This window comes from Siniperca chuatsi, linkage group LG13, assembly GCF_020085105.1.
Source record: "Siniperca chuatsi isolate FFG_IHB_CAS linkage group LG13, ASM2008510v1, whole genome shotgun sequence".
Taxonomy (NCBI): domain Eukaryota; kingdom Metazoa; phylum Chordata; class Actinopteri; order Centrarchiformes; family Sinipercidae; genus Siniperca; species Siniperca chuatsi.
This window is the reverse complement of record NC_058054.1, coordinates 23,797,121-23,941,299: the sequence shown is the minus strand read 5'-3', so window position 1 is coordinate 23,941,299 and position 144,179 is coordinate 23,797,121. Positions and strand designations below refer to the sequence as shown.

The window sequence follows — 144,179 nt, the reverse complement described above, 5'->3', positions numbered from 1 at the left end:
TGTGCAGAGAGGGTGAACAGAGTAACTCGGTTTTATTGCAGTTTTATGTGCAAACCTTGCTGTGGCCTGTTATTTACTTACGTATGTCACAGGGATTAAAGACTTTGTCAGGTTTCTTTTTTGTTAAAAAAACACATTCCTATGATTGCCTATTAAGCACATTGCTGTTGCAATTCTTTGAAACAAGAAGGAAGTATATGACAACATAGTGGTTAAAAAGTGGAAAACCTCTGTTGGTGGGAAATGATGGGAAAGTTTCGGTTCTGGTTCTAGGTACGAGACTTATACTGAAATGTACAAGTACTGTGGGTTTCTGTTTTATTTGTGGTAATGATATTACATGAAATACACTAAACAACTACTGAATAAATACAAAATGTTGTGGTTATCAATGTTCAAAGGTTTATTTTTTTTATTTTTAAAAGCTATACGTGACAGTATCATAGATGTGTATTCATTGTGGTGTAGTGATGTGTTTGGATGCCTTCCATTCATGGCTCATATCTCAAACCAGGTGCAGCCGGTTTCTCTGACAGTATGTTATGAATAGCTCAAACACTGAAAGACAATAAAACACTGTGAAAATAGGACATGACACCTATGACCTCACATATGAAGAGGGCGAAGAGGTTGCTGCCATGCCAAAATAAAATCTCTCTGTATCCCCCCAGCTATTGCTTTATAGCACATCATCTTTTGTTTTCATACTAATTCATGCTAATTACCAGGCTCATACAGTGACATGCTATTACTGCACTGTATGTAACTGCTACAATCTGTTGCTTTGTTCGTATGTTCAGTCGGCCCACAAAGTCCCAATATGCAACTTCAAGTGAAGCAATGTGTACCTGCATGTTTATGAGTAGCAAAGAGTAATATTCTATTCTGAGATTATTTGATTTGAAGAGATTTTAGAGGCCTGACTCTGTTAATCTCTTAAGTATTAACTAATGAAAAGCTAGATAAAGCTAGATAAAGTTAGATAAAGGTCAGATTTTGTGTAATGAAATATGTGAGAGAGAGACAGAGAGGGAAAGAGTACTTTGATAATCCCAATGGGAAATTGAAATATTATAGCAGCCAAGTCACTGTCACTGACACAGTACAATAACTTAATGTCAATATGCAAAAGGCTTACAGGATGGTCAGGCAGGCATAGGTCAAAGCCTGATGATGTCATCAGGGTTATTCAGCTCAGGCTTGAAGACACTTCTGAAAGATGTACTCACAGCTAACAATATGAGGATATCAGGCTGCATTATGGGATGTGTAGGATCCAGTGCTTTTGGAGTTTGCCTAGGACGGTGTAGTCCCTCATTCGTCCAGGAGTGTTCTATCGTAGAAAAGGTTTCAGTCGTAGTCATCTGGACACTGTTTTCAGAATCAAGACGTTTCGGCTCCCATCCGGAAGTCATTCTCAATTGTGAAAAAATTGGACGGGAACTGGAAATTTAAGCTACTCTGAGTTACATAAGCCCTGCCCTCAGGAGGGAATCTGCCTGAGTATCTGTTAATCGCTAGTTTCACCTGAAACTGACCTAATAGTTTCAAGATGGCCCAGTAATCGGTATTCAGGCCTATTGTTCTCTGGCTGCATCTACTTCATCACTGTTAGTTTGCCTAGGGGCTAAAAATCAGGAAATCTCGACCTCTGCCTCGAGAATTTTAACCATTCTTTTTTTTTTACCCTGTTTGTTGCAAGTCCCCTAACTTTATGGAAGTGCAATACTAAATTGCTGGTGTGCCCCTTTAAGTTACTCAAACTAGCATAAAAACATATTTGTGCATAACATCATGCAATATTTCAGCTTCAACTTTACTAAACCGATTATTTAAATGTAACACGCAAACACAGACACAAACTTGATACATTTTTAAACAGTTTAGTCTACTTTAGTGTCATGCATCACTGAGTAGGTTGAATAGTAAATTTAATGTTACTTCCTATGATCTGCATTTTTTTCACAGGTTCTTATTATTATCACAACAATTTCCATGGAAAATGAAATAATACTTGGTATATACAGTTTTATCCAGCATCTGAAAACAGTTTGCTGAGTGTGTATGTCAGTTGTAAATGGTTTTACACATTTAGGGTTAAATCAGTAAGTGTTATAGTTAGTTACAGCAGAATAAGAATTGTCCTTTTTCAGATTTAGAGCCTGTTTCAAATTGTCCAATAGTCATGGTAGCACAGAAGACACTGTAGCCCTGCAACATGTCAAGATGATTTCATACTTTCATGCTAATTTATTAACATTCTGTATTTCCCCAAATCTCCCTCCCTTCACTTTCTGTGCAATCAGCTTATTACAACAACACAACCACAGTAGCGGTGAAGACGCTGAAGCCAGGCACCATGACGGTTGAAGCCTTCATGGATGAAGCCAATGTCATGAAGACGCTGCAGCACGACAGGCTGGTGCGGCTCTACGCTGTTGTCACCAAGACAGAACCCATCTATATCATCACTGAATTTATGGCAAATGGTAGGCTAAATGTAGGCTACTATTTTTAACACATGTAGCTGATATTCTTATCTGGAGCAAATTCCAATGAGTGCAGCAGTACAATTAACCTAGATTATTAGATATTCAGAATAAGCATAAACAGGACGTACAAATGTCAGCAGCTTAGTGTTGTGACATACAGCATTCATGTGACCACATAACAGGGCAATTTCACATAGGAGGATTAGTGAGATAGCCATGTCAGTGTGGGGAAAAAAAAGAATAAATATATATATATATATATATATAAAATCTAATGAAATTGTGAACATTCAGAAATGTTTTGTTGATTTAATATCACAGCTAACATGGATACACAAGTAAGCATACAATCCACCAGTGCACACATGGATACAGACATACAAGACACTGACATTGTTTCTCATTCTGTCTTGTCTTTAGGGAGCCTACTAGACTTCTTAAAGAGCGACGCAGGGTGCAAACTGCAACTACCCAAGCTCATCGATTTCTCAGCGCAGGTGATTTTCACACTGACCACTGCTGCTTTTTCTCACCGCTCACCCTCCTCCGTAGTTGTGAAACAGACATAACGTCACTGTTTCCATTGCTGAACTGAAAGGAGGAACAATAACCAAAAGAGCAAATCTGATACTTAAATTAATTTAAATTCCAACACCTGTGTTGGTATGTAGTAACATTGGCAGGTTTGGTGGTTCATCTTCCTGTGGGTTGGGTGAATGAGTACATCAAAGCTAAGGAAGACTGATCTTTCTTAAACTGTTTGTAAAACCTCAGTAGGCAGAGCCAAAAGTTGTTCAGACTATTATAAGTAATTATTATTTTATACATTTAAGCAGATAGACCTAATTTAAAATCACATCAACTTTTCTCCTTCATGAAACAATGAACAATTGGACCTGATTAACCTGTTTGGAGTGATGATCCTTTCGACTGATAGCTTCTCCATACTTTTGAAACGTGTCATGCATTGTGTTAATGCATATTTTCATCTTGTTTAATGTGATTTTGGTAACGCTTTATTTTACGGGCCATTTTCCTGAGAAGAACTGTGTAATTTGGTACTTATTTTAAGGAAAATAGAGGAAAAGTTCAAGTGGTACACCTTCAATTATTAAGTTCCAATTAATTCCTAGGGTGACCTGAACAGGCAAAAATGTGAGATTTGTCTACACTCAAGCATACGATTTAGCATATATGAAGGATAAAGTTTCCAATAATAAATAAATAATGAATATTTGCTTTACTTTAAATGAAGCAGTTCCTATAATTTTTGCATTACTGTGATTTCTTTTGCTTTTCTTTTTCCTTCCTTTTTCCCCTTGAAACGTCTGCACACTCAAAAAAGTGTAACTAAAGGTTGAATGAACAATTAATCAATGTTTATTGTAAAGCACAGCCAAGCTTACGGGCTTGACCAGGGGTAGACTAATAGTATAAAAGAACATGTTTGTTTGAAGTGTTTGTAGTTAGCGCTAGTCAGGTGAGTATAAACAACTGGCATTGTGATTATTTGTTAAGTTGGGTTTGTACTAGAGCTGTAATTAATCAACATTTACTTGTTTCATTATTACAGTAATTTAATGATTAATCATTTAGTCAAATTCAAATGTAATGTCTTATTTCACTTTTTATTCGGAACAACAGTCAAAACCCAATATGTTCATTAAACAGAGAAAGGCAAACATATCAGCATGAGAGACGCTGTAACCAGCAAACCAGTACCAGCAGCTCATTGCCTCAGCAATAGCTTGAACCTGTAGGTTTTAGTTTGGGAAATTGATGTTCAGTTCATGTTGGGTCTGGATTTTTAGCTTGTTTGTGTCTGAATCAGTCAATAACATCAGTTACTCTACCGGTGCTTTACAGTCTTGAGTTTGTTTGAATACATACGAGAATGATTTTGCGTATGTTTTATTGTTCGCTGTTTCAGTCCTGCTCACCTGTTTGAATGAATTTGGGATAATGATGATACAGTGCCATTCTTTTACATTATTGTTTTCCTTGTGCTGTTGCAGATAGCAGAGGGCATGGCGTACATAGAGAAGAAGAATTATATTCACAGAGACCTGAGAGCAGCTAATGTCCTGGTGTCAGAGAGTCTGCTCTGTAAAATAGCTGATTTTGGACTGGCAAGAGTCATAGAGGATGACGAATACTCTGCCAGAGAGGGTAAACTTTTTTGTCTTTGTATGTTCAAGAATATGTGTGTCACCATTTTTGTCTTGTGTAAGAGGTTTTTCCCATCACAAATGAGCTGACTCCCTGACTGGATAGTTGTGACACATTCAAATAAAAAAAACCCTTTTGAGAGCTAGAAGTAGAATTGACAATTTACTTTATTCAGTAAGGGTTTGATGTGTGGGAATGTGTAGGAGTATGGGTTATTTAAATACTCCATCCTTGTATAATTTAAGTATAATGGTGACATAAAGTCTGTGTATGTGTGTGTGTGTGTGTAACTGTGTGAGTGTGTGTGTGTCCTCTGCAGGAGCCAAATTCCCCATTAAATGGACAGCTCCAGAAGCCATTAACTATGGCTCCTTCACCATCAAGTCAGACATGTGGTCCTTTGGAGTTCTGCTCTACGAGATTATAACCTTCGGGAAAATCCCATACCCAGGTAAACATTCACTGGACTATATGTTAGGTTTATGTGTCATAATTATTGTTGTAGGAGAATCAACTACTTTAATCAAATGATTACACTTTAATACTCTCGTCAAGGGGCACCACCCGGTAAATAAACCGGGAAAAACAAAAAACGAATTAATTAAATCTTTAAGAAGGATTGAATTCTTTTCGAAAGATTGACCTTGTTTTCTGCTTCAAAGAAAACACACAGACAACTTCTTACTGATTAAATGAGGACATTTATTTATAGCTAAATGCCTAATAACTGAATAAATGAAGGATTAATAAGGTATGTGATAAAGAAAATAAAAAACAACAGATGAAATAGATATTGAGTGATGAAGGTGACGTAGCCTATGTGATCTGATTATAAAAACGACTGCAAGACGCTAACGTGACGCTAGGGCAATTAACTTTAAATAGGAATTAATATATTTTATTCGACATCAACTCTTTATGACAGCAAAACCATGGTTTAGCCTACTGTTTTGAAGTGCTGGCAAAGACTTTCCGACATTGGCGTGACCTCATTTGCTGGTCTGAGGCCACGCCCAGCAAATGAGGTCACCTGGCCGGTCTGGCGGTCTCGACGGCGAAGGTCCGGGCCAAGTCGCTGCTGGTACAGTTCTCTGGGAGATGCAGGATTCAAACTTCCTTTGGTTCTAACCTTTGTTGTCTTAGAACACAGTTATCCAGGCTTCTCTTAGAAAGGCTTTGCTTTCAAAGTTGGCTGGCTTATCGAATAAAAAATCTCTGGCTGCACTAACATCTTCAGCTAGGTTTGGGTAACTTTAAAAGGAAAAATAACATTGCAAAAATCACGAGGCTTAGTGGTAAAGTTACAAAAAGATAAAAGTCAAAAGAAACAACTTTTCAGTTTATTACTGAGGCATTAAAGACTTGCTTGCAAAAAGATTAAATTGTGAACGGACTTTAGGCGAACAGGATTGCTGATTGATTATATAGTTAATTCACATCGATTCAAAATTGGGTTACAAAGCAAGGATATCACCGTTACTTTCACTTAGGAATATACTTTCAACTTCTGTGATAGGTGTATAGCAAACCTTATCTCAGACCACATCAGGAGGTGAGAGAAGTTGGTTTGCATGTGTGTGTGTGTGTGTGTGTGTGTGTGTGTGTGTGTGTGTGTGTGTGAGACAGATAAGGGAGGGGAGGATGTTGTTTTTGGTCTCCTACTTTAGTTAAACTAATCCAGGTCAATTCATTGTCTTTACATTTAGCTGTATCTCCATTAGCATGACAAGACGCGTCTTTCCTCCGGGTTGGAAAGTTTAGTAGTGAATATTGCCATTTGCCCAAACAAAAAAACAAATGACCACAAACCAGTTGCCCCAAATGAACCTTTGGGGGACCCTAGGGTTTGGGGATCTGGGGCCCCAGGGGCATTTGCCAGCTTTTCTTGATTGGTAATTAAGCCTTGATTCCAGCGGTGGAATGTAACTTAGTACATTTACTTAAGTACTCTACTTAAGTACAAATCTAAGGTACTTGTACTTTACTTGTATTGCCATTTTATGCAACTTCATACTTCTACTCAACTACATCTCAGAGGCAAATATTGTACTTTTTACGCCACTACATTTGTCTGACAACTTTAGTTACTAGTAACTTTTCAGATTACAATTTTTCATGCCCTTGGATTACCTGTAAAATTGCATCGTCACAAAACTGAAAACAGGGCTGTTTTTCTGAGCTCATGAAAAGTTGCCTCTTTAGAGAAATGTGGTTCTCACAGGACAGCAAGTAAATGATCTGAATACTTCTTCCACCATTGCATGATTCAAGTAACCAAAATTAAATATATCATTGGGCTCATGGTGTTATGATGAAAATGTACTGCCCTCTACTGGTGATTTTTATTTTCTGAACTGCATGGGGGAAGTTCATTTGATGCAAACATTCCATGTGTCATGCCAATCTGTTTTTATTACAACCACTACTGCTACTATAATTACATATAACTAACAACTTCTACTCACTACCGCTGCCACCACCACTGCTACAGCCACCATCACTTATTTAATAACAACTGTTAATTCGAACACAACTACTGCTACTAGTATTACTCTTACTACTACTGCAGTTTGCGTGCTCTCATTCATGTCAGCTTGAGTATGTGAGTGTATACAGTATGACCTCCATGTCTGCCTGTATTGTCCCTAGGTATGACTAAGGGAGAAGTGATGTCCTCGGTGCAGCGTGGCTACCGTATGCCTCAGCCTGACAACTGTCCTGCTGAGCTCTATGAGATCATGATGTCTTGCTGGAGGAACAAACCTGACGACAGGCCCACCTTTGACTACATGCAGAGTGTCCTGGATGACTTCTACACCGCCACCGAGGGACAATACCAGCAGCAACCATAGAGAGGGACACTTTCAGCAAGACTTTGGCAAATAAAGACATTTCACATTCACCCCGGATCATGTTTGGAGCAATTTTAGATATGTGGGGTTTTTTTGTAATTTTTTGTATATATCACACATTCTATATACATGTATATACTGTATTTCTTTAATATTTGCTGCTGAAAACATACAGTGTGCAGGTTTCAGAATATACTAGATTGTAGCTACTCAAAGTGCCATCTGTATGTACAAATATTATATTTTGCGCAGTTTAATTTCATCTCAAGCATATTCTGGGGTATAGAGGAGATGGATTTTGCTCCAAACTGATAAAAACAGATGAGCATTATATACAACAGAAAGAAAGAGTCTTAATTATGTTATTTTCTTTTTAGTTTTTGACACTAGAGTCTTGTGCATTGTGTATTTGGACCAAATAGACATTTCAATATATGTTTGTGTACAAAGGGACTGAACAAACAGCAGACATTATACAAAGAGTTTGCAAAGGTAGGACAGAATATAGGAGGGTTAGTGTATTGATTTCTGTACAAACAGCTTCCCCTGTGTAAATATTGTGGCAAAACTGATAAAGGCTGTATATAGGAATAGCTATTACAATGACTTGCAGGTAAAACAGTGTGTTCACCTGTGTTCAAATTCATTTAAAACTATAAAAAGAGCATGATTCATATCTTTGACTTTAAAATGATAATGTATCATTTTGTTGGTGTTATTTGTCTTCTATCTGCCCCACGTCTGAAAGCAGTATTGTATGTTGTGATGTTTCATAATAACATTTCCATTTAGGTTAATAGTTAAAGAAGCAAATCATGTTCTACAAAAGTATATACATGTAAGGTTATGACTATCCAGTTTACATTTCATGACTAATTATTTCATAAGCTGCTCTAAAATGGAAAACAAAAATACTGTTTAATAACCGAATGCTGAATAGTAATACGATTGAGTTGTGTTCTGTTTGCTGTTTCATTGACAAGAGAAGGGTTGATCACCTTTAAATCAGCTTCATATTGAAGTGCTGGAGCTCTTGCTAATCACATGTGTAATCTGGATTTTGAAGTTGCATTGGGTTTGACATTGGATGACTCTTGGTACTTGAGTAAAAATAACTTCAATTCAAACTTAACTTTACATGTAAAGAAGGATACCCAATTACTGTATGGGCTATTTTGACCATTGGAACCATTAACTGTTTGTTTGTTTGTCATTTAATGATCATTTGAGTTGTATACTTGTTGCTATTTGAAATGAGAATGTGTACATTTTGTATGGACTAAAGGTGTATGCAGTAAATTTTATTCTGTGTTGGATGTCTTTGTACATTCAGCTCATATTTAAGAGATTTAGCTGTCACTCCGAGAGACCTGTCCTAAACAGTTTTGTTGATTTGCTCAAAAACATAAGATAAGATCAAGATTTTTAATTCAATTTCTCACTACCTCGTTGCATTCAAGTTAATCGCAGTGACCTGAGAGAACTATAAAGACACAAGTAGCTTCATGTCCTAGGTATCAAAAAGTACACTCAAATGAAAGGATAATGACATTTACATTTTAGTAATTAATTATTTAAACATTGTATTCAGAATTCATTGCATGAAATTCATTGTATATTTATTGTATAACATTTAAACATGTATTATAAGCAACCAGACAAATGTCAAAGGTCAGTGGCTCTATACTGACTTTGAATTATTGGAAAAGATAGATATGAAATAAAAGACCACACAATACTGGAAAAGAAGTGAGGAGAAGGGGCATGTTGGCAGCATGTAGTAGGGTATTTTATTCATTTATATAAGTATGTTGTTACTTGAATCATATAGAAATAATATGTTATATTTAACAATATAAGATTGACAAAACTGTGTTTTTGTTTCAAATTAATAATATACATAAGAGAAGAAAGAAAGAAAGGTAAAGTAGTTTTATAAAGTATTATATTTTGAATCCACTGCTCGTTTCCTGGTCTGGTCACATGGTCTTCCAAGATGGCCGCGCCCTGGAGCGAAGGAGTGTAGGAGCAGAAAGAGTTGTGCAAGCAGGTTTTGTTGACAGTTGAGGAGCTGCAGGTCGCAACTTACATCTCTAGAGAGAGACAGAGGTGCGTCTGAGAAAGCTTGTCACCCCCTCAGCCCTGCCGACATGAGTAAGGACGGTTTAATCCTGTAAGTACTTCTGTTGTTAGCCTAAACATACAGTATTACATTGTGGTTAACGCTAGCATTTTGGCTGCTAGCTAACAAAACAGAGTGACGTTGTGAAACTTTCCTGTGTCATTCTTATGAAAACATTTCTTAACACAACATGAACTGAATGTGGCATCTTGTTCGCTGTTTATAATCCTGTCTTCACAACAAAACAGTAACATTTCCCGGTCATTAATGCTACGTATTAATCCTAACAAGCATATCTCCTTCCTTTTGTGAAGAACTCTCATTCAGAAAACCAGAAGTTTAATATTCTCTTGCTCACATTTAAAGGCAATTCCCTCTGCAACGGGAATTATTAACTTTAACGAATCATTTGAGCCTTCTGATAAATTCGGCATATAGATAATTCATCAAAGAGCAGTTAATTCTTTCAAAATCTTATTGTGTGTGTGTATATATATATATATATATATATATATATATATATATATATATATATATATATATATATATATATATATATATATATATATATATATATATATATATATATATATATATATATATATATATGTGTATATGTATATATATATGTGTTTAGTTAGAATTGGCTCAACCTCCATAGTGCGTTTTAGTAAGAAAGTTATAGTTAGTATTGTTAACTGATTGCCACTGGTTGAAAGCAAAATAAATAGTGGATCACAACTTTTGACAACTGAGTTATCCCAGTTAAACACCAATTGCCATTATTTCTATCTCATTTGAGAGTCTAATAGCAGTTCATATATCCATTCTAAGTGCCAGAAGTAAACCAGAATTAAAGTTACAATAAAGTTAAGATCATTTGTTTGGAGGCTTCAGTGGTCTGCATTTTAAGTCACTGGAAAGCTTTTTGGTGATCCATCTAACAGTTAGATTTACATCAACGTCAGGTTGTGATGCATCACTGATACATCAAAAGCAGCCTTTCATTCAACCGTTTTTGTACTGCTGGAAGATGATAAGAGAGCAGAGGAGTGTTATCTCTCATAATCACTCTGTCACTGACAGTTCTTCAACTGGGTGCCTGATATGATTGCTGGGGAAAGGGAGGGGTATGCCTGTATGTTAGATAACAGAAGCTTCCTACCATATTGTAGCCCGCCGTGGGCTGTAGTGATTAGGACACTACCAGTTAAACCCCATCTTCTTAAAGGGCAATTACTTTTTGAAATTTAAATTTGGATCGTCAGACACATTAGACATTCTGTATTGTCAGTGTATGTTGGACAGTTAAAGTGGCCTTGTAACCATGTTAGAGCCATAATCTGTATCAGTTTGTTCTACAATAAAGCTTAGTAAAATTGGTGTGAATAACAAATAGGAGTCAGTAGGAGCAATGGATGTGACTTATTGTCCGCCAAAAGATGAGTCACATCCCTGTGTCTTCTGCTCTGGTTCTGATTTCTTTTGGGTACCTACTTGATTATTACATTACTTTAACCCACAACTGCACTTCAACTGCATTGGTTAGCAAACTTCTGTGCCATTGTTTTGATATTGTTCTCTTTCACTGTTGCGTTGGGGAAGTCGTCTCTGTGTTTTTCTGCAGCATTGTTTAGTGAGCACAGAGAAAAGACTGGTGCTAAACCTAGGTTGTTGTTTTTTTGTTTTGTTTTTTTACTTCTATCCAGCCCCAAAGACTTCCCCCAGCTCCAGAACGATACATTCCTGCGAGCAGCACGAGGAGAAGAAACTGAACATGTCCCTGTCTGGTGTATGAGACAGGCTGGAAGATACCTACCAGGTACTGTCATCAGTGCTTCTTTCTTCTCTTTTTGGAAATACACACAGTACAATTTTAGGACAAATTACATTAAGACATTGAAGACATTAATGCTTTGTTGAATCTAATTTGCAGAGTTTCGTGAGTCCAGAGCAGGGAAGGACTTCTTTGAGACATGTCGGTCACCAGAGGCCTGCTGTGAGCTCACTCTGCAGGTATAGCAGTGCTTTTCAAACTCATTATCAAGTTCGAATTTGAATGATTTAAAAATATGTTTTCATACTCACAACCTCCAAGACAGCAGTGTTTAGCAGAACAAGATAGGCTATCTCCTATATGCAAATACCCATTGTAAAATTGGATTACATGAATCTAATTTCTGAAAAGTTTAAGAACGATCAGTAGCACTTAAAATATTTTGAGACACTTGCAAGTGCTCTAGCCAGTTGAGGTGATAATACATATTATTAAGCCATCACCACAAGACAGCAAACTACCAGTTGAATAAAACCAAAAAATATCCTAATGTGTGTTTACTTATGTTAGATTTTGTCTAAAAGTCCACATTTCCATCACAGTTCGCTAATTTTGATGCCATTTGCCAATGTATTGTTATTAATATAAGCTTGAAAGAAGAAGTGCCAACATACCAATGACCACTGAAAATTAATTTAAAACATTTAATTCATTGATTCACTTTTAAGATACTTAGTAGTATAGTAAATATGCATGATAATAAAATATCACTGCAAAAAAACAAATCGCAACCACATTTCTATTTTTAAATTCCTTTCTTTTTTTCCACATTTAGCCTCTGAGACGTTTTCCCTTCGATGCTGCCATCATCTTCTCTGACATCCTGGTTATCCCACAGGTAAGGCTAGCAGGACCAGGTTCACTCATTAACATGTCGTCAGCTTGTTTTGATGTTTTTCTGCTCCCTTAATTCAGTTCAATTAAATTTGATTTATATTGCGCAAATTCATAACAGAAGTTATCTCATTGCACTTTTCCTATAGAGCAGGTCTAGACTGTACTCTTTTTATAATAATATTTACAGAGACCCAACAAATCCCACCATGAGCAAGCACTTGGCGACAGTGGCAAGGAAAAACTTAGTGGCCAAAAAGTGATTAATGCACCTTAAATAGCATTTTACTGTGTTGTGTGAATATAAGCAGTCAGTTTACCTAGTAATTAAAGATACAGTGAAACCCTAATCTTGTATCCCTGTGTTAATTGTTTATTTATCTCGTGATATATGCTAGATATGTGTCAAATATGAGTATTTTTAGAACAAAATCCTTCTCTTTCTTCTTCCTGTAAAAATACTTTTGATGAGTCATCTTTAACTTGGCCGTGGTTGCATACATTTATCCAATCAAATATGATTCGATCCGAATATGTCGCATTACAGTGATGATTAAGTGATGCCAAAATCAACCATATAAAAACCTGTATGTAATGCAAAATGTATTTGTAATATACACTATATAGCTGGGTTTGGTAGGGTTTTTTTTGTATACCACATTTAATGCAAAGATGCAGCCCAAAGTGCTTCACAAGACATATCAACACGTAAAGAGGACCACCCACAACTATGGGAATACATTAGATTTGGTTATCACAAGGGGTATTGAAATAGATATTTCTGATATCACTGATGTTCCTGTTTCTGACCATTTTGACCATAATGTGAATAAAATGCTACGGCCTTTACGGTCACCATATCTCAACCCAATTTAGTGATGTCTGTGACTGTCTCTCATGCGATATGTCCTTTTGATACGTCTGGCTATGTTTGTTTTTCTTTCTATCTGCTGTACTCAGGTCTCTCTTGCAAGAGATCTTGATCTCGATGAAATTACCTGATTAAATAAAGGTTGTGTATATATAAATGAGGGAATATCTTTTGGAGGAATGGTGTTCATCCCTCTAAGTCCCTTGAGTTCCACAGACTTGGCAAGGTGCACTGAAGCTGTTCTGGAGCCTTGTGTGGCCTGACTCCATACACTTCATGTTGGTTTTTCCTTTTTCCTTTAATTTGTCACCCATCTGTACATATTGTTGACAATTGTATACTATTGTTCATTTAAAAAACTACAGGCCATATGATAAAAAGGATCTTTTTGTGGATTTTTGTGTATGTGCTCTCATCTCCTAATAAGCAAGTTGATTATCAGGACACTTTCTTCATAAAGATCTCTCCGTCTATATCAAATTGCAGCCATCTGTCAAATTTCCTGTGTGTTTTTGTTCATTCTTTCATTCATATTCATTCCTCCAGGCCTTGGGTATGGATGTCCAGATGATGGCAGGTAAAGGTCCTACATTCCCAGAGCCCCTGAAGGAGCCAGAAGACCTGCAGCGTCTGCAGGCCAAAGTGGACGTGGACAAAGAGCTGGGCTACGTCTTCAAAGCCATCACACTGACCAGACACAAGATAGAGGGCAAAGTGCCGCTCATAGGATTCACTGGAGCTCCGGTTAGAGATGATACAGACACATTTAAAGATGTATAGAAAAAGCATGCATATGTATTCTGGGTGTTGTGATGCACTAAACTGGAATTTAAATTTGGCTTATTAGGTTATGTAGTTAAAAAATGTTTAATGCTGTCGAGCTTAAAAAAAAATGATCAAAGTATTGTGATTCTTACTCTCGCCTCTTTGCTGTGTCCCGCCGCAGTGGACACTGATGTCCTACATGATAGAAGGCGGAGGCTCCAACACCCACTCTAAGGCGAAGCGTTGGCTGTACCGACACCCTGAGGCCAGCCACATGCTGCTGAGGATGCTGACAGATGTGATAGTGGAGTATCTGCTGGGACAGGTGGCAGCTGGAGCTCAGGTTAGACCCCCTGCCTTCAAATCTCTGGACACGTTTTTTTTATTATGCTGCACCAACACCATGACACATGCAAACTCAACTTTGAGATGGCAACAAATCACTGGACATGAACAGCTTTTTTTTTTTTTTTTGTAACTTAACCAGTCAAAAGAAAGTGCCTGCAGGTTTGTCTGATATGTGGGTAGCTGATAGTTGAGAACAACAATAGGTTTCAGAAAGGTTGAAAATACTGTTGAAAAGATGGCAGGACTTATCGCTCAGACCATAAAGACTCAGTATGGAGTGTATTGTGTCGAGTATTTCAGAGCAAGACATAAATACTATTTGCTGATTGTGGCAGCTCCTGCACACACTCCTGATGGAGAGCACAAGCCTGGACTATTACATAAAGTCTAGACAATGTCACACCAGCGGGGTGCATTGCCATTTGACTGCAGTTTTCAGTATTTGGTGCAGGGTAGCTTTAGAGAGTCTGTCCTTCTACCTGGACGACCTGCTTTGAGCTCCTCTAGAGGCGTCAAGCATCCACTCTGCTGGTGTGTCCTTGACCTCTGACCTTCCGGCAGAGCAGTGTGAGAATAGAGGGAACATTATTTAGCGCTCTTTGAGATGATTTGTAAGTCTGTGATGACAACACAGTGATTAAAATAACTGGCAGGTTGAACACAGTGGAGCATTTAGCAGGAGTTAGTAGAGACCAAATCAGAGCTAGACAGAGTGAGTATTAGACACAACTCTAAATTAATGCTAATGTTGCTCCCAGTCTGCTGGATGTTTAAATTGGAAACTGTTTGCTAACTTGCTATCAACTTAATAAGGTGATAAAATGTTAATGTTGTGTTTACAGCTTGTTGCGCTGCCCTCAGTACTTTATCCTCTGCTGAATGTGTGTTGTCCAGGCTCTGCAGGTGTTTGAGTCCCACGCCGGCATTCTGGGGCCAGTCGAGTTTAAAGAGTTCTCTCTGCCTTACCTTCGAGACATCGCTCGCTGTGTCAAAGATAAACTCAAGGAGGCAGGAAAGGACGTTCCCATGGTGAGTAAACGTGCTTTTGTCCAAATATAAATATGGCTAAATCCACAACTAACACACACACACTTAGATAATTGATTAATTTCTCATAATTCTGCATGTGTTCTTCTTGACAATGTCAGTGACTAATGATGTACACCTGCACATCATCTAAACTGCAAACAAGTCAACTGTGACAACTCTGCTTGTTCATTTTCCTGCTGTATTTTTCCAGTTTGCACTTTCTATATTAGTTTCAGTACTCTGTTCTATTCTTATCACTCTGTTGCTTCAATAACACTGTTTCCCAGGAGGGATCATTAAGGAGTCATTTGGTCTAATATACAGTGGGTACGGAAAGTATTCAGACCCCTTAAAATTTTTTCACTCTTTGTTTCATTGCAGCCATTTGCTAAAAATCAAAAAAGTTCATTTTATTTCGCATTAATGTACACTCAGCACCCCATCTTGACAGAAAAAAAAGTAGAAATTTATGCAAGTTTATTAAGAAAAATTGAACTATCACATGGTCATAAGTATTCAGACCCTTTGCTCAGTATTAAGTAGAAGCACCCTTTTGAGCTAGTACAGCCATGTCTTCTTGGGAATGATGCAACAAGTTTTTCCACACCTGGATTTGGGGATCCTCTGCCATTCTTCCTTGCAGATCCTTTCCAGTTCTGTCAGGTTGGATGGTGAACATTGGTGAACAGCCATTTTCAGTCTCTCCAGAGATGCTCAATTAGGTTTAGGTCAGAGCTCTGGCTGGGCCAGTCAAGAATGGTCACAGAGTTGTTCCAAAGCCACTCCTTTATTTTAGCTGTGTGCTTAGGGTCGTTGTCTTGTTGGAAGGTGAACCGTCGGCCCAATCTGAGGTCCTGAGCACTCTGGAAGAGGTTTTCTTCCAGGATCTCTCTGTACTTGGCCGCATTCATCTTTCCTTCAATTGCAACCAGTCGTCCTGTCCCTGCAGCTGAAAAACAGCCCCATAGCATGATGCTGCCACCACCATGTTTCACTGTTGGGACTGTATTGGGCAGGTGATGAGCAGTGCCTGGTTTTCTCCACACATACTGCTTAGAATTAACGCCAAAAAGTTCAATCTTGGTCTCATCAGACCAGAGGATCTTATTTCTCATAGCCTGGGAGTCCTTCATGTGTTTTTTGGCAAACTCTATGCGGGCTTTCATATGTCTTGCACTGAGGAGAGGCTTCCGTCGGGCCACTCTGCCATAAAGCCCCGACTGGTGGAGGGCTGCAGTGATAACTGACTTCCTGGAACTTTCTCCCATCTCACTACTGCATCTCTGGAGCTCAGCCACAGTGAACTTTGGGTTCTTCTTTACCTCTCTCACCAAGGCTCTTCTCCCACGATTGCTCAGTTTGGCTGGACGGCCAGGTCTAGGAAGAGTTCTGGTCGTCCCAAACTTCTTCCATTTTTTGGATTATGGAGGCCACTGTGCTCTTAGGGACCTTGAGTGCTGCAGAAATTCTTTTGTAACCTTGGCCAGATCCGTGCCTTGCCGCAATTCTGTCTCTGAGCTCCTTGGGCAGTTCCTTCGACCTCATGATTCTCATTTGCTCTGACATGCACTGTGAGCTGTAAGGTCTTATATAGACAGGTGTGTGCCTTTCCTAATCAAGTCCAATCAGTTTAATTAAACACAGCTGGAGTCCAATGAAGGAGTAGAACCATCTCAAGGAGGATCAGAAGAAATGGACAGCATGTGAGTTAAATATGAGTGTCACAGCAAAGGGTCTGAATACATGGAGAGAGAGAGACCATGTGATATTTAAATTTTTCTTTTTTAATAAATTTGCAAAAATTTCTACATTTCTGTTTTCTTTCTGTCAAGATGGGGTGCTGAGTGTACATTAATGAGAAATAAAATGAACTTCTTTGATTTTAGCAAATGGCTGCAATGAAAAAAAGAGTGAAAAATTTAAAGGGGTCTGAATACTTTCCGTGCCCACTGTATTTAACTGTTCTGCTTTGTTGCCAGAAGATGGCAGCATTTCACTAAAAATGGTTCATGATGATTCTGCAGAAGTTATTTTGAAAGTCTACTCTTTTTACTTTTCTGTGCCTGTGTGTTTTTCAGATTGTGTTTGCAAAGGATGCTCACTACGCTCTAGAGGATCTGTCTCAGTCTCATTATGAGGTGGTTGGGCTGGACTGGACCATTGACCCACGATTTGCAAGGTAACACACACACATACATACACAGCTGTTTTGCCTTTACTACTGATATCTTACTAATAATTAGGCAGTTTTGGTTCTAAAATGACAACACAGCACAACAGACACAATATAAAATCAAACCAAAAAATATAAATACAAACTGCACCTTCTAACTCCAGTGTTAGAATTTCTTCCCTGCACCAAGCTCTGTGTTAAATATGCCGCATCAGTCCATCGGCTATTTGTAAAACCTCTTAGAATTTCATCCAGAGCTGGCTCCTCTGGTTGTAGTTTAAGATTTTAAGTGTTGAGATATCTCAGGAATGTGAGCATAAATAGAAAAGAATCAATACACGAATCTCCTCAGCCAAAAGCAGCAACAGCCTCAAAATCCACCGTCATGGTCAGACTGCAAAAAATGAGCTTGAAGCTAAATCAAAGCTGAATACATCTCAGGGATGTAGCCAGTTGTTGCACTAATCATGAAGCATACTGTGGTGTTTCCTGAGAAGCAGGTTAACCATTAGTGACCTCTCCCTTGTCCCTGGTTTGTCACCGGGTGTAGAATTTAAGTCAACAAACGTCTGTGTTTCCTGCTCCGCTCATCAAATACTTAACCTGTTGGTTAAAGGATTATCCTGTTATCCTGTGTGTCTTGTGTGTGTGTGTGTGTGTGTGTGTGTGTGTGTGTGTGTGTGTGTGTGTGTGTGTGTTGTCAGGGAGCGCACAGGAGGGAAGGTCAGTCTGCAGGGAAACATGGACCCTTGTGCTCTCTACGCTCCAAAGGTAACTTCCACTCCCACTTTGGTTTAAGCTCTCACATGGAGAGAACCTTAACTTTTCCCTCCCTGTTTTTTTTATCTCTTTAAAAAAAAAACTATCTTGATTGACTTTTGTTCATTTTGAAAAGACAAAACACCTTCAAACATTTACAAAAAGCCTCCTACCCATCCCCAGTAACACAGCAGTGTTCTCTGTAAAAGGAGAAACTGAACAAGCATAACATTCAGTATGAATAAGTAATTACAGAGTAAAACAAATACCTTTTACATAAATAATTAAATTAAAATAAACAGAAGTAGATAAATAAGTAAAAATATTTTAAAGAAATGTAGGTCATCATCCTATTCTCCCTTACTCTTGCTGTAATACAAGTAACAACCTTGAAGTGCTTTGAGTAGTTGGAAAAAGCTAGAAAGGCGCTATATTAGTACAGTCCATTTACCATTAATAATAATATTATAGCCTACAGTAGGTGATGCTACACTGTCGAGTACAACAGAAGATGAAACAGGACAGAGACCTGCATAGAGACACTGAGAATCTTTCTAGCAGCTACTAAAAACGTTGTGCAGAAATATGCGGATAAAAATCATGAAATAAAATAAATAATAACTCAGTAAGTTGGCAAGTCATCGTGGAGATAATATGGTAAAAATAATATTAATTAGGCATTTTGCTTTAGCTCTGTATTTAATTTTAGTACATTTCTGTATCAAAATTTTAACTCCAAATTCATTCAGATGTTTTTTCCCCCTGGGGAGAGAGGCAGACTATCTGAACGTGACTTGTACGACAGGTCTGGACCGCTTGTGAATTTTGTTCGTTCTGAAAATACGAGACTACCTGTGAATGCCACAAATTCTCTTAAATGGCTTGTACATGCCACCTAAGAAAGAATCTGTTCGTATTAGTGTTTCTTGCATAATGCAAAAAACCCCACAACTTTACCTTGTTACTTACTATGTAAGTCAGTTTTTCTAATGACATCTCCATCATTCACTGACTAGAGTTAGATCTTAGAATGTCCTTTTATAAAGCTACAGTACTACACATTTGTCCTGTAACAGACAGAAATGAAATAGTATGCATACTACTAAAGTATGAAATAAGTGTTGCTTATGTTTGCTTCCATTTACTGGAAAATCTTCAGTGTACATACTGTATGTCATGAACTTACCTCAACAGGAACAACACTTTCTGTTCATTTGGAAACCAGAGTAGTATTGGGATTAAACTGGTGTAATTTAACAGGTGTAATGTTAAGTCCTGAGCAGCCATGTGTACTGTAACAGCTGGGTTTGGGCCAGAAGACACACTCTTCCGTGTTCTCTACAGAGATGTGAAGATCATTCCTCCATACAGATAGATAAAAAAGGTTTTCTTTCTCAGCTCCTGCTATTTTCAGCACCCTGCTGAACACATTCACACTCTGTGAATCTTATTTTTATTCCACAGTATTTCCATTCATATATTTCTACTTAATACAGTGAAGTGCTGTAATTAATTCTGACAAAGTTTTGTTTACACACCGTATGGCAATTTATAACTCTTCACCAGAAGTTCTATAAATTGTTCCTCTTGTGACCCAGTTTGAGCAAAGTATATCACAGATGCTCACACTTATACATATTTTACAAGACTGGAGTCATAGTTGAACCATGACTCCAGTTGATCCTTAACTTTAACCCTCTCTCTTCCTCCTCCTCTCCCTCAGGAGCGCATTTCAGACATCGTGAAGAAGATGTTGGAGGGTTTTGGCACGAGGGGCTACATCGCCAACCTGGGCCACGGCCTTTACCCCGACATGGACCCAGAGAACGTGGGCGCCTTCGTCGAAGCTGTGCACCAACACTCTAAACAGATGATCAAACAAATGTAAAGATGGATGTGATGTCTGTGTAAGCCAGAAATGCTGAAGATAGTGATGGAAGAAATGTACAAAAATGCATTGTTTTATTAAAAACTGTGAAAAGGTGTTAGCAAGGGCAATACATCAATTCACTACATTCTTGTCCAGTGTAGAGGTTCAGGATAAACAAGATGTTGGTTTTCTAGCACAAGATTTTCTGTTCATCTATAATATGTTGATCTGACCAGGAGTGGATTATGTGTTTTGATTGGAAAGGGATTTTTTTTGCAAGTACATGTACATTACAAACATTTTCAGTTGTATGGGATTTGTTTTAATATTGGATCTATTCAAAAATGTTCTAAACAGCACTGACTTGTAGATGAAAAATATTTTTTTGATATATTTGTCATCCAATCAAACTCACCATAATGTTACTCTAGCACTTACAAATACAAATAGAGACAAATCTTAATAAGCTCTTAATAGCTGTAAACATCTTCATTCAGAAGTGAGCTGTTTCATCAGTACAAGTGGAAAAAGAGCCAAACTGCTGTGAAAGCAGAAGCTGGTGATTTGGCAAAAGCGTTTCAGCAAGAGACACACTACTGGAGTTATGAAATCAGTTTTTGAGGAAAAATGTCAGCACGCAGGAGTTGATCATTCCACCATCTAACATTTTAACAGTGAACAAAATCCCCTGCTGGATCACAGCATGAGAGTTTTATTTTTACTCCCGCAGATAGAAAATCTGTGAAATGCATGCTGTACAAAAAGATGCCTTATGCTGTTTTTCTCTTTGTCCTTCACCCTAAATCTGTTTTTTTTTTTTTTTTTTTTCTTCAACTCAGCCTTGTAGAAAAAGTGGCTTATGAAGTGAATCACATTGAAAGCATCCTGAGAGGTTGCGTTTGATTGCAGAATATTAAAACCCATAAATGTATGTTTTATTTCTGTCCAGTAAATGAAGATTGATTTCATTTTTAGTTACATTTATGTTGCTTTGTATTTTCTATGAAGTTATTAGATTTTCTATTCACCTGCCACTCAGCCAATAGGCTTTGAGCAGGATGTTAATTCTTAGCTTTCTGCTCTTAAACGCGGACAGTTTACGTGACGTTTAAATGGACCAGGTTCAACAAGGGCCATGAGTAACCAACCCTTTCTTAGCCACGCTAGCGGCGTGGCTCTAATGATGGCAATGTCTTTCAGTCGGTGCATCACTTTGGTCCAGACTAAAATATCTCAACAACTATTGGATGGATTACCATGAAATGTGGTGCAGACATTGTAGTAATTGTAATAACCTTGTTGATGTACTTCACCAATTTAGCATTGCCCCCGTATAACATTGTGGGACTCACGATGGACAGTTTAATGCAGCAGAATCACAGATGTCATCTTTTTTTATTCCACGCGTTCTCCTTTCTTGTCAAAACCTGGCACCTACATTACCCACAATGCAACCCGACTGCCTACGGTTCAGTCGGAGATTCAGGTGTGTTATGCTAGTAGCGGCTAATGTAGTCTCACTTTGTGTTAAGTGCTCATTAGCAAATGTTGGCATACTGATTTTAGCTCATAGCACCGCTGTGCCTAAGTACACAGAAAACCGAAAACTACATTTCTATCATCTGTCTCCTTTTCTAGCACCTGCCTCACATATAAGTATGTAATTTGACAGAAATCACTGACCTCTTCTTGTTTTTGATGGTTTGTACCACAAATCATTTAGGAATTGAAGCTTATTCTGATGCACTTTTAAGTCCCATCAGATAAAAGTGCCTAAATAAATGATCAAGCATGTTTCAAAACCCACCACTTACATACTTTCTGTTTGTTTTGATGGTTTATGCATCAGAGTTGCTACTCCACAGCCAAGTGTGGGGACTGATTTGAGGCTGAGGCCTGGCCCAGAAAATGGGACAGATAACGTGACAGTGACTGGGGCTTTAACTGGGACAGAAGTGCGACGGTGTCCTGCCTGAAGGTGCGAACGCGATTTTATCATCCAGTCTGAAGTCCTTCGAGACATGTTTTGTAATGAAGGTCTATATAAATAAACAGCTCGAACAGTACAGCACGATGTGGCCTCTAGAACAACATTAGTTAACTTTTCTAGAAGAATTATTTAGAAAGGAAAAAGAGAGGAGGTTACTCAGTTACCAACAACAATTTAATGTCTGAGAGAAATATCTGAAAGCAAATCTGTGAAATGTAAATGTAATTGTAAAAATGCTTAATCAGGTAACAACATTGATTTGTACCAGTGAGTAGTAGTCGCCATCTTGTTCCCTACCCTACCTGACCCTGATAGCTTTGAGAACATGTAACATGTTACATCATTTGCAGGTGCTTGGCCTTCAAACTTCAGGAAAATTCACAGTTATGTGTGCTGCTGCCACTTGGGATCACCAAACTGTGAAGTAAAATCTGAGCGATAACCACCACAGCTGAATATTGAAGTGCCGTTTCTATCCTGGCTGTTGGAAACAGGCTCCAAGACAGGTTAGGCTGGTTGAAGTCAATAGGAAAAGGCCAAGCAATGCCCACTCGCAAGCCTTCGTCACAGGTTGCATATGTGAGCTGTAAGCAGTTTAACCAACGAGTGGGAGTGTTCTCCTCTCAGATTGTTCTATTGTAATAGTTTTGTTATTATAAAGAAATGGGTTAAATAAAGGTCTGTTTGCCTTGACTGGCAGGTCTCTCAGCCTATCACACTTGGCTGTGGTGGTTAAACACACCGAATCTCCCTACCGAACTGTAGGCGGCTGAGTTGCATTGTGGGTAATGGAGGTGCCAGGTTTTGACAAGGAAGAAGAATGCGTGGAATCTCTGGTTCTGTTTTCAGTTTTGATCCCTTTTGATTTAAACTTTGATTTAAACTTGTAAACAGTGTTATAGGCGTGCAATGCTAAATCGTGGAGTAAAATGCACACATTGAACGTCTTGTGGTATCATTTTAAGGCAAAACCGTGGTCAAAGATATCTTTAATAGCATTGTGTCAATTGTAATTCTTTTAAAATAAAATGTATTTTTCTAGTACTTAACAACGGTTCCACGTTCAGCCACTGAGTCTCACCCTAAGCTGTTCTAACGAGCCATGGCGTGTCTAGGTCAAGTCCACCCTAGTGTCCATACATTTTATATTTAAAATTTACAATTACAATTTTTCTCTCTATTTTGGCCTTCCATCTACACAAAGCCACCATTTCCGATTCCAAAAATCGATTTCTGATTATCTTCTGCAGCATGAATGTGGAGGGTTTTTTTTTTTTTTTGAAAACTTTAAGATATGATTATCAACCTCAGAAGTGGTGGGGTTCTGATGTGTAGCCATTACTTTAAAGTGTTCGGAAGCACTTGTAAATCTTTAAAGGTCATTTCAGGACAGACAGCGGTGTTAAAGTCAGGCATCATCTTCGCCGATCAGGACTCAGTACACCATGCCATTTCCTTCACAACCACCAATGAGATGCTGGATAAAAGCTGAGCAGACAGTAGCATCCAATCACAAACCTCGATGTCTTTCGTCTCCATGTGAATTTAACAATTTAGGAAATTTGGGGTAAATACAAAGCTTTATTACACAGAATTTGGCTTAAAAAGAAATTAAGTGCATTATTACTGTAATCACAACGGAAGCTCTTTACATGAGGAAATGAGAAAAAGGATCAGTTAATCCCAAATTGTGTTTTTCTCTGTGAGGCAGCTAAGAACGTCAGATAAGTAGATTCTAGTAAATCCGGTTGTTGTTGTTGTTCCTGATGTTGTGAAGGATTCCAGCAAAAATCATAACATGTGACCAGATTGGGGCGTCGGCGAGGGGGGGGGTTGCGATTTCAGGGGATCCCTCCTCACCAGTCACTGGGTTATGTGGAGGCCATGTTGTTGTCCCTGGGATTTTAACAATTTTGACAGTCCATTATTGTAGACTGAATTAATTCATTCCTGCTGGTATTTTTCATCGCTTGGGTTGACCTTTTTTTGTGACAAAATATAACTTTTCCTTGGAATTTAAATTCTATTCCAAACGGCATTACATCCAATTTGGAAAATGTCATTATGGAGGTGACACCTGACTGGGTTTTTACATTAAAAAGAAAATCTATTTTATCTCAGTATCTTATTTTTTTGTGTCGGCAGATCTGTAGACGTGACGAGACTGAATCCCCTTCATTTCTTTTACATTAAAATTCCATTCATTTGCCAATTAATAATGATATAATTAAGCTATTTTTTTAGGGATTTTAGCGGAAAGATTAATTCATGAATTAATGGGGTAAAAAATTCTTTTGACTGAATATTAATTTTAAAGGTTAAAAATCCCTTAAATTGTCCAAATAACATGAAAGCTGGTAATTTTAAGGGGTTATTCATTTATCCATTAATTTACCCAAAACTGAGCAAACGTATTGAGTACCTGAACACTGCATTAGAATATTATATATTAATATTAATATTAATATTAATATATATATATATATATATATATATATATATATATATATATATATATATATATATATATATATATATATATATATATATATATTCAGGTGCAAATATGAAATAATAACCAACCTTAATAACATCTTACATTCATAATTAATGAATTTGTCAAATATTTCAAATTACTTAATTATTAAGCGTATTTTATTTTTCAAAGTAAGAAATAGACGGTGTTGGCTTCAATAACTGTCATAAAATCATTCTTGTGAAATCAGAGGACTTTTTGGAGCCAAAGTGCCGTTCTTGGAAGCTCTTATTTGACAATTATATGTTTTTGCCAATAATGTGACGTTTCCATGCCTCCTTTCTGCTCTAATGCCACTATATTTTTTCCTTTTGTCAACAAATCCCATGAAAAGACCAAAACCAACAATCTCTCTCATCGCTGTCTGACTTCCCTTCCCTGTCTGTGGGACTCAGCCCATTCGTTCCTATTAAAGAAGTAAATCTTTAAAAACAGATTATTATTTCCTGAAACAGCTGGGCACTGTAGTTTTTAGCAAAACTTCGTCAAGCACGAGTAAATAGTGCCTTTGTAGGGGACTATTTTCAGCTGCGGATTAATACAAATTTGGTGCCCTTGTTCTTGTTTATGGCAGCAGGACGGTGTATGTGGGATTGAATCAAAATAAACTACAGTGTGTGTGTTCATGGTAATGAAGGAATATGCAACAGTGTGGCTCATTGATGTGTTTTTAATGTTTTGAGTGGACCTCAGTGTTATTAATAAATACAAAAATGCACAAAGCTCAAAGCAGCTGAATTAATGATGATGATGGGAAAAAGCAATTCTTCCTCAAATGAAAGCGGGCTTTCATTCATCTCTGTCCTTTGTGTTGCTGTAGTACCATAAACACAGACTCGCATACACCACACACACACACACACACACACACACACACACACACACACAAGGCTTTTGTTGCGTTGGCAATTGCGTAAATAGACAAATGAACAAAAATCACTTGTCGACAGGTAAGACTGAAGAGGCTGCGACTGTGTGTTAGTGGGCCATCTGGAAACAAAGTGACAGGCTGTGTGTGTGTGTGTGTGTGAGAGAGAGAGAGAGAGAGAGAGAGAGAGAGAGAGAGAGAGGGAAGGTTGTAACAATGAATCTATGCTCTTTAGAAATGGAGATCAATTTCCACATGGTCGCCTTTAAAGGCTTTGGCAGGAGAATAATATATAAGTGTGTGTATTTGTGTGTGTGCGTGTTTGTCTGTGTACATGTGCGTGTACGTGCATGAGTCATTTCATTGTGTGTACTTTGTGTGTATTTGTGCCTGTGTGTGTGTGTGTGTGTCTGGGCTTTTATGTGCTTATTTTGTGCACAGAGACTGAACAGGTGGATGTGGGTTGTGGGTTTGTGCGTGTGTGTGCGTGTGTGTGTGTGTATGTCTGTGTGAAGGAGGTCCAGGCTCCATCTCTCAGCAAATCAGCAGGCCTGAAAATCCAATCTGCCTGGAGAGACAGCAGGCTGTACATCATCTGCCATGGATGGACACTATCAGCGCTTTATCAGTGACCGCCCCCAAATACACGCACACACACACACACACACACACACCACACACACACACCCACAATATCTTTCAATGACCACATGCATGAATGGACACACACATCCACACACAGCCCGCTGTGACAGAGACTGATAGGCATTATTACCACAGTGGTTATGGAGGGAGGCGGAGGGAGAAACTGAAACTCTGGCTTTAGTCTGAAGACCTTGAGATGCTTCACACTAATGCAGATGCTGACAGCTGTGACTGTCCCTCGTTGCTGATGATAACTTTCTATCCCACCATGTTCAGCCTGGTGATTCGGAGTGAAAAGCCGGCCATCACAGAAGAAGAAGAAGAAGAAGAAGAGTGTACTGGTGCTTTACACTGTGACTGAGCAGCACGTCAGCAGAGCAGCAGCAGCAGCAGCTTCGGTGCTCCGTCTGTGTCTATACAGGATGCGTTCAGGCGCAGCATGGAAGTGTAGGTCACCCACGTTTTAGCGGTACACAGTGCCCAATACACAAAGACTGTAGTTACACGCATATGGCGCTAGTAAAACACAAGCCATAACGCGGCCTGTGTAGACAGCTGGATTGATTAAGAGAGAGAGAGAGAGAGAGAGATTTGGGAGACACAGTGCAAGCTGCGGAGAAACAGACTGAGCATATAGCAATCACTTCTCCATCTATCTGTCTGGATAATTAATATAAATCTGCTCATTTACTATCAGCCAATCAATCTAGATTTACACACACACACACACACACACACACACACTGTGTCACGAGCACACTTCGCACTTCTTGATGGCCTGATTGTCTGCTCATATGGCTCTGCAGAAATCTCTAATGAATGAGGATGAAGCGGTGAAGGAGGAGTGATAGAAGAAAAATATTCTGATAAGAGACAAATGAGTGAAAGATTGATGGACCTATATCGGCCTCCATGTGCTTCATTTATCACTAACGCTGGTGGTTGGATGGCTGACAATGCAGGATTGTGCCACACCGGCTGGGATACAGACTGGTTTTTTTTGGCAAAATCTTTTATCCGTGTATTGTTGTGAGAAAGCACTCCCGAGATATTACAGATCTACAGCATACATACAGCTGTTAAACAGGTACAGTGCACACTGACACACATATTAATACGCTTAATACAGGACAAAAAGTTGAAATGGATATGCAGAAATGCGTTTCAATGCACAAGCGGGAAAGCTTATTTGCCTTAAGTTCTGTGTGTTCCTTAGTCTCCTGCTACCAAATTAGTAAGACATAAAGACGGATGTTTCTGCATGTGTGCGCTATACATTATCATATCTCATATGAGCTTTATAGTACATTTTTTTATTTTATCAGGGAAAATTAACTATTTACATAGATCATTTCAATTAAATATGCTGTACATTCACTGTAAAATACATTACATTTAAAAATCCTGCATACAATATTTTACTTAAGTACAGAAGCATTAACAGAAAAGTTCTTACGTACAAGTGCAGAATGGCCACTTTCAGAGCGTTATATGTCATAAATATTCTTTTATTGAATTATTATTTCTCATTTCACTTAATTACAACTTGGGTCTTATTTTCATTATTTTTTGGGGGGTATGATAACAATGTAAAAGCAATTGCTGGAATCTGAGACAATCAGACTAGCCAGATTATCTAAATCACTTTATTTGGAGGTAAACTGAACATGAGCGCACCCAAAATATCAGTAATAACCCCTAACTGCATAGGAGAACTGTGTCTGCGCGCAGCTGTGGAAGAAAAGGTGGGTCAAAGTTGAACCATTGTTTCCATCATGCTTCTTGCCCTCTCTGACTTCTTTTTCTCTGACATTGCTGCGTTCCCAGGATCCCAGCACTTGACTTGGCGAGTACAATGCTTCTATTAACGAAAGGAAGGATGGCCAAAACTACAAAAAAAAAAAAAGATACCCAAGTTGCAATAAAGCACAATTATCTTTTTATGTGTAAGCAGCATTTTAATGCTGTAGCTGGTCAGCTCAGAGCTAATTGTATGTACTTCATATAGTGTTTGGTAATTTAATCCATAACAATGAATCAAACTTTAAAAGATGATCATGTGCAGGGCTATCACTTATTATTTAAACCTTGAATTATGGGTAAAAAATTAATTATTCCATCTGCAATGAAAGTTCACAGGCAACAGGCCGTGCCTTGCACTGCAGCGGAGGGCATTCTTAAAATGTACCATCTGTCTGACCCAGTGAATACGGGTACTGTTGTCCTTGTCAACGCAAAATAAGAAAACTAGCGAGCTGTGCTGAACGGATAATCCTAACAACAAGCCAAGTAATGTGATCTCAATGTGAGCATCTTGGATTTCACACCACAGATGGAAAAATTCGTAGATGAAGGTGAGACTGATAAAATACATCTAACGTTACAGTACACTGAACGGAACCACGGCAATTCTATAACATAGTTTTCATTTAAGGCTGTGTGTTAATAACTTGTTAGTATACTTTTGATTTAGATATTTTTAAAAAGTTAAAGTGGAGTAAAAAGTGCAAATATTTCCTCTAAAATATAGTGAAGTATCAGTCTCACACAAACAATTTAAAAACTCAAGTACCACAAAATTAGTGAAATACAGTATTTAAGTAAATGCCCTGAGTGACTTTCCATCACTGCTTGAAGGTCCACACACACTGAATATCAGTCCTTGTAATGTGTTTCACACTTTATTCATAGAAAAGCACTGAAATTCCAACACAAATCAATATAAAATGGTAGTAGCGTTACATAAATAGTAATAAATTCTTGCTTTATAGACAGTAGCTCAAGAAGTTGCACAAAAAATTACAAATTAAAAAAAACAAAAACAAATGTTGATGATAAGCTATCATACTTCTGTGGCAACAAATACTGGAAATACCTTTTCATAATCAGTAGCACAAAGAGGCAACAAACACTTTCAATTTTCCCTTAAGTTAGAGAGAATCCAAAACAAAAGAAACTGGGAAATAGTAGGTGAACTAGATCTATACCAGCAAATAGTACTCTCCTATGAAAGAAAGAAAGAAAGAAAGAAAGGGAAAACAAAAGAAACTGTCAGGAACTGGCTGATCCACTTAACACAGACTGAAAAACAGATCAAGTTAGAGGGAGGAACTTTTGCTGTAATGCTGTCAATTAATGCATCACATAAAGGCAGCTGGCTGGAGCTTCCAAGTTAAGCAAGTGGTAAAATAATATCCCTCTTTCATCTATGATTTAGGAAAACAGCCTTATCATGCTAACGTAGCAGCCAAGAAATTAATTCAACCTCTTTTTATCCTCATTATGTAGAAACCTTGCAGCAACAAAAGATAAGAATGCACTAGTTTCAGTCAAAAGTTGACTGTGTGCAGATACAACGCTGCTGCAGTGCACTGATGTTTTAAGGTAGGACAACAGAGGAAGTGGCTGCACTGAAAGCTGGTCACCGACACATGGATGCATTGCTTTCAAACCAAAATCCTCCCTATGTGAGAAGGAACGAGATGAGGAACAACTGAAGATTGAATAAAGAAACTACGGTAGTAAGATAGAAGAGGTGAACTTCAGCCGGCTTTGCAGGCTGAAGGGAGTTGAGAAAGCAATCAAAAGAAAAACAAGTCACAACGAGGAATGAACACAAGGTCATCCACAGGCCGTCTCTTTTGTTCATACAGTTGCTGTTTCAGACTCTCTAACATTTGTGTATTGTTCTGTCTCACTGTGGTGCCGCCACACGACACGACACCTCTGAGAAGACACTAAAGGCTTGAGTCCTGATTAAATAAAACCAACAAAGAAGTAAAGCAAAAATAAACTTTGTACATTGATCGGTCAGAAAGGCATTTTCCACCATTTACATTTTTTTTTCTCCTCTACATGTTGCAGCATATGCAAGCTGGCTACTGCGCATTGTCCAAATACAAGCATGCTGGGTCTTGTCTTTGCCTGCCACTTTAATAGTGGTTTAGTCCACTGTGTCTCTTCTTCCACACTTTAAGTTTTTAGTGGGCATCTTTAAGAGGTGACAAGACCATCAAAGTGGTTCTGCATAGTCAGGTTTAGTACGTATCTGTTTACAAATGAATGCCTTCCTCATTCTCCTCAACTCCGAATGACATGCTTCCTTTTGGAACACAGATTTTTTTTTCTTTGCAAATCAAAAAAAAAAATTAAAAATAAAATCCAAATAATAATAGTTATTATAGCAAAAACAAATAGAAAGAAATGTACACAGGAGCACCTGAGAAATGCCTTTGCTCTTAGAAAAAATGCTGTCAAACTCCCCATCCAAAACTGTTCAAGTACACCCCCGCCAAAAAATAAAATAAAATAAAATAAAGAAAGAAAAAAAAAACCACATAACATACTTATCATAAATAATTATAACTTTACAATTTTCTGAATTGACACTTTAATATTTACAATATCTTAAATGCTTAATGCTACTACTTTTTGTTTTGTTTCTTTAAGTGAGGTCCCTGAGAACTGAGTTTAGCCTCTCTTTTCTTTCTTTTGCTCAGTTTTCCTTTTTTCATTCTTCTATCTGCATTTCTTCAGATCAAAAAGGCCCAGAGTTGTGACTGACTACCTGGGTAGTGGGTGAAGGTAGCTCTCATGGAATGTAAAAGCAGACAAGAAAATGTCCCTCCATTCAAAAACCCTTTTCTTTTAATCCCCTGCCATCGACAGGCTGACTCATTCGCTGTGTTCTGTTTGTGAGCCTGCAATTTCTACTCAGTCATACAAAGTTACCAAACAATCAATAAATAAATGCTGAAGCAGGCAGGAACGTACTGAAGAGGTATTTGTGTGAAGTGCTTGTACGATGACGTTTAGTCCAACTGGTAAAGATTCAAGCTCTTGCTGTACAGTATACTGCCATTAACAACAACACTTTGCCACTGGGTAAGAAAAGGGAGCATGAACATCCCTCATAAAGAAAAAATTACTTCCTGTGCCAAGGCATGTGGTCTCAAATATGTACGATTAAGTCAACAAGTCATAAAACATACAGTATTTTTTGTTTTGCACTGTGTATCTGCAACCCTTTGAGAAAGACAAGGCCATTCGTCTTCATAGTCCACAACGATCACAACCAGAAGCAGGTAAGAGCTCCAGTAACTATAGACCCTTTTCCATCATAAGACCAAGGAACTAGAGGAATTTAAAAATACAGGAACACCTAAGTTAAGCATGTTAATTTTTACTTTAGTCATGATGGCGACTAGTGCGATTACTGCAATTACTGTGGTTTTTAATGTTTTAAATGTGAGCCTTTTCTTTTTTGTTGTTTTAGTTTATCCAAACAGTACTTAAACCACCGTTAACTGATTTTTTTGGCCACTTGGGGGCAGCGCAACAAGTTAAGAACGCAACACTGACATATTATCTACGGTACAAGGTTGCATGGTGTTAGCAACAGTTGCTAATTTACTAATCTAGCAGAGATGGAGCAACATTAGCATCTGTTAAAGCTAAATGCTCCACTACGTTTTCGCCAGCTAGCTGCTAATTTTGTCCATCTACTGTTTGGTGCTAGGCAGCCAGTGTACAGTCGGTTAACTTTTTTGCTGACAACAGCTGCCTGCTGCGGTTGGAAATGAGGATGACGAGCACAGTGAGACTTCTCTCTGGCTGGCTGTTATATTTAAATAATGCTTGTCTGTCCAGTCAGCAATGGTAAGTACTGCACAGGTCACCCCAAGAACTCATAGCAATTGGTAAAAAGTACTATTTGGGCTGCCAGGGCTTTTGGTGTAGGAACTGTGATCAAAATAACCAAAATCAGAACCAGATTTCTGCTCTTAAAATGGGCTCTGGGTTCATGAAAAAGTTCTGGGAAACAAAGAAACTAACTCTTGCAAAAGTTCCTGAGTTCCGGCAAACGTTCTTGAGATGGAAAAGGGACTTTAGCTACAGGCAGAGTTAACAAGTAACAGTCACTGAAATCAACAAGGTCCCAATATGTTCCAAAGCTTCCTAACAGAATACAAGAAGGTGAAATGAATGCCGCTATGTGATAAAAAGCGCAGACTTATATTGCTTATTGACTAAATCTTGATCTAGCATGTGAAAGGTGACCACTGGAGTCTTAACGATTTAAAAGGTTTTGGCCACAAATAGCTGTACAGCAGTGCAGTGGTATCACTGGAGATGGGAGTACAGTGACCCCTCCGTTCATCACAGTTGTGTATTGTCACTGTTAATAAGCTTATAGGAGGACATACGAGATATACTGTATACATATGTGCATGTGGAGCCTCAACTACTCTACTTTAGCTAGAACAGCCTGAATAATGTCACTCTCAGGCTTCTGGATTTGAAAACATGCACTCTGTGAAGTTTGTTCCTCTGCAGATATTCTTAAGGAAAAGCACTGACCAGCAGGTGTAGAGGGTCGGAGCTAGTCTAGAGTGGCTTTAGTCAAGTTTATAAACCTGTTGGTACTGACGTCTACTACAGAGAGACCACACATATGTAGCTCTGTATTCTTCTCTACTCTAAGATGCCCTGAATGAAAGAAGAGGCCATTTCTGATAGAGAAGTTAAAGCTGACAAATGATACAGTCGAGGTATGACAGTAACACTACGTGTGATTTCTACCTCAGTGGGGGTTTTTTCTTTTGGAATAACATCCTTCCACTTTGAAAACCACTTCCTCTTCTTCTTCTTAACCCCAGCTGAAAGCGTCTTCTGGCTCAAAGTAAGTACCCCATCCGACAAAAGCTTTTGGTTTTTAAATCGTCATGTGCCGCCGAAAAACAAAAGTTCCTTTTTTCCATCACAGTCTTTTGACTTTTTCATACTAGATTTAACATTAGGTGGAGGAGAAAAATGCTTTGTTTTTGCTGTTGTTTCTTTGACATTTCAAGCCGTTTCCCCCTTTTGCAGTCTCAGTGAAGTAGAGCAATGCACTGCGAACACTTCCTGGTTCACATTCAAGAAACAAAACAACAAAACAGGACAAAAACTTAAGACTTAGTCAACAAATGGCTCAACATAAAAAGTAAAAATACAAGGAAAAAAACCTTAAATAGAAACAAATAAGTTTAACTGCTTCCCAAAAGAGGGTCCCTGTGAGGGAGGGGCAAGGTCAGCCGAAGCGCTCCCTGACCAACATCATCAGTTTCTTCTTGCCCTTGTAGATCTGTTTCAGGTTGTCTATGAACTGGGCGAACTGAATGTGGCCGTCCTGTGCCAGCAGGAAAGTCTCCCGCGCTTTGCTCAGGAACTCTATGAACTCTCCGTAGTGCCGCGGACTGATGTGCGTCAGTCGAGAGTGCGTGGTGTTGATGTATGCCGAGATCGTGGCGTCAAGGAGCTGCCGCAGCGGCGCCTTGTCTGTTGACATCAGTTTCCCAGAGTTCCTTCTCCCGGGAATGCCGGCGAGACCCGGCGCCGTCATGGTGCACCGCCGCAGGATGTCAGACAGCACCGTGGCACAGTGCACACTCTTCACCACCAGGGGGATAATGGCTGCGAGCTCATTTTTACCCAGAGAGTGGCTGAGCGCACAGGCCCAGAGCACGTCATTAATAGCTGGGTGAGTGTCCTGGTTGTAAGCCAGGTTAAGGTGGGTCATGGCGAGGGAGGCCAACTTGAAGGACCGCAGCGGGTATCCTCTGTGTTCCATGTACCTTGCGATGGTAAACAGCTGGGAGTAAGTCATACCGGTGGATGCTGCGTCGATCACAATCTGGTAGGCAGTCTCGAAGGCGATGTGGTCCTTCTCGCAGAGCGTCAGAGCCGACAGAGCGCAGTTCTGGGGGTCCTTCATGGCGCACTGCAGGGCCAGAGTCCTGGCACAGCTAGCCAGCTCCTCACGCTGAGGGTAGTCAAGGCTGAGGCGCAGGATGGTGTTGTGGGACATGACGGTGGCCGCCACGATGCTGGTGGCCTCGGTCGGTGTGAAGAGAGTGTACCAGCTCTGTAAGATGCTCACCAACGCCCGCAGACCTGAGGAGGAGTAGACGGGAAGACAAGAGTTAACATTTATTGTGGTCAGAATGTAAATCCTGCGATACTGGTATGATTCTACATTTTGAGAGCACTTTGAAGATTGTTTCTCCAGTTTATTCTGCTGTTAAAAGACAGAATTGACAAGGGAGCGGGGGAGAGGAAAAAAGAGAAGATAATTCTGACCATACTGCAGTTCATTCTGAAATGGGAACCTTTAGTTTGACAGACTTCAATAGCATTCAAAATCCTTCAGAAGGATCTTTACAATATTCTGCAGCTCAACGCACAAAAAAAACCCCCAGTTCTCTATTATTGTTGTTATTATTATTATTAAACAGTATCTGTTCCTTTCCCAGTGTCATTTTTGAGCAGGCTATGAGCTTTGATCAGCAAAACAAGTTATTGACTTGTTCCTGTTTTATCCAGTTAAGAAACACTTTGAAACTAAGGCCTTGCGTGTCTCAATAATTACATTTTTTTTTATTACATATGAGGCGATTAGAGGCTCTGTTCTTGAAGGCTCAGCTGAAATACATTTCACCTCTTAACTGAAACTTTTCATTTGATATGGACAGCCGCAAACTGTAATTAACCAGACATCACCTATTTAGCAATGTATTCTACAACTACTGAAACCCTAACGGTGCCAGTGTATCAGCCAATTACAGACAGCTAATTATTTAAATGAAAGGGAAGACCTGAATAAATGAGTGGAGAAAGATAATAAATGTGGATGCTTCCATACAGGTCACGAGGTGTCACTGAATGGTAGGGTGAAGATGAAACTAACGAGAATCATATGCTATGGAGATTTTGTTAAACAGCGCTCTCCACCACCATCATCAAAATATCCAGTGAGGGTATATCTTGTGGGAACATGGTGTTTATCCCACCAGCAGAGTTCAGAGACTTGAAGAATCAATGACAGGGAGCACTGGAGCTGCTCTGGATGCTTGTGCTGGCCTAATGACGCTTGTTGGTTTTTCGTTTAATTTGTCACCCAGCTGTACCTCAAAGTCAAAGTCAGCCTTCAAGCTGAATTAAAATGCATCACAGTAGACCAAAGAGACACTATGGAGAGCATAATTAGACTACGATTCCTGTTTTACTGGGTGGGTCTGGTTGGTTTTACTGGTGTGTGTGAAAAGGCATCACATACCGACTTCAGTGGCACAGGTTACCAGCCAGCGAACCATCTCTCTCCTTCTCCAGTTCAGTGTGGACAGAGTCATCCTCATCACCTGCAAAGCACACATGCAGACTTTTGATGTTTTCTGATCGTGCTACTTTGTACAATGGGAATAAGAACACATTACACTTACTCATTATGTCAGTTTTTCTGACATTCTAACATATGTGAACATGAAATGTGTGATTTTCATAATTTAACAGTTAGTACAACACCACGTCTCCAGTGATGAGAGATGTATCCAAAATGTGTTCCTAATTGCACAGATGACTACTTGTGACCCTTCCATTTTGAGCACTTTGTCAGTTTTGCTGACAGGAATTCAGCCGATGTTCAGGAGAAAGAGGCCGGAGAAGCCACAACGACACTGTAGCTTTGATCATCTAAAGAGTTGTTCTGTGTTTACTGTGGAACCCAAAAGGCTTAATTATGTGGTTTCTTCTCATTAACAACGGTAAGACGCTGTGTGATGTTTTCTCTGTTAATTTGTAGTGGGGCTGCGGAGGCCTGCAGAAATTACAAGTTCAAGGAAATTGTTGCATGTTTTGACTGGTGACCAGTGCTCTGATTTTTTTTTTTGTGGTGAAATGATTTATGAAAATTACTGACTCACCCTTGTACTACGCCTGCTCGCTCTCTCTCTCTCTCTCTCTCTCTCTCTCTCACACACACACACACACACACACACACACACACACACACACACACACACACACACACACACACACACACACACACACACACACACACACAGTACCTGCAGCCCTAGCTCCAGTGCCACGTTGAGCAGAGTTATATCAGGCGGGCTGTCTGCGGGTGTGGCTATCTTAAAGGCATCCTGGGCCAGTTTGAAGATTAAGGAAGAAGAGTGGATGTTTTTCTGAATGGCCTCCAGCACCGTCCGCAACCGCAGCATGTCACCTGCAGGCAAAAAAAACTTTATTGACAAGCACGCACTGTTGAGAGAAACATCTGAAGGGACATTTTCTACATTCTACTGCGATTACAGCTGTGGGTGTGCGGATGTGGTAACAGTACCTTTAGCAGCAGTGAGCATGGTGGAGGCCAGCTCACACTGCTGTGACTCCAGGTGCCCCAGTGTGAACCAGCGCGGGTATCTACTTGGAACTATGGAGATGCCATGATGAGGGTGGCCAACGTCCCCGGAGCCTGCTGAGGACTCCAGCACCGGCAGCCTGACAGAAACATCCAACATTAGTTTTGAGCCATGTTTTTCACCATGTCTTTAGTTTTCATCAAAGAAAAAAGCCAGTTAAAATTAAATCTAGGATACATTTTATCACTGAAATTTGCATCAGGACAAAATGGTTTATAGATACTACAGGGAATTCATTCTAACTTGAAGGTAGTATGCGTGGCATTTTAACAAATCATATTACTTTTGCTACTAATTAAGACATAATAGTGTAAATACCTAAAACAAATGAGAGCATCACCACGAATGATTGGAAGCTTCTACTTCCTCTATACACTGAGTTTACCAGTTTATTAAGTACACCTAGCTAAAACTAATGCAGTCTAATACGACAACCCTACAATTAATCCTACCTTCATGAAGGTTATAATGTTCAGTTTTTGTTGAAACTGTTTGATAAAAACTGCTTTGAAGTATATCAGTAAGGGTGGACAAAATACTAGAAACACCTCACAGTATAATGCAATACAATATCACCAATACCACTACTACTACTATTATTATGTACACTGTAACTAACCATGTCTTAAGACGGAGGCTGCCAGCCATTCCTCATTTGTTTTCACTTTACAGTGAGGGTGTCACAAATCATTTAAAAATGACACACAGTATGCATTCATGTTTAACAACACATGCAACACATAGCACTTCTACTAATCTGTGGCCGTTTAATACTGCACTGAATTGGGAAACTGACCTCATGGTGCGGAGAGCCACCTTATATGCCAGGTCTGCGTCATGTGGCAGCAGGGCAGAGAAGAGGTACTTGGCGAAGGTGTGCATGGGAACACTCTCCCTGTGGATGACCTCACCTAGACCGCTGAACGGACCAGCTGGACCAAGAGAAAGACAAAATGAAGTTACCTTTATTTTTCTTCTAAACAACGTGAAAGCCAGAAAGCCAGAAGGACCATCATGTACGAGGCACAGTCTTGTTTGCACAGCCTGGATGTAACGCTGACAGGTAAATGAACACTACAGGTCAAATTAGGATAATAATAATCAGTACTAATGAAAAGGGACTGATTTATTTTAAGGTGTGAATGTCTGAAATATTCTCATCTAGAATGTGATTAATATGAGCTGGAAAAAAACAGCAGCAATTAAAATATTTTCCTCGTCAAACTCAAACAGATGTTGTTGTACCTTCAAGCAGCTGTATGGCCTGTTTCCGAAGAGTCTGAACCAGGAGATCGTCCAGCTCCAGTTCTTGAAGTTTTGCAACAATCTGCTCCTCGTTACGACACACCTGGAACATATTCACAACTCACATTTTATTCACTGTGATCATACAGTAAATGTTCAGTTTAGTATCAATAAAAAATGAGAGACAAATGTGCTAAATTGATCTGAAGACGTCTACTGATTTCCAATGCACTTTGACTAATTTCAGAATTTTCTATCAAGTGTCAATGAGATCATGTTAGAATTCATTCAAGAATATACTCGCTATAAATTGAGATCCATGATTTATAACTGTTTGATAAGAGAAAATAACTTTGAAGCTTAAATGCCTTTTTAAGAAGAGATTCTGAGCTGGAGGTATTAAAGGACCAGCAGGGTGCTTTAATACCTCACACTCTTGCATCTGTGTGTATCTACCGTTACAGTACACATGACAGAGTGTGACTTTATTCCACCATTAACAGGTCCTTTAGGAAATTTGATTGGTTTTAAATGCAATTCTTGTTAAAAACTTAAATTCTTTAGAAATCATATTCATGCATGTCTTTTTGTATTGCCTTGAGTTTCTTTTATATCTCCTCTTAATGCCTTTATCTCTTATGTAAAGCACTTTGAATTGCTTTGTTGTTGAAAGGTGCTATTCAAATAAACTTGCCTTGCCTAAACATTAATATTGTTGCTGATTCCCATGACATTAAGAAAGGTCTACAGCAGCCATGTTAAGCACTCTAAAGCAGATTACCATTCACACAAAGAAATGTTCCTTGGATTTATTCTAATTCAAAGTGAAGTACGGTGACTTTCTGCTTGTTTTTCAGGAAACAAAGTGCTGTGACCTTTTCTCTCTTTTTGCATGGCAATTACTTGACACAGACGTTTAATTATAGTGATTTTCTTTCATGGCAACATTGTCTACACCAGGCAAATTCACACTGCTTGTTTTAATATGCAACAAACCATAAATGCAGTTTAGTTATCCACTGCAAGCAGCCTAGCATTACTCTATTCTCTATGAGGGGGTACAATCAGTTTATCATCTGAGAACTTGGATTATGTTAAAATGTAAATATTATTACTACAAATACATCATGTGGCAGTGTGTATTTTGGACTACCATACCTTATCCTGAGCGTATAGGCCCTCGGGCATTATCCTCTGCTGGCCCATACCCATCAGAGCCACCTCTAAGGCCAAAGTCAGGTAGGACTCCCCTCCATCAGGACTGCCCCACACTGGTACATGGTGGTAGACCGGAGGCCTGGGGTCACCTTCTGAGAAGACAGAAAGAAAACTATTTTGAGTTTTGTGCCTTGTGTGGTGGATTAATTCTGCTTCAGTCACTTAATTAATTAATGTCATCTCCACTGGTTGTATAGGAAGTGAGCCAAACACAGCTGAAACAAAGAATCAAGCAATCAAGATGTGTTCAAGACTTCAAAAGAGCACGGGATTTACCAGACACATTCCTAACAGAAAGAGGTTCGGATTTTTTCAAGGCTATCTTAATGCAATACTCACATGCCCATATTTGCACTGAAAGAGTTTTTAGTCACTGCAATCAATCTTCCTGTCTATACTGACCATGAATCGATCCCTTACTAGCTTAACTGCACCAGTGTTGCTGACACAAAATAGCCTAATTGAAGCCGCCCAAACATGATAAAAGAAGCACAATTTTGGTTTTTATTTAGGAGGAGGAGTTTTATTGAATATATTGGTGCTGGGAAGGAATACTGAAGCTAGCATGACTCAAAAAACTTAAATTATGTGAGAAAATTAAACTTGGTATGACCCGTGTATATATAAAATCAAAGCTGCGTGTAACTTTATATGAATATGGCATTGATGGTAGATTGTGATCACTGATCTAAGATGGCCGCTAGCCCTACACCAAATGCTCGACAGCTATAACTGAGAACAGATGCCATGAGTCTCAGCTGTTGATTGGTGCCCATTTGTTCTCTCTTGCTACCCTAACCCATCATTCTGCTTAAATCCCCTCTGAGCAACAGATCCCCTCAATCCTGTTTATTCCACTGATATGTGTGTAAGTGTGTGTGTGCGTGTGAAGAAATCTAGGGAAAAGTACAAACTGACTTAACAGACTTAACCCCAGAGCTAACTCATTTTTGTTTCTTTATCCATGGGCTGTTGATTGATTGGCTGATCTGAAATGATCAGAGGGAAAGCTGCATTTTGATTGGTTGACATATAGTCTGGGTCTGCCCCCCGTTTTAATAGATGTTCCCAGCTGTCTCCCAGAGGGAAATAAAGCATGGTGACCAGGCTATACACACACACGCAAAATAGTCATACCACTCTAATCAAATTCCCAAAACAACATAAGACAATCATTCATTCTATCTCCAACACAAACACACACACACACACACCAATGAGTGTGCCAGTGGTAAGCATTGTTTGAATTGACAATAGTTCCCTGTAGCCTGGTAACAATGGGAAAACCCAACCCCTATTCTGCTCTGCTGTAATGGCCACTGGTGCAAAAAAAAAAAAGCCCTGGGCAGGGTGAGAAATGCAAATGGTGATGGATTCTATACATACCACACACACACACACACACAAAAGGAGAGTGGTCTAAATGAGCAGGGTGTTCCAGCCCGATCCATTCATGGACTGCTAGTTTATGGCTGTCTGCAGGACAATAGCGCCCAGTCCTGATATAAGAACATGGGATCTGTTGTCTGTTGAGTCACTGCTGGTGTGCCCGATCACCTCTGCTCAGGATCACACTGTATCAGCTAGTGAAGTGTGCCAGAAATGATACCTTGTGCTGTAAGGTACGTTTTAAGTACATGCTAATGCTTCAGCTTACTTTGTAGGTTTAGTGGACAGTATGTTAGCTTGGAACCACGGCAATGGAAGTGCAGCAGACTAAACAGACATGTAGATGTTATCATAATATATGCATTAATGTGGCTGCAACTAACATTTTTTCGATACATTGATTAAAACTTTAGTAAAGAAACCATGTCTGTCTGAAAATGTGAAAAATGTCCATCACAATTTCAAGTCCAAGGTGACAATTTCAAATGGCTTATTTTGTCTGACCAACAGTCCAAAACCCAAACAATATGAAACAGAGAAAAGGAGCAAATCCTCACATTTGAGAAGCTACAACCAGCACATTTGCCACTTTTGGTTTATGACCAAATACCTGCAAAGCTAATGTCATTCTCATCAGCCTCAGCTGTACTTTGGGTTTAGTGCTAATTAGCAAATGTTAGCATGCTAGATAGTATACATGGTAAACATTATACCTGCTAAACATAAGCATGTTAGCATTGTCACTGTGAGCATGTTAGCACAACGTTAGCATTTAGCTTAAAGCACTGCTGTGCCTGAGTACAGCCTCACAGAGCTGCTAGCATGGCTAAACGCTCTTAGTCTTGTTGACTGACAAATGACTTAAATAAATCATTGATTATCAGAATTGTTGGCTATTTATTTTATTATATGACTAAAGGATTCAGCACTATGTATTAGTTCACCAATAGTACATGTAATTCTACATGTCTGAATAATGTTTTTCTGTGAACATTTAAAAATCCTTTCCGTTTAACCTCTACTTCTTATTTCCTGTCTCTATCATAAATGAATATTGTTAGGTTGCTGCAGCTCTGACGAACACTGGAGGCGACATGGGAAGTGCATCCTATTCTCAGCTTTGCTCACCATGGTAAAGAACAGTGTCAAAAACCTATCAAAATAAATTAAATTCAAAAGAAATTAACTGAAACTACACTATACATTTTAGTGACTGAGTTCTTGAGCTTGTAAAGAACAAAGTGAACCCATGGGTGATTCAAGACACTGAATACTTTCCAAGCCTGAACCTCAACTGTGACCAGCCTTCTCATAAGACCAGAAACACATTATAAAATTAGACAGTTTATTGGTGCACCAGAAATTATGCAATTTCACAGGATTCTCTCTGCAGAAAGAAAAGATACTTCAGTGCTAAGTGATGCAACAAAACAAGAGTAGTCATAGGAACTGTATTGAAGTTAGTGAGGGCAAATAATCAGACATGTCTGCCTTTTTGCCTGTTCAGGAAGTGAATATTTATAACAGCTTTCTAGAGCCTCAAAACAAGTCTTACTGTTTTTTTCAGATTTTGAGAGTTGTGATGATTTCTCGTCAGAATCTCCATAGAGAGAACTCTTTTAAAAAGGAGAAACAGAACTACATCTTTCGTACCTCCGGTGTCCATAGTGTTGTCGTCGTCCACACGGCAGGCTTCGGTGAGCGTGGTGAAGAGACAGCCAATCGGGTCTAAGGGATGACCCACCCAGCCTTCCAGGTTGGTGGTGGAAGTCATGCCCCTCTGGAGAAGCTCTGAAAGAGGAAGAGAGCGGAAAAGTTAAAATGTTAAAATGATCCGTCCAGATATTTGCATTGTGCCTTCCTCTCTCCCACGCTCACTCCCCCAAAACCCTTCTCTCTTTCTCTTATAACCTCTCTCTCTCACTCTCTCTCTCATAAAACCTAACACGGCAGCGGCAGATGGCCGCCCACCATTGCGTCTGGTTCTGTCCAAGGTTTCTGCCTGTTAAAAGGAAGTTTTTTCTTGCCACTGTCGCCAAATGCTTACTCATGGTGGGATTTGTTGAGTCTCTGTAATTAATATTAGAAAGAGTACGGTCTAGACCTGCTCTATAGGAAAAGTGCAATGAGATAATTTCTGTTATGAATTGGCGCTATATAAATAAAACTGAATTGAATTGAATAGATACTACACTCGCTCCAGAAAACAAACAGCACTATACATGTGTGTGTGTTTAACCTTTCTTTTGGTGTTTGTAGATGTCCATCTGTCTCTGCTGTTGGAGGCGGAGCGTATTAATGATGGCGACGGCCAATCGTAGGGCTTCCCTGGAGTAACCGTGGGAACGCAGGGCGTCGACACGAGCGCATGCCGTCGGAACGTGGTCTGCGTGGTCGTCAGAGAGAGAAGGTGGAGTCAGGACAGCTTCACACTCACATGAATTGAACTGAATGAAATGAACACGCACGCACGCACACACACACACACACACACACGCGCATGCCAAGGAAATGCTTTGCTATACACAGTCACAGACTTTTTCACTCACTCTCTTGCAAACAGACTCACAAACACATACACTGTGGGACATATGTAGTCAGTAATGGCACAGACACACACACACACTCGCACATACACACACACAGTGCAGTCTCAGCAGAACGCCAGTGTGCGTCTGATAGCTGGCTTAAGTTGCAGAATCTGACAGATCTTAGCTGGAAGCTGCTTACTGCAGATACTGGCCTCAATATCAGCAGAATTACTGTGTGTGTGTGTGTGTGTGTGTGTGTGTGTTTGTGTGTGTGTATGAGTGTGTGTGTTGGGTCGGCTTTCAGTGGAATTAGAGATTTATATGGAAGTGCCACAGAAACACTGTCGTTCCTCCAGAAAATGTTGAAGTTTTTCATTATGCAGAAAGTAATGCAGAAAGTGTGTGTGTGTGTGTGTGTGTGTTGCTCAGTGCATGCTCGTAGCTTAAATAAATGTATTATTTGATAAAAAAATAAATCATAATAGAAGTGAGCACTTACACATTGCAGAGTGCAAACGATGCAGTAGGTAAATACAATTACTTTTCGTGGAAACGAATAATGAATTACTGTTTCAGTTTCACTGACATTGAGGTGTTCTCACACATAACTAGTCAAAATAGGAGAGTTGACTTTCTGAGGAGTAAAATAATCCCACGATGACTTCACAGAGCTAGTCTGTGTGTGTGTGTGTGTGTGTGTTCACCTAGCCAGAGTGGCAGGCCCTGTGGGTTGAAGAGCAGGCTCTCTCCCTCCCTCTGGTAGGATGGAGACATGTAGTGGTCGCTGCTGATGATCCTCTGGAGGTGGCTGTCCTGCCAGTGGAGGTCGCAGGCCTCGACTGCCCGGCTGAACACCGTCCTCCTCGGCCTGGACAGAGAGTCTGAGAAAACAACACACACACACACACACACAGTCAGTGATAGTATCATGTTGTCCCGTCTTATCTGTCCAGGGGTCACATCATTCAGGTTCAGATTAAATCTGTTGTGTATTCATATTTTGATTACACAGTATGTATATTTGTGTGTGTGTGTGTGTTCGTGCTGACCCTGTGCCAGGTTGCTCTGCGGCAGAGCGTTGGTGATGTTTGGAAGCTCGCTGCCGTAGTTGCCGTCCTCCAGCGGGCAGACATCCATGTCGCCCCATTTCTTCAGCTGCTTCAGCCAGCTGCTCTTCTCCTCGCTCTTACAGTGGGGGTTTAGCACTACGCACACCCACAATGCACCTGGGGAAAGGATGGCCGTCAGAGGTCAGGATACAAAGGAAGCAGAGGTTCTGGTGTGCTGTTTAAGAGTGTGGTTCTAACTGAAAGAATTGACAGTGTCAGCCATGATAAGAGCTCTCTAAATGCTACAAAAAGTCTCTTCAGTGCTTTTTTTCCCTTTCCTCCAGCCTCAGAAACTCAGGACCTTTATCAATCATTCTTTATAAAAGGAAAGCAAGTATTTCCTCTCCACAGTTCCTTGCTCCAACAAGAGAAACCTCACAATGCTGTCATTCCTGACCAACTGATTTTAATCTTAAAATAAAGGAAATAAATGTCTTGGACGAATGAGGGACTACAACGTGCAATAAATGTCTTGGTTAACATCTTTTCATTGCATGCTTTCACAGAAATCTCTAAGAAATGTTTGCAGGGAGAACGGTTTTAGACTGAATCCCTACACGTACAATTATTAACAACTAATAATTAATTCATACATATACAGTTTTGTACATTAAACACTCAAACTTTATATTATACAGTAAATGCGAAGCAAATCCTATGATCCATACAATATATTGTAGCAAAAATGTTGGGAATTGGCAGCATTCTCTTTTTCCTGCTTCTTAAATGTGAGGATTTAGTGCTTTTCTCTGTTATACAGTTACACTGTTGACTGAACAAAACAAGCAAATTGAAGATGCACCTTGGGCTCTCCTGGAACTTTTGATAGGCATTTTCACCATTTTCTGATATTACATAGACTAAAAACAAGAAAATCTATTACTCAAGAAAGTCCACCAAGGCTGAATCTGAAATCGAAAGACCAAATCTGTTAGAGATATGCATTTAGTCATGTTTTTTATGCCTGAAAAGTTGAAGAATGTGCTGCTTTTTGTTTCTAAAACTGCTCTGAAAACAATCACAACTGTGCTATTACATCTAGGTAATACCTCTCAGGGTTTCACAAAATCATACATCCACAGTCATGACTATAAAATACTTTTTAACTGCAACACTGCCTCTTACAAAGACAAAGAAAAAGTCAGCTAACAGCTATTCTGAATTCCATAAATGAAATATTGTGCATCAACTTTCACAAAGTCCCAAAGAGTTTGCCTCAGCCATTCATAAAAGCCAGAGTTGTTCTATTGTATAAATCAAAATAATATTGGTAATAACAACAGGCAGCTTGGTGGCCTTCTCCAAAAACTTTACTACACTAACCTGACCTGTTCTACGTACACAGACCTCGAGCTGGGTCAACTGTTGGATGTCTGCATCTCTGAGAAAAATGATCAGGCAGCAAACACTGATCGTCTGGCTGTTATTTCTGTCTGTGTCATGATCTCCCTTGCTCACCCAGGAAGTGTTCTCATTGACCTCCTAAATGCTGAGATTGATTGCAGAGAAGCTGAGCAGCCGTATTGATCGGCAGCCTTTATCATTCACTCTGTGTAAGGAGTGGAGGAGGGGAGAGGAGGGGCCCGAGCAGGAAGAGAAGCTACTGACTGGTTGACCTAATAGCTTACTGACTGGATGAATGTTTACCCGACAAGGTGACTGCCGATTTGTCTGAGTAACTGTCAGCCTGGCTGTGTCTGATCTATAGTGACTGATGGACTAACTAGCAAACTGATTGGGCAACAGGAAAAATTCCTAAACAAATATGTCATTTTAAAGGTGTGTTTCTGTTTTGGCTGACATTTCTCTGACTGTGCTTACCTAGCTCATCCCAGAGCTGCCGACACTTGTCCGTCATGCCAGTGCCCTGTTGTCTCCATAGCGACAGCCGGGGGTCTGCCATAAACTGTTCTGTTATGAGCGTCAGCATTCGGGCACCGTTGGAGTCTCGCATTCGTAGCATCTCCCTCACCTGGAAAGAGCCAGCGAGTACAGGCTTATTCACTGTATGTAATCCGTAACACTTTGACCTTCTTCCATCTGGTATCGATGTGCATGCTTGCTCATCAGAATGTATTTCAGGAGAGAAAAAAAAAAAAACACTTTACATGGCTGTTAACCTCTAGAGGTTAAACATAAACACTCAGATGCAACCAGGAAGTGGAGGTGAATCAAAAAGAAGGCAGGCAGCTCTGGTTAACATAACTAAGAAATATTTCAATGCATAACCCTCTCAGTAAAGCCACAAAGTGACGTTTTTACATTTTGGTTTTTGTACGGATTAAACACATGGGATATAATGCGTTAACTACTAAGCTTTAGAAGCGTTGGTAGGTGGATTTTTTTTACAGTTGGGCAGAGCCAGGCTAGCTGTTTCCAGTCTTATGCTAAGCTAAGCTGAGGGTTATATCTATCTTCTCAGCTGTTAGCAAAAAAGTGAAGTGAGTGTATTTCCTAAAATGTCAAACTATTCCTTTAATACCAATAGATGCATGTGTCTAAAATCCAGATCTGACATGTGAAAATCTTATTTGAAATTAGAATAAATGGTAAAGATATAACACACATATCATAGTATACTTAAGGTTGAAAAGTTACATTTAAGATGTTATAAAACTTTCTGAATGCCACTTAAAACTACATAAACTACAGTCGGACACTGAAATCAACAGCTCAGACCATATCAGAATATAGTTCTATGTTAGTGGTCTTGTTTCAGACAAAGAGCACTAAGAAAAGTGCATTTATAAATCCTCTACATTGACTTTGAGGATTTGCAACGCTATATGTAACCATATTCAAGACCTGTTAATGCATATGAGTTTGAATAATGCAATTAAAGAACTCTTAAGATGTTCTCAGGACCTGCTGGCGTCCTGTTTCTTTGTGCCATTTTCCCAGTGTGAGACCATACTTTTATATGGAGAAGTTGACAGCAGAATGGATGCAAAGAGCAGAGTGTTTCAATTCCTGTGAATCATCGCATTCGGTGACAGTATGAAACAAGTAGTGGGTCCAATATGAAGCAAGAAAGAAGTAGGAAGAAATTCTGACTAAATTATATATTGGGACAAAATTGTTACAAATGCTTTTTTAGAATTTCAAATCAATGTTTTCGTAATTTAATTTCACTGATTTTAACAATGAAGATCAGTTTCCTAATAGTTTGCTGATCACTTTTTTATTTCTATTTTATTTTTTTGTGTGTTTTTACAAAAAGCCTCTGTTACGAACTGGAGGTGTGGGGTTCTAATATATCAAGCTGGTAAGGGTCTTACGAAAGACACCATTGCGTTATGCATTATGGAAATTAGCGTTTTTGGAGCTTGACCCATACTAAGGATCTGAAGTGAGGATATCTCAGCTTCTGCTGCATGCTTTTTTTGGGGGGGCTTTTTTTGCCTTTATTTGATAACACAGCCGAAGATAGACAGGAAAGGGGGAGAGAGAGATGGGATGACCTGTAGCAAAGGGGGCGGGCTGGATTGTGGTAAGGACTGAGCCTTAGTACATGGGGCGCGGGCTCTACCAGGTGAGCAACCAGGGTATTGAGTGAAAGAATTATTTAACTTTGCATTCTTTGTTTTCACTAGTGGAGTTTCATGCTTATCATAGAAACAAAGCAATATATTTTAGTGCCATTTCCAATTGGTCACTGGTGTGTTTGGATAGGCTGCTGCTGAGCAAAACATTTATCTAGGGATCACAAATAAACACTTACTTTACTTACCGTGTCTTAATGATAATTGCAATGATATTAATCAATAAATAAATCCCAGCCATATAATGGAGCAGAATTCGGAAGTGGTGATGTATACCTTAGCAAACATGGAGTTGAGTTGCTTCCCAGAGCCGTAGTATCCTCCCTGTGACAGAAACTGTTTGACCTGCTCCCTGACTTGATCCTCGTCCAGATGCCAGCAGTTGTCATCGTCAATGCTGGCGCCTGCAGTCGGGTCCGGAGCACCTGTGAATACACGCACGCACACATTAAATGCCACACTGACCAAACTGACCAAAACTGAACCTAGAAGCACAATTTCAGTCCAACATTAACATCCTTCTCTCCACATCAAAGCTGGTGTAAACAGAGTAAAGTCTGTATATTCGTTCAGTCACTCCATTCCTTCCTCTTCTCAATTCACACTCGAACCAAAAAAAACAGTCAGTGACCATGGGAAATGGAGTTTACTTTTCAGTAATTCCGAAATATTCTAAATCTCTGCTGAATTGTTAAATTGATACTACACTTAACTTATAGTGCACCTATGTGACACTTAAAAAAAGCTGTTCGATGTAGGTTAATCGTGCACTGAGGGAATATGAGGCCAACTTTGTTTTTCTTCTGTTCAGCACTGGGTGTGTGTGTCTGAGAAATACTACGGGGAAATGTAGATATGCTCAGAAGGGGGAAGCTGCTTTGATCTAGCAGGAAGCGAGCTGAGGAAAGCCCAGAGATGTGTTTCAAACTGGCTGGGAGAACGCAACAGCAATATTCCTTCATCAAAGAAAGCCTTGCTCCTGGATCGAATGAACTTCAACCCCCATGATCCCCCTTGTCAAACACAGACAGGAAACACAGCTCAGGGCTTCCTGGACAGGAGAGCTGGAAAATGTCAACATTTAGCGAGGAGGATGAAATAGAGAAACAGATAAAGAGTTTTGTTTGGTGAAAGGATGTGTCTAGTTTGGCGTTTCCCTGATGCAGGTCTGTTGTGGTTCTCCTCTTCTTTTTCATCTCAGTACATTCTCCGGTCCTTTCATCTTTCCTCTCCTTTCTGTCTCCTGTCTTCCATTTCCCCGAGTGCCATTTCTACTGTCTCTTCCTCTCACTGTCCCTTTCCTTTCCATACATCTCTCTCTACCTTCTCCTGCATCCATTTCATCATTCAACTCTTTTTTTCTGCTTTCTGCAGAAGGAGTATGCTTCAACATACTCCTGCCACTGGAAGGAGGTAGTCACTGAAGAGTGGGAACTAAGAAATCAAACAAGCCATTTGAAGCCTGCCTTGCTGTTTCGCTGGAGTAATCAGGGCTCTGACGTATGACAGCCTGTAGGCTAGCATGCAGCATGTTTTAAGTCTGGCCTGTTGCTGTGAAGATATCACTGCAGAGTGATGGACAGCACCTTAACAGGGCTGACTTTTCAACAATAGCTTTCCTATTGACTGCCATGCATTTATGACATTAAAAATCAGTTCTAGATGAATTTGGAGAATAAGTGAGACATGAAAGTTGCTCTAAACTTTCACTTGAAATCAATCACACATGGACTAAACGCCACAAAGGTTCTCACCATGGACCTGGTTGATCTCAGAGTTGGAAGAGAGGATCTCGTCGGCCAGTTTCTGAGCAGTGGGCAGCACCTCAGTGTGGTGGGCTGTGATCAGATACTGGACAAGCTTCTGCAGCTGATCTCTGTTCATCTGGAACAATGTCTCTGAGATGGGCAACCGCAGCTTCACCTGCATCAGACACACACACGTAGAAATGCAATTGCAAAAATGCAATGCAATTGTAAGTTGGTCTATGACTTTTTCGGTGCCTGGAGGCAGCTTCCTCAGGTCAGGTCTCAAGTGCGACAGTGTTTTGGCTATGCATGTTCTTGAAATACACACAAATGCAAATAATTGGATTTTTTGCTGGGATTTCATTCCCTTTACAGGCTTTACATTTACAGACTTATGGCAGTCACTACATGTCTAAGCTAATTATCGTTATTTTCAGGACTCAGAAATGCCATCATTTGATATGTGAGTAATACTACATATATTCCACAACACTTTTTATGAAAGAAAAAGAAAGAAAAATTAATTATACACAATTTAAAATTATTTAGTTATTTTGCCTGTATGTCCAAATGTTTTCAACAAACCACAAATATCTGTAATTGAATGAATAGAGGAGAATGTTAGGGTTCCAGTACTATAACAACCATGCTGATTCTGAGCCTTAGTAATGTCAAGAAAATGTACTGGTAGTAGAATTTATTACTCCCATTTTTCCTTTTCTTGATTACATTTGTGATGTATATGTTTTGCTGTTTAGCACTATAGTTCCCATCATGCTTTGATAATATAAAAAGAACATGTTGCCATGGAGATGTGGGCTGCACCTGTGTCTTTTCTTAAATGTAACAATGTTTTTATCCTACTTTGGTTTTATCTTTTTATGCTCCTCATTGTTTCACTGTTTTATTCTGTGAGATTCTTCTTTTAATCTAATCATTTTAGCATTTTTGCTGTCTGTTTGAGTGTGAAGCCCTTTGGAACATTAAAAAAGTTATTATTTAGGTGAATCTCCACCATGAAATGTCATAATGCATTGTCTGACACCAATAAACTGGATTACTTTTGTTACTTTAGAAATATTCTACATGTAATTATTAAGAGGCAAGATCTGAAGTGATAAAGAATGGCTTTTTCATATGAAGATTTATGGATGTTTATCCTCAACAGACATCAGAGACACCGATAACCCCTTAAAAGTCGCTGATTCCAGCAGAACGTGTAAGACATCTGTGAGACTTTTCATAGACATAGATATATTTTGTATGTTGTGGTTATTACCTGTTCAGGCTTGCGAATCCGGTAAAGAGAGAGCGCCACCACGTGGGCGCAATAGAAAATGTCTCTGTTCCCGCAACCACAGGTCACAGAGGTGATCTTGCATCGGTCGAAGCTGATGGCCACCTTGTGGGTGACCTCTGGCTCTGATGATGTGGCGGGTTCAGTTACTGTGCCACTGAGGTGAAACCCTGCAAAGACACAAGGAAGAAGGGAAGAGGAGTGAGCTTCATCATTCACTGTGATGAAAAAACCCCCACATAAAAACATTTACAAAGTGTTAAATGCACATTTAACTATCCTGAATGACATTTTTATGCCTGCCTGTTGATAACTGCGAAAGGTAACTGCCAAATTAATGGAAACATCAGAGTCTATTTATATAGCACATTTCATATGACAGGCGTAGACTCAAAATACTTCAAAATAAAACACAAGCAAGCGAGAAAAAATAGGAAAAGATCATACATGACAAAAACATGTAAGATACAAACATAGATAAAAAAGTATTACATTTATTATCAAGAGTACGGTCTAGACCTGCTCTATAGGAAAAGTGCAATGAGATAACTTCTGTTATGAATTGGCATTTTATAAATAAATTGAATTGAATTAATGGAAACACATAAGATAAGATAAAAAGGTAGTGCAATAAAAAACGAATAAGATAAGGTCTTAATTATAAGGTCATTAATATATTCTATATTCTTTGTTTTACTGGGAGCCAGTGTAGAGAAGTTAAAATAGGAGTGATGTTTCGAACCTTTTGGTTTTAGTTATAACTCCGACTGTAGCATTCCGAATAAGCTGGAGTTTATTTAACACCTGCTTTGTCAGTCCGGCAAAAAGTGCATTACAGTAATCTAGTCTACTGGAAATAAAAGCATGAACCAGCTTTTCAGAGGTTTCCATTGTTTTTAAAACTACATTAGCAAAAGCTAACATGGTAAATGGACTGTACGTGTGTAGTGCCTTTCTAGTCTTCCGACCACTCAAAGCACTTTACATTACATGTTATTCACCTCATTCACACACATTCATACACTGACTAATCATTCACACATCGAGCAATTTGGGGTTCAGTATCTTGCCCAAGGACACTCCGACACGTGGGCTGGGGGAAGCTGGGATCTGAATATGTATTTTAACTGCCAAAAAAAGTTTGACCTAAAAAAAAAATAATATCTAATATATAAAAAACCAATATCTGTCTAAATGTACACTATAAATGCGAGCAACGTAATACAGTGCACTGCAAAGCAGCATGTATGCGTAGGAATACGGAAGTCCCGCGGTTGAAAAAATGTAGTACCAAAGGAAAGGGCTGTCTGACAGCACGGTAAAGCTGTGAGAATTTTACTTTTATAGCATACACACACTGATACTGATTTTTTTAGGTTTAACTTTTTTTTGGCAGTTATAATATGTATTACTGTTGATCTCCATTCACAACAATATAGAGCTGAGCGTCTGTGGTGGAGCAGCTGTCTGCTTCTCCAAACTGGCTGCACGCTGACCCCCATCTACTATAGGGAATACACGGACTATTGATAAGTACCTCATACAACCCCACTTCAAAAAACCCGAACTATCCCTTTAATCTTTAGGGCCTTTAAGATAACCATTGGCCTAACACTTTAGAAAGACAGTTATAGGCAAACTCTTAGAGAACTGATACTCTTGTGGCATAGATGTGCAACGATCAATGTTACGTGAAAACATATTGTTCTAATACATATCCCCAGAAAAGGTAGAACTACTTAAAAAGACATTGTGGCCTTTTTAAAGAGTGTCAAAAAATTATGTCTAACACTAGGCGACATCTTGGGGTCTAGATACAAATTTGATGAATGGGGGAAAGAAAATACTCAACTGTGGAGCACCTCAAGGCTCTATCCCAGGGCCCCACTGCGATGCTGATGACACACAACTTTATGTATCCGTAAAGTCAGGAACCAGCAACAGTCTGATGTGCTTAAAGAACTGTCCGACTGACATCAAATGTTGGATGTGTAAATTTTAATAATCCTGTTTGTATTAAAATCATAAATCTGACAAATTTGATAACCTGACAACCTCAATCATTATCTTTGATTCTAATCTTACTTTTGATTATGATGTGAATTAGGTAGTACAGTCCTGTTATTATAATTTCGATTAGTAGGAATAATAATTTTTGCATCATAGTTTTCATTTTCACTGAAAAATATTAAAATCATGATTATTTGTTTGGGTCTGTACCAAACAAACATGTTTTCTTACACTTGGAAAACAGGATTTGTAGGCCAGGGCATCTCAGCAGCACTACAGTACTTCATTATAATGCTGTTTTTTCACACATTTTACCTTTATTAAAGAAGTGCAGCTTCTGCGATTTGGATAATGCAATTGGCCATATTGCGATTTCGATAACATTTCGATTAATTATGCAGCCCTGGCTATTATTATGCTTTCATTTTTTCCAGAATTGATTATTATTATCAACATCTACTGTAATTTACTTAAAAAAGGTAAATAAATATACCTCTAAAAAACACACAGAGTCGATTTTGAATACAGGGCTACTGGTCTGTTGGACCCTTAATTTAACTGACTTAAACTTTTATTGAATTAATTAAAACAAAGAACAAATAAAGCCCTTTCATTCCAATGCCATCAACTGCAGGGATCCTATATAGCCCAGGTACTAAAAGAAATAATGTGACGAGAAAAGAAGAACTGAAAAGACGGAAGGGTAGCAGTGAAACAAAAAATAGGCTGCATAAAAGAATGGCAAGTGAGGAAACAGAGGATAAAGGGGATGAGATAGAAGGAGAAATGTGAGAGGAGAACAGAGAATAGGGGAGGGGAGAGTGTATCTGGTCTGTCCTGTCGTCTCACTGTGACAGGTCAATTATTTATGAAGTGAGGTGTGTGTGTGTGTACACATTGGATTACTGTATCTCACCAAACCATAGCAACCCCATTGAAGGAGAGAGAGATATAAAGGGAGGACGAGCAAGCTAACTGGAAAGCAATGATATGGCTATTTTGGGCATGGGCTGAAAAACAGTCAAAATGTCTAAAGTTCTGACAAGCTAACAAACACCAGTGCAAACACAAACACACACAGACAAGAACACTAAAAATCTATGGTAGAGTGGCCTAATAAGTGAGTGGTAAGTCATCTCCCTGGCAAAATCCCACAACAGGCTTTTCCAAACCAAATGTTGTGAGCAAGGAAGGACGCAGACACACACACACGCTGAGGCCCAATCAACTGCAAACTGCTTTCACTATGACAAAGAAAGATGAAGAGCTACAGGAGAATAAGGGAGGAAACTGATGACCACATGACGGGTTAAAAAGGACTGATGCACGCCATTGTCGCACGAATTGATTCCTGCCTCCTTAAGTACTTTCTGAACCAAGACTAAGCTCACCACTTCCAGCATAATAGCCACCTGCTGTTCAGATTGGCATCTCAACCTACCTCCCAGACTGCCATCATACAACTACCAAAACACCGACCTACAGACACAACAACTAAGACTGAGTTTGGACCAAAAATAGCAGTGCCTCAAAAAATGCAAAGGCCTATTGTTTGATGTGGGTGTGCTGCTACAATTAGAGTTAAGAGAAGAGACAAATATGATATAGGAATTCCAGTTTGGGATTTTTCTTTCCGGATAGTGATTCAACTCTGCTGATAACTATCTGCCGATACCATGTACCGATTTAATACCAGTGCTCAGTTGATACAGTTGGAGTGAAGTGAACTTTTGTCACAACACAATGCAACGTCATCAAATACGTACAAACACACATTCCAAGTTGAATACCTTGTAGTATGAACAGTGTACCATTATGCTAATTCTACTGCATACCTTGAAATTGTCAAGACAGATAGAAAATAATTGCTTCTGTAATAAAATTACACACTGTTCTGGTAGATGTTTTTGTCCAAACTGACTTGTGTTAAGTACATTCAACCTCTGATAACTTTCCTGGAATGTACAATCTTGCAAGTACAAACTGCGGTGCAATGTGTTGGTGTCATGGACTTACTGGATCGTATTTCATTTTCTTACTGGTACCGGTTGTAGCACATCCATGCCAAAGCAACCACTGCAGTTTTTGTAATTCAGTGCTATTTTCGGTCAGCATGTGGCCAAAGCATCTGAACTACCCACCAACAGACTAACATACCCACATATCAACTGACCGAGCAACCATCAAAGCCACATCTATACCACCAAGTGATCTACTGACCGACATAATTACGTGACCTAGCTGGCTCCATGCCAACCAACACATCAACTCCCTAACATCCTGAACAACCTAAAGACGAGCTGACATACACCCCACATACAATGCTGACAACTAACCGACCAATCCTTTTCCAAAAAGGACATGACTGACTAACACAAACTGTCCACTGAGCCAACCAGGCCATCTGACTATGACAGGAAGGATGAAAGAGACACTGAGAGAGAACAGACTGCAGAGGGAGAGAGAGAGGCTGATGCATCTGCCAATGATAGATAGAAAGAGTACTCCGAATTGTTGAAATCTCTCCCTCCCACTGAGTCCGCCTGTCAAACCAATCTTTGTGTCTCGCAGCTCATGGTAATATCATAAATGTCAGACAAATGGCTTTCCATTCCTTCCTTCCGTCTCTATAATGGTATACCTGTAGAGCCAATTTGCACTAACCGCAGCTTAGTGTAAGGGAGTCCAAATTTGATCTTCCAGTGCTGAAATCATCACAGTGGAGAGCAAAAGATCAGGCAAAAATCGGGGAGTGCATTTCTTAAAAGCATAAGGGGAACATTTGAGAGCCATCTTCCCTCCAAGCTGTCTAAATAATGTCTTGCCAGTCATCAGTCATCTTTACACTTGTCTCCAGGAATCCAGTTTAGCATTTTAGATGAGCGTAGCAGTTTTGATGGCAAATGATATTAGGTATAAAGACTTTCACACAGCTGGGAGTGCTGCTCTCTCTTTCCATCTTGGCTTCGGACTTAGCCCCCCTTCTCTCTCCGTCTGTGTCTGTTAGTTTAAAGCCTATTGTTGCTCAGGCCACAGGGATGAATGTGATGGTGACACCACTGCTCTTTTCACTTTCAATCAAGTCTAAAATGTCTCAGACACAGTGCACAGTCCGTCCGTCTGTCTGGCACCCCCCCCCCCATCTCTTTCCAATTTCCCACATAAAACCCGCAACATAGCTGGGTTTAATTATCTGGAAGTTAGCCGTTTTTGGCATTTATACCTCGGTCAGGCCTTTTCCCACACAATATGGCCATTCCTAACATATTAGGCAACATGTGAGACTTGATGTCTAGCTCATGAGACTAGGCATTGCACTCAACACCAATTGAGTCTCTTGTGATTGGCTCATTTGATCAACATTAAAGGAATATTTTGACATTTTGGGAAATACACTTTTTTTTGCTTTCTGGCTGAGAAGATGGATACTACTCTTATGACTGGTAAATATAAGGCTACAGCAAGCTGCTGATTATCTTAGCTTATCTTATCTTCTTATATCCAATAAATAGTGCGGCACATAACATCCCATAAAAGTACAACGCATTGTTTTGTTTTTGTATGGATTTAACAAACAGCAACAAACATGTTAATTATTGAGTTTTAGAGGTGCTGGTAAGTGGGTTTTGTTACCTTTGGACAGAGCCAGGATAGCTATTTTCCCCTCTTTCCAGTCTTTCTGCTATGCTAAACTAGCTGGCTGCTGACTGAAGTCTCACCGTACAGTATTGGAATGGCATCAATCTACTCGTCTAACTCTCAGCAAGAAAGTGAATACGTGTATTTCCGAAAATGACAAACTAATTCTTTAAATAAACATCCGTAAGAATGTAGTGACTATTTTGCATGCGTTATCCATGAATGATGCTTTTGAAAACCGATTTCCCAAACATTGCCGGTGTGTGTGTTACACAAGAACAGATGCCATAACAACATTCAATACCAATAGAAGGGGACCGAGCACAGAACCTTGAGGTACTCCACGGTTGAGTATATTTCTTTCTCCCTTTCATCAAACTTGTCTCTAGTCCCAAAGCTCGGTGATTCAATACTCAAAGGCTCTGCGTAAAACTGTACCCCTTTTTTTCCCCTGCCGCACTCACATACAGAGTGCTTCTGTGAGTGTGTGTGTGTAAAAGCTGAGGGAGACAGTGTGTCTTCAGCAGATGGGGATCAATGACACTTGATAATAAAACGTTGCATCAGACAGTCTGCAAGCACACATACACATAAACGCAGTGAACAAAACGACCTTTTCAGAGCCTGTCTGCTTTTGTTCTTAATGCCACAGCAATGAAGCGACAAACTAGTCAGTGATATTCACAGTAGATATCACTAATCTCTCTCTTTTTTCCCCACACACACCCTCACACACAAACACACACTCTCTTCGCACTGTTCTCTACCAGGCAATTGGACTGGTTCGGCAAAACCAATGAATTTCTAACAAAGGTGAATTAGGAGTGTGATGTGTGTAAACTGGAGTGATGCCAAGTACAATGATCTGGCCTAATCCTTGGGGGAAAAAAATCACACGGCTCTGTGTGTGTATGTGTGTGTCATATGTATTTTTGTCTGTTCTGATGCAGGTATGCATGCTTGCCCTGAAAACCTACACACACACACTGTGTTCCACTGACATCTTTTGTGTGTGAATGTGTGTGTCATTTGTGGTTATTAACAACAACAATTTCATTGTGTGGGCTACACAAAATTAAGATCTACACACAGAGCTGTGGGCATTCAGCCCAGCTATAATCCTCATTCTGATTCTGTTTAGTTAAAGTGGGAACAATATGAACTACAGCTGGTTCCCCACCTTTCTTGTCAAGTAAGAGAATATAGATTTTGCATGTGGATTTGTTTTTAATCTGGATTATTTTCATTTCAATCAAAATATATAATAAAACATGTGGGTAGGACTTGACAATGTATAATTTTTTTTATGGATACACATGTAAGCCGGTGAAATATAAATGTAAAAAGAGGAGAAAAGACAACTGGAGAGACAACCATTGTACATTTTGTACATTCTGACATCCCCCCTCCCGCTCTGATGTATATATACACACACACACATACACACTTCACCCTGCCTCCCTCCCTGTTGTACACCATCTGTCACTCGATAGCAACCCCGCCCACACAAGCCAGTTAGCTAATCAGGAGGCAGAGAGCTCCCCACGCTCATAGGCCATTAACCCCTAATCAGCTGGGGAGATGGAGCCAGGCAGTGAGCCAAAGTGTGCATGTACACACATACACACACACCCGTAACCATAGTCTGTCTGATTCAACCAAAGCCTCACCACAGGCCTCGCAGACAGACAGACAAACCCAGCTGCTTAGAGTGGATTTTGAAGTTGAGGAAGAGACAATCTTTGATTCCATGCATCTACTTGTTCCACAGAGCTGAACCTACACTACAAACACTTTTCCAAAAGCCACTCCTTCATTTTGCCGCCAACACAGGATCACCGCATCCCCTGTTTGGTAAAGCAATAAAGATGGGTGGCAAATTAAAGAAAAAACTAAATATAGCGTCTAGGTAAGGTGTTGGTCCACCACAAGCCTCTAGAACATTTTTTCCCCCCCAAAAGATGTACCCTCATTTAGTGTTTTGATGATGATGGTAAAGAACAGGTTGCTCCAAAATCTCCCATAGGTGTTGAATGATCTGGTAACTGAAGGCCATAGCATAGGATTTACATCATTTTTATACTCATCCCATTCATTAAGTTTCTCCAAGTTTCTCATTTATTCAAGTTCTTAATTTAATTTGTCTCTGTCTCCATACAGGTTAACAAGTGACTACAGTCACCTCCTTGACCTGTACAACACAAACACTACATTGGGGGTGTGCTGACACAACCTTGAACCTACAATGGAAGGCTGACTTCATGTAATATTGTAAGTCGAAACTGTGAAGTGGGGCTGCAACAGAGAAAAGAGGTGCATTTTTTAAAAGTGAAATCTCAAAAATTAAGCCTATTAACCAAGACAGGCAGTGATGTCAGATACAGTCAGTGGCGGTTAGGGCTGTCACCTGGTTTGTCACCTGAACAGTAGTGAGTAAGAGTGATTGTTTATTTGTAGATTTTTATCATTGTTGCTAAGTATAACGCAATGATATATTGACTTGGGGGATATTATTGGACAATTTTTGATTTTCACAGCTATATCGGTGCCTATGTCGGCCAATAAGTAACAAGAAATTGCACTGCAGAAATGCCAAAGATATGTTTTTAAGTAAGTAAGTAATTTATGTTTGACTTAGCTTAAGTTTTAAGCAAGCGGCAACCTCCGGGTCTAAAAAGTGAAGCCAATACGAAAGTGCTTTAAACCTGCATTCTTTCTAGTGGCCAGCAGGGGGCTGGTTGTAAAAAGAAGTCCAACTATATAGAAGTCTAAGAGAAAATGACCCTACTTCTCACTTGTTCATTTTGTAAATGATGGTCCCATTTAGAGTAAAATAGACAATAAAGCAGGTTATGTTTTAGGGCGTGGCTACCTTGTGATTACAAGTTGCTACCGCGGCAACATGTCAATCAGGATAGAGGTGATGAGTATCCACTGCACTGTGCAGCCTACATTTAACTAGCCGTGAACTTGTTTTTGGGTGCTGTAGGTGTTTTCGTCTAAGAACTTTGACCCTTTCACAGTGTGTTTTCAGTTCATGAAAGTTAATTGTAACATTTCGGTCACTTAAAAATGTCTTGTTCGGCATTCAGTTGTCCTAAAAAAGACACTCTAAGGAGTTGGCTGTTCATCTTTACCGGTAAGTAATTTTGTTTTAAGCTTGTTTTCACTAGCCAAAATTAGCATCCCAAACAATATCACAGTTAACATGAACTACGGATGCACCTTGCAAACCAAGCTAGGTAGCTCCACCCTCTCGTCAAAATATGGTCACTTCTGTTTCCAAAAAACCAAGATGGCGACGGCCAAAATGACAAACTCAAGGCTTCAAAACGGTAGTCCACAAACTAATGGGTGGCGTCACGGTGGCTACATCCACTTCTTTTTTTTACAGTCTATGGTTTTAAGTCACCATTATGTAGGCTAGTTAACAAAGTTTATATTGCTCCTGTAAAATGTCACATTCAGTACATATCTTGATCACAATTCCTTAATTTAACTCAATTTTAAGCAGGATTTCCTGCAGATTTCTATATCAGGGGTTGGCCACCTCGCCTGAAACAAAAAAACACCCTTCATTAACATCATGGAAAATTAACACTTTTATTTAATAAAACATTTATCTTCAGGGAAAAAGAGTCCAGATGCTTTTGACACACAGCAAAATGCATATATGCAATGACTGTGGCTATTATTTAGGTCGTCATCTACTAACTCAATTGATCAAAAGATATAAGGATCTGTGAGGCTTACAACCTCGGCAAAGAAAATCATGTTTAGGGATACTTATCAAAAATGTCTGTTTATGTTATGCATCTGTTAAAAAATGAATATCAGCCTCCTCAGCCACCCACAAACTGTCTCTGAGCGCTTCTCTCACTCTGTATGCTCACTCTGTTTATGTTGATGACACATTACTATTTACTTTGACCAAGAAACCACATCTTCAGCAGAAATTCATCCAGCAGAAAAAAAATTCCACTACCACCTTTTTTCCTGCTCTAATCTCACTGACCCTTTCCAAAAGTAGCCTATTGCAGCATTCATCGTCCTCCAGCAGCCAACACATCCCTCGCAGCCTGCGGCCCTTCCCATCTCCCATCTGTTCTGACAGCTCCAAGGTTTACACAGCACCCCCCCCGTTCGCTCTCATTCACACACACACAGGCACTCACATGGCCCTGTATTCAATCAGCCATCTCTACACAACAGACGTGCATATGCGCACACACACACACACACACACATTGAGTACACTGAATCCATCCATCCATCATTCATTCATCCATCCTTCCATCCCTCCCTCCTTCCTGCAGTGTTTGCTGATGCGATAACAGCTGATTGATTCATTTCTGATTTCCCAGCAGCCCTGTTCCAAACACACAAACGCACAAAAAATACTTGCTAACCGCCGGGACTCATTTGTCATGATTACATTGAATTGATTCCCTGATTTGCTCCATTCTGTTGCGACGGGGGAGGAGAGAACAGGGAAGAGGGATGAGAAAGGGGAAGAAAGAGAAAAAGATGGGGGAGAAAGGTTTAATCAAGTCCCTTTCAGGTGATGTGTCACTGTAAAAACAACGAGATAGGGAAAAACTGCAGCTCTGACAGAGCTGACACGGGTGGAAATCAGCGGCTGATGTGTTGCCCCCAAGTGTACAGAAGAAATTCAGAGGGAGGGAAGGGGGCATTTGACATAAACCAGATTACTCTGAAAGGCAGAGTGTGTTCAGCAAAATGCTTGTCAAAGAGAGAAAGAGATGGACAAAGACCGATCAAAATCATCAGAATGAGGAAGAACATATAATGGCTAGTAAGTACTGTTTTTGACGGACACACATTCACACAGGTATCTTGCTTGAGATAAAAGCGGTAGCCTCTGAACAGTAGCGAGGGATGGATGGAGGGATGGCATCCTTTGCTTGGTGGTATCTGAAATTCGATCAAGAACTTCATCCGTCTAATCTGAAAGCAAGCTATACAACTTGAAAGCCAAAGTGGTCCAATTCAAGACATGAATACATTCCACTGTTAATGGAGGGTCACTTCATGCCATTGTGAGCATGTGTGACATTAGAATGAAGGTTATTTAGTGAGGAGAAAAGCCATAAATGCTGCTTTTCAGCGCCAAGAGCAGAAATTCTCACACACAAACACGAGAAATACATTGTATGGAATACAAAGCTGAAGCTGGGCTGAGGTGAAGCAGAGTTAAAGGGCCTTTGCATGTGTGTGTCATACACAGAAGCTGTCCTTTCTCCACTGTGTGTAAACCCTGTTCACCCAAGGCTAAATTAGAGATAAGAAGGCTGTGCGTTTTTTTTTTTCGGGCCCGTTGTTTGCAGTGCAGAGACATTATTGTGCTGCGGCCTTCTCTGGCCACACTTACAAAGAGATGAGGAGAAGCAATTTATCAAGCTGGAAACACTCTGAGAGAAAGTCATGTCAATCCCCTGCAGGTGATAAAGCCTACATTCATTGTCTGCTAGAGAACTTGGACTTCCAGTTTTTACTTTACTAGGCACTTGCGTCAGGTGCAAAGATGCAAAGCAGCAACAAGCGACAAGACAATGGTGAGATGAGAGAGGTTTACATTTATGCAAATGTCCGATGGTACGCTGGGTGACACCTCATATGAAACAATAGCACTTGTGTTAATTCCCACAGAAAACAAATGCACAGAGGAGTCTTGTCGCCCAATCAAAGCTGAATATGTAAATAAGATACTCAGTGCAAACCAGAGTGCAAATATGTCTGAAGGCTACAAAATCAGCGAGAAGCAAGAAATAGCCTGCATCTTTGCATTTGTACGTGTGAACGCTCTGACAAGTGATGAACCAGTGTGTGAAATATATGCTCACATCATCGCACAGAACTAGCTTTCATTAGCAGGAGACAACCAGTTACCTTTTGTCTTTTTAACAATGTACATGTTGTCCTACCTGTTAATTTGTCAGATGACTGCACAAATTAGTGACTTCAAAACAATGACTTTGATTCAGGTCACAGTGTTCTCAATCTTACTGGGCAGCTAATTAGCAAACAACAACAGTTATGTCACAGGGTTGTGAATAGACAAAATTTAGCCATCAAGCTAGCCAATGGGGATGTCTCAATTTGGGATGTGTCTTTTCTTTATCTTTGGTTGCATTCGTCTCTGTCTCTTCTCAGTGGCTGACAGGAACACACCATGGGAATTGGTTGCCATAGCAGTTAGCATAAGTTTGACGTTACTATATCAAAGGCATACATATATATATATATATATATATATATATATATATATATATTTTATAAAACTTTAATGGAGATTAATTTCACTGCATAACTGGGACTAAAAGTGGGACAAGTGCAGAAGAGAAACTGAAAATGACCGCCAAATCTCGGTGTATCACTACCTTTCCTACATCCTAGCTAGGCACACACCAACATGTAAGCATATGAAAGGAGTCGATAGCTGTAAAAGGTCATCACACTGGATTTACCCTACAATTACCAATACATCAGTGTACCAAAGACATGCACACACGTGACAGCATTTTTTTTTCAGTTAGTTTAGCCACCCATACACATAAAAACACACACACACACACACACACACACACACACACACACACACACACACACACACTATCTGCAACATGTACAGATCCTTCCCTGCAGCAAACCATTCAACTGGAATGTATGTGTGCATTCTGGTTATCTTTGTGTGTTAATTTTGGAAAATGTGTGTGTGTGTGTTTGTGTCATCTGTATAAGCAATGCATGCGATGTTAATGTGGTTATGCATACTTATATGCACATTTACACACATGGATTTCCTGCTTGTGTTTACGTATGCCAAGCCTGTTGTCTCTGTCTCTCCCTCTGCTGCTCTTTTGTCTTTTCTTTCTCTGTCTCTCTCACACTTTGCCCTTTTCCTAAACCAGCCGTGGCCTTAGCCATGGTTTTTGTTTAATACGGCGGCATGCAAAGCAAAGGCACAACCATCTGCCACATGCATTCAGCCACCGTCTTAAGAACAACAAGGGCTGGCATCACAATGCCTCTTTAGTTAGCGTGTGTGTGTGTGTGTGTGCATGCAGGCATGTGTTTGTTCTTGAAGCGCAGTCTGCAGGGCAAGATAAGTATGCATTTAAGAGGCTTATATTTCATTTCAGGAACTGAAGTAGAGAAAATGGCTCCATTCTGAGTTGGCGGACACAACACAAGGAATGGCGTGGTAGCAACAAAAACATAAAGGAAAGAAAAATCTCGCTCTGATGCCGTTTGTGTACACACACAGAGGAAGGAGGCACAAAGCTGAGCATTTGTAGTTTGTGCACAAACACAATTGAGCACAAAGCTGAACATTTGAAATACAAATCCAGCTTTATTAATCAGTGTTTTAGTTTACTGTACAGCTCAAAGCCAATATCTGATGAAAGCAGCCAAATCAATGTCTGAAGACTGAACAAAAGTAACTTCAGGGATATTTTAGAATAAGTGAATATTGACCTGGGCTTGTCAAGAAGACGACACACTCTCATAGAGCCTCTGAAGGCAGACATGCTGCACAAACACACAAAATTAGCAAAAATGTATGAATAATTAAGCAACTTTTGGATGTTTTGCAGTGACTGAAAGTGGCCTAAGTACAGTGTGTCAACAATATTTCATGGCGTAAGCTGTTGTGCTTCAGCTTTAATTCTGCAAAAATACTTTCTGACTTGCAACACATTTACAGTTGTTGACCTCAGTTAATTTTAGATGAAGACAAAGAAGATTTGTTGAAGGTGAATCACTGTTTGGATTTCCAGCATACCCAGGGAAATTAAAATAAATGCTGTTGTTTTACTGGTTAATCTGGTTGCCCCTTTACCATAGTAACAGCTAATTGCGCTGGGGTTCATATCAAACAAAAGAAGCAGAAATTTCAGAAATAGACTCAGTACAATCCCTGCTGGTGGTGGAGTTCTCGGCAAATCTGAAAATAATCTGACTATAGGTTTGATGTGTTGTTTTGGTTCCGCTTCCACAAGATATTTTCTGGAAGTCTTTCTGGTAAATATTTCGCCGACTGCAAAGGTCGTGACATTTGTTTTGTTGGACCGTCTGCATGTCTGAGTTTAGAAACCTTTCCACACCCTGATTAGCTTCCACCCCTACAGAGCTGATCACTGCTCGCCTTGCACAATCATGCATGAAACATGAATAATGAAATATAATGAAAACAGCTTGCAAGCCAATATACAAGCTGACGATCCACACATGCCCCTTCTCTCTCACACACACATACGCACAATAGCTCTGCAAGGGTGAAACTCTCATTTATCCATTAGCTGAAAAGCAATCACAGATTTGCACAGAAACACACACACACACACACACACAGGGGTGGGGGACTTCTGGTTGACTTCATCAAGCTCTCATCAAGCCAAGCCACCATATGGGGATGGGGCCCAAAACAGAGGGGGATTGGATTGTGTGTGTGCATGTGTGTGTTGTACAAACCACCCCCCCAAATGCAACACCAACACAAAGGAAGCATGCATTACCAAATCAGCTTTGTCTTGCATGCATTATGACGCTTACTGCAGTCCCATTAAGAAGAGCCCCTCTCCCAACACACAAACACCCTGAAGGTGTGTTGAGCTCAAAACAGCTGAAGCAAAGCAATGAAGAGGGCCAGACACTCTGATTACTACCTCCTCCTTTTTCCTATCCACCCATTGTGTCTTTATTCCTGTCTCTCTAATTTCTAGCTTTGTATACCCCCCCTTCACCTCTCTCACCATGTTAACAGGCGAGCCAGCAAGGCACCCTGAAAATCCTAACAATCCCCACTCCTAGCACCCCCTGCCTGCCTCCTCGCACACACACACACACACAGTGTACCAAGGCCAGCTTGCTGACGTAGGCAGACAGTCGTACGTGGGGCATACATTGAATTTTAATCTGGGTGTGACCTGCTTTTTCTTGCCACCCCCCGGCTTCCCTCCACTACTGGCTGCACACATAGAGTTAGCCTTTCAGGGGCAAGCACACCCCTCCTCCCCAAGCACCGCCCACCCATGACACCCCCTCTAAGACCCAGGCTGTAGGCCTCGAGGCTGGGGCCTCGCCTGCCATTGTTAGCCCACAATGGGTGAGAGGCGGCTGGCAGGCAGGCAGCAGCCAGGAGGCCTTGTGCAGGAAGCCAGGGGAGAGGGAGGAGAGCGGCTACTGGAGGGGGAAGACGGATGGAGGGGTCTGGCTTCCTTGCATAGGCAAACACACACAGATAATAAACCTATTTGTTGAAATGAACATGAGATGAAAAGACAAAAGACAAAGAGAGTGGAGGTTTAGTATCATGAACTGAACTCAAGATAGATCAGAAAAATGCAATATAAGTAGAGTAGAAGGGGGAAAGCTTAGCAATATGAAACAGGCTGCAAGTGACGCGCGCGCCGCTCACAAAGCCACTATAGCATTATAATGGATGCAGGCTGTCTACTCCATTGAACCTGCCATCTAAAGCTGGGATCAAGTTTAACAAAGTGAGCTTTATTCTCCAATGGAGGTTCATTTATTTATTTCAAATGAGAGCATCTGTCACTGCAGCCAGACTGCACCGCAAGCTTGATTTGAAGGTCATGTTCAAAACAGCATTTCAGTGTTGCACAACTCAATGAGACATCATCCGGCAACGCACTGGGAAGGCCAGTCCCACACGTTCAAGCCCACATTTCTGATAGATTACTTTGCAACGTGAAAGGTGTGTTATACTGTTTATCTTGCAATAGCCATGATGGGGGATAAAACGGTTGCTTCCATCATAACTTTCAAGAGTTCCTGTACAGTGTTTTAGCTTCTGATAAGCCTTCAAACTCATACATATTTCTCAAACTGGATTTCCGGGATGGGACTTTATTTTCTCACTTCATTTTCTGTTACCTGTAGTAACCAACGCAACCCCTTGCATTTTTTTCTTTAAAACGCAGTGCTGTTTTTGGTCTGAACACCTGAAAATCGCTTGAAAGTCAACTGGGCAATTAGCAAACATTTAGGTTGCTGCCACTCCAAACTCCTGCACCTCTTTAACAACTATTTACCCCTCAAAAGGTCCAGTGTGTAGGATTTAGTGGTGGCCGCGAAACTCGTGAAAAACGCAAACGGCCCTATCTAGAGCCAGTGTTTGGTTTGTCCGTTCTGGGCTACTGTAGAAACATAGCGGTGTAACATGGCGACCTCCGTGGAAGGGGACCTGCTCTCTCTGTAGATAAAAACGGCTTATTCTAAGGTAACAAAAGCACAACGATTCTTATTTTCAGGTGATTATACACTAATGAAAACATACTTATAAATATTATATTCCATTCCTGCCAATAGCTCCCCCTAAATCTTACACACTGGACCTTTAACATCCAGTTTCCTTTTTAAAGTAGCTTTACGGTTGTTAAAATCATCTTCTTCCACTCTGGCTGAGTATCATATATATGTTTATCATGTTGTTCCAGCTCTTTATTAAAGCTGTATGATGTATTTTTTTTAAATGAGGCTCTATTTTTCACTTCTCTAACATGATGTCAAATGGTAGAGACAACAATTTCATCAACTGAATCAGTATATATAAAATTTACCCCTGACTTAAGAAATACAGTAATTATCATTTAACAAAAATAAAAAATAAAGTCCAACTGGCATTGGCATTGGGGTTTTCAAGTCATGTGAGGATATTCATGATTATCCCAATAATGAAAGTTTACAACAATCAACTTATCTTGAGTGCGTTTTATCCCAGTCTGCGATAAAATTGTATATCGTCCCATCCTTACTGTATGAGGTATCCACTGAGCAAAATCCAAACCCAAGACTTTGTGGGGTCTTTTTTTTTTTTTTACAGCTGCACCATTCCATCACATATTATCAATATTATAAATGTCTGCTGCACCATTTTAAACACATTTCCCCAAAGCATTCAGCTTGCCAGATTCGCTGGATTTGGAAACTTGGGGACCTGTACTACAATTAAAAAAAAGCTTGAGTTGAATTTGAACAAAGTTTGGCTGTACAGCATGATTTTGTAAAGACTTTTCAGCAGGGGGGACATGGGATTGGGGGTTAAAATAAGTGGTTGTTGAAGGGGGCGTGATTCTGCAACTGCATGGCCTATTCATTCAGAGATTGACTCTGGTGAATAGTTAAGTAGGAATATGATGTATCCCGGACAGCCACCTTTTTCCCAGTTAGAAATTGAGGAGAAACGAGCAATGGCAGTCAAGCAGCAACAACCACATCAACAAAAACTACCACTGGGGTTTCAAAAGTCAACTGTAAAACTAAAACCCATTGACCTGCAGTATGAGAATACTATTGACTTAGCTCAGTCAATAACATGCTGTATGAAGAAGTGACACACAAGGTTTTGGGCAACACTGTAATTCTGATTTAAACACATTAGAGCATCTTGTTGTCAAACCGCAGGCCTTGTTTGAATGGAAAATAATAAAATGCACACACACATACACACACACACATCATCCAATAATGTCAACTAACTGTCACATACACAAGCATGCAGCCGTACATGGACACACACACACACACACACACACACACAATAGTGGCGATCCAATAATGTCAGCTGTCATGTACATAACCACATGCAGGCAGGCAAGTGCGTGCACACACACACACACACACACACAGTCGAGTCGTGGGAGCAATCATCTGATAATGTCAACTGTCACACAAGGACACACATAATTCGTGCACATGCACACACACACAGAACAGAACAAAGGCGGGGAGGCTGGTAAACAATGCTCCACAATACTCTCTGGCAGTGACTTGAGCTTACAAAAGAAAAGGTTTCCAATCGTTAGACATTCATTCAGTCTCTCTCACACACACACGGCTGGGGTGAGAGAGAGGGAGAGAGACCTTTAGGACATGCACTAGGGGACACACAATGCAGACCATTCTCTCACTTACTCTATTTAGTCATTGAATTGCTCTTTTTCCCCTTCTCCCTTTCTCCGCTCATCTTTAATGCACTTTAAAATAAATAAAAATTCTGGATGTTTTTTCTGTCCCCTGCTTTCTTCATTATGAGGATCTCAGTCATTTATCACGGAGTTGGTTATATAGGACAGATAGGAGGGATTGGGCTGCGCTCGTTGGCCCGGTTCAGTACGGCACCACAAACCAAACTCGCACACACATCACATCCCATCACAATAGCCTGGATTCACACAGTGCAGGGACGGCTTGAGATTGAACCAACAGTGATGCAAGCCTTCCAGTCCCCTCTGTATGGACAATGAAGGGCTAGTAACAACAACCCTGGGGCTACAGTTGTATGGATGTGTGTGTGTGTGTGTTTGTGTAATGTATATACATGTGTGCTGCTGGTGCGCTGGGTTTTTCACTCAAATGCAAAGCTCTATCCAATGATTATCCGACTTGTGTTTTCCTTGATTTATACCTTTGTGACATAGGATTAAAGCTGAGCAAATCAATATTTTTGGAAGAACAATCGAAGAAACAACAATGTGTAATATGAAATTGGTTGCTCGTGGTGACCAACCAACAGAGAACTATTGTTTTCGTTTTGACAGCAAGCAAAATCACTTAATGCAGGATTAAGAAAAAATATTTCACCTCTGAAGATGTAGAAAATTATTTGACCAAAATGATGAGGTAAGATAAAAAAGATAAAAAGATAAAAAAGACTGAAACTACCACTAATGTTATAGAACCAGCCAAACTTAAGAAAATGACATCTTAGCTTCAAACTAGTATGAACCTCTTTGCAGTTGTTGACAGTGAAATGCCGAGTAAAGACATAATACAACTCAAATCCTTAACCTGCTGATTTGACCCCAAAACAGCCACGTTTTTAGTGTTCAGTTATCAAGAAGATAAAGCACCGGTATTTGTCGGTCATTGCCTACTTCCTGGTGTTTTTCCCCTGGCACTGAAAACTGCTACTGTGAAACATGACTTAAAGAAAAGCAACCTAGACCTGCATTCTTTTACGCTTCAGCGATTTCGCTGAAAAACTAGTCCTTAAACGATTAAGCCTTAGCTCAATGTACAAATGACTTTCATGGTTACCACAGCAACAGGACAGCCCTGGTTAAAGCAGTACAGTAAACCTGTAAACTCTCAGTGTCCTGAGAGTGAACATGAATGATAAGAAAGCTTAAATTTTAGTACTTAAAAAAAGTGCTGCCATTGATGTAGTTACTGCAAGACACTTCCTAAAAGACTAAAAAGACAAAGATGAAAGATGATGTGCCTCTGCCATCCTTTTAAGTGTCCTCCCTCGTTGACCATTCCTTTGCTAACATTGGTATAATGGCTCCATTCTGAGTCTTTCGTTGTTTAAGGGTTCAGTGCTTGTTGAATCGCCTCCCCTCACACATGTTCAACATCAAATGGGGGTGGGCTGTGTCCGGCATTTTTTTTCCCAAAACCCATAATCCGACAATCCCGCCAACTTCACGCAGTGATTGGACTGGTGAGCAAAGGTGAGAAAGTATGCAAGATTTGAACGTCTTTCTCAAGTTCTCTTCTTTCATTCTTTATACAAGTACTTTAGTCATTTTGTATATACAAACAAGTGCAACTTTATTAATGCCTTTGAGGAGAGACTGTTTGAAACTGTGCACTGTTGAACTGGCTTGAACGATTGTCTGGTCTCACTCCGCTCTATGATAGCAGGCTTTTCACCCCGCCTTGGTTGGGACCATTTGAAGTGGCTATAAACACTTTTCAGATGTAATCGAACAACACGTCATATTAACTAGTTTGTTTCAAGCATACCCTGGCCTTTTGCCTTTAGTGTACATGCTGAACATAGGAATGATTTTGATGAATGTTGTTGATGATGATATTCAGTTTTGTACATTTCTGTATCACCCTGTGATAGAGTGCACAGATCATAAGAGCTAAAAAGATTACACAGAGATTCTAATTACTAGAGGAAAATCCCAGAAAGAGAAGCTGTGCCCTAACATGAAGTGGCTAAAACAAAATGTGGAGCCCCAAGATAGTAACCTTGATGTGCTTTTTGATCTTGATATGAATTTTGTGTGTTGGCCCATGGGTCTCCATTTTCTTAATAGATGCTTGATTACATAACAGGCACTATATATACAGATAATAAGGTTTGATTTAATTGTGCATGATTTCTATCTGACTTCCATGCACCTCATTTAATTCACTATTGTTAGTGAAATGAGTCTGATGAGGGTGTATTCAGATCCTCTAAAGGCTTCCAGTGGAGCTGTTGGATGACCTATATCCAGACCTTTTTTTTGTTTCTGGTATTAACATGTTTCTATTGATTGGGCTGCAAAAAAGCATACAATCCAGGTGTGAATGCAACTTTGGCACAGTTAAGCCCCAAGACCTGATCAGCCATAGCACAAATTTGATGGTCAAGGACAGAGAGGACCAGAAGAATGGGATGACAAAGGAAACATAATGATAGGGAGTCATATGCTCAAGATTCTTCGTTTTGGCAAGGAAAGAGAGGGCCTATCCCAATGTGCATAGTGGAGAGTCATTTAATGCCAGATGGTACATTAACATTGTGCCAGTGTGGCGATGTTAATGGTTTTCAACTGGAGAATGATGCTAAACTCTGGCAAAGTTGATTGGCAAAAAGGACATGCCATAGAAGATGAATTCTACGGCACAAAATATCTACTTCTCTTTGTCGCCTATTCCAAGCACTCAAACTGTCTCTCTGACAACAGTTAGACATGATCTAGAATGCCTTTAATTGCATGGATGTAAATGAAATAGCTGTACATCTAACCCTTAACCTCACCCTAACCATAACCTAATTCTAACCCAACCCTTAAAACCAAGTCTTAACCTTCAAACAGTCCCTTGAAGTTGTGAGGACTTTCAAAAAATGTCCTCACTCTGTAGGTAAAAAATGTGTTTCAGTCCTCACTATGTAGCAAGTACAAGCACACACACACACACTCAGACACACACTATCCCACACACAATGAGAGCCTGATTAATAAGTGTGTCTCTTGTTTCCGGAAAGTGTCAGAACAGGGAAGGCCATCTGAAAGGCACTTAAACCCAAATTATGTAGATTTAAAAACAGCTTTGGACACATAAGGCAGCAGGAGGTGGGAGGGGGAAGGGGGGGGCTGAAGGGTTGGACTCTATTGATGAATATTCATGAATACACACTTTAAACATATCCTCTCATGGGTCACCACAGGGGGAGAACCAGCCAATCAACTTCTTTTGATCTTCTTTTCTGCCACTGCACGTCAAGTCAGTCAAGTCGGTCTGTTTTATTGCTACGCATGTTGAAACAGCACTGCCAAAGCATTTAAATACAGTTGAATGAAAAGGATTCCAAAATATGACTATTACATAACAGTAAAGATCTGCCTGTCTATCACACACAAAAGTTAATAAAGGACTAGTGTCTTTTCATAAACTACCTCTGTCATGTGCAACAAAAATTTATATGCAATTTAAGTGCAAAATTTTCACTCATGACTTCTTTAAGACTGGCAGTTTAAGGGCCTGGTCACACCAGCATTTAAATGGAAACATTATGAGGCAAAATCAATACATTTCAATGGAATCGCCACGATCTTCAGATAGAGAACTTCAGAGTTCAGAAGTTCAAATCCTGCATACTTTCTGCCACATAACTATCCAAAAATTGCTTGTTGAATGGTCAGTTTCAGACACTGTTTGACAATCCAACAAGCACTACTTCTGAAGCATACTGACACACTTACAGTTACGGTCAGTAGCATCAACTTATTTAGAGAAGAAATAGTGCACTTGGCCATTAGAATATTAATCTGTTAACTGATCATTCTGAGAATATTTCCAGCTCCTTTCTGTATTCCTACACAGCACACAGTGGAGGGTCAGATTCCAGGCAACAGTAGTCATGAACAGTATCTCACCACAAAGTCAAGCAGCGCCCCTGCACATCTTTGGTGTAACAACAGACAAAAACCAGAGTTACTGTATGTCGAAAGTCAAATGCCATTGAATATTAAGTAGGTAATTACATGTAGCAGCATTTAATTTCTAATTCTCTCTATTGCTCTCTATTGGCCCACTCAAGTTTCTATTTTTTTCCCCACATCAAGGTCACTGCCATAAAAGCCAAACACACACACACAAACACACACAAGGGGGACGAGGGAGGGAGAGCGAGTGAAAGGCTCTTCACAACAGTGTGTGTCGTGGGCTGAATACAGAGCATAGCACAAAACAAAAGCATGAGCGACAGCCAGCTGGCTTGGCACCACTTGGCACGGGACAAGCCCGCTTGTCCTTGGCATGACAATGAAACACACACATGCAAACGTAATGACACGCACAGATATACACACACGCAATTTCTCCCTCTCTTCTCAGGTATAAAGAAAAGTGTGGCTTCAGAGAGGCTCAAGATTTAAAACAAGTTCTGTTCATCAGATCCCAGTGAAAAGAGACAGTGCCGGGCTACACCACAGAAACACAACAGGATCCTCTTTTCATGTTGGAAACAAGAGTGGGAAAAGAAACACAGAGGAAGTTGAACGAGATTTAGCTGGCGGTTGTGGAGGGAGCTGGACGAATATTTGGGACAGGCTTTTACTTCAAGTGTAGTGCCGGGTAGTAAATGTTTATGGGCTCAGAAAAATGATTTGAACTTGAGAGTCAAGGCCTGACAAGTTCTAGCTACATGAAGGATAAATACCACTCAATAATGCAAACACTTTCTATTATTGCAATCCATTATCTGACAAATCCTTGTCTCACGTGGTTCCCTATGAAAATGGGTTTACTAATGAGTATCCCAGATTGTATAACTATACAAACACATGTCAATTTCACCAGGCTCACCACCTCCAGGCTGTGTATCAGTGTTAAGGGTTCAGCATGGTCTCTGCATCTCCACTGCAGCCATGTGCACACTGTGGACAAATCTACAGCAAGCACATCAGAAAGCCACTCGGATGGTCGGAACCAGGTTTACCTGCGGATTCTTTCATACAATGCTCATCAGTTGGTACTGGTACAAAATACAAACCTGAGTCCACAAAAACGTGTTTATTTTGAAATGTAGGCTACGTATATCTTGACAGCATAGCGTTCCCAAAAATGGATCAGTGAGACATGGCTGCCTAACTTAACCAGCATACTGTACAAACTGCCACCCACTGAGACGCAGATAAACCATTATCAAGGACATGGTTTCTGAACAAAAGAATATTGTTCTGTGTGATCAGCAGCTGATTAAAACTGTTCGCCACACAGATCAGAAGCCAATCATCAGCAAGGAGTCACGGACAATCAGTGCTACTGCAGCCGCAAGGTTTCAGCGATGGTACCAGCTGCAATTGTGCAACTGCAGATGTTTGTGGCTTTGCGTGCAGGAGCATGTAGACCAATGCAAAAAGCAGGCAGGGACCACTGATCTCTGGTCTAAATACCTTTTGGTCTTGCATTTCCGTATTCTCCACTAGTAGGTAAGTAGGAATGATGTTAGAAATAAGACCAAAGTCACAATCAGGTGTTAAGCATTGTACTATGGGGTTTGGCTGCATGTCCAGTAACAGTTTGATTAAGAGGCTTTACCTGCTGCATTTGTGATCATTCATCACAGGAAACACGAACAAAGTTTGAGCAAACAAACATTAGTGTTGCAGATATACTGATGCGATTATTGGAAAAGAAATTTCACCAGAGGTTGCAAAACTGACTTAGATGTTAAACAATACAAGGATTGAAAAGAGACGGGAGAAGATTGGTCAGAAGCACCTTTATTTAGGCAATTTAGAGCAACATCTATATTCAAAACATGTGGTAAGTTGGCTTCGTTAGCATCATTTCAACAGAAATTCAAGCAAAAGCATGAAGAACTAAGCAAATAAAAGGCAAAATATAAAGGGTCCCCAAAACTCCTTCATTCCAAAATCTGTGCTAAAGAATGAGCCAGAGGGAGTTTGATCATACTTCTCATACCAGGACCAACCTCTCAGAGAGTATAAGTGCAATCATCTCAGACAGGACAGCGTGGTAGTAAGAACATACTGCCTGCCCCCGTTTTTCACTAGGCCCTGAATACTGTTATTATCTATATGCCTTACAGAACAGTAGTCATTGTGCGGTTTCAGTAAGCAAACAGTTTAACGTGTGTTCCAATGACTCAGACGTCATTCAATGTACATATCCCTTAATCAACAGCCAGCATGCTTGGTGTGTAAGAGTTTGAACAATGGTCGAAGTAGTGACGCTAACACACTAACCGAGGTATTGCTAAATCTATGCTTAAGCAGTCTTATATTCAGGTTTCACTCTTGTTCATCTAAAGCTTTACTCTTGTTTTTGCAGCAGCCTACATTCATAATTAATATGAGTCACTGTAGGGGGATTGGGCACGCCTGGCCATACACTACTTGTCATTGTGAAACATTGTCTGTATCTTAAGGCTAAATGTAGCTGCCTGAATCTCCGATGCCCCACCTCTAATTTTTAGCTGTTGAGACATTACTGTCAGAAGGAGAATAAAGACATGACTAATGGCCAAAGTTAAATCTTCCTATCCAGTTACAACGTGTCAATTCAAAAGCATGCGGTGCGGCTTAGCGATGCTGCAATATGGCTCACAGTAAAACCTTTTGAAGGACTTGATAGGATGGCGGCTGGCGTCAGGAAAATGGGTGAAAATGGGTTCACTTATTCCCTGCAGGTTGAGGATGTGTTAAATATGTGGGAAGAGATGAAATGAGACTACTGTGTGGACATAAAGGGAACACAGAAGGAGAGAAGGCTGGTCTGAAAAGAAACTAGAGGTACAAAAAGAGAGAGCAAGTGAGAAAGAGAGCGAGGGCCTCCTTACTCAGCAGGAGCTGCCTGCCAAGGCAGGAGTCAGGCAAGGGGTGAGTGTATGTTTTGTGTATACGTGTGTGTGTGTGTGTGTGTATGTGCAACGTAGGGGAGATAGTGGCCACGTGCCAAATACAATGACCCGCAAAGCTGGCAGGGCACCGGGTGGTTGCGAGTGAGCATGTGTGTATGTGTGCGCGCGTGCGTAGGAATGTGTGTGTATGCTTGCATTCCTGGGACGCATGCTGCCGGTTTCTCCACAGTAACAGTGAGAGGAGGCAACAGACTCTGTCTCAACAGAGGGAGGGTGGGAGGGAACGGAGGACAAGAAAGAAGGGAAGGAGGCACTGCCGTTAAAGAGGAGCGATGGAAAGCAAACTGAAGATCAAAAAGGGAGGCAGAGCAGTGCTTTAATGCGATGACCTGCCATTATACAGCAATATTTTTACAAGGTGCTACATGTAGCATCATAATATTACTAAGACATTATTATAATTTTCATTAACTATCCACCATCCTCTACACTCAATTTTTTATTGTGTACCACTGTGCCGTATTATGCGTGAAATTAGCTTAAGCACCTAACAGGAAGAGGACAGGGTTCTAAGAAATGGAGATGTGGCTCAGCAGGTTGAGTGGAACGTCCACTAATCGCAGTACTATACTCAATACTAAGGAGCAGCATTTGGTCAAAAACATTGTGATATTTGGCTTTGTCGACACAGCCCTGCTGGAAGCCAGTAGACAATGGAGAGAAGTGGATGATTGGACACAAACCAGAAGGAAGATGAGAGCTGAAGAATGTGTTGTGTGTATTTCTATGTATGTATGTGTTGCTCATTTTCTTAGTTGGAAGAAGCACTGGCCCCATCTGGCAAGGACACAAACACACACAATCACAAAGTCACACAATCACACAATCACACACACACACACACACACACACACACACACACGCACACACAGCACACAGCCACACACACACAGCCATTGTCTGCAGGAGGGAAGAGGGTTAAAGGGTCCTCCTCCCTCCCTGCTGACTCCTGGATGCTTGGAGCACTAATCCTGTTATCTCCGTCCCAATAAGAAATGAATTAATGAATAGAGCTTGGAAAGACAGTGCAGAGTGCTCGGCGACAGCCCTGCATGGAGGCCAGCGAGCTCACAGGCTCTGCCTGCTCTCACTTAAATAAGCGGAAAACACTGGGAGGATTCTCCATGCAGAGATATGTAGTTTTCTCTCCTTATTTCATAAGGAAATAAGAGAATGTAAACACTGTGCTTTCTAAAACTGAAAAAATGCAACACTTTATTTGACAGTGACTAACTAGAAACACCATTATAGCTCTCCCCGGATAAGAGCCTCAACTAAATGTTAAATGTAATGTAATGTACGGTGATGCGTAGGGTAAATCTGTGATCAGACCCACTTTCCCCACAGGGGCCATTAAACTTTCATCTTTTCAGACTCCCAGTGGAAATTATGGAGAGAATGCAGAAAGGCAAATGTCCATAGAGAACTAGTCTTTTAGAGCAAAGCATTCTTAATATGGATTTTGTGCAGTTCGAAATCCTGTTTCAGTTTCAAGTTTTTAACATCTTATTGAAAAATAACCTACTGGTTCTAGGGACGGGCCACTTCACTCAGCTCATATGAATTTGATCAGATCAAGCTAATATATGGCCTAATGCAACCCGTCTTCAACTCTGCTTAGGTCGTGTTTAGACCAACATTGGCACTGTCAAAAAAACACTGACTCTTGATTCAATGAGATAGCAGGGGTGCTGTCGCAGTCTATGTAAGAAAACACAGAGTCATCCACAAAGACTCAACTCTTGCCATACTACAGAGCTCTGTCATCATGTAACACACTGTGTAAAATCCTGCTGAGGGGTGTCTTTGAGCCTGATAAGCCATCAAACTGGTATTCCTGGTGCATATTTCGTTTTGTCCCCAGGCCTTTTGTTGGCACCTCAAGGCCATATTTGAGTGCTTTGTCCCTTTAAATTGGGAGAGGGAGGGTAAAGTTTTATTGAAAACCTGATACAGAAAATGTTTTACACCCCCACACACACACACACACACTCTCTCTAAACCTGCCCCTCTATGAAAGAAAATATCTTTCCTTTGACACATGAACAGCCTGGTCTCACTTTAAACCCACAGGGAACAAATGTCTGATCAGTGCAGAGAATACATACTCAGTGTTGTTTGAGTGTGTGTGTGCATGTGTGCTAAGCTAGCCCTGTTTGCGGCTCAAATGTCTTCTGTTGTATTTTTAATAGAAAAAAGCCCATTGACTGTGTTTCTATGATAGGAATTCAATGCAGTGATCATTAGCTAGGAATGAAATACCATACAACGATGGACCAGCAAGAAGGACCACAAAGAGAAGCTCTAAGTTTTCAAGCTCGGGGGTGAGGTAGGTTCATACAGTGTGTGCATGTGTGTGTGTGTGTGTGAAAGAGTGACAGATTCAGACACCAAGATCTTATAGTTTCTTTCTAGTCATAAACACTCCCTCTCTCTGCTTTGAACTCAAGAGAAATGTCACAGCAGCCTGTTCTTGCATGCACACACACACACACACACACTATTTATGACAAAGGAAGAGGTCCTTTCAGTGTGAGGACCTGAGGGAGAAGAGACAGACAAATGGGGGAACTCCCCCTTAAGTTAGCAGACAGACATGACAGGGAGCAGAGAGGAAGACTACAAAGACAGAAAGAGGCCAGAAGGAAGAAAGAAAATATTAATTCCTATTACATGGCGTTTACCATGACTGTTAATAATAATAATAATATTAGTTCACTGTAAGAGCCACATTAAATCCATTTCATAGGTTGCCCCTCAAAATGTGCATTTTCCCCCACTGTCCGCTAGCTATGATGCTACTTGTGGACATAAACACCAGTGCAAACAACATATGCACAGAAGAGCAGACAACAGATGCACAAGTCCAATTTTCACTCTCCTTTTAGCTGTGTTTTGTTCTCCACCAACTCCTGAAGGAAACATCTGTCTCTTTAGGGTGATAAATGTTCCACTTTAGCTAGTTGCTAATTTTGTCTGTCTTCTGTTTGGTTTTGGGCAGGTAGTGTACAGTAGAGATTTATTAAAACAGCTGCCTGCTGCCGGAAACGAGGTTGACAAGAATAGAGTGAATGAAACAGTGAAGTTGCTGGCTGTAAACCAAAGCAATGAGCTGAAATAAGCTAAAATCTCCATAGAGCTGCGGGGAGCTGCATCAACGGTTGGTAGTTTTCAGCAGATTTTATCACTACGAGCGACACCTTTCAAATTACACATATACATATAGTCATTTGATCCATTGTTAATGTAAAAATATACAGCTTTAAATTCTACACAATATTTTTGGTCAGACAATATGTATAACATTAGGGCTGCAATTAATCATTTTCACTATGATTAATATGTATTTTTTCTTTATTATTATTTTTGATTATTTGTTTAGCATAAAAAAATGTCCAAACAAAATATCCATCACAATTTTCTAGAGCACTAGTTGATGTCTTAAATTTAGTGGTTTTGTCCAACTAGTGGTCAAATAAGATTTAATGAACCGGAAAAAGCAAATGTTTGGCAATGTTGCTTGACAAATGACTCAAATGGTTTCATCAATCATCAAAATTGTTGCCGTTTAATTTTCACTTATAAGATTGACTAATCGCTTTAGCACAATTCATCATGCCCCCAGAAAAATATGAGTGATTGGTAATTAGTGAGCAAAAATCTGGGTGTGTTATAGGTTATGTTGATGCAGATCATGAGTTTAAGAAACTAACAGAATCTTACAGAAGAGTTTACAAAAACTTTTAACAATCAAATATACAAGAAATCAGACTCAGGTCCTCACACAAGATGATGTAAGCCTTTGGTCTTTAGTCTGGATCGCCAGGAGGGACGCACCTTTGGATAGCAAAAGATTTGACATCATTTACGGGATTTGTGTCTGTATCTTGTTGCCATGGGAAATGTAGCTTCCTATAATAATAAAGTAACAGGTTTTCACTGAGTGCCAGCAGCATTTCGAGCTGGTCTTGGCAAGCCCTGTGTGCCCTTTTTTGGGTTTTGGTTAAATGACTTTTTCCTGGCTTTGTGGTATTTGATATCAAAAGCATTCTTCAGCCTTCTCCTCACCAGTCAGCTACAGTTGTGGTGCGTCTATTGAGCCGTCTGAATCAGTCACCTGGCAACACGCTAAAACCAGTGCCCGGTTTCACCTCGGAGATTCAATACACTGAGTCAGACTACCAAAGGTTCTCTTAACTAGCATGCATAGCAACCCCATTTCAAAATGCCACAGTGGGTTGCTTTTATTTTTATTTGTTGATTCACATAATTCTTAAGGCAACAGTAAAACCTCGGCTTTGAGGCAGAGAAGCTGGACACTGCAACAGGCAAAGCTAAAGGGCGCTTTGACTGGAATTAGTTTAGTTTAGGTTGAATAGAAAGGTGGAGAGGAGGAGGAGAAAAAGAAAATAAAAGAGCAGGAACTGAAGAATTGAGGAGGGTCTGATCATAGTCTCTAAGGTTTTCCCACCATGACACAGACACACACACACACACACACAGGGCCCCTGGCCTCAGTAACCACTGGCTTCCAACTAAAATGGTCTTTGTAAGTTAAAAGGTGTGCCTGGCTCGGCTATAGACCCTGCAACAAAAGCAGTGGTTAAATAGCATGGCAAGCACCATAGGGACGTAGGCCAGGGTCAGTAAGTGTATGTGTGCGTATGTAGTTAAATACTGTTAGTTTAGTGTGTATGGGAACAGCATTGAGACTGTATTAAATCCACAGAGTAGTGTGTGCTTGTGAGTCAGTGTGAGGGCATGTTGTGTGCTCCCTGTATGAGCTGATATCTGGATTGCGTGGCAGCCACAGGGGGAAGCAGCTAATAGTCATGAACGTGAACAAGCATCTGTTACTGTGGGGCCTCTGCTGTTTTCTGTCTCATGACCCCAAAACCAAGGGAACGCCTGCTCACTGCACCCAGAACAGCCACTGCACATGGTAATGGCTTCTGTTTATGAATGATGAACCAAACTGTATACATCTATTCAAAATGATTGAAACTATGTTTCTAATTTTCCTAAACTATGTTTCCGGCAGCAGCGGATGGCCACCCACCATTGAGTGTGGTTCTGGCTCTGATTTCTAAAGGTTTCTGCCTCTTAAAGGAAGTTTTTCCTTGCCACTGTCGCCAAATGCTTGCTCATGGTGGGATTTGTTGGGTCTCTGTAAATAATATTATAAATAGTACGGTCTAGACCTGCTCTAGAGGAAAAGTGCAATGAGATAACTTCTGTTATGAATTGGCGCTATATAAATAAAATTGAATTGAATTTCACATTATAGTTATAGTTATAGGTATTTTTGTGATGTACAGATTATCTTCTCAATGGATCAAATGACGTAGTATAATGTGAAAGGGGCTGTTGGTTGTGACGAACCCATAGAGAATTATTACACCACTCTGCATTTTTTAACTAATTGTTTTGGTTTTCTGGCCCACAACTTTACTGTTGGTCTGCCTCAGTTCTCTCATAAACCTCATTTCCGGCAGCAGCAGAGTATTGCTGTGTGAAAACCCACTGTGAAGTTAGCAACTAGTTAGTGAAAATGGTGGAGTCTTTAGCTGCTAAAGAACCTGATAATGTTGCTCTGTGTCTGCTGGAGGTGTGAAAGGAATTGTTTGCTAATATGTTCACTATAATAACTTTATACGGTAATAATATGCTGTGTTCAGCTTGTTCAACTGCTGTTCTTGACACCTGTGTTAGCCCTAACGAGACACTTAATGTTGGGGTTTCCTTTTATTTGTCACCCATCTGTAGTTTTTTGCTTCTAAACATTTTTGTTCTTCCACAGCATGGACTCCACACCTTTTTCGCAAAGCAGGTGCAAACATTTACTTGCTATACAAATCACATCAATGGCAGCTGTTCTGTTTGGCATTCAATAAACAGATCAAGATGACTTGATGACTAAATGATACTCAAAAATGAGACACCTAATAAGTGATGAATGAATAAATACTCACATAAAAAGGTTGCCACATTTGTAAGCCAAAAAAAAGAAAACATTACTCAAATAGCCTCCCTTCTCAAAATGTTCAAAAAGCATAACAGCTGGACTCAAATTCGATTTAATAACTTCTTTCACCAAAAGTCCATCAGCTGCAGAGCAGCCAGGTCAGGTCTGTGAAACACAATCTGCACAGCCCTGGGAGACAATCCAACTGCAACAAGGCTTATGCTGAAAACAGACTGCAATCAGCTGCTGGATGCAGGCAGCCTCTGTTCTTCGGGGAGCTCCGTCATCATATTCAGTTTGATGGAAAATTCTCTCCAAAACACACTTTAATATATCTATGAGGAGCCTCGCTGATTAAAATTATTCACTACCTTACCTGAACTTATTCCTAGATCTAATCTTAACTTTAAACCCACATCATAAGAAGCAAACATTGGCCAAAATGACCACAGCTGAGATGATACCAGCTTTCTAGCTTAGTCACAGACACCATCATCAAATTCTCTGGGAAAGCTACATTCCTTCTGGCTCTTTTATGTTGGACTCGGGCCTCGATGGACAGAAGCAGGAAAGGAGGGAAGGAGGGAGGGAGGGATAACACAAAGGACAAAGAGGCCAAGTCAAGGCTAAGTAGCAGCTCTGACGCTCACCACGACAGAGAGAGGAGACAGAGACTCCAATCAGAGACAATTATCCTGACAAACCCTCTTCAATCACACAGCCATTCCCCCCCACCGCTACATCTCTTTGCTTTCCTCACATCCGTCTTCTTATCCATCAGACCACTCTGACTGAAGTGATGAAAGATGATTAGAAAGGTAATAGACGTGAGCGAGCCTGTTAGCAACTTTTTCCATTGCAAAAGTGGAAAAGCCAGGGGGGGGGAGGTAAGAACGAACAAGGTGAGGGATATTGTCAGTTTATTGTTGATGATGACAAATGCATAATGCTGCTTTAAACAGCCCTGAAAGCAGCTCATTTGTTACCTCACCATCGAAAAATGTCCTGTAATGAATATGAACACCAGCAGGTGCACCATACAGCTGAGGAAAACTATTTTTAACTTCCTTTATTTATTTATTTTAAATCAAGCAAGGAAACAAGTAACATTAAGACAAAAATAAACGTAAAGTAATAATCGAATTTTTTAGGCTTTGGTGTTACGCACTATTTTCTGTGGTTTTTGTACACTACATTTCCAAGCATTCACCCGTCAATCAAAAAGTGTGGCCAGGACAAAAATGGCCTTTTCAGTATTGTACCATCAGTATTTGTTTTAAGTTAAACAAATTGAAGTTTGCTGAATTGGAGTCCTAGTTGTAACATAATCGTTCTCTTAATCATAATAACTCAACTCAATTCAAAAAAGTCTGAGTTCGATAAAAGAATGGCTGTCTCAAAATTCCACCCGTGTGCCCAATATGTTAAATCTTCCAATTACGTTTGATCCTATAGCTCCAATGATTAGTCAATTAATCAATGTCAAAGTCAATTGACAGAAAATTAATCTCAAATGAAATGTCACACTTTCTCTGGTTCCAGCATCTCAAATGTGAGGACATGCTTGCTTGTCTGTGGTTTATGTCATTGCAAATTTAATATTATTGGGTTTTGGACTGTTAGAAAGATAACAAGCAATTTGAGGACGCCATTTTGGGCTCTGAGACATTATAACGTGCATTTTCATTATTTTGTGACATTTTTTTGTTGACAAAAGACTTAATCGAGAAAATAATTGGTAGATTTTTAGCACCCATTTTAGCTTCTTTCCATTGGCTCCATGTCACTTTTAGCATTGATTACTAAAGTTTATTTTTGACATACAAGGCTTTACATGTTAGTTTGTTGTTGTTCCCATTGGACAACTTAGCAAACACTACAACATCAAAGAACATCAAAACTGTTCTTATATTACTGCAATACAAATGCAAAATATATTTACTTATAAGAACAACATAATTATCTTTAACGGCAGCACAGAAAAGGAATAAAAGGTTTAAAAACGTTGTGTAGCACATCCACGTTTAACAAATTCAACTAACCAATCAGATGAAAGGACAGTTTGGCCGTCCACCAATCAGCAGTGTCTGCTGGGAACCTGCAGATGCCTCCAGAGAAGAGGAAGAGGAAAAACTTGAAAATATGAAAGCGCTTTTTGGTGTTCGAAGCAGATGAGATAAGATACCATTTAATTGCGTCTTTCATAAGCGCAGCTTTAATCCCATTGTTACAGCAGTGGTGTTTCATCCCACTGATAACTCACAACACTTTGAACACTGATTTACACACATACATACACACATACACACAGTATATACACACGCACACAAAGATTTCCTTTCTGCTGCCATGGCAGAAAAAGTGCTTAGCGTGCCACATGCTCCCTTTTTTTAGGCAAAATTTAACTAGGTGAAAATTAGACTTTAAAATCAAAAAAGAAGGGAACATACAGATCACGCTTGGTGTGTGTGTGTGTGTGTGTGTGTGTGTGTGTATATTGAGTGTGTTAGAGAGGAAGAACAGAGAGTTAGGGAGACGGAAGGCAAAGGGGAGAATTTCAGATAGAACGTTAGATCTTTTTCTGCATTCAACACCATTTCTGACAAGGTCAACACAGGAAGTAAAACCAAAAACAAACACATTTTTAAAAAAAGGAAGAAGGCTACAAAGAAAACACACATCTTCAACTTAACGCCATACAATCTGTACACATTCACTTCCAGTAAACATGATTTGAAAACACAATATGCTTAACAATTAATTTCTATAATAAAATTGTAATTTCAGAGAAGTTTTCATGCTCTGTAAAGCATTTCTAAACAGACACATAAGCACAGACATAAAATACACACACACACATAAAAACTGGGCCCCCCTAGGACAGAGCAAGATCCCTAGCGACAAAACTCCACCAATGGACCCAGGCGCACACGCGCACACGCGCACACACACACACACACACACACACACACACACACACTACAATGGTCCTGTGGTGTAAGGCAGTAGAGAAGGCACCTAATCCTGTTACAGCATGACAACTACTAGAAACCCTCTATTCACTGATATATGCCCACGCTTGGACACACACACACACACCCACACACTGAAGCACACAGCAAAGGAACAGGAAATAATTCACAGCCTTAAAGTGGACATTTAGTAACCTATTATGTGCTTCCACTGATGGACAGTTTACTGGCCTTCTCTGAACTGACAGTTTAAGTGGTTTGGGTTCAAACATTTTGAGGCCATCTTACAAAAGGTAACAGCTGCATTAGCAAGAGGATTTTTACCCAGGATCCATTTGTTTGTTATGTTATCTGTAGAAAATTATTTACAGCTGTGCACAGCTGTGATTTTGTCTGTCTACTAATGTGTGTGCCGATCTGCTCAGTGTATAGTAGAGTCCAGGAAGTGATTTTTGGCAAGGGCACTCTCAATTATAGGACATACTATGAGGGCAAATTTGTGCCCTCAAGAATGGGTCAAAGGTCAGTCACCCTACTTTTTCTGTTCTTTATAGTTTCAACCAATTCTAAATTTAACTGTACTTTTTACTATTTACCTCAATTTTCAAAACTGAGCATTTGGGTTCGAGAAATGTTCTTAAGCAGCCACTCTAACCAGCGGCTGGATAACATGACTGTCAACAACGCTACATCTTTCTACAGTTAATATTACTCTCCACAACAACACATGTCAAAATAGGTCAAATGCCAGTAGATGTACAACCAACAAAGAAAATATTCAGGCCCAGGACAATGTTCCCGAGCTGTGTGGGAAAACAGATTCTTTCCTTTCTGTATTACACAGTATCTAAAATACAGAGAGAGGTTTTAATCAAAGGCAGAAGCCAGTGAAGTCAATATTCAAAGCTGTAGTGAGTATTGTATATGGGGGAAAGACAATAAATTCTACCTTGAACCTATTTTACAAATAATCCTAATACATTATTTCCTTGGCCAGTTCATCTTCTACTGTTGACGAAACATGTTCCTTCTCAGGTGATCATCAGAACTTTTTTTTAATAAACTGAGCAATCAACAGCTGCCATGCCCACTTAGCTTTTTTAATTTCATACTTAATAGGCCTCTAGAATGAAATGGAATGGATGCTAGGCTTATACCAGTCTAATGTAACGTTGGTAAAAAACATCCACTGTGTCTGTCTCCTCCATCTTTGTTTGGGTGCGAGGAGGGAAAAGGAGGCTGGCTGGGGTGAGGAGGGTGTGAGAATAGATGGCCCAGAAAAGGGCATGCAGACACTTAAAGAGGAGGAGGGCAGCATTTGTGCATGTGTGAGTGCATGTGTGTAAAAGGGTGAGAGGTCTTGACCAGACTGATCCTCACGGTTGTTGACCACATTAATCATGTTGCATAGAGAGGAGCGTGTGTGTGTGTGTGTGTGTGTGTGTGTGTGTGTGTGGTGGGAGCTTGTCTTCTTCTGTCCCCTGTGTGTGTATGTCTGTGTGTTGCTGCACTTGACTGCTCCTATCAATTCAATTTCATTCCTCCCTCTGCTCCTTTCTTTTCTCAGGGCATCCCCATCCCCCACCATAGATCTCAGTAGTCTCTCTCCCTCTCTCTCCCCCTGTGTGTGATGGACTGCTGAGAGCCTAATGAGGTCCCTCCCTCCCCTTTGGCTTTTTTGTGACTGCAGTGTGTGTGTGTGTGTGTGTGTGAGAAGGGGGAGCCAGAGGTGACAGGTTGGTTATGTACTTGTACATTTGCTTTTCAGCTCTCCCCTTCCTCCCTCCTGTCTCCTTTCCTTGCTTCACACCTCCTCTCACTCTCCCCCCTTTCTGCCTTCTTTCACACCCTCTTCTCCTTCTCTTCTGCCTCCTTCCCTCTGCCCCGCCTTCATCTCTTGTCTCATCCATCTCATCCCTGCCCCGGCCCTTTTTCAACCTCACCTCCTATCCTCCTCCTCCTCTCTCTGCAGTTAGTGTTACCATTCATTTGTCGGCGAGGCTGCAGCCTAATGGGCCATAGCAGGCCTTCCACTAAAAAACCCCACACAGAGTACTGTTATTACCAGGCAGGGAGATAAAGAGGAGAGGGAGGCAAGCGGACAGGCAGAGAAAAGAGGAGGGAAACTGGAAAATACAGCAGAATAATGTACAGAAAAGATGAGATAAAAAGCGTGGAGAGAGAGAAAGGGGTAAACTGAGGTGACGTAGGCATCTTCCACGCTCTAGCCTGATTATGTATCTATCCTACCAGTTGTTGTTCATAGAGGAAGAGGCCATCAATAGGGCAGCATGACCTCTTACAGATCAGATAGGTGAGTCACAGTGAGGGAAAGGCTGAGATACAACATGTATAAAAACATCTTCTCAGAATTGTAATAAAGGGGTTGAAGTTGAAGTTTTAAAATAGTTTTCTAATGTTTTCATTAAAGCCCCAATCTATTTTTTTCAACCACAAAATGTGAAGTATGTTCCCATATATATGACTGAATTTCACTTAGTGTGAAAGAGTCAAGACAGGGCAAGAAATTCGAGCATTAAATGGTCAGACGGGTTGTAAACAAACTAACTGTTAAGATAGATTATCTAAACCACTTTATTTGGAGGAAAACTAAACAGCATACTCAAAATGTCAGTAATAACCCATCAATTCACAGAAAAACTGTGAGCACGTAACTACATATGGTAGTATGGAAGGCCAACGTTGAACCAGGATGTCGATCTGTAAACTGTGATGAAGGTTTACAACTATTTGGGTAATTATTTTATAGCTCACCTTTGTTTTCTCTTCTAAATAACTTTAGCTAAGCTGGGGGTTTGTTTAAAACCTGTATAATCATCTGACTGCTTTTTGGTGGTTGGGCAAGCCTTTTGATTATATTTGGTTAAATGATTGTGCCTTTAACTATCTGTCTGCCATGACTCTCCAGAAAGCACAGCGATGCTGCTGATCACTACTGCACTACTTGCACAAAGAAAAATGGGAGTGGTTCAGACTTTTTAGGACCTTTAAGGGGTTAAAGAGTGGTGTGCTGGTCACATTTCAGATTCATACAACGAACGACTCAGAATAATTCTGCCACACAGGAGGCCCTGGCCCATTTGCTAATGCACACTGACAGTTTGAATCACCATAATAGGGGACTTGGTCTCTAAGTGATATAATTATTCGTAGTTTTAGCACTAAGTGCTTCCTTTAAAACCTTATCCACACATTGGGGGAGAGAAAGAGAGCGATGAAAAGCAAAAGATGATCAGGGAGAGACCAACCTTAGCAATCAGAAAAGATCAAATCACTCGAAGAGGTCAGTGCTGATGAATCACATATTAACTGTTAAATACCGCAGGCAGAAAATGTTTTCATCTGAAAGGGACGTGACAGAGCTATGAAGACAAAGACCACATCTGTAAGCCATGACAATACTGAGCTGCACACATGCAAGAAAAAAAAAAAAAACTTGCAGCATGGTTGTTGGCTCCCATTTCCTAAGATTAAAGTCAACCAAATATATGGAAATCGTTTCTAATCAAGCTATAATGGATGTCTCACACAGAATGGACTCCTATGGGCCCTCGTCTGTCTTGTTGGCAGTAATAGCACTGTTGTTGTGAGGGGCCTTTGAGTGCTGCTGAGACTGGAAAAGCACATAGGATACAGGCACTCGCTGCAATACGCAATTGTGTGTTTATTCAAAAGAAGAGTGAAGAGAAAGGAGTGATGACTATCAGTGCCTGATATCTATGATCTACGACTGCCCACTGCAAGTGGAGATGGGCAACGCAATGAAGCACCAAATTCACTGCATTTAAAGGAAAGATGGAAAACATCAGCATAGAGATCAAGAAACGATCAGGACTGGCTAACACAAAGGGCATTATGGGAACAGTGCTGGAGTGCTGTGTTCAAAATGCTACAGATGTAGAACTTGAAAAAGATAATCACATGACCTCAAGATTCTTTAAAGTGGTTGCTTTCCATTTGTTGCCATACATAATATTGTGTTTTGTATTCATGTTGTGTAAGTCTGTAATGCGTACAAGGCCACAGTGTCCACAGTGCAGTATCCCCAAAACTGGTTTCACTGGTATTTGCTCTGCTACACAGATCAAATCTAGAAACCCACAGGAGATGATTAAGTGCCGTGTTAAAGGTCAACTCTAATCTAATTGGCTCAGAGAATCACTGATGTTTTCAATGTTATGGTTTAGTCTCTGTATCTGCTCTTTGACTGAACTTTAAGCATACAAAAAACGTGCAAGGCAGAAAGAAATAAAAAATGATCATACTTACTCTTAAGGGAATAGTTTGACATATTGGGAAATATGCTTATTTGCTTTCTTACCAAAAGTTAGATGAGATTATACCGTATTATTATCATCAACCGGTAAACCCACTTTGTACTTCACACTTATTTTATTTTATACTTATACCCACTTGGTACTTAATTTATTTTCTGACCTGTATTATAGTGTATTATATTTTTTGCTTAGTACTTCTATTCCTGTGCGCACTGACGTGATAGTGAGCTGCTGTAACAAAGAGTTTCCCCTCGGGGATCAATAAAGTATTTCTGATTCCTGATTCTGAGAAGATTGATACCACTCTCACATCTGTATGCTAATATGAAGCCACAGCCAGCAGCTGGTTAGCTTAGAATTTGGAGCGGAAGCAATAGAGAAAAGTTAATGGTAGGTGGACTTTGTACAGAGCCATGTTTCCAGTCTTTATGCTAGGCTAAGATAATGCCTGCTGGCTCTAGCTTCTTATTTAGCAGACAGACATGACAGTGGTATTGATCTCATCTATTTTTAGGCAACAATAAATAAGCATATTTCCCAAAATGCCAACTATGTCTTTGAATATTGTCCCATCTTCGCAATATTAGCCTGTCAACAAACTCAGGCAACATGGCAAGAATTATTTGAATACAAAATAATATTTAAAAAAAGATAAATTATATTAAATTCAGAAATTATTCTATAGAAAAAAGTTCAGCCTTTTATATTGACATATATCACTGATTTAATAACTTTAGGATCTGTCCATCCGATATGATTGATTGGATGGTTAAATGTGTTGTGGTTTGAAATGTTTTTACTAGCTGGCCCCCTATGCTGCTGTTCACTTCTGTCTGAAAAGCTGCAAACTTCCACAGGTCACACCACCTTATGTATGTCAAAAAAATTAACTATCCCTTTAAGCTTTCAGGGCTCCAAAATTGCCTGCAGCTAATAAAAAAGACAATAAAAGACACACACTTCTAGACACACACCTTGAAGAGAGAGTTCTGCTTGAATAAGTGCTATCCAACCATCAAGTAATCAATTGCAGCACAGAGATGAACAGTTTAATACTGCCTTTCCCCCTCACCAAGTTAAAAAAGGAAGAAAGTGGCGGTCAATAAAATGAAGACAGGTTTTAAATTTTAATCAGGGGTAAAATTACTCTATTCGGAAGACTGTTGAGGCCTGAACTTCTTCAAGTTCAAGACAACTTCTTCGTCTTTCACGTGACTAGTGAAGGGTCCAAAAAAACGAAACAAAATCCACATGAAGAATCACACATCCTCTACAAATAGGTCTACCCCCAAGAGATTTACCTTTTTGTTTTTTTAAACAATGCTACCTGTCACTGCTTTCCTCCCCCACTTAAATCATCCCGGATTTCCCCTCCTGTCGTGTTCCATGCCACAGGCATTGCTTTTATTTTTATGGAAATGCCTCACTTAATCTCATGTGGGATGAGTTATGAGATCACATTACATGAAAAAGTAGTGTAGAGAATATAGTATTTCCCCCCCATCATAGAATTCTGGTGCGTATGAGGCTAACTACATGAGACAGAGTTTGATTTGGGTCTATTTTGCATTTCAAATATCCCCTTTCCCTCCATGTCTGTCCATTTTCTCTCCTTTCTCTCCAACATTTGTTAGGCAATTACAACCAAACGAGGACCTAATAGTCCAGTCTGCAAGCCTCAGTCTTCTCTTTCAAGTTCAGCCTCTCTGAGAAATGGACAGGGGCCAAATGCGTACCACAACCATGGTAAACACACACTTGTACACACACAGAAAGCCAATAAAAGACAGGTGTGGAACAGCAATAACGGAATACAGCAGACTGTCAGCTTCAAAAGCTAAAAGGACAAGGCCACCATATCTTGGCTGATAATTGTACACCCACCACCCAAGGTAAAAGCACTAAAGGTGGAGGAAAACACACAGATCAACATGCAGGACAGGGAGGTATAAAAACAGGACAGGAGAAGTAAAAACATGTTTGCTCTGTGTTTTTATCTCCACATGTGCAGACCTCCATACACACATGTTGCACTATTACACAACTATAAGAAAGGAGCTGTTGTTGAGGGACGAAGCCGAGCAAACAGCACCAATGGCAAAGAATGCCATTTTTGCTTGCTACTGCAAACAAGTCTGGAGTGGAATTGGCATAGCTGGAAATCACAGCAAAAATGTGGCTGAAACACCTGAGGCCAGGTTTAAACAGAAAGCACATAGGGGGAAAAATGGGAACAATGCTGGAAATACTTAAGGACACAGCAAGAAAAGACGTATGATTCATTTTAAAGTGAGTGTTGTGAGGCTAAGACTTCCATTTTAGAGGTTCTTTGGCTTTAAAGTAGTCCAGGTAGTTTTTCATGAATTCAATGTTGATTTTGGTACTTTGTATTGGTTTCAATAACACAATGTTGATAATATCTATACACAGTTAATGAAAGCTTTTCCATTTGCTCTTGTACAAATGGTTAAAATGGCTGTTTTGCCAGGAGCCTGCCATCATAGAGGGACAAAATGCAATAATAGATCAAATGGGGATAAAGCACACATCTTTCTTCCAAGGCCTTCATGGTGTTGCAATCGGCTGTACACAAACAAACTGAGGGAAGTAGTGTGAAGAATGAACAAAAACAGCTTGAGAGAGGTTCAAAACCTGCAGTCCTTCTCACCTCCACACACCTGGCCAAAGTCATCTATGTGAAGTAGGTGTGGATGTCAGATTGTAGGTTTCAGAAAGTTACAAATATTGTCAGATATTCCGATGTCAGAACAGTGTGGACAGAGAGGGTTTCAGACACCGTTCGATGATCCAACAAGCGCATCATTTGAAGCCAAGTGAAGCTAGGCTTGCTGCATGTGTTCACATTATTGCTAAAGTGCCTGCAAAACCTCTGCATTTTTGTAATTGCAGCTGGCACGTGCCTTTTGAAATTTGAAACATGGCGATCTGTGGCCACGCTGACTGCATATCACTCTTGGTTGATGATGCAATGGCGACCTTCGCAAGGATGAGAGAGTGAGTATATACACATTAATGGCTGCTGACAGTGGACACGCAGCCATAGAGGAGATGGCACACAGACCATGCTGGGCCCTTTAGTAGATAGAGAAATATTCCCATAAAAGTAATTTTAAAGGAAAAGGGTTTTATAATATTTCATAAGTAATAATGATGAATCCAGGTTATATTAAGACTGTGCTTTGTTGCTTTTTGCTGCTATCTTAAGTGCAGTAGCTCGAAAACAGTGCATTTCCGACCCCTAACAAACTGCTTCAAACTTCCAGTCATTTTCTGTTGTTACTTGGTGGTTTCGATGTGCTTAGGGGCTAGACGACAGATCGTGTGTGAAAAGCATGAGCAGCTGGACACTGAAAACATATCAGAACTTGGTGTTAATCGACAAAAACTGGACCCACTGTTTAACTGACAAGTGTAGAGCACTTAGCAACAAGACTGAGACAAAAGAAAAATCTGTGGATTAGCACTTTCCTATTCCTCTTCCATCATGCTTTTTGTGTCTCAGATGTAACGTACAGATGGTTGCCTCGCTGTCTGGTTGAGGAAGCCCTCAAACAACAACCTCTGATTAATGATTTTATATAATCAGCCCTTATGCGCTCTCACACACGCGTGCGTACAGGTGCCTCTCCCTTTGATGAATACAACAGCAGAGCATCTTTCTAATGGCCTCATCTTTCACGAGCCTCTCCGAGAGCTAATAAGAGTGCGGGGACGATTTGTTTTACCGATTTTCTCTTTTCGAGTGTGGCGGGCATGGAATTAATTACACTGATTAAATATTGTCTGACTGTGTTGTGTGCTGGGGAAGGGTTGAAGACAGACTATGTGAGTGTGTGTGTATGAATGCCTGTGTGTGTGCTAAGTGGCTAAAGTTGTGGCTCAGAATGGGTCCTGCTGTGAATATACATGGATAAATAGATATACAACAACAAATGCACTTAAGGAGAAAAAAAAAAAGATGCGCTTTAGCAAATTAATATTCAAGCATCAAGCTACAATTACCACTGCAGTAAAGGTTAAAGCACTTGCAAGTTAAAAATGTACCATTTCTTTATATCAAAGTGATGATGAGCATTTAAATAATAATAGCTTTTTTATAAAGCACTTATCTAAACAAAGTTACAAAGGGCTTTACAACAACAACAACATTAAATTACACTGATATACATAAACAGGATAATAGCCTAGATCATGTAAAACATACAAAACATAAAACAAGTAAATTTAGGAAATGAGTAAATGAGATGACAAGCGAGACAGGAGCAAAAAAACAAAAATTTAAAGCTGCATTAATAAAAACATTTTTGCTACTTGGCACGACAAGCTGTAAAAACAAGATTGACATATCACTTAATAAAGTTGATGGCTAACGTGTTAGCAAACAGTACACATCCGGCAGACACAGAACAACTTTAGCATTCATTTGGAATCCTGTTTCTGGTCACCTGACAAATGTAAATATTAACGATCAGCTTTTGCTTTCCACCAACTCCTGAGGGAAATATCTGACTCTTTAGCTGCTAAAGACTCCACTATGTTCACCAGCTGGTTGCTAACTTTGTGTGCCTGCCGTTTGGTGCAGTGGGTTTGTTTTTAACCAAAAAGACTGCTGGCTGAGGCTGGAAAGAACGCTAATGAGAGCAGTGATGGTGAGCCAAAACAGTAAAGCCGCACACCATTAAACCAAAACAATGACCGGAAAGATGCTAAAAAAACACTCAGAGTCTGGTGATAATTATGTATGGGTTCATTACAACGTGCGGCACCTTTCACATTACACATAGTCAATTGATCCAATATTAATGTAAAAATATTGATAAGTGCAGCTTTAAATTCTAAAATATATATATTATATTATAATAATAATAATAATAATAATAATAATAATAATAATAATATAAACATTGTCTTCAACTAACAATAATTTTCATTATGACTAATATATGAATTATTACATGAAAATGTCCGATAAATACTTCAACACAACCATGTTTAAAAATGTATAAACAGTATTAATGAAAAGTATGGAAAAGACAGTATATTACAGTATAATGAGCGTACATGCAAATACGACATTAAGTTTCCAGCCTATAGACTGGACCAAAGAGCAAACAGCGTACAGGAACAAGGAAACCCTCCAACACATACGTGAATTCCCTCCCATATACACATATACACCCTCAGCTAAGTCATATGGGGCTCTGACCTCAGAGAAGTTACTCATGGTTACCCAGAAGAACATGGGCAAACATCCTTGCAGTGTGGAAATGGTGCAGTGGCGCAAGCCCAGAGAGTTGTCAACTGTCTGACCTCTTTCTCACTCAAGAGAGCCATGACTGACTCTTTCCATCTTCCCCCAGTGCCCCTGTCAAACCACTAACACTTCCTCAACCAGCAGCAGCCTCACGCATGAACAGTGGAGGAGACGGAGGGATAGGAGTAAAATAAACACAAAAAAACTTTAAGATCTCGCCCCGGGCAACTAACAGCCCTTTAGTAAGCGCAAGCTTACAGACGGAATATGATTCAAGTGCGAGTCATCTTTTACTGATGTAAGTTACAGAAACAGAGGAGAGTGTGTGAAGAACATAAAAGAGAATGAAAGATAGATAGCAGATGTGGAGTTACATATAGGTTATTTGAGTGAAAAGCAGAAAAGAAAGGTAATGACAGGGCAGAGATAGAGATGTGGACAGAAGGGTGAAAATTGAGCTGTGTGAGTGGACTCAGTCTTTAGAGTTGAGTCAGGAAGAAAGATCGGAGATGAGGCCAGCAACGATGAGCTCACCGCCTCCTTCTGTCTTTTATCGCAACACTCTTGAGCAACCAAAGAGCAGATTTACACCAGAGGCTCGCAAGCTTTTCCACAACAAGGAACCCCGCGGCCATTCTGCCAGGAAATTACATCTGAGAAAATACTGGCAAGACCAACCACCCACACCTCCCTCCCCACACACACACACACACACACACACACACACACACATTCAACAAACTGAAAACTGAAAATCATACGTGAACTGACACTGAGAAAATACAGTGATAACAAGTACGAACCCCATAGAAACTACACACTAAACATCTTTGTAAGTGATGGGAAATAAAAAGCAAATCTGATGCAAATAGCTGCTCTTTTACATACTTCAGTGTGAAGTTTATCAGAATAGTTTTTTCCCCTCACAGGCGATCTCGATTGCCTACATTAACAATCACCTATAAATTCTTCAAAATGTGCAATATGTGGCATGTAGTATAGAGTAGATGTAGTGCTAAAAACAATTAATCGCACAGAAAATTAATCACCAACAATTTTGCTACTTGATTTATCGTTTAATTTATATATCAAGCACATTGTGTAACATTTGCAGTTTTCAGCCCCTTAAGTTTGTTATATCTAAACACAAAGAGATGTACAAGAACGTCACCTAAATAAAATTAGCTACATTTGACAAACTGTCTGATCACAGAATAAGTTGCTAAAAAGTATGAAACTGACCAGACATTTGATTCGCCAACTTTGATACTTAAAGATACACATTTGAGTACCAAAAAAAGTGCTGATGTTTGATACCTAATTAATGACCAGGTTTAGGAGCTTTTAAACATGTCAGGACCTAAAATGTCGGGAGTTAAGAAGCCCCACAGTGTTTTCAGCCCACTGACTGCCTGTCCCATACAGTTTAATCCTGTTCAACTTCGCTGCCTCGCTTTGTCAGAGTCACCGATGCTTCAAAAAGCGTCAGGGACCCATTACAGCTTTATGTAATGTTGCGGAGACAGGGACGTGCACACACATATACACACAGATCCCTCCCACCCCCACTTTCTGTGAACAAGGGGGTTTTCTACAGCTGGGTAACAAAGCATGACCCAATAATCCCAAAGCTTGACTCAAAGCTTAAGAAACCCCCCTTCCCTCCCTCCTCTTATATCCCTTCCGCCTGCTCTCTGAGGACTTTATAAGGCTCTGGCAAGGAAGGCTTCTGGACGCACATGTGTGTGTATGTGGCATGTATGAGTTTTTTTTTGTTTTGTTTTTTTTTACAAATACAAGCACGCTTAGCTCTGATTATTCTAATTATGATTATTATGAACACATGGGCTGATGAGTTGTTCAATCTGTCAGTAGTACGGTTAAAAGAGGCTGACAGACAAAGGCCTTTACTTATAATGTACGGGGGTGGAGGGCATCTAAGAGACATACCCCTCAGTTTAATTGTTGGCACATACACAGATGTCTTCAATGGTAAACATTATCAATTTGTACTGAAATGACTCTCTTCTCCAAAACAATTTTATTATTACTCAGCTTGCTGAAGGTGCTGTTACACATGCAAACTTTTAGGGCAATGAAGATCAGCAGCCAGAGACAAACAGAGTGAGAAACCATGTCCAGCGTATATTCTAATTGTCCCCTGTAAATAAGAAATGATATAAAATGAAAAGAAAAAATGATATCCCTCATGTGGCTCCCTGTCTCATTATGGAAATTAGATTTTGTGTCGTTTAATCTTTTCTTTTTCATTGTGACAACAGTTGTCCTCCTCTTCTCACACACTCATAGTCTGGTCTTAAACTTTCCGTGACCCAGACACTGAATTTCTGCACAGCAGAAAAGCAGCATCACACATTTCCCACCTCCATAGCACCAGATCCCTTATTACATGACAAAACATGAGCAATTCCAGATCTGGCTTTAGGCACACTGATTCTGAGAAACCGTGACAAAAACAAGTCTATAGATGAGCATGAGTTTATAGGAACAGGACCTCCTGCTGGGCTTGTGATAGCTGTGAGGAATAACAAAAAAAATATTATATCTAATGATAGCCTAGCTTGTGAGCTCATCGCTTTAGTGGTTTTAGTGCTCCCTGTTGTTTGCTGCATCGTGATTGTGTCATTTAGATTTTTCATTGAATCGAATGTGAGGGGAATTACTATAAGAGTGCCTGATTTGCCCAAAATTGATGGATGTCTTTAAACTTTTAGGCCGGCAGTGGAAAAGAGCTGTTTCCGCTCACCTAAAGTCACAAACACAGGTGAGAGCTGCATGACAACGCAGCATCACTCATCGTAACTTGAGACTGACAGATGATGACTCTGTCTTGACTACAGGCAAACCAAACTAAATTAAATTAAAGGTGTAAATACACCAAAAATAGTACTTGCTTTTGGTGTATAAATGTAGTTTGCAGCCCATTCTAAACAATTAATATGCACATCATGTGGTTCAAAACTTTAATACCAGTTTCCCAGACTGCAATGCCAAATTTTAAACCATGCACCATCAACATGCATGTGTCAGCACGCAGCCTTGTCTCATTCCTAATCTCTCCGCAGCAAGTTCCTATTACAAAGTACATGAGATACGTCCACCTCGCTTTCTTAAAAACAAGTACTGCCACTATTTTAAGTGGCCATTTTATTATGCCATGTCAGGTGAAAGCAATCTTAAGACTGTCATTTACAGGTGTGTAACATGATCCTTAATGAGTGCATTGTGTATGAGCGTGCTCGGTTGCCCAGCCTATCTAAATCCAGCCATGAAAAAAAAAAACAATTGTTCTCCTGTTAAGTCAGTCAGTGAGTGAACCTTGCACGGTAACTGGTTCCCATGGTCTGCAAAGTGAAGAACAAGCTAATCTTATCTTGATGTCACACAGCTATTTAGCCCGTCTTGTGTTTTGTTGACAGAAAGACAAAATCACGTGCCTGCCTGTTATGACTGACCTTGGGAGAGATTGGAAACGATTCGCTGGTGAGGCAGGTAAGACTGGAAGTGTTTGCTTACGGGAGTATGCTTTGTTTTGACCGTTTAAATTTCAACTGCAGTTTATACCCAGTGGGAAACAGCTTCTTTAAAAGGGATAGTTTGGGTTTTTTGAAGTGGGGTTGTATGAAGCACAGTCAGCGTATTACCTACAGTAGATAGCGGTCGGCACGTCCCCAGTTTGGAGAAGCAGAGAGTTGTACCAGCATGGAAGCTAAGCAATGCATTGCTGTGGACGAGCGCTATCTACTGAAGGTAATACATTGACTATGAATAAGTACCTACAACCCCACTTTAAAAACCCAAACTTTCCCTGTAACCACAAAATATAATCATTTTAAAATAGAGCTCTGTAGATGCACACACCAGCATTAACAGATTAATCCCCTACTTCTGCTAACACACATGGCTTCATCTATGTGGGAGTGCCAAGCTGATGTGTTTGTAATGACAGGAAGTGTTAAAAGTAGGTCATCACTTCTAACTTGCTCAAGTACCCTTCACTCAAATTATAGTTTACAAACCATCCTTGAATATGGCACAAATGTAAGGCCTCGAGGCAATCAACAGCACTAAAGCCCAGACAAATCTGACGTCAATAACTTCCCTGGTTGTATGGAGATGTTCTAATATATCAACTCTCTCAGACTCAAACTTGCAAAACTTGTCAAGCCAGCCGAAGACACATCTCACTTTAATATTCATAAATCTAGAATTTCATTTAATTATGGGGTGGATCGATGAGCATTAATAAGATGCAATTAGATACAGCAGTGACAGAGAAACGCAGCAGCCACAGTTTGCAGCCTCTACCCCCCCTCTCGATACCTTGGAGCAACATGAAACCCCAGACAAGCTCCAGTGGCTCTCGCACCATATGGCCTAAGGAAAATGCTTAACCATAAAAAGGCTTTTTTTGGACTATCCATCGGTTTCATCTCATCCATTTCCCTTAAGTCTGAGCTCATTTTGTGGCTGTGCAGAGCCGGAGGTATGAAGCTAATGAGAATGTGAGTGGAGATGGAGCTTTGCGGAATGGCCCTTTGTTTGGAAACAGCCTCTCTGCAGCGCTGGAAATGCGAGACGCTTATCGATCATTTCAACTGGAAGCCTTTTGTGTGGCAAGCGACTGAGAGGCTGCGGGCAGACGCACTAATAAACGCAGTTTAACGCTATAAACAGCTACTTAGAGGTTGACTTTAATCATAAAAACAACACAAACACCCCCTGCATGTATTTTCCACGTTGGTGGCGACTGCGCTCTTTGTCCGACCAGCAGCAGTAAATAAACAGAAAACTGTGGGGGGATTTTTTTCGGATTAACGTTGGATTAATCATAATAAGAGACCCAATAACCGCCTTTGTTCCTTGTCTAAGCCTCCCTCAATCGATGGTGAGTTTAGAAAAAAACGACTTTTGCAACGGGGAATTCGCACAAACAAAAATAAAGCCCCAACGCTATAACGCTGGGTCCTTTTGTATCCGCGTCTGTCAGCCCTCCTCCTCTGCGCCTCCCCCTGCCTCTCTGCCGGGGTTAACGTTACGGCTCCAGCCAGCTCCGACCGTCGACGAGGAGCCCCGGAGAGGAAGAAAAGTGCTGATAGTTGCCGAAACACGGCTTCTCTTGTTTGAAAACCCTAATACACTGCGAGGCAAGGCTTCAACGCGAAGGCAAAACTGGGCAAAGAGGCAGTAGCCAGCGGTAGAGCTACAGAGTAATGAAAAGCAACAATAGGAAGCCCTTTAATTTTTTAACAGCAGCTGGTCGGCTAAGCTAGCAAGCAACCTTCGCTTCCCTTTTCAGAGAGGCCGATAAAAGGTCAAAATTTTACAACAAATGTTTCCCTGTAAGCCAAAGTTACTAAAGTAAAAACACACCCGTGTCTAGTCATATATGCGGGGGAAACGGACGCTTTGCATACTTTCCACGATAGCAGGGAAAACTTCCATCAATCATCCCCCGTAAACATCCAGCAGCAGCAGGAGAGACTTGGAAAAACGGTCCATAATGTTTGTGCCAAAAAGCTTCGCCTCGGTTACTGTGAAATATTCCACTTACCGACTTGTAAAACGTTTTCCACACAGCCGGTCTCTAGCAGCCTTATACCGCGGCGAAAAGGCAGTCCGTCCCCCGTTCCCACTGCTCCGGCTGCCCCCACGGTAGCCGTCGTACCGGCGGTAGATCCTCCGCCACCGCCGGCGGTTGTTGCTCCGGACCCAGCGCCCCCAGCCCCGCCGGTAGCCGCCGACGGACCCTCCTCGCCGGCGACTCGGCACTGAAACGAAGAGTACATGCATATCTCCTTTTCGTTGCGGGGAAAAGACCAATATACGATGCGGCGCTGGACGGGTTCCGGGATCCGCTCGAAGCGCTCCTCTACTCTCTCGAAGGCCCACTTTTCCGCTACTGCCTTCGCGGCGCAGTCCAGAAGGGACTCCGGGGAACGATACCGGGAGCTGGGCAACCCGCTGCCATGGCCGGGCCCCGGGCCGGGACCTCGGGGAGCCGGGCGCAGGCAGGGTCGCTTGCTGGCCGGTGGTAAGGAGAGGAGAGGATGGGGCTGTTCTCTGCGTCCTTCCGCCATGGCGAGCCGATCAACACTGACGAGACGGACGGTGTGCGGACACCGAGCAGCAGCAGGAAACCGAGTACACACACACACACACACTCACTCACAAACATACACACACACACACACTGAGCAGCCAGTGTCAAACCAGACAGGATCTCAGACAAGACTTCCGATCACAACTTTCAAAATAAAATTCGCTATTTGCAAGTGGGCTTCACAATTCAACAACACAAACAAAAACAACTGTCAGATTTAGCAGCATCTTACTTGCAATAGGGTGCCAGTCAGAATGTGACTGACATAACACTTGAAGACATTTGGGTCACATATCATGGCCGAAGTCCCCATTTACACCATTTCACTGAAAGGTGTGCTAGTTGTTAAATGGATACAGAAGGTTTAAACTTATTTTTTACACAATGCAACGTAACATACCTATGACAAGTAGGTGATTTGAGGGGAGATGCCATCCCCCATGTTAGCAAAATGACCAAAATGAATCCCCCTTGTTAACCTGCCAGCCCCCCTCTTCATCTCCTAGTGGCAGAGAGAGTGCAGGGTCAGAGGGGTTGTTTAGTTGAATATGTTAGTCTAGTCTGGCTGACTCATTGATCCTTTATCAGACTGAGGTTTGTACAAGTTAGAATCTATGGCCTTGGCCATGGCTCTGAAAAATCAGTAGCCTAACTGTGCTGTGTATTGATAAATCCATGCCGCTGTGCGTGGTGCTGAAGTAGCAGATGGATTTTTAATTGTGCTTTTTTCTCTCAGTCCCGCTCTTCTGTCAGTTTAGTCTTGCATCTATAATATTCTCTAAACTATATACTATAAATACTCAATTCTATACTCTATTGTAGCCTATATATTCTATAGAGGAGTGTCACCTTCATGATCAAAGTAGCAAGTCATGGACACCCCCCCCCCCAATCACTGACTGCCTACAACTGATGCATTACCAATGTTGGTTATGTTACTTCAATGTTACTTCAAATATCAACTTTGCTATACTTTCAGGTATGTTCTCCATATCTTATTTCAATCACTCAGAGCAATCCATAAACCTGTCACTTTTATTGCACTTCTAAATGTCTGATTTGTGATACTTTTTCCAAATTCTTTATTGAGCCCATTCGCCCTATTTGCATCATTTTTTCTTATACATGCATGCTAAATATCAGAATGTAATTGACCCATGGAGCAAATTATTATTCCAAGATAAAGCAAGTGAATAGTGTTCTAGTAATCTAGTACAGGCGCTTAGCAGCTGTTATATTGTTGGCTATGACTAGGTCGCCTATGGTTTTATAGTAAAGGATCCTAATCAGAATAGGCTGGAATGGAGAGGAGTTGTCCAGCTATGACCTCACTAGCCTAATGTAAATATACAAGCTAAAACCACTTTGTTAAATGACAACTTCTCCATAAATATAACTGTAGGTGATGATGCTGGAAATTCATTGAAGCCACCAATGCTTAAGAATAAATGAATTTAGTGATATAACAGTCCCTTTCCAGACCTATTCTGAAATAGCTGAATTTATGACCTCTGAAGGGCTGAAGAACATGGAACACTTCCCTGCTTCTTTATAGGAATTTCTCCCCAGATGAAGAAAAAGTAAAGGAATTTGACCTACTATTTAACCTATTCTCTAAATTTGAAGTTGTTACATCTTCTCTGACCCTATTTTCTATTTTTCATTTTAAACTTTAAGTCCATTGGTTGCCTTTTCCATAGTGTTTTATCTTTCCTTCTGTTGCAGAGAAGTGTTCTGGATGCTAAAGAATTAGAAGATCATGTTTTGGAGATGATATGCAGTGTGAAAAGTCAACAACAAGGTCTGACTCAGGTGCATCTTGATCCTTTTCAGCGTCTGTGGATACTTTGGTCCTTAAGGCTGCTAGCAGTTGTTCTTCCAAGGCCTGTCAGCTCTCCACTGGTGCAGATATTTCATCATCCTATAGTGTGGATCTGCGCTGGCTCATCTCCTTCAGGCGTCATCTTCCTGCATGCCCACAGCCTGGGTTTCCAGAAACTACAGTATAGCTGCCATTTCCTTCTCAAAATCTTTTTGGGCCATTAAGAATATTGCATTAATACATTCAATATGACACAGTGTCTGAAATATCCATCAACTTTTTTTGTGCATCATGCAATTAGTTTGTTGAATATAAGTCTTCTGGTAATAGTGAGTCTTTTATTTTAAAAGCCCAATCTCTTAATTTCCTGTCTCGTAGGCTACATGTCTGTGTGACTTGATGCAGCTGAGGAGGCAGAAAGAGCAACAGAGAGAATGAGAGAGAAAGAGAAGGGGAGGGGGTCAGTAGATTGATGGGAGGTGGAGGATGTTACACATCACTAACCAACATAATAACAAAACACTCCAGTCTCCGATCAGCATGGCATGCCAACTAACAGCTCCCTGATCTGCTCTCTTATATTCAATATGCTTTATTATTTAAATGAATGGGTGTAAGCCATTGATGCAAAAGAAACCATCTGACACAATGTAAAAAATCATGGTGACAATAAAAAACACAACATACATAAACCAAACACCAGTTAACCTAATAATAAATAATCAACAACAGTAATAAGTAATAAATGAAATATATAACATACACATACATGCAATCCTCCTATTGCAGTTTTCCTGTAATCTTTTATTGCTGCAAAATGTATTTTAAGATCATTAACTTGCAGGAGTGAAAAAGTGTTGTTATGACTCCTGCACTCTTCCTTTGACATGACAGTAAAGTCCTTGACACATGCACATTTTACATTGAAGCAGCTAATGATCCCAACTTCTCCTCATGAATACCAAAGTTACTGCTTTGCAAACTGAATTCACACCATTATGTGTCCTATACATATCAATTACCTCAGGTCAGCGAATACACATTCATTTGAATTGGTGCAGTACGCAGCTGTGTGGCCGTTTCCCACAGCAGGACACACAGAGTTTGGAGCCAACTGCCAACTTAATACTTCATCCGAGGCTATGCCTGAATGTTAAAGACATTCAAAGTAATGACGCAACATTGTGGGGCAAAATCCACAAAGAAAAAGTACTTAGAATAGAAAGGAATACAATAACACTGTGATGTGCACATAGTTAATAGTAATGTTAGTGCTTTTTATGACAATTACTAAGGTATTGTGAAAATATGGTAAAGGGCTGTGTATACTCAATAGTGATCTAAGTTTACAATCATTTTTAGGTAAATCTACATCTGTTTTGACTGTGAGAATTTTTAATAGTATAATATCTGACCCTTAGAAGGCCAAGGTCCTTTTGGGGGCTCAAAGAAGAATTTGTTGTGTTTGGCTGTGCATGTTTGTGTATATTAAATGTCTGTGTGTGCTTCAGTGTGTATATGGTGGCATCCTTGTGTGAATGTAGCAGTCCACTGGTGATAAATAGAAAGAATAGTGACATGCTGACAACCTGCTGTGGAGAAGACGACACCAGACCTGTGTATGTCTGAGCGTGTCCATGTCGGTGTGTTTGTTTATACACACACACCAACATGGACACACTCACCGTAAAATAGGTTGAGTTTGCTAAGTTATTAAAGAAAGCAATATTTGCATACATACATACAGTAGTAGCACTTAACCGGTAACTATAAGAGACTTTGGTGCTTCTTAGCCTCTAACTTTTAAAGGATGCACAGTTTTGAAAACATATTACACATACATTATGTATGAATGGAAACAAACAATTCTGATAATAACTGTCCATGAGTTTTTTTATTACTATAAATACACACATTGTTTGATAAGAATCCTTCAGATTTCGTTAGCAAATAGTTATGACAAAGAGATTCAGGAGGCAGGCTAAGTTACATTTGAACAATAATCTTATTTTTAACAGACTGCACTACTCTGCTAACTCATGGGCTATAGATTATTGTAAACAATAGAATGCAGAGTGTGCTGCTCAAAAACTATATGATGGTGGCACAATTTACAAAAATGAAGATGTACATGAAATCACATCTTTTTCACTCTGCTTTGGCTTTCCAGACCATGTTGACATTCTTTCATTCACTTCTAGCACTGTCTAGCTAACTACATAAAATGTAACAATTTCCATGTAATCTTTAGTAGCCAAAGTAATCAAGTTTACATTCTTTTATTGACAGACAACTATGATTGCAGCTAGCAGAAGCTTTCCATTACTAATTGCTTTGCTAGACTGCAGTATATGTCTGATGTTACTGGGAAGATTACTGAAGCTTTCTTCAACTTGCTTGATGTTGTCTTCACTATCAACAAACTCCACTTGCACTGGAAACTTGGCCTCGGAGACAAAAGAAGCAGATCAAGCTGACCAATCACAGTTCTTGCAGTCTCCACTTGGTATTTCTGTAGCTGCTTTAGCCCCAACATGTAGCCACATTTTGTATAGCTAAGGAGGTTATGTGAAACCAGAAAGCTCACAGTGAAAATGGGGTCCTTGATCAACCATTACATACAATTGATAAGTTCACAAAATATAGACAGTAGGAGATTTGTGTGAATTGGACAGTTCTAAAAAACAAACAGAAACACAAACAAACGTGTGGATCAAGTCTTGATGCATGTCACACACATGTCCCCCCTGGAGTTGGTGTGGATTAATACATTTGTAGAAATGGAAGCATCCCAGAACTGCTTGCCTGTGTAAACAGGAAGCAGATTGTATGGTTGGTTGCTTAGTTGCAGGAAATGCAACAAATGAAGAACAGCAATGACGAAAAGTAAGACCAGAGATTTATTTGCTTGGACCATAGACTGTATGTAAAGATGGACGACATGTCAGCTCCCTAAAAGTGAAGCCAAAACATCTAGATTGCCCCCTGGTGGCTGGCTGAAGTATAGGTCATAAACCCCGCCCCCTCCATGTTAGCGGATGGGACATGGGCCAAACTAAAAACTCAAAGTACATGTCAAATAAATTTTTCCCAAAGATGGTTTATGTAATTTTAGGTAGTTCTTATCACGCGGATGTATGTTCAAGTGTTCGTTTTTCTTAGAAGTTTGGTTTTGTCATGATTGACAGCTGAGTCCTGCTCGCGATTGAGCCAGCCGGTTGTATGGGCGGGACCTCGATACTATGACTGATAAGACCCAATAAAGAAGCGAATGTGGGTGTCTGCATCGTCGTTTTCAAAAGTGTCCGTTTCCGCTCATCCAGACTAAAACGCAATCCCGGAGTTTTCTTCACACAATGAGGCATTCATGGTGTGTCACACCAAAAGTAATGCAATACTTTTGGTGTGACACACAATGAATGCCTTTGAGGAGAGACTGTGCAAAATATACGCCTGTATAATCTGTATGATTCATTGTGTCGAGGCTACAAAGACCAGCAAAACACTTCGTCCTGCCTTTGAGTGTGGCTATTTAGAACCGGTACAAACACTTTAACCTTAACATGTGGTCAGATAACCTATTTCATTTCAAGCATACTGAACCCTTGAGGCCATTGGGTGGAGTGGACCGATGAGCTACTTTTGGATGTGCACAAATAGTTTTAGCACTTAATGTATTTTCTCTGTGAGGTGCATGCAAATTATTACACAGCTAAAATAAACTGCAGATGACTATTCCTGACACCTGTCAACACAGAAATAGGAAAATGACTTAATCAAATTGCCAGGTGATAATAACTCAAACTTAAAGGATAGGTTCTCAATTTTTTAAGTTGGTCTCAAAACAATAGTCAGGTGCCCATATAGACATTGAAACAGGTTTTTCTTGCTGTAATCATTCCTCCTGTTGATACTGCCATTAAGAGATCCCTTCCTAATGTGCTACTAATGTAAGTGATAGGGGACAAAATACATAGTCCTCCCTCCGTGAAAAAATGTATTCCAAAGTTTATCTGGGGTATGCGATTCTAGAGAAAGCCAATACCATGACAAATACAATGAAATAGAGCAAACAACGACACACCAAGTAATACAACTAACTAACGTTAGTTTGTGGGTTAGCGTAGCTAGGTTGTGGGTTAGCAAACTGTTGCCACAGTTGCTGCTGCGAAGCTAACAGCCAGTGAGGACGAGACGTTTCCCAGAGCCAGCACAGCAGCTCCAGACAGCGATACTCACAACTCTCCTGCTGCTATAGCTAACATCACAACAGCAGCATATCTTGGCAACCTGGAAAGTAAGCTGAATGTCCGTGGGCAAGTCATTTAACATTACCTGACACACAAATCATGGCTGGAATAGTGTTGTGTGGCTCGGTCCAAGCCACTTTGTTTGTTTCCCATTTACAGAGCCAGGGCTGTGTACTAACACCGGATTTTTTTTCAGCACACACACAGATAGCTAGCGGACCGTGAGGAGATATTTGCTGAATTTGATTAAAAGACGTGTATTGCATTAGAATCGCATACCCCACCTTTAATATGAGTTATAACAGTCTCAGTTAAACAAAGTGTACATCTTCCAAAGTTAGAGACATACAGACAAAAACTCTATCTTTTTGTTACTGTCCTTTTACTGCAGCTCAACAGGGAATCACTGTCCAGGGAAACACAAATAGGGAATTTTATACCAACAAGACTTTAACTTTGGAAGATACTGCCTCATATAAACTTTTGAATACAAAGCGAGGACTGTGGATTTTGTACCCCATCACTTCCAATGGAAACACATTAGGAAGGGATCTTTCAATGGCCAGTATGAGCAGAAGGACTCATTACAGCAAGCAAAAACTGTTTCAATGTTCATATGGGTACTTGACTATTGTTTTTAAACAGACTTTTGTGAAATTGTGAACCTTTCCTTTAATTTTTATACAAAAAGATCAGTTTTCTAACTCTGCACCTTTTATCAGTTGCCATTTGTTCAAGTATTTGCATTGAGCACACAATCTACTGGAGACACATGGATCATTTTGGTACTTAAGTCCAATCACATTACCTTAAAGGCTGGGTGGGGTTTGAGTGAAAAAGGGTTCTTTGGTAATTATGTGGGGAAAAAAAGAGACCTGAGGTACTCTTAAAATTTGTGCCATTAACTTACAATTATGACTAACCAATTAAAATAAAACCCCCTTAATAGATTTTTGGAGAGTGTTGGCTCCCATTCGTTCCTAACAAATATATATAATTTTTGTTCCTCACTGACCCTGTATGGGCAATTCTACTTTCTCATTTTCACAATAATTGCACGGGCAATGAAGATGTTTCATCAGTCTCGGATAAAACCAATCTACACATAATGGCTAATAAAATGTCTTATGAATGGACGCCTTGGTTGACATTAAGCAGAGTATCTCCTCTGAAGTAAACTCTTTGGAGACGCGGTAGAGACATTAGTCGCTAAGCACAGAGACAATATTCAGATCTGTGTCTCTCTGTGTATCCCCTTCCGTCTTCTAAAGACTGGTTTTTAGCGTGCAATTATATTGAACAATATAGGCCAAAGCCAATGGAGGATGCAACCTGTTACCATGGAAATGATTATGATGGATTTATGGATAGACAGTGCAGGTAATTGGAAAAAGATTGATGGGTGACAGGGTGAAAGAGAGAGGGATAAATTACCAAAGCACCAGTGGGAGGAGAGACAGCCCTATTACACCATCTTTCTGGGATTTACAATTATATAATGATGCATCCTCTCTCATCAAGTCAATAGGCAATCATTTTTTCTGGCTCTTGCAGCCACTCCCTCTTCTCTTTCTTCCTCCTGTATTAGCCCTTCTTTTCCCCCCTCAAAATCCTGTTTTCTCTCTGTCTTCCCTTCTCACTATTTCTCTCTCCTGCCTCCAAATAGAAAAGTGGAGAGGCTGGTTTATGATTGGAAGGTCACTGTGGAAGATCCATAGAACAGATTACAAATTCTAGGTGAGGAGGATGAAAATGTCTGTCTGTCTTCAACCACTACTATCAACCTGCCCTTGAGCAAGGCAATGAACTCCCAGATGCTGCAGTGAGTCAGCTCAGTGGCCCAAAATTGCACGCTGTTTGTGTTTGGCAGCTCACAGAGGAAACAAGAAGAAATAATTGAATGTGAAAAGTGAGTGCCTCTCTAAATGTAATTTTTAGATGAGCTCATACGTACACTAAGCCAATATTCCTACATATAAAGTTATCAATAAGTATTAATGTATACTGTTAATTCCGTCAACGAAAACTATAATGAAAAATATTCATTCGTTTTAGTTTGTTTTTGTTGTGAAAAAACTAAATAAAAAGTAACTATGATTAAATGTATTAAATTTTTCGTCAACGAATAAAAACTAAATGGTAATGTGAAAGCCAGACGAATGGACAAATGCACAAATTACTATTTTAATGCAAAGTCTTATTCATTGACCTGCATGCATCTGCGAAATCACACACTGTAGCTCCTGATTAGTAAAACAGTTTCCGCTGCCACACAAAATATCTCTTGTGCAGAAGTCGATTTAGCTGCTTGACCTGTTGCACCACCGTTAATATTTGCATTCAGTAACATTCTGTCTCTGTCAGTAATGTTATCTGACATTACCGGTTCTTGGAAGATACAGATTTATGGACTAAATTAATCTACAATCCACTGAGAATCAGACAAGAAGCAGCAACGAAGCAGCTGGAACAAACTACAAAAACATGAAGGCAGCACGCCATTTGTAAGAAGGTAACGAGACATTATCAAGTGAAGTAACGTTACTTTCAGTCAGCTATCTTTCAAGTTGCTATCGGAAAGAATGAGAGGGTTCCAGGATTAATGTCAACAGTCTTCCTCTAGATGTTTGCTAAAGCAATATCACTACGGTATGCGACATTTTAGTTTCTTCTCTCAAGCTAAACCCACACAGTGTTTTAGCAAACAGGTGAGTGAAACAGCTTCTGAATGATTCACTGCTCTGCCGTGGAGAAACGAGGTAGCTGTAGTAATGCTAGGTGAGCAGGAACAACAAAGAGTGAGCCAGAGTTTGGAAATTATGACCCTAATATACATTTTCCTGAAAAGACTACTAAATGAAAATCAGGTGCCAAAATGAACACTGAAGGTCAATGAACATAAATGGATGAAATGTCATACCTGGGATGGATTTATCTGCCTCAGGATAAATACTAAGCTGTGGGCCATCATTGAGCCCCCCGTGTTCCCCAACTATAATAGCTTTGAAATTGATTAAACACAAATTTATTTATGAATATACACCATGTTAGCACAATATCAACTGCCTCTAGATAGCTTAATTGCCTTGTAAATGGACTGTATTTATATATTTATATATATTTATAACGCCTTACTAGTCTTTCTGACTACTCAAAGCGCTTCAACTACATATCTCATTCACACAGCGATGAAAAAGTACATGCACTCATCAACGTAACTAAGCGTTCACACACCACCCTCGGGAGCAATTTGGGGTTCAGTCTTGCCCATGGACACTTCGACATGTGAGCTGGGGGAAGCCAGGATCGAACCACCGGCCTTCCGATTGGTGGACAAGCCGCTCTACCACTAAGCCACAGTCACCCAACAGGTATGTCAAATCATCAAAAGACATTTAATTTAAACTTGTCTCTTTCCACTGTTCCAACAATCACCAACTCTGGTTTGGTGGAAAAAAAATCATAATTCACTGAGTTAGATGTGAAAATATTCTGGCTCTACATGCTGTTCCCCTGCTGCCTCTCTCTGCTGTTGCTGGCCTTTTTGTGCTACTGGGTTAGCTAGCTAAACAAGTCTGTCGCTGAACAGCGGCTCTCACTCGTTCTTCTGAGGCAGACCATTAAATTAACAACAATAACTGTTTTCAACACGGAAAATTTTCACTTGCCTGATCAGACAACTGCATGAGGCATTCCACTTGCCTGAAAACAGAGTTTACTTGCCCCAGGCAAGCAGGCAAGCGTTAATGTCGAGCCCTGGTAGATAAATGAGACTTATACTGCACAAGTTGTGAGAGAGTTTTTAAATGGATCTTTGATATAGTGTTCCTATTTTAAAAACGGGAGCGGCATGAACTTCAACAAGTCTGGATAGTGTGTTTTGGATTCAATCTACGGTCACGTCGAGGCATTGGCATGCGAGGCAAAAAATTCTTCAGGAATTCAAGGCAGCACAGGGTGAGTAATTGATATACAAATCATTTTGGGGGTTAATTGCTCCTTCAGGTTAGTTAGCATGCGACAATGATACCAACTCAGCTGAGAATTGGCTCAAGTTTTTTGTGTCATTGATCGGTTTTCGTGATTGGTGATTCGAAAGCGATAATCCCAATCTCCTGATTGCATATTTTTACTGAATACCGGCCGATAACAATCAGCAGCCAACCGATTTGGTCATCCCTAGAACCAAAATTATATTTTTTTGATACCTTACTTTAAGAAATGTAGACATCATTTATTTAGCAAAAGAAGCCAAACTTCTCAAATGTTAAACATTGTCTAAACACAAGCAGCTGAACAAGAACTCAAGGACCTAAATAAAATAGCTTAAATGTGGGAATTTGACCATACATTTGTTTCCAGCTTTTGGTACTCAGTGCTATGGACCCATTTTGCTTGGTCCCAAAAAAAGTATCAAGGTTTGATAAAGGACAACAGGGCTGTGTCCAACATCACTCATTCATTATTCCCAATTGACACTCAATAGTTTATCATCATTTTGTGTTATCACTGATAGCTGTGGAGTTGCACAAAGTTTAGTTTTCCACGGATCTATAAAATGCAGTGGATTGCTTCATGTGATTGTGAACAGAGAGCAGTGTACATGCCATGGACACTACTTAATTTCATTCCATTGTTTGAATTAATATGGCTGATACAGTCCAACAGACCCAGTAGCCTTTCCACTGCTAGAAATGGCAATAATGTACAGGAAGATATGTGTTTCAGTTCATGTTTCAGTTTTATAGCAGATTCTAGGGAGCTGTCAGTTTCTTTCAAAGGCAGACAATAAGCTCTCAGTAGTGATGTGACGTTTCTAAGAGGTGTATGAAACAACGACATGAAAATAAAAAAGAGCAATGCAGTTGATGACAGAATTTTTGGAACCTCCTTTAATTACAAATTTTTGTTTTGTTTGGATATGTACTTTTTTTTTTTTTTTACACATATTTAAATATGTACATATCCACCATATCCAAGCATCATTCATACACATTCCCACCCACATTCCATGCACACAGACATTCAGCAATCCAACCACCCACACACATACGCAGACATGTTCTCATAGATATCATATTCTCAAATAGTATGTTTGTATGCTCTTTGTTTTCATACACAATTCCAGCAGGCGTCTGCTGCTCTGAGTCTGACGTTATGTAGCTTACCAGGAGTCCGGTGATACATACACACACACATCTACACACACACACACGCTCTCCTCCGGGACAAAAGATATGTCCTGAAGAGTGGGAGAAAAATAGAAATAGATCACTGTGTAGCTGGTGAGAGTAGGGAGAAAAACATAGCTTTACCACAGTGTGAAGACATTCAGTAGACAAACAATGTGTGTGTGTGTGTGTGTGTGTGTGTGTGTGTGTGTGTGTGTGTGTGTGATCACTGGCCTTGACACACCACACACACCTTTTGTCTCCCAGAATGTTGCTAACCAAGGTGCTGACAGCTATGGAGCATGCTTTCCTCACCATAAACACTCCACTTGAGCGGTCCATAACTGGCGGACAATAGAGCAAAAATATCCAGCTTTCTCGCTCTCTCCCTCTGTCTCTTTTCTTTCTCTCTCTGCATTGATGGGTATAATCATTTCAATTTATTTTCTACTGCAGTTTTGTCCCACTGAGCACCACTGCTTTATTGTACACTGATATAAAGGCCGCAAATGAAGAGGCAGGAAGTAGAATAGAGCTGTGTCTCCATGTTACTGTGTTTGGTTACATGCAAGGTATCATAAACTACTGACCTGATTAAAGCTCAGTGAATGGCAGACCAGCATCAAGACAGTTACCAGAGATTGTGAACAATCCCATTATTTCTGTCCTCTTGAATGAAGCCCATTCTGCACACTGTATATTAGAGTTCAAATGAGAAGGATCCTTGACGACAATGCAGAATCTAGATTCAAGTTTCCAGTAATACCCCTGGGTGGCCTCTGGACCCCTATGGGTCCTGGTTGTGTATTGTTGTGGATTCTCCTAGTGATATATCAAAATACATAATAATGCATTGAAACATAAGGATCTTGTGTGTCAAAGCTGATGTTTTAATGTCACCCTGATATTTTAGTTTGAACTCAAACTGCTGTCAAACAAATGATGATGGAAGGATGATGCTATATCTCTCCAATACAATATTTGAATTAACTTGAATGAACAATTGCAGATCTAACAGGGCCGTGTCACCATTTAATTTTTTTCAAAAAGCTTTTTTGCAGTGTCTCTACTTTATTCACTGTCCTTTCCCAAACAAGATAAGGTATTGCCTTACTTACTTATTTTTATCATCCACCATTCGCAATGCAAAATGCTACTGTCCAGGGTCCATCTGGGATAATAATTCAGGCCATTGATCTAACGTCAGGCCAGTAACATATCTTTAGTTTTATTACTACAAACTGCTTCAAAAAACATCCCAAATAGTTCAAAACAGCAACAAGTGTCTTCAGTTTCAGAGTTAGTCACTTGCACTTCTATAATTAAGGCTACAGGAATGAATATTCACATTTATAATTTTTGTGAACTTTTGGAGCATTTGCTCAGAGCTCTGACTGGTCCAGGGTCCCCGGCTCAGTATCCTCTTAATTTGACACATTAAGGAGACCATCAATATGTTGAAATCACCCACCTACAGCTTATAGCCTACTGATGTTATACTCCTTGAAACCTACGGCCTCAAATTTGCAGGCAAGACAGTTTTCTTGTCTTTAGACATTGATATCTCCACAGTGGCTGAACAGATTTTTACCATTCAAACTGCATTTGAAACGTCCATCTCCCCTCTTCTTTTGTAATTGGACTGCAAAGATAGCCCTTACCAATCTCTTACTATGTTAGTTTATATCAAGAGACACACATACTGGGAACATAGGACCCTGGGAACATAGGGATGAGCCTGAGGATACAGCTCTTTATTTTGTATTATTTTAACTTTCCCAAAACAACAATAAATAAAGCATACCCACTTCACGCAATGATTGGCCAGGTTTAGTGAGGTGAGAGGCCAGGGTTTTAAATTTTCTCTTTTTTATTCTTCACACAACTACTTCTACCACTTTTTTGTGTGTACAACCAAGTTCAACACCATAAATGCCTTTGGGAGAAACTATATGAAAGTGTTATCCCCATTTGCACGATTCATTGTACTGAATCATTGAAACAACACAGAACTGCAAAAGACACAGAGTTCTTGGAGCGAGATCAGGGAAGAGAGATCCCTCTGCTTTCAAGTGTAAACACCTTTGTTTTTACATCTGGTCAGATAAAATGTATGAACAAATGTGTTTCAAGGACACTGAACCCCCCTGTATGTATCCTCTGAACTAGTTTGCGTTCAATCATTTTATGAATTTCTGCACTGAGTTGAATTTGACCCCACTTATTTTTTTTACCACAAATTACATTGGAACTATGTCTCAAGCTCAATAATGTAACTCTGATGGACCTATATTTTACAAGTAATAGGGTTTATATGCAGGGCTATTTCTTGCCTGGCAACCTCATGGTGACAACCAGACGCCAGGAAGTCACTGTAAGAAATAGTCCCCCATGTAGTGTGTTAGTGAACCCTAGAGCCACTGTATGCAGATTTTGTTACCTTTGGACAGAGTAAAGCTAGCTCTTTCTCCCTGTTTCCAGTCTTTATGCTAAGCTAATGGGGTGTAACGTCATATTTAATGGACACATGAGAGTAGTATCGATCTTCTCATCTAATTCTTGGCAAGAAAGTGAATAAATGCATTTACCAAAATGTCAAACCATTTCTTTAAGCGATCACTGCCCAATCACTGGCATTCAGCAGAATATCCATCCAATATCTCTATTTTAAACATTTATGGTTTCGAGTTTTTAAGCAATGCCATATTGATGTTTTTAAAAGTCATGTTCCCTTCAAAGTTCAGAGTGACAAGTAGAAATAATCCAAAGTTTCCAATGGAACTGGTGGACCTGTTGAGGACAAGAGTTCGAAAGTCTCAAAATTACTTAGAATTATGTGCATCAGAAAAATCACAAAGGCTGAATCATTCTGTTTTGCCAACAGTGTGTCTGATTCTGTCCAGGATTTTGCAAGTTGGTAAAGTCAGTGAATGATAACAGATGTAGCTGAAGGTTGTCAATCATGGGTACAGGGAGTGAGGGATAATACAGGAATTCCACTCGTGTGAAAGTGGGTTTTATTCAAACTCATTCTGATTTTGCACAATGTTTTAATGTCACTGTTGTCAGAGATGCCCTCCATAATACCAGCAGGCAGCATCATTGACCAGATTTTTTATCAAACTTGTAATAATCGTTATGAAAAAGACCTCAGATGTTGTCCATCAAATTTAAACATCTATTTCCTCTTTGGTGGAGATTTGCTGTCACTAAATGAAGTGGGCACATGAATGAAGGATGTTGTGTTATCTGTAGTAGGCTGTTCTTTTTTTTTTTTTAGAGAGAGAAAACAACTGTACACAGGTTTTTCTGACATCCAGTTTAGTCAACAATTTCCACCAAGGTTCTTTTTTTCATGTCACCTTGGTCCCCTCTGTGTTATTGGCATTGATTTCTTTCAACACATCCCTGTTGAAGTCAACACTGACAACTTCCTTGAACTGGACAAAGGCTTTAAAAACCTTTATGCTGATATTGCTTTGAAAAATATTAGCATAATACAGTTTTTACCTCCTCATATTATGTCTTTGGTAAATATGTACGGTTGGTTTGACCGTATTAGAAGAAAAACATTATTATAATGGTTGTGAATTTGCACCGGTGGTAGATGATTCACGTCTGTAAATCACACACTGTATCAAATATGATGCTCGGGGAAGTAGCCCATACCTGGAAACATGAGAACTGAGTATATGAAACAAAGATAAAACACATTACAGTAATGGAAAAGCAAGGCTACCACAGATAACACACATCTAGTTAAAATGCATCACTTTAAGCCTCAAGGTTGCTGTTTCCATACTGTGGTGTGTCTATACAGTATGAAGACAAAAGTACAAAATGGTTTAAGTACATTCAAATATTTATCCACAGCAGACCTCTTGTTTGGAGCAATGTCTACAGCAGTAGCAAAGTACTGAATGGGGTGACAGAACTGTGACAAAATAATTATAACCATCAAAGCCGCCAACTACATGTCAGGACAGCAAATTCAAATTCAAAGTTCTTCAGAATCACCTTGACAGCCAGGTCATTATGGAGCCTTGTTGCCTCTTGTTGTGAGGGGGTCACCCCAACCCTGTTTAATTACCCTGCCATGCTCCTTCCTCAGAACCTGCAGAAGAATTACCTTCATATTTTGAATGCAAGAGTAGATCCTTCTTACAGCTGTACTGTACAGACCTAGAGCTAGACTCATAACTCATAAAAGTAGCTAATTCAAAATCCTGCATTCCACGAAATTTCCTTTTCTTCCTTATAATGGAAAATTAAGTCTGCCTCAAGACGCTGCTGACAAGACAGTGACTATGTTTACATGCACACAAGAAACCAGATTACTCGAACAATCTGGGATTGTGTTATTTTGGACACAAAGACAGTGCTTCGACAAATGTTCCTTCCAGTTGTCCTGCACCGCTGCCACATTCTCTGAGGTGAATCAGAGTCTGGCAGGTACCACAGGTACACCTTTTTTCCCCTCAAACTAATAACATGCAAATATGTCATTCTTACTCTAAAATGACTTAAATTGTCCCATTGCAGGAGGATTTTATACAGTATGCACAGATCAGAATAGATAAAAGGATATGTAACAGATATCACAAAGGCCCATAACAACCAGAGCCCCCACCTGTTTTGCGGCAAGCCTACTGTGCTATGATAGGCTAGTACTTGTTACTTTGATGTGTCCTTGTGATTTGATGCTAGCTGTGAGCACGGCTGTGCCCCTAGGATGATAGAGATCCTAGGTGCTCCCTCACCTGTGATTTATTGCATTAATTTTCAAATTTTCTTCTTCTAATTCATAATGAAATAGGAAAGTTCTGATTAGTTAATTTACCACACTGACACAAATACTTCTGAGGGACGTAGAGTACTGTCTGCGGTGGAAACAAAAAACAGATCTAGGGTTTAGGTACATGTAGGTACGGGTTAGGTACAGGTTTCAAGGGTTCTATACAGAAAGTGTTTGGTGGAAACACGGCTTATCTTTATGCCTCATTCATTCACATCTCTCTCTCTCTCTCTCTCTCTCTTCCTGTTTCTCTAATCAGCTGATATGGGCGTCTAATCTTTCAGTTAACCAACCATAATTTGCCACGATCTCTCATCAGCCAATCATATTGCTGCTGTCCAACTTAAATCTGTTCTCCTCTCTGCTCGCTGTCAGCTGTCATTTCAGTGCGGAATCATTGTGACCCTCCTCCACCCCCTTCACATCCAGTTCATCACACCCAGTGCAGGTTGAGCTCATTAGAAGTCCACTCCTCATCACATCCAGATCTTCAGCATCCTTCCACCATCCTATACTACTCACAGCTTCCCCCTTTAAAATATGATGACGCCGCGATGGAGTCTAATTGCCAAAGACCCTTCACATTTCTCATCTTCATTATGCACATGTCAATAAAAATATTTGTCTCTCCTGCAAAAGTCTCTCCTGATTGAAATGAAGTAATGTGAGGCTACAAATAATTTGCATGTGCAAGTGATTCATTTGAGTAGATTTTTTTAGGAATTATAAGAAATATTTAATTTGATACCTGCCAGGCTCTATAAATTGTCATGCAGTTGTAAATGTAAGCATACACATGGGCAAATAACCAGGTTTCTACAGCAGAAATCAACCTATGTTAATCAGGTTTTTCTTAATACCTTAACCTTGTTAACCAGGATTCTAATTTAATTTCAGAAATTAGGTTACTGCCGAAAGCTGAGTATAATCTGATTTCTTGAGTGCATGTAAACGCAGCAAGTGTGTGACAGACTCAGATCAGAGTAGAACATTTTGTCAGCCTGACACAGAGGTGATGATTAAGACTGAGGTGTCAACAGGCTGCGGATTGGCCAGACAGTGAGTGTGTGGACAGCCTGTATGTGTGTGTGGGTGTGTATCTGTGTCAAGGGGGAGGGGAAGTGTGCAATCACCTAACCTATAGCAAACTCATGAGTGCACACACACACACACGTTTGTTTCACTATCCCAATGGGGGACAGTCATTGACATAATACCCTAAAACCAAGTCTTAACCCTCAAAAAGCAGTCTCTACCCATCAATTTTTGTCACCACGGTGACACAAGTCCCCATTGGTTAGTGTGCATTCAGGTTAAAGTCCCCACTGGGATATAAGAACATGAAACACACACACACACACATTCAGCTGATGAGATGTTTTGTGAAAGGCTCCTCTTCAGCAGAGGTGGCACAAGACTTTTAGCAGCTACTTATGACCCTCCATCCCCTACAATACACACTGACACACAGGATCCAGGCAACCAACTCTCTCCCTCCCTCTTTATTCAAAGCTTGATTTCTTTTCATCAAGTCTGTCTCTTCCCCTTTTCTCATCTCCACCTTTTTACTCTGCTGGATACTCTTGTTTGTGTCAAATCCAATCCCTCCTTCCCTCCCGGCCTCTATCTCTCTCTCTGCTCCTCCTTGCATCTTTGTCTTCCTTCCATTATCCTCTCTCCTGCCTCTTTTCTCCTCTTCTTGTTCAATCTTTTTCACCACTGACTATTTCCCCCTCTCCCCTTTTATTTGCCTCCTTTTCTCAGTATCCTTCTTCTTCTTAAGTCTTCCCCTCACTCTTTCTCTGTCCTCTATTCTCTGCTCTCTTCTCCGCTTGCTCGCTTCTTCTTCTCTTTTCCTCTACGACCTCTCACCCTCTATTTTCCCCTTGCCTTTCTCTCCCCTTTTCTCTTTTCGCAGCCCTTTTCTCCTTCACTCTGGGTGTCAGGGCTTTGTGGAGGCTCTCAGCCCCCAGTGGGACATCCCGCTGAAGAAAGAGCTGAAAAGCAAACTGTGGGACAGGTTAGGGAGGGGAGAAGAAGCGAAGGAAAGAAATAAAGGGGAAAAGGAGGAAAAGAGAGAAAGAAGGTGGGAAGAAAGGGCAGATGGAAGAGGTCTATGTAAAGGAGATAGACCAAATGCCCATGTGGACATGTTAGCTGGGAGCAGTAAAGTGGACCCAGCAAGTATTTGCTGGACCCCTGCTTTAGCTCCTTTGAGCATTGCCTTAAAAAAAAGATTGATTTTGATTGACGTCAGTGCATTATTTAATTTGAAGCCTATTTCAGTACCCCTTACTTGCATTTTGCTCGATTATTTGCTTGATAATTGGCCTCATTTATGAACTTGATTAGTTTCCAATAAGCTATTGGTGATTAGCTCAATTTATTCAAAATGTTCATTTTGGTCATAAGGGGCCCATATACTCATCCCACATCTACAAGTCATGTGGGACCCATATTGTTGGATCCATATGGACACCACACCGCAAATCCAGTTTTAGCCCGTTCCTAGGCCTCATTTACTCCTTATAGGGCCCAACAAGTTAGCTGGAAATGTGCCAAATGTGGACGCATTTGGTTTGGTTTTATTCTGTCATATAACAATATTTTTTAATAAAATACAAACAATACCCTGTACAAAAAAATCTCACAGATATCCAAAATACAGACTCAAGTATATACAGTATATGCAAAGAGATAAAGTAGAATAAAAAAAATCAGTAACCAATAAAAACTATGAAACATTAGTGTGGTTAGATATTTCAGAGTGGTCCATTTCATCACAAAATGCAATGAAAAGACGACATGGGCGTTGGCCATGATTTATGCGTGCTCTGAAAAGAGAAAAGTAGACAGCGGAAACAGAGCTTTTAATCAAGAATGGACAGACTCTTACTTGTTCAATCTTCCCACAGACAGTTCAAAATGAGTATGTCTCATATGTTCTCAGACTGTGGCGATTATTAAAAGTGGCAATGGCGTCACTACGAGACAAAGCACAGGGCATCTTTTGAGCAGGTTAACAAGGGGGATGGATTTTGGTCATTTTGCTAACAAGGGGGATGGTATCCCACTTCATCCCCCCTAAAATCGCCAATTGCCCAGACTGGATAATCAGACTTTGAAGCTGATGTTGCTCAAATTCCGTTTCTCTTCAGTATTCCGTCTGTTCTCTGCTGGTGAAGAGTATCATTTACAGGACTCAGATACCTAACTTAAATCAAGTTACTTGCCTATCCCTGAAGCTGCACTAATCAATATTATATTAACAATGGATCACTGTGCAATGTAAAGGGGGTGCACATAGCTAAAAACTCTATGGTACTATTCCTCTTTACGCTCTACACCTCAGATCTCCGTTTCACCTTCAAAAGTTTCCGATGACTCCTCCATTGTTGGAAGCATCAACAAAGACAACGAGGAGGTGTACAGAGGACTGATAGAGAGCTTCAACACATCATCCTTCACCTGAAGCTCAATATCATCAAGACCAAAGAGCTGGTGGTGGACTACCAGAGAAACAGGATGCCCCCTGTCCCAGTTATCATCCCGGGAGAGGAAGTGGAGAGTGTGGATTCATACAGATACTTTGGGGTCCAAATCAATAAAAAAACTGGTCTGGTCTCACAACACTGACACCCTCTTCAGGAAGGGACAGAGCAGACTGTTCTTCTTGAGGAAACTCAGATCCTTGTGTGTGCAACAGACTCCTGTGGATCTTCTACCAGTCTGTGGTAGCCAGTACACTGTGCTTTGCTATGGTGTGCTGTGGTGGTGGCATCAAGGCTGGTGAGACCAGCAGACTCAACAAGCTGGTGAAGAAGGCCAGCTCTGTGGTCGGACTGGAATTTGATAGCCTGGAGTCAGTGACGGAGAGAAGGATGAGGGACAAGATCAAAGCCATCCTGGATAACCCCTCTCACCCTCTCCATGATGAGCTGCGGCAGATGGGTAGCTCATTCAGCCACCGGATCATCCCACCTAGGTGCAAAATGGAGTGCTTCAGGCGTTAATTTGTGCCCACTGCCATCAGACTGTACAACAACAGTGGAGACCACAGACATCACTCTGATCAACCATTCTGAGCTATATTGCTGTACTGAACATTATGTCATACTGTACATTTCACCTTATATTATACTTCATATCCTATACTGTATTATACTGCATTATATTATACTATATCATGTTATAATATGTATGTACACCAAAACAGAGCTAAAATTAAAAAGAATGAATACTGGACTTCCATTCGTCAGGTGGTCAGAAACACGTCTCCAAATGAATGTTAATGTTGCTCTGTCTGTCTGTAAATACGCAATGGTTTGCTAACACGTTCGCCATAACAACTTTACAAGCTGTCTTTGTTGTGTTTACAGCTTGTTCTGCTGCCCCCAGTTGACCAAAGAAAAATCTGTCAAATGAGGTTTAACCATACCCTACCCATAGTTTATTTGCCATTCTTACAATCTTTATTTGCCATTTTTACAATCTTTATTTGCCATAACCACACATCATTCTATAGTTGCCATGTGCTGATGTGTAAACATAAATAATTTAAAAAATGTAAGCAATGGGATGCCAAGGTAGCCTAGAGGTTTAAGGCATCGACCGTGAGCCGCAACATCCCTGGTTCTTGTTGCATATCATTACCCCATTTTTCTCCCCTCATTTGCTATCAACTCTCTGTCAAAAGGTATAAAAATACCAAAAATAACCCACAATAAAATGTAAATGAACATAATTCAAGCATTTGCAGAATTGCCCAAAATCAACATTCTGCTTGGAAATATGTTTGCATGGCTACACAGCCAAGGACAAATAGACTTCAGAAGAACCAGTGTTCGGCAAGCTACTTGGAAAGTGAAGTGCGCTAAACTATCAGCTTATCAACATTAAATGAAGCTGCTCCCTAGAGAAATGTAGCAAGCTAAGCTACAGCAACATGGCAAAAGTAACTTACTTGAAGCTATTTTTTTTGTTTACATTGAACCAACCTCATTCCAAGTCCATGCTATCTCAGTGATCATTAAAACTGTCAATAAGCTGTGCTCTCTGCTCTCACTGCTCCAAAAACAACTACGCTTTTTATTCATTTTCTGCCAACAGTGAAAACATTGTAGCTAGCTAGTTGTTAGCTGTTGACAAGTTGCTGGCTGGTGTTTGAAGACTGCACTGAATTGTGATGGTTAGCTTGGTTGGCGATGGTTGTGTTAGCTTATTCGGGAATCACCTGAATGTGTAAACTCAAGCTTGCGTGTCTGTATTCTGCTGCAGCAAAGACGTTGCAGGCATCATCAGCCCAAGGATCGGTATGTGATGTCACCATCATACAGAAGTGCTTTTGTTGGCTACACATACACAACCATGTATGACGGTGGCGTCACTTACTGATCCTTAGCAGTTTTATTTCAGACTGCAGCAGAAAGCTCCGCTGCACTTGAGCTTCAGAAATGCTTGGGGAAATGTAGCTCTTTACCTTTACCTTAGAATGAGTCCTTAGAATGAGTCGTTTATCTACAGAGGTAGCGGGTCCCCTTCCACGGAGGCTGCCATGTTGCACTGCCATGTTTCTACAGTAGCCCAGAACAGACAAACCAATCACTGGCTCTAGAATGGGCCTTTTGCGTTTTTCGTGAGTTTCGAGGTCACTGGGTGAGGCAAGCAGTATTCAAATTAGACTTCTTGAAATTACAATTTAATTCTATTGTATAACACATTATCATTTAATTTGCCAGATCATGATGATCCAAAGATCATGTACCTAGGTCTTCTCCCAGTTGGACATGGCCAGTGACATCTGGAAGGCATCCTTACCAGATGCCCAGAGGACCTCAACTGGCTCCTCTCAAAGTGAAGCAACAGTAGTTCCAGTACTCTGAGCTCCTCACGCTGTCCAGACAAGCTGCACATGAAACCCATTTTGTCTGCTTGTAACTGCAATTTCATTCTTTTCAGCAGTGACCAAATGAACGACATCATGGATAGAAGTGGCCAAAATGAGTAGCTGAGATAATAGAAAACGACCTGTAATTATTCTAGTCATGGAAACACTAAAGCAAGTGTCATGGTAAGTCACTTGATTGAAGACAATATTGTGGAGAAAATAAGGAAAAGTTAAACTAAAGGTACAAGCTGAAACAGAACATGAAATAAAACACAAAGCATGTTTTTTACTGCTGACTTCAGCCCTGCACTCGGCTCCTTACACTCCAACAAAATGGACTCCCATCAAATGAGAGACAGTTATATTTGAAATTGCAGACATTACTTCAGAGCTACAGAAATCAAACAGTCTGTCTTCTAGCCCATCTTTCTTTCTCCCAACCCCCCAACTCTCTCTATCCTGCCCATTTCTTTCTCTGTATGGGCTCATTGGGCCCTGATTGGAGTGTGTGTGTGTGCGTGTGTTTCTGTGATGTCTCTAATGGTGATAGGGGGTGATTTGAAGTGTGTGTGTGTGTGTTGGGACTTGATTTCACACCCAGCAGCCTTATGGTCTCATCAGTGACCATATCAGCCAAATGGCTTGTGTGAGTTGAAGACATTGTTTGCCTGGTGTGTGTGTGTGTATGAGTGTGTGCTACAGCGCACACATTAGCTGACGTGGTGCTTGCTTGAATGCATCCTTCTGTTTGTGTGTGTATGTGATTATTTGTATGTGTATATGCTGTGTGTGAGTGTGTTGTTCTTCGCTCCCTCATTTGCATGTTCAAACAGGATTAAGTGTATTGAGAGAATCAGCAATAAACAGTTATTTGACAGGAGACAAATACGGCAGATTAGCATTGCAGATTAGGTAACGTCAAGAATGGAAGCTAGCTCTCACCCTGTCAATGTCTTTGTTGTGTGTGTGTGTGTGTGTGTGTGTTTGTGTGCGTGAGTGTCTGACCAAAGTAAAGCTTTAGTTTTGCTTCTGTGTCAAGGTGTTGAGGAATCTTCATAGCTGGGAAGGTCATCCGGAGGTGACATGAATCTCCTCAAAAATGTTGCTACAGAAGTACCATGTGGAGACCACTTAAACTGTGACCAGTCAGCTTGAGTTTCTACACATTTCTCTTGTTTCTGATGATGGTGACTGTTGATAGTGAAGATAACATAGAGAAAGAGTAAGTGAGGCTTAGTAATCCAACAGTGCAAAATGAATCTCTAGCTAGCAAAGCCATTTCCACTGCCACTTCCTATTGTTGCTCTTGATCGTGAATCAATGAAATAATGTACACAATTATGAATAAAAGACCACATTTTTTATGTTCATTCCTGATAATTAGCTTGTCTGCCTGTTAGCAGGAAATCAACAACAAAATAGCTGTTCATGTAGATCTGTATTTCCACTGTAAAGGGATACTACAGAAAGAATGGCCATAATGCAATTCAGTGTTGTCTTTTCAGTAGACCGTCTGCCTGGTATATTCTCACATCTTTCAAACTCTGCATACCCAATTTGAAATGCAGGCTGACTATTACAATTATAACAGAGTTGTAGTCTCAGAATTGTAGCACTCCTCCAGACAAGTAAACTGAACGTCATGTTATTTGAGTGCCTGTTTAATCATTTTTAGCCATAACTATGAAACTGACAGAAGACTTCCAGTGGCATTGTGACATCCAATTGCAGGCCAGTCTATGAACCACTCTGCCACAAGATAATGTGGGGTTTCTAAAGACAGACAAATGAACACACATATAAACAAAGATTAATTAACCAATCAGCTGTGAAATTTTCTGTTTGGTCATCTGGCAAATGAAATCTGACAAGCAGTGAAATTGTGTATGTGTGTGTGCTTCTCTCAATATCATATATCTCATGAAAATGCACACCATATTACATGATGATGAACTGTAAAACTGCAAAACCTTTAACCACTTTTTTTCAATGATTAAGTTATCACAGGCAGCAGGGAGCATGAAATGATTTTAGCTGGTAGAACGCAGCTCACGTTTCAGAGGTTATCGAGCATATCATAAGGGTCCACAGGAGAAAATCCAGCTTTAAACTCTGTATCATCGCCTCGCTGCACTCTCTTCTTCACTTCAGCCACCACTTCCATCTTCATTGCATTGAGCCATCATTTTACCCTCAGTCACCCTCCTCACCCTCCTGCTCCATCTCACCACTGAGCTCTGTCCTCTCCACCCATCATCCCCCCCATCCACCTCCCACTCCCCTCACGATCCTCTTAATGCAGCTAACCATTGCACACTCCAAAAGGGATCTCGAGTTGTTGTCCCAGGAGTGTGGTGTGTCTGGAGGGTTTGGGGGGGGGGTTGGTTGGTTTCAGACCACTGCATGCAATGAAGGTACCCTAGGTGGGGCCACATGCTCTATGCCCCCCCACTAAACAAACTCATACACACACATATGCACGAACACACACTCCGTATGAGTCCATTGATGGTAAATGTAGCACCAGATGGCTAGCACTCAATCTGAGGAGGTATCTCTGTGACCCTAAACAAATCCAAGTGGGAGGTTTTGTGTGTGTGCGTGGACCTACAGCAGTGTCATCATGCAAAAAATGAGTGGTGTGCAGCAAAGTATAAATTTGGTATGGCACTGTGTTCATTGGAGTGTCCGTAAACATTTTAGCTGGGAATGTTTGGAACGCTCAAGAAATATTGGATGTTTCTTTGGGTTGAAAGGTGGAACTGATGGAAAAAAATGCTTTTAGTGAGGACCGGGTAAGAGTGTGTTCAAAAGGAAAATACCAACTGATATAACACTGCCAGTTGCCTTAGACTACTATACCATTTTAGCCACACTATTAGCATGGCTCGAGGGCATACCACTTTGTTCTCACTGAAATATCTCACCAACTGTTGGATGGATTGCCATGAAATTTTGTACAAACATTCATGGTCCCCAAAAGTTGAATCCTAATGACCTTGGAGATTTGCTCACTTTTCCTCTAGCACCACCATGAGGTTCACATTTTTGGTTTTATGCAAAACATCTTGACAAATGTTTTATGGATTGCCATGAACTTTGATACAGACATTCATGGTGCCCAGAGGATGGATCCTCAAGACTTTGGTAATCCTCTGACTTTTCTTCTAGTGCCACCAGCAGGTCAAACTTTCATTGATCTTGTGAAATATTGAACATCTACTGGATGAATTGGCACACAATTTTGTACAGACATTCATGGTTACCAGAAGATGAATCCTAAGGTTTTGGTGATCCACACAATTTTTCTCTAGTGCCACCATGAGGTTCACTTTTGTGGTTTAAATGAAATGTCTCAACAAATTTTGGAATGGATTGCCATGAAATTTGGGACAGACATTCATACACCCCTCGGGATGAATTGTAATAAATTCTGTGATCCCCTTGCTTTTAATCTTAAAATGGAAAACATTTGCAGAAGTCTGACTAAAATGCTAAGACTTTGTGTTTGTCAACTAATTTATTGATGACTAAACCAAGGCTAATGTGTCATGTGTTCCATGTTATAGTTCTCTTTGACTAAGATGAGACTAAATATCCAGTGTTTCGTTGACTAAAAATTGTTCTGGCACCTGAGCTTGGCTCCAGACAAAACACAGCATCTTGTTTTGAGCTGTTTTGTTGTGTACAACTTAGGACAGGGAAGGTTATTTTTAAATGTCATTTATTTAGAAATTGCTCTGTCTATCTCTCAATGTCATTTCACCCAAACTCAAATTTGATTTCAAAAACAATTTTGAAGAGTGAAAATTACAGAAAATCATCATCATCAAAATCTTTCTTCTACCGTTATGTTCATAAGGTGTTGTTATCAGGATGGTCTTGATGGAACTGCCGAACAAGGGAATGGTCCAGTATGAGGCAGCGAGAAATCCAAGAGTGTTCCTCTGGAACACGGGTGGGTGGAGGGACATCAGCTGAAGGGCACAAAGGGTTGGTGGACACAGGTTTTAATTCGGAGACATGAAATATGGAGTGTATTCTCATGGACCAGGGAAGCTTTAATTTGACAGCAGAAGGATTGATTATGCTTTCTATCAAAAATGGACCAATGTATGGAGGAGAGAGGTTTTTTTTGTCTTTAAAGGAATGTCTCGGGAGGAAAGCCAAACCTTGTGCCCTGGTTGATAGGCAGGTGCAGGGATCCGGTGACGATCAGCAATATGCTGGTTGTGGCCTGCAGAACGAAGCAGCAACGAGCATCCCTCCAGATCTTCCGACAGTGGCGAAGATGAGCCTAGACTGAAGGAATGGAAAGCTCTTCCTCCTGGACAGAAAACAGAGGGGGTTGATAGCCCAAAGAACACTGAAAAGGTGACATACCGCTAACTGCACTGATGAAGGAGTTGTGGGAATATTCCACCCAGGCAAGTTGAGAGCTCCAGGAAGCCAGGTTGTTGGCGGTGATGCAACGGAGGCTGGCTTCCAGGTCCTGGTTAGCTTGTTCCGATTGTCAGTTCATCTGGGGGTGGAAACCAGAGGAAAGACTCACCGAGGCTCCCAGGGCTTGACAGAAGGATTTCCAAACTTGAGAGATGAATTGGGGGCCATAGTCCCGAAACTATATCCAAGGGGATTCCATGTAGGCGGAACACATGATGGAGAAGACCTTCTCAGGGTCTTCACCTGCCCACTCTCCACAATGAATCCCAGAGAACTCACAGATTTGGTGTGTAATTCACATTTCTCAGCTTTGATGAGCAGCTTGTTTCGAGTAGACATTGCAGGACTTGTCGGACGTGGAGGGTGTGTTCTCGGAGTTTCTGAGAGAAGATGAGGATGTTGTCTAGGTAGACAAACACAAACTGGTTAATGAAGTCCCTGAGCACATCATTAACTAATGCTTGGAACACAGCAGGAGCATTGGTTTGACTGAATGGCATGACCAAATATTCACAATGACCCAGTGGGGTGTTAAATGCTGTTCCATTCATCACCCTCCCATATCCTGACCTAATGATATGCGTCCCTCAGGTCTAATTTGGAGAAGATGGTGGCACCGAGAAGGGATTCAAAGGTTGAGTTTATAAGAGGTAGGGGGTATTTGTTCTTAACAGTTTTGTTATTTAAACCTAGGTAGTCAATACATGGGCACAGGGAACTGTCTTTCTTGGACACAGAGAAAAAAACAGGAGAGGAGGAAGGACGGATTATACCTCCTGCCAAGGAGCTGTTGATGTAATTCTCCATAGTCTCTTTTTTGGGGCGAGACAGGTTGGTGGGCAGGATCCAGGAAGGAGGTCAACGCCACAGTTGTAGGGGCGATGTGGTGGCAGGGACAGTGCCTTCTCCTTACTGAAAGCCTCTCCCAGATCATGGTACATGTGGAACTGTGGATAAGTCTGGTGGCTCAGGGATAGGAGAGTGAACAGTGACTTCTGGTGGAAAGAGCAGAAGATTCATGGCAGAATGTGTTACAACTTACCACCTTGCTGGTGGGCCAGTCAAGGTGAGGGTTATGTTTACCTAACCAGGGCTGTCCAAGGATCATGGAGTATTGGGAGAAGAGATGATGTGAAAATGGATGTGTTCGTGATGATTTCCAGAGAGGTATAGGAGCACTGAAGTTGTTTGGTGAGTCACACAAGCCAAAAGTCTTGCATCAAGTACGTTGGCATTTATAGGAGAGGCGAGCTGTTCCACTGGGATGTCGGTCTGAGGAAGTTTTCATCCGCTCCTGAATCCACAAAAGCTGACAGAGACAGAGATAGTTTATTCAAGCAAAGAGTAGCAGGTATTTGCATACGAGGTCGGGGGGTAGTAGAGGAAGATGTTTTGCTCACCACTATCCCCACAGTTACTGACTAGCCCCCCCATTTGGCCGGAGGGGACAGGAGACGAGGATATGACCAGTCTGACCACAGTAAATGCACTCACCTGCTTTCATCTGGCAGAGGCGTTCTTCAGGAGACAGGTGAGCTCGTCCCAGCAGCATAGGTTCCTCTTCGTGTGAGACAGCAGACATGGACCCAGTAACAGTCTTGGGAGAGGTGAGTGGAGACTGGCCCTAGGGGAAGCTAATGAGAAGTAACAAGGTGAAGAGGGTCTGCTGGCTTTCTCCCTGTGCCTTTCTCGGAGACGATTATCTATTTTAATGGCTAATGAAATGAGTGCATCTGAGCTACTAGTTTGGTCAAAAACCTTCTTCATTTCAGTAACAAAACAGTGAAAAGATGAGTTAATTGTAGGATGATTCTCCCAAATTGCCATAGCCCAGCTTAAAGCATTACCTCTAAGAAGCCCCATAATATAACTTATTTTAGCACAATCAGAATGAAAACACTAGAGAACAAAGGCTCTACATTTATCTAGATCACCGGAGTAAGGCTCAGGTAAGGGGGATGGGGCTCTCTGGGCTGGAGAACAGGTGGAATGGGAGGAGCGATGGTGGCAGGCGGACTGGGTTGACCTCCAGAAGGAAGCTGAGACAAACTTCCATAACTTTCCATAACTTCCTGGATGGATTGCTTGTGTTGTCCTATGAGGACTCCTTGTGAGACAAGGGCTTGGTGGATGGAGTCTGCTTCTGCTGGGTTCATTATAGCCAGATCATTCTGTTGCAGTCAACGAGGGAACCCAAAAGCAGAACACAGACTAGATGGTAGATGGCTAAATACAGGATTTTATTGATAATGTGGTATGGAGGTATGGAGACTGGAACAAGGAATGGGGAATGACGGAGCTGAACAGAGCAGGAAGCATCGGCAGAGTGGCAGGCATGCAGAGCAAGATGGCTGCGAGCGTAACTGGCTGAGAGTTGGGGTGGCAGACGATGATCCTGAGAACAAACGTTAGACAAAAACACGAAGAGATAACTCAGCATACACAATACTAAATTGGCCGTGAGATCTGATACCAAGCTGGTAGAAACAACGATCTGGCGATGAATGGAAGAATGACCAGGGTAGAAGTACTGCTGGACTGATGAGTGATGAATGGCAGGTGTGAGGCAATCAGACAGGTATGAAAGTGATCAGGTACTCAGGCAGCGAGAGGCAGAGATGAGCACCAAGGCCACAGCAGACACACACACACCACACAGAGAGACAGACAGGGGGAGACAGAAGACACCAGAGAAGGGAAAAGAAACACTGGAAACATCAGGAAAGACTGGAGTTATGGTACTAACTATAGCATAATGTGTATATCCAGTCTGATTGCATGAACACACTGATTAAGCAGAGTAACAACCCATTTGCTAATGCAAGTTGGTAGTATATGAATGTCATTTTTAGGAGACAGGGTTAAAATATGAGCAGCATGTGTTTTGCTCATCCACAGCAGAGTAGTGAAAGAAATATTTATCATTCACATTTTAGTTTTAATTTCAACAGTTGGTGTTAGACTTCAGATCAAATTACTCACCACTCGTTCGCAACTCACGTCCTTTCTGGCAATGTGCTTTGCTGCAAGACAGAAACACAAGTAATTTGGTTGGTATTTTCTGAGGATCAGTGAGGGGTATAATGACTGTGAGCATGTTTGTCGAATACTTACTGGTAAAATGTCTGATTTAGCCACCATACACTGAGCCGAAGCCTCCTACACTGATTGAAGCAAGCTTATGGTACTTCCTCAAATTCAGCCAAAAACACAGACAATTCTTATTACTTTTCTACTTATAACCTGACCTCTTCCTATGTTTTAACTAACCCTACTCTTTATTCTTAACCTTAAACCTCAAACCAAAGCCTAAGCCTGAAGGAATCCATTTATTTTATTGATTCATTAACTTGTGTTTCCTGAGGAGGACATCTCATAGATTTTCTCCTCCTTGGTTGAGGTGCTGCCAAAGTTGTCATCAACTCTCACATCCTACTGCACTGGAACGCTGGATTCAGTGATGTTGGACTTGATAGTGCTGGATCCAGTGATTCTGGTGCTGTTGCTACACCTCATCTTCTTTTCAGGTGCCTCACCATCATCAGTGGTCTTTCTCTTCCTCAACTCCACCCAGGGATCCTCCACTGACATCACACTGGCCAGTACTTTAACAGATAGATAAAGCAAGCAATGTTACAGATTTCATGTCTGAAAAGGATTTTCTTGTGAACTAAACTCTCTATCTGCTGTACACATACAGTAGACTATATTGAAGACCATTTGAGAAAGACATTCACAAGGTTGTGCCTAAAATTGGAAGATGGATATTAGGTCCTCAAATCTGAGTATAACTCAGATGATCTTAAATCATAATTCAATATATAATTCAATATAATAAACAATATTTGCCAGAAAATGTTAATAATGCTGTGTAGTAATTTTAATTATATCTTTTTTATTTGTTCACTTAAAGTTATTGAATATTTTTGTATTGTTATATTTAAATAAATTAACTAACTGAATTATAATTTCATTAAGTCGCAGCACAGGTTTTCACGATTTGAAAAACACACAACATGACTCTGAGCTGTAACTGGAGGCACTTCACAATTACCTTGATCTTTTCTGGAGGCGATTATTTGAAGATATAAACACCTGCAGATATGTGAAGAGTGTGTACTGATACAGAGTGAGTCTGCATTCTGAGGTTAAAAACAAACTGTTGCATTACAAATTATTATAAAGAGTAGACCAGCTCTATATGAAAAGTGCAATGATATTGCTTCTGTTATGAATTGGTGCTATATAAATACAACTGAATTTAATTGAATTTAATTCAGACTGTGATGATACATTGACTGTGACAATTATAATTGTGAAAAATCTAAAGAACCAATAATATACAAATTAGCAAAGTTCCATCCAAACAGGATTGATGGGGGGCACTGTTGTTCTGCTGTTAAGGCCGCAGCTGAGGTAGTAGCCGAATCGACGTCTGTGTAAATCGGGGGAGCCGGCAGGCTCCAGGACGTGACGCTGACGCTGTTGTGTCACACGTCACGCCTGGCATGCTATTTAAAATCACAAACAGCATTATGCGAGTTGGGTATCTCTGCAGACCAGAGACTTTGAGTGGGCGGGGTAACAGTCAATCGTTTTTTAATTTGGCCTTCTCCACCCACCGGGCATGATGCTGGGAAAATAAAGGCTTGCTAGCTAACGCTGGAAGCCAGAAACAAACATCTATGATCCATTGTTTGTTTGATAATCTAAACAAAGAACACCATTTCTTGCGGTGGCCTTTCTAAAATGAGTAGTGGTGAAAGTTACTATATTCTGTTATGATCAAGGAGTTGATAAGCAGACAAAAGTTGTCTGGTACAATGGAGCGTGAGTTGTTTGTGTGCCTCCCCCTTATAATACTGTGAAGTGATTCGCTGAACTAAAAAGTGATTGACAACTGGTTCAGGTGGCGTATTGGTGAAATTAGTTTTTGACTGACAGTTGATAGTAAGCCACTGATTGGCCAAATAAAAAAATGATTGACAGTTACCATGCCCTCTCAAAGTCTGGTCTGCAGAGATGACAAACTTGCATTATGCTGGCATTGTTTGGTCCAGTGTAAAAAAACAAAGCCAGTGTAATGACAGGTCTTCTTTATGGCACTATTGCAGGATCTCTGTTTAAAAAGGACTTCTGTGTTTCTGTGCTTGAAGAGCTGCTGGTTGTTATGGAATTTTCCATTAGCCTGTATTGCCTCTTCTGTTTTGAAATAAGTTGACTTTTCTATCTCAGCGAGTAAAAGAGTAAAAGCTTTTTTAAAATGATGTTTCAGCTGTTTTTCCTGATATCTATCTGGGGTTTCCACCTAACTTGGTTATGCACTAAAACAGGCAAGTTAAAAGGTACCAACAGACGCCAGTCCAATTCTCTGGCAGAATTTTGGCTGACCCGCTGACCTTTCCCCTGGCTCCACCATCAGGCCAGTGGTTACACTTATACACAAGTAATATCACAATCTAATTGCTCCCAAAAAAGGTATGAACTAGGGGAAAAAATATTAACCTCCATTTTTTCCCCATACTATAGTTTCTCTCTTTGTGTATTTGTATTTGCACATACACTTGAGTATATACTTGGTCATGTCTTTACAGCCATGTGATATGCAAAACCAAACTAATAAACAAACAATATCCAATCAGGGCCAGCTGTGAAATTGTGTTTAAATGTGTTTCTCTTGTCAGCAATGGTGAATGAATCAAATCTGACAGGTAGGGATGGATTTTGTGTGGTGGTGGGTGGGGGTGGGGGTGGGGGTTACAACTCTCATAATGCTCTGCACTCTCGCTAATGACTGATAACATGAAAAGTGCAAGGTGTCACCTCCAGTAGCTCAATGCAATTATAGGATTGGTTCACTAAACACACATGCACACACACACACACAGATGTGTGCAAGTGCATGGACACACAAGCACTGACTTATGATCACATATGTGCACATAGCATGCATTGTATATGCACACACTGCTAATGATAGGAGCAAGCGTGTGTCTGTTATTGTGTTTGTGCATTTCTGTCTATTGATAATGATGTCATATCTATAGGTCATCTTTAAGCCTGACAAACTGACCTGTCCTCTAATGAGCAGTGTGTGTGAATGCACTACAATAAGAAAGTTAATGGAATGTTGAAATGATGTCAGTATTTAGAGATCACACACAATATTAGCAGAGAGAATACTTTTTTAATGTTTACAGTCAAGTTCAGACTGCTTTAGAACCATGACTTGAATAACAGAGGTGGAAGTAACAAATTACAAGTACTCATGTTGCTGTAACTGAGTAGCTTTTTCGTGTACTTGTACTTTTTTGAGTATTTTTCAAAGTCAGTAATTTTACTTTTACTTAAGTATGTTTGAAATGAAACAAAGTAGTTCGCTACATTTGTACATCCATCCGTAACTGAGTAAATTATTTAATTTTGCTTTTAAATGATCAATGGGAAAAAAACTGACTTGGACCAGACTTCAGTGAAATGCATGTGAAAAAACTCTCAACCAGATCAAAATGTCATGCATCGTGCCAAAAGTGCTCCATTTACACATCAAAATAAGTCGTATATGAAATACTAAATATCTCTGGAACGCTGCATGTTAGAAACGTACTTTTTTTTTGCCTAGAAGCTAACTGTTGTGCCTTCCCAACGAGGGCTCCTATGTGATCGTATCCTTTTCAGAAGCTTTGTAATCCAGCCTTGAACTGCAGTGTCTTTTTGGAGACTTTGTAAAATAGATCCATAATGATAAATCAGACAGTGAATGTCTTCTGTGTGTTATTTATCAATTTTTCCATGTTGAAAACAGTTGTTATTGTTGCACATTGCCTTGGGTTGAGTCTGTCGACCAATCAAAGGCTGTGTTTCTGACTGGCCATGTGTGTGATCTCCCTTTAATCATGACTGACAGCTGAGGGCTACAGATTACACAATGAGCATAAATAATGTTATAAAAATCAACGGGGGTGAGGGGTGGGGATTTCATGAGTGGGTGGGATTTTGAGAAGTTTAACCACTACCCAACAAGTAAAAACGCAAGGCAGACACAAGGCGCCTCAGTTCTAAATAGCATTCAAAGTCAGTGTTTGACCAGCTCAAACTCTGGACATACCTGCCAGATTCAAGTCATAAAAAGCAAACATATTATTTGATTAGTGACAGGCATCTGTACCAACTGCCTAAAACTAGTTCAGCTAGCATGTCCTCACTTTCAATGATATTGTGCTGAATTCAGAGACCAGAACATAATTCAGAGACTGAATAGGCATTGTTTTTGTTCCCTGCCACCATCTATTACAGTAGCTAATGATAATTTAAACATTTTATTTCACAATTGCAATAGCTCAGAGAAACCTTTTTATATAATTTCAAAAGAATGCACTTACAGGTTATGAGCTGTGTTGTATTGATTTTTTGTTAGCCCACGCAAACAATACTTTTATTTAAAGATTTATCTGAACACAGGCTGTCTGATAAACACACACTCCTTGCTAGAACATGATCATGTTTCTGGGTTTTAGCCATATTGTATTACTCTTTCTTTATTCTATCATTCCCTTTGTCCTAATCCCTCGTCATTATTAAGTGTGTGGGTGACAGTCAAATGCAAAGATTGTGTGCACAGATCCATGTTCATACGTGGAAATTTAAGGTGTTTAGAGCTCCATGTGTTTGTGTGTGTGCTTGCCCACATTTGGAATATATTATAGAGTTGTTTATTTGTGTGTGCAAGTGTGTGTTTTCCCATGCTGTTGTTCTAGGTATTAGAATTAAATGAAGTGTGAAATAAGCTTTTCTGTCTCTGGAGTGTAGCTGTGGGAAGTCCCCTCCTCAACACATCACACATGTTTACCATCTATCCATCTATCCACCATCTATATACCTTCCCACCTTGTCTATTAGGCCTCCACTGAAGCTAACATTTGATAGTAACAAGGTGGGCATATCATGATGGATATACTGCTGATGAACAGGCACACTGAAGAGAAGGCGGGTATTATAGATTGCATAAACCCTTTTGTTTTTAATGGTAATCTGCTTTAAGACAAAAACAGTAGATATCGAGGGCCTTACACACAAATGACAAGATATACGTAGGACACCTGCATATATGAAAAAGTCTGCATATACCCAATGTCAAGAAAAAAAGCAGTGTGAATGTGGGATGTGTCTTAGGATTTTCCTTAAAATGTACATGTATATCATTCCTTTCATTCAGCTAAGTAGGAACATTATCATTGTTACAATACATTACATACATTAATGCTGCACGAGTGTACACATTGGCAGGTTGCTGTGTGTAGCAGATATCGCTAGTCTCCTGGAACTTGCCTGACCTATAACTGCACAAACTTTAATTCCTTGATCTAGCTTTGTAGCTTACATTTAGCCTTCAGTAAATGCTGCAGATTAGTCACTGTATTACTATTATTAGACTGCATTATATATAACAGTAATTATTGTTAAAACATCACATAAGTGACAAAAAGTGATTGACACACAGTGGCTCCTTAATATGAGCCTCAGCAGTAATAGTGCTCTTGCAGATATGAGAGATGTGTTTTCAACTGCATTTAAAGCTGCACTAACCAATATATACAACTCTGTAGTTCCTCTCATCTTTACAGAGCATTTTAGTGTCTCTCAGCTCATTGTTTTGGTTTTCTGGCCCACAACTTTACTGTTTTGGTTCAGTCTCACTGCTCTCATCAACCTTGTTTTCAGCAGTACCAGGCAGCTGTTTTCAGCTAATCAAGTATCTGTTTGCTAAAAGGTTAGCTATAACTTTATACGCTTATAATAAGTCAAATGTTTGTGTGTGATGTTTAGCTTGTTGTAAAGTTCTGCCCCTAAGCGGTGAAAAGAAGGATAACACCCCTTTAAGTTGTTATTGTGTTTTTTTTCCCCTTATTGTGAGTTGTGTTAGGGTTACGTAGTGAACACTGTCTGCAGTCTAAATTTGACTAAATTAGTGATAAACCCACAATATTGAAGTATTTTCTTAAAATCTTGGAGGAAATTGTAAGCTTAAGTCAATAGCATGATTTGCCTTTCAAAATCCTTCAACTCTGCCTGTAATCAGTTCTGCCAACTTGTGCTGACTGTCTATTGTATGCTTTGCATTTTGCTGTAACTAATTCAGATTGATATTTGAGTTGCTAAAGATACTGAAAGGTTTAGTGTTTGTTCCTCTGTTAAGTCACACCAGCCATGTAAAAATGTACTTGTAACTCAAATAAAAGTAAATGAGATTAAGAAACAATAAGCCCACGCTGCCAGAGTTCAGCAAAGGCATGTGTATGTGTAGACTTTAAGCATCATGACTGCCACATTATTAATATCAGTGGGATTTTATTTGGCTTCCAATATTGATGCAACAATTTCTTTCCAGGGTACCATAGCCCTGTTGGGAGGAAATTATATGAAAATTTGGTCCTTACTCTACTTAAATTTATTTAAATGTTTTTACAAATGACTGCATTGTCAAAAATGTTTTCTTTTGGATTTAGGTCCTTAAATCAGCAATAGTTGTATAAACTTTTCTCCAGTGAATGGATGTGGGGTGGATGCAAAATAAAGGGAAATCAGAATATGCTTGTAAAAGAACAGAACTGCTGCCACTTACACCCCAGATTGCAATTTCAAGCCCGTACGTGGTAATGTGTGCAGTGGATTACATTTTCAATCCCCAACTGTGTCCCTGAGGGCCGGGCCTCCAACCCAACACTGGATCTCCATTAGTTGAAACCTCCAGAGGAACATCGTGGCCTCACCTTGCCCCAAGGCTCTGCCCCAGTTTTCATTTACTGGCAAAGGACAGACAGAGACACTTGTCACATTCACCCAAGCACATCTCACACATAACACATATCCATTCAAGACACACTCACACACACACACATATGCAGCCTCACAAGTGGGTGTAATGTACTGTATGTTTTTAAAAATCCTGAAACAAAAAAAGCACTGCCTCTCTCTTTTTAATCTCAGTGTATTTTTTTTTGAATAATAATAACATCCATGATGCTGGAGGGAAAATGTTACCTGCCAACTAGCCCACGTTTTTGCTCAGGCAAATTCCTAATCAGAATTTGGATGCATGCTAATGAACACAGTGTGCAGATGGGAGGTGACAGTGCTGCAAATGATTAATTTCCACTCTGATGTGCAATATCTAAAGTCAGCCTGCCGCTGATAAATTTATCAACATCAGACACCACAAATTTAAAATCCCGGTGACTCACACTTTTCCCCCATGTCTTTGTTTCCTCTCCTCCGTTGGATCCCCCCCTCCTCACCTCTCCTCCTCCTCTCCAGCTGTTAAACCAATTAAATGCTCACAGAGGGTAGACTGCCCACTCTCCTGTTGAGAAAAATACATGCAATAAAAGCCGTCTCTATGCAGAGCCATTGTGCAACGGCAAGGCCGCCATCTTTAATTATGGCCTACGCCCCCACCCTTCTCCTCACTGAATAGAGGTGGGCTGTAGGTACAGACAGCCACTGGCGCAGGATCAGGTTTTTGTGTTTTGTGTTGAGCGAGTGGCTAAAAGGAGGTGAGCTGGTGGATGGTGCTGAGGCTGCATTACAGAATGGTTTGAATAGCTGATCTCAGATTGACAAGTTAGGTAGTAAAGTGTTATAGAGAAAAAGAAAAGGTTGAAAAAGGGTCAGCGAGAATAAGGGGAAGAAAGTATAATTCCAGGTATAATATATATGTATAATTTTTGTATACTATATGCGCTCTGATTATACCAATACAACCAACAAAACTGAATTAGGAAAGAGAGGATTTTGGGAAAAGAAGAGTGATACAAAGTGTGTGGGAGTGAAAGAGAGAGAATGGATGTAAGAGATTGAGAAAGGAGAGACTAGGTTGTTAACTGTCAGTTTTATGGCTTGGTGGAAAAAAAGACTGAGCAAGAAAAGACATCAGTAAAAGCTTAGGGCTGGAGAGAGATGGTGGTGGTGGTGTGTGTGTGTGTGGGGGGAGCTAAAAGAGCGATAATATCAGAAAGAGAAAGGGAAATGGGGGCGTACAGAGGCCCTTGCCAGTGCCCTGTGCCTTGAGGGGGGACCCAGGGCAGATCTGGGGAATGTGAGGCATTGGGGGGGGGCAGAGAGAGGCCTTGTTCTGTACAAGAAGTCAGCCCCTCAAATGTATGAATGGATGGATGGATGGCTAACCGGCTGTCTGGTGGATGCTGGTTCCCCGGCTGGCTGCTTGCCCACAGAGCAGGCATGTAAGGGAACCAGGGCAAGTCTGTGGAATGCGAGGCATGATAGGTTAACAAAGCTGGCTACTGTCCCCCAGAGAGAGGCCCTCTCCTGGGCTTCAGGGCACAAGGAGTCAGCCTCTCTGGATGAATGGATAGATAGATGAATAAATGACTGGCTAGTTTGCTGGCTGACAAGAAAGCAGACCAATAGTTTGGGTGAATACCATGTACACACTCAACACTACTCAAACCTTGCAGAATCTTATTCTTGAATGAGTTAATATTTTAAATGAATCTGTAATGTGCACAGAAGGATGGATGTGCTTAAATCAGATACAGTTTTTGAGCCAGAGTTGCCACTGCAACAGTGACCCCCTTAAAACAAAAAAAAAAACAAAAAATGAAAAAAGAAACTGCCTGGCAGCAACTGGCAGACTATCTAACTCCTCTCTATTAAAGCTGTGTGACAGACTGAATGTGGGACTGTAAGCAAAAAGATGAATGTATGTGATACTGTATGTAGGACAGACTGTAAGATTGAAAGCAGAACTCATTGCTGGACCGAATGCCTGCGTGAATGCAGAACTCAATGTAAAGTTGAACAATGTAGAAGTGAATGAAGGACTGAATAGCACAGTTGTACCAGCAAACTACAGTTATATTGACAGTACAGTCCTTTATTCTAGAAACCCCCCCACCTCTACTGCCAACCCACTCTTCTTTACCATACTGCTGTGCTTAATGATTGAAAAGGGCATTAGCATTTTTATTTAATTATAAAATCATATGGGTGAAAAATACAGAGAGAAAAGTACAAGAAATGACACCCCTTTGTTTCATCAGATCTTAATCCATCTGTCCATTCATTCACTAAAATGCTTGGATTCAGTCAGTCATTGCGATAGAACAACCACAATGAAACAATAGAAGCATAGTGTGAGAAAAGCAGCGGGTTCTTTGTCACAGACTATAGCTATAAGCTGAAAATGCACACAATTAATACTTAATTGAGCTGTGCACACACAACTCCGTGGTTTTGTTCTCCATCCAGTTGGACCAACCACCTTTCACCAAGACAGGAGAAGTTCAAGAAAATTGCCAGTGTTACCATGGTTATCACAGGTAATTCCAGGTTATTAATGCCTAATGTGCAAATCACATTGCAGTAAGTCACCCCTTCATTATCCTACCCAGAGTATTTTCTCTATCTTGCTGTTTCTAGTTTTTATTTTTGTCTCAATCCCTCACTCATCCCCACTGAATCACCTTCTCTTTTGTCTCTCTGAATCTCTTTATTCAGTGCGTTCTCCAAAGCACTGTGATTTGAGCTGCTGTGACTGAAATTGGAGCTGGGTGGAAGACAGAGGTACTTAAATGATAGCAAATAGAAAATCAAGTTTTTCATTTTTCAAGAAATTGGAAAAAAAAACAAGCATTTCTGGGTCCATTTCATAAAGTCAATTTAAGTTGACTAGTCGCACTCAGATACAGAGCAAGCTGCTGCCAGTACAGAATGTGATTATGTGTTCTGCAAACCAGTGTCAAAACATTTGGTGAAATGAATAGAAACTCTGAGCACAGGTTATATGTGAGTAAAAGTTGTAGATATTTTGCCTGTACTGAATTCAGTCACAGTCGACTATTTTGGGAGTGTTACATCATTTTCAGCCACAAGAACAAGCATGAAGTCAGACCAACAAGTATTATTAATTAGTATGGACAATTAATTTACTCTTTTTAATTTAGAGGAGGGTGAAATGTCTCTTTTCTCTACCATTATGCAAGCTAATGTTACCAAAGACCTTTGAGCTGTGTCACATAAACAATTTCCTAATGGCAAATAGTCCAGTTTTATACCCCAATGCCCAATAACAAATGTCACATTTTATGTGGGCTGTGAGCCTTTAGTATTAAAAATAAATGTCTGTACTCAATAAAACAAAGCTTATGCTACACTTGGAATCCATTGTCATGTATTTGTTACATCACATGCTTTTATTGTCATCAGTATTGTTTAAGTTTTGTTGCGATGATGTAGGTTTTTACAACTTACACGTTGCAAGGTGTTTTTAGAGCATGATGGTGAATGATGGTGGCAGCAGATGCGCACCTTACTGAAGTAAAAGTTAATATAGTGATGTTATTTGGCTAAGAACTGTGCTTAGCATGACTAGCTAGTTAGTTAGCCACTCTTGGTCCAGTTCCATGCTAAGACTGAAACACCTAATATCAGAGACTGACCTCTCCAAAAATGGACAGCATTGCTCCGTTGTTAAAGCAGCTGACCTATATTTATGTTCAGTGCCAAAGCAGGAAGTGGTGTAACGTTCTTACAGAGCAGGGAAAAGTCTTAGGGAGGAAGTTGAGGTGGATGGCTGTGCATACAACTCTAACCAAGACAAGGCTTTCTGTTTACTGAATAGTTGTAGTTGTCTAAATGAAGATAACTTAACCATATGGGCTGCAGAACACAAAATGCTCATACAAGTCATTTTTGAATTGCACATATGGGTTATTTTGTAAGGCAATGACAAATTCCTACATGACTTGTTGTCATGTTGGATCTCTGGAGTCTTGGAGAGACAAAGTTGCTCTCTTTGTTGATCTTACCATAGAAGAAGTAGACATATCCAAACTGAAACTGTTAAGCTTTGACGAGACTAATGGGGAGTTGTGTGAAACACTGACGGGTAATTTATCCCTACTGCTGGTAGAACTGCATAATGCTCTTGGATAAGTTTGATAAACAACCCCAGTGTGAATAAGAACGTAGACCGCAATAAGAAACCAAGAGCCCGGTGAAAGTCATGTAATGGATGTCAGAGTACTGGCAAATGTCTGGTCAAATCAGTGAGTCACTGGAATGTATGCAGAAAGAGAAAGAGAAAGAGAAAGAATAATCCAGCCATATAAACCTAGGTTCAAATTTTTGTGGAGCGCTTGATTAAACAATAATTTAAAAAACATTTCATTGGCTTATATTGAAGGACACATATAACCTACTAACCAGGGTGGAATGTAAATACATTTACTCAAGTACTGTATGTTAGGTGCAATTTTGAGGTGCTTGTACTTTACAGTTTCTGTTACTTTATACTCTGACTCCATACATTTCCGAGGGAAATATTGTACTTTCGCGTCTTATTTGACAGCTGTGTTGGAACGTACTGATGCCTTTAAGCTAACAGCATTTTCTTGGTCTGTGAATTAACTCCCCTTAATCATAATTTAATTCTTGTGCAACACAATGTTGGTTTCATAACATTGTAGTAAAGCAGACATACTGGTACGTGTTACTTTGCAGATTCATTTTACATAAAAAATGATCATCTTAAAAAATCTGATGCTTTATCACAGATTAAACTGCCCAACAGTATATAAAGTAGTTAAAATTAGCCCCACCTCAACCAACTAAAACATTACAATGTTGCTTACATGTTTATGTATCAGCCATAATAATTAAGCAAAATAATGAATGCAGGGCTGGGAGTGTTAAATTGTTGTATTGTTACTTTTTCTTGAGTAAATATTTGTGCATTCTCCTCATGAGCTTTTCCTTGTGCACTAGCAAAACAGCAACACAAACTGAGGACAAAAAGAGGACACACCACCAACAATATGTTGCGAATATATCTTTTGTCTTTCCAGACCTCCAATTAAACTGATATTTCTTTGCAATTAACCAAATAAAACATTAACCCATCCATTATCTGTACCCACTTATCCTGTGCAGGTTTGCAGAGGCTGGAGACTATCCCAGCACATTTGGCAAGAGGCTGTGTTCACCCTGGACACTCTTTGGACTGTTGGAGGAAAGCGGACATCCTGAGGAAACCCAGCAGGCAGAGACAATGGATTTAACCCAGGTGGGGTGGTTAGCTGTGAGGTGACAGCGCTAACCACTGTGCCACCCTTAAATTATAAATAGTGTTTGTAAATGTTTGTTTGACAATCTGCAGTATAACTGAAGTGAAATTACATGTTGGTGCTTTTGTGCACTATGAATAACAAAGTTGCCAAAGTAGGTGGACTATAGAAACATACTGTGACTTTAAAAGTAGTTAGTTTCTGGGGAATGCAAGTTAATATTGTGGCTTGGCTCCTAGTGTGCTTCAACGTACATGATCACAAAAACAGCAAGAGAAACACAACATGGAGATGTTAACAAGCCATTTTCTCTCCACTTCTGGTTGCCTTGACGGAGACCAATCAGAAAGAGGCAGAATGGTCAATCAGAAACAGTAGCCTTGGAAATAGCTAATTTGGACTGTTTGTCTGTGAGGACAAAGGAAGTGATATTGCAGAGTGATTGCACCAGTGCTGAGCTACACAAACATGCTCAAATGACACCTTGCTTGTTGCCTTCCAACCCTAATTTTCCAGGAGTGTAAGATCTTGATTGCATCGGTGCCGGCAAGAGAGGACGTCTCATTATTACACCAAAACAATCACCACCTCAGAGGCAAAAAACTGAGATTTTGTTTTCATTAGGGAGCTATTGAGTCACCAGCTCTCAAGTCAAGGCTAGCACACACACACACACACACACACACACACACACACACACACACACACACAGACAAACACACACACACACACAGACAAACACACACACATGCACTGAGGCTCTAGTCTGGCAATTTTATTCAAAAGATTTGTACCTTACTCCAGTCCACTTAATGAAGCTGTAAATTTAGAGACATGAGAGCCTTTACAGTGCTCCTCTGAGAGCTGCTACAATGATCCTGGGACTGAGCTGGTTAATTAACTGATTATTTGCTTGGCTGGAAGCCACAGAGAAATAGGGTAGATGTGGAGAGAGACAAGAAGGAGAGGAAGAGAGAGGACATAAGGGCAGAAGACAGAAGAGAATGGGACTACAGAAACAAGGAAAAGAGACCATAGATGAGCAACACTGAGTAGGCAAAAGAAAAGTACAGAAGTGAGAAAGAGCAGAGAAGAATAAACAGAGAGGAAAACAGAAAAGGAAAGGAAAGAAAAAGAGAAGAAATCAGAATCAGAATCAGAATCAGAAATACTTTATTGATCCCCGTAGGGAAACTCTTTGTTCCAGTAGCTCTTCTTTACGTCAGTGCACACAGGAGAAAACGATAATTTAAACTATAAACAGGTCCGAAATAAATTAAGTAACATGTTGGTATAAGTATAAGATAAACTAAGTGTCGAGTACCAAGTGGGTTTACTGGTAGATGGTGAAGTACAGTATAAATACAATGTCACTAATTATGTAATAAATAATAGTAAAAGCGGAGGTGCATGTACTGTCGAGAGTAATTGAGGTATATCCGTAACAGTAATAAGAAAAACTAACAAGGAAAACTAATATTGCACTTGAGTAGTAAACAGAATATTGCACAATTATTATTAAGATGTAATGCTCAATGTCCAGTTTAGTGACCTAGGGTCAAACAGACTAATCCTTAGAGGGAGGAGTTAAATAGTTTGATGGCCACAGGCAGGAATGACTTCCTGTGGCGCTCTGTGGTGCTCTTTGGTGGGATGAGTCTTCCACTGAAGGTGCTCCTTTGTTTAGCCAGCACGTCATGGAGCGGGTGGGAGACACTGTCCAAGATGGCGTGTAGTTTGGCCAGCATCCTCCTCTCTGACACCACCGCCAGAGAGTCCAGCTCCACCCCCACAATGTTACTGGCCTTACGGATCAGTTTGTTCAGTCTGTTTGCGTCCGCTACCTTTAACCTGCTGCCCCAGCATGCAACAGCATACAGGATAGAACTGGCCACCACAGACTCATAGAACATCTTCAGCATTGTCCGGCAGATGTTGAAGGACCTCAGCCTCCTCAGAAAATAGAGGCGGCTCTGGCCCTTCCTGTAAACAGCCTGAGTGTTCCTGGTCCAGTCCAGTTTATTATCCAAGTGTACTCCCAGGTACTTGTAGTCCTCCACAATGTCCACACTGACCCCCTGGATGGAAACCGGGGTCGCCGGTGCCTTGGTCCTCCGTAGATCCACAATCAGCTCCTTTGACTTTGTTGCATTGAGCTGCAGATGGTTCTGCTCACACCATGAAACAAAGTTACCCACCACAGCCCTGTACTCCGTCTCATCACCACCGCTGACACATCCCACCACAGCAGAGTCATCAGAAAACTTCTGAAGGTGGCAGGACTCTGTGTGGTAGCTGAAGTCTGTGGTGTAGATGGTGAAGAGGAAGGGAGAGAGGACAGTCCCCTGAGGGGCCCCAGTGTTGCTGACCACGCTGTCTGACACACAGTGCTGCAGCCGCACATGCTGTGGTCTGCCAGTCAGGTAGTCCACAATCCAGGACACAAGGGGCGTCCACCTGCATCGCTGCCAGCTTCTCTCCCAGCAGGGCAGGCCGGATGGTGTTGAAAGCACTGGAGAAGTCAAAAAACATGATCCTCACCGTGCTTGCCGGCCTGTCCAGGTGGGTGTGGATGCGGTTAAGCAGGTAGATGATGGCGTCCTCAACTCCCAGTCGGGGCTGGTAGGCGAACTGAAGGGGATCCAGGAGGGGTCTGACCATGGGCCGCAGCTGTTCCAGCACTAGTCTCTCCAGGGTCTTCATTATGTGGGAGGTCAGTGCCACTGAAATGATGAGTGAAGAAGACAAAATGGCTAGTATCAACTTTATGCTCTCATTAATTGTCAAAAAACTATTATTATAATTAATATGTGTCTCACATTTGCAAGATAGTGTACAGTGAGACTACAATTTTAATCAAGTGTTGCTGCAATAAAGCTTCCATCCACCAGTGGCAGCACTGAGTGCAGAAGATCAGCACTCTGATAAAGAAAGTAATCCTGTGTATTTGTACATATTTGCTTTTACATGGTTTGTGATGGTTTGTATTGACTTTAATGGAAACGACTTTTCTTGGTCAGAG

The 144,179-nt window shown here is 40.4% G+C and overlaps 3 protein-coding genes and 1 long non-coding RNA gene across 11 annotated transcripts in view; 3 read left to right on the top strand and 1 right to left on the bottom strand.

Moving 5' to 3' along the window:
• lyn (LYN proto-oncogene, Src family tyrosine kinase) overlaps positions 1–8,817 on the top strand; it is a 19,134-nt gene extending 10,317 nt beyond the window's left edge. For all 6 annotated transcript variants that reach the window (XM_044218917.1, XM_044218918.1, XM_044218920.1 and 3 more), the window contains 5 exons: positions 2,307–2,489; positions 2,913–2,989; positions 4,508–4,661; positions 4,981–5,112; positions 7,311–8,817. In XM_044218917.1, the coding sequence (XP_044074852.1) occupies positions 2,307–2,489; positions 2,913–2,989; positions 4,508–4,661; positions 4,981–5,112; positions 7,311–7,513 (749 nt within the window). In that variant the 3' untranslated portion in view covers positions 7,514–8,817. The remainder of the gene's footprint in view (positions 1–2,306; positions 2,490–2,912; positions 2,990–4,507; positions 4,662–4,980; positions 5,113–7,310) is intronic.
• A 676-nt stretch (positions 8,818–9,493) lies between these two features.
• Positions 9,494–21,052, top strand: urod (uroporphyrinogen decarboxylase). 2 transcript variants are annotated; one of them, XM_044218923.1, is made up of 10 exons: positions 9,494–9,686; positions 11,345–11,457; positions 11,572–11,651; positions 12,248–12,310; positions 13,724–13,921; positions 14,124–14,285; positions 15,185–15,319; positions 17,398–17,498; positions 18,197–18,263; positions 19,929–21,052. In XM_044218923.1, exons 1-10 carry the CDS (start codon positions 9,664–9,666, stop codon positions 20,115–20,117), a joined length of 1,131 nt encoding a protein of 376 aa, XP_044074858.1. In that variant the 5' UTR covers positions 9,494–9,663; the 3' UTR covers positions 20,118–21,052. The 2 variants fall into 2 exon arrangements, with proteins under 2 accessions (XP_044074858.1, XP_044074860.1); XM_044218925.1 differs by having other exon boundaries at positions 9,495–9,686; positions 19,975–21,052.
• Positions 21,053–28,825: 7,773 nt separating this feature from the next.
• Positions 28,826–100,174, bottom strand: zswim5 (zinc finger, SWIM-type containing 5). Its single transcript, XM_044218778.1, has 16 exons — positions 99,158–100,174; positions 50,466–50,653; positions 49,193–49,361; positions 47,715–47,863; positions 45,718–45,868; positions 43,837–44,013; positions 43,492–43,668; positions 42,496–42,642; positions 41,910–42,047; positions 38,808–38,959; positions 37,650–37,752; positions 37,201–37,336; positions 36,326–36,483; positions 36,045–36,208; positions 35,258–35,339; positions 28,826–34,095 (listed from the first exon to the last, which is right to left on the bottom strand). Exons 1-16 carry the CDS (start codon positions 99,681–99,683, stop codon positions 33,233–33,235), a joined length of 3,480 nt encoding a protein of 1,159 aa, XP_044074713.1. The 5' UTR covers positions 99,684–100,174; the 3' UTR covers positions 28,826–33,232.
• On the top strand, positions 94,237–103,045 carry LOC122886495. 2 transcript variants are annotated; one of them, XR_006380371.1, is made up of 2 exons: positions 94,237–97,095; positions 101,432–103,045. It is a non-coding gene; the product is annotated as an uncharacterized LOC122886495 (long non-coding RNA). The 2 variants fall into 2 exon arrangements; XR_006380372.1 differs by lacking the exon at positions 94,237–97,095 and adding an exon at positions 99,618–99,747.
• Positions 103,046–144,179: the final 41,134 nt, after the last annotated feature.

Coding starts and splice junctions, on each gene's coding strand:
- zswim5 (XM_044218778.1), bottom strand. CDS start 99,683: ATGGCGGAAGGACGCAGAGAACAGCCCCATCCTCTCCTCTCCTTACCA. Junction 37,753..38,807: donor GCCTATACGCTCAGGATAAG/GTATGGTAGTCC, acceptor AATATGTTCCAG/GTGTGTCGTAACGAGGAGCA. Junction 34,096..35,257: donor AACCTGTGCCACTGAAGTCG/GTATGTGATGCC, acceptor ACTCCTCCTCAG/GTCTGCGGGCGTTGGTGAGC.
- urod (XM_044218923.1), top strand. CDS start 9,664: ATGAGTAAGGACGGTTTAATCCT. Junction 9,687..11,344: donor AGTAAGGACGGTTTAATCCT/GTAAGTACTTCT, acceptor ACTTCTATCCAG/CCCCAAAGACTTCCCCCAGC. Junction 11,652..12,247: donor GCTGTGAGCTCACTCTGCAG/GTATAGCAGTGC, acceptor TTCCACATTTAG/CCTCTGAGACGTTTTCCCTT.